Below are 126,881 nucleotides of genomic sequence, written 5' to 3'. Positions count from 1 at the left end.
TAGTCGAAACATAAGTGATACTTTGTATGTTGAAAAAAAGAGGGGTCATTGGTGCGAGGATGTAATAAAGCTGCAGGTGTGACCTAGGTGCGTACCAAGGATGTCAGCCTGCAAATGATGTGGTATATACTCTACTGATATGACTGGATAGATGGATATTCCCACCAATATGGAGACAAGAAGCCGTGGTTTGTGAACACAATTTATACAAGGCTCCGTTAGACTTGATTCTGAGACTCGATGTGATATGCCCTGGTAACCTCTCTGTAATGTTCCCATCTCTATAAATCTGAGATTTGGTACACAGCAGGACCGGAGTCTAAGGAGTAAACATACAGAGTAGGGACTCTGTGTGATTCTGTTGTCCATGCTGGGTAGGTGGAGGATTTTTAAGCTGAAGATAGAGACATTAGGGGTGAGGGAAGATAGAGGGATAAAGAGACAAGGCGCATGATCGAAGAACCGTGAATAGAGAGACACAAAGGATTGAGAGGAGATAAGGAAAGAGAGAGAGGAGAGAGGACTAGAGGTGAAGGGTGAATTAGCATGGAGGGACCCTTAGGGATACAGTTAAAGAGACTTTGAAACTTAGTAACACTGTGAGAGGTGCTATTTCATCGCAGCACAGATTGTGCTTAACTGACTCTAAAATTAAATCAGAATACCTCGCTGAGCAAACCGATGTCTCTTGCCAGTAGAATTCTATTAAACATTCCCTCTTAGTCTCCTATTACACAAGTGGGTGTATCCTTTGGGGTAATCATTTGGTATACCGTATGTCAAACCGTTTTTAAGCCGTTTGCCAAAAACGATGAGTCACGGAGGCACAGGTGGCCTAGCCACTTGCTCATAATATTGCTAATGCTATCCCATTATTACCCTCCCGCCAAACTGTCCCAGTAAAGGTCCAACATAGAAGGAGAGAGTTGACTGTGGAACACTCCATCAAAGTGCTATCTTCTAGTTACAGCCGAGTACCAGTACAGTCATTAACATAAAGTATCAAAAGAAACAAAATCACAGACGTTTTAACGTTCAAAAGGCCCAGCTTTATGTATTGTTTGAGGTTTGACTTGGAGTCTGTAATTGCATTAAAACAATTAATTTCTCTGCTACAAGTTTCCAGATCCTATATACACTGCTCAAAAAAATAAAGGGAACACTTAAACAACACAATGTAACTCCAAAGTCAATCACACTTCTGTGAAATCAAACTGTCCACTTAGGAAGCAACACTGAGTGACAATCAATTTCACATGCTGTTGTGCAAATGGGATAGACAACAGGTGGAAATTATAGGCAATTAGCAAGACACCCTCAATAAAGGAGTGGTTCTGTAGGTGGTGACCACAGATCACTTCTCAGTTCCTATGCTTCCTGGCTGATGTTTTGTTCACTTTTGAATGCTGGCGGTGCTTTCACTCTACTGGTAGCATGAGACAGAGTCTACAACCCACACAAGTGGCTCAGGTAGTGCAGCTCATCCAGGATGGCACATCAATGCGAGCTGTGGCAAGAAGGTTTGCTGTGGCAAGAAGGTAGGAGGGCAACAACCCAGCAACAGGACCGCTACCTCCGCCTTTGTGCAAGGAGGAACAGGAGGAGGACTGCCAGAACCCTGCAAAATGACCTCCAGCAGGCCACAAATGTGCATGTGTCTGCTCAAACGGTCAGAAACAGACTCCATGAGGGTGGTATGAGGGCCAGACGTCCACAGGTGGGGGTTGTGCTTACAGCCCAACACTGTGCAGGACATTTGGCATTTGCCAAAGAACACCAAGATTGGCAAATTCGCCACTGGTGCCCTGTGCTCTTCACAGATGAAAGCAGGTTCACACTGAGCACATGTGACAGACGTGACACAGTCTGGAGACACCGCGGAGAACGTTCTGCTGCCTGCAACATCCTCCAGCATGACCGGTTTTGCAGTGGGTCAGTAATGGTGTGGGGTGGCATTTCTTTGGGGGGGCCACACAGCCCTCCATGTGCTCGCCAGAGGTAGCCTGACTGCCATTAGGTACCGAGATGAGATCCTCAGACCCCTTGTGAGACCATATGCTGGTGCGGTTGGCCCTGGGTTCCTCCTAATCCAAGACAATGCTAGACCTCATGTGGCTGGAGTGTGTCAGCAGTTCCTGCAAGACACAGGCATTAATGCTATGGAATGGCCCGCCCATTCCCCAGACGTGAATCCAATTGAGCACATCTGGGACATCATGTCTCGCTCCACCCACCAACGTCACGTTGCACCACAGACTGTCCAGGAGTTGGCAGATGTTTTAGTCCAGGTCTGGGAGGAGATCTCTCAGGAGACCATCCGCCACCTCATCAGGAGCATGCACAGGCATTGTAGGGAGGTCATACAGGCATGTGGAGGCCCTACACACTACTGAGCCTCATTTTGACTTGTTTTAAGGACATTACATCAGAGTTGGATCAGCCTGTAGTGTGTTTTTACACTTTAAATTTGAGTGTGACTCCAAATCCAGACCTCCATGGGTTGAAAAATGTGATTTCCATTTTTGAATTTTTGTGTGATTTTGTTGTCAGCACATTCAACTATGTAAAGAACAAAGTATTTCAGACGAATATTTAATTCATTCAGATCTAGGATGTGTTATTTTTGTGTTCCCTTTATTTTTTTGAGCAGTGTATATTTATCCCCATTAGACGATTTCTGTCATGTATTTGACATCTGACGGTATGTATTCTGACATGCCCAAGGCACAGCAGATGCACAGCAGCTACAAGCACTGAATGGAGACATGACACTCAACCATTAGCCTCAGGCTCTCGAAGGACACAATTGTGTCACCTTTAATCCATAAACACAGACAATGGCATTTATACACAACACACATAAATAATTTGTCATCATGGCACCAACTGGACCCCCCGGTGATAAGAGAGTGCGGTGTCAGCTGCTGAAAATTCTATCCAGTTCCTTGATGGATTGGTGAAGTTCTTCAAGATCAGCTGGATCTATATTTTATAAATAAATGCCTTCAGTTCACATAATTAAAGCTGTCTTTATAATTATGGCTAAATATAAATTCTATACTTTTTTTTTTAAGTTGCTTACATTGTGCCTTTTGTTTTTATTGAGTGGTCATACCGTGAGCAAATGATAAAATGATGCAAAAAATGGAGGTATAGACAGGGACAGTTAAATGATGTATATTAATATGAAATATAGAGTGTGCAAATATATTGCCTATGCAAAATCAATAAACAAAAAATAATCTATAGGAAGGAAGCCAAAATAAATTATTCAGCATCTCACAGATGGGGGATGGGAGGCAAGTAACAGAGCTGAACAGAAGAATTAGGAAGTCAATGGAAAATAGCACCCAAAAATAAAGCAGTAAAGGTGATCTGATGGACGAGCTGTGTCCTTCAAAATGGTCCTTCTTGTGGAATATTAGAAAAGCAGACATTCCCACTGTGGGCTACAATCAGTGTGTAGCTATCCAACCATATTGACACTGGATCTTCCAATGCTGAAGACATGAAGTAACTGGCTACATAAAATAAAGTAATTCAAGAACGGGAGATGATAAGATGGTTCTCTCAGAGAGGTTATACACTAACCGAGGCTAGAACACAGCTGGTCATGTGATACTACCTCAGTAGAGGTGGACATATTTAAAAAAAAAATTGAGATTAAGTTATGTGAGGCAATCTCGGTCATCATAACAATATGGGCAGCTGGATATTAAATTGCGGGAAGAAAGTCGGCCATTAGACAAATTGCAGAAGTTTTATAGTATCAATGGCCCCTTGATTCTGATACGGGAGAGAATATATATTTCTCTACCCCACCAGCAGAGGACCAAAGTCCATAATTATACTCACTTCTTCTTGGACCCCAAAATAGGAAAGTCTTACCCCTATTTATTTAGCTATAGGTGGGCTAGAAAAAGAAGGGGGGGGGGGAATCATATTTACAACATATAGTACTGTCACCAAAGTCGTTTACGTATCAAATACTCAACTGATTGCATTGGAATTTAATTGGAATACCTACATTACACTTTCCACCTCACCCCACAGCAACTGGACTCTAAACAGGGGTCTTTGCAAAATATGGAAAAGTGACAGATTGGATTTAAAATAAGAAAAAATTAAAGGGACACTCCACTGCCCAAATAAAAATAAATACAATGTTTAGTAGATACACTTTAATAAAAGCATGCATGTATTTAATTATACATTTTTCATTGGAGATATATCTAAAAAATAGTTTGCAAAACCTGCAGTTCTCATCTGCACCCTCTGCAAGCCCTCCCTTTCTAACCACGCCCACTTTATGTGACTGTCCAATCACAGATTTCACAATAGGGATGAGCATGGGCAAAAAAAATTGGTTCGGTTTGGAAATTCGGGTAAGTAAAAAAATGTGTCTGCTTAGGCAGTTTGGACCAATGGCATTCGGTTCAATTTCGCACTTTGGAACTGCCGAATGGCATTCGGTTCGGACATTCATCATTCTGGCATGTGGCATTCATTTCGGGCAATCGGCAGTTCGAATGTTGTTTGTTTGAAAAATAAACATTTGTGTGTTTTTTTCTTAAACAGCAATGTTTTACATTGCATAGTGGACATCAACAGCACCCATACCACTTAATCTTAAAGAAGTGGTCTGGGTTTAGTTAATAATTAGTAGTGTTAGTTTAGTATATCTACAATTTACAAAATTATATTTTCACTGCACAGATAGTGCAGTCAATCAGGGAGCACTGCCAGCATGCAACATTCTGCACACTATAGAATCCCACCCCTGTGACACCATCTTTGTGGAGAGTTTAGGAGCAGAGAGTGAGCAGAGTGTGAGAGCAGAGAGAAAGCAATTTGTGTGTGAACAAGCAAGTGAGAGTGTGTGTGAGAGAGAGAGCGAGCGAGCAAAGTGATGGATGGTAGGGAGAGCAGTGTAGGGTGCCCCAGAGAGTTGTGGAGGTGATTGTAGTGGGGTAGTTGTGGGAGATTTGCCCAGGGAGGGTGGTGGGAGGGAAGGTAGGTGTTCTAGGGGCAGGGAGGGTGGTGGCACTAGCAGCTTTTGCCGTTTCATTTGCCTCCATTTCTGGTGTGTTGAAGCGGAAGCAAGTGTACCACTACCTGTGCTCTGTCTCTTAACACTAGTACTGGTCGGGGGGCTAGTAGTGGTATTACCAGCAGCGAAAGCCCAGGACAAAAAAAAGGACCCAGGTACAAATCCCCTGTCTTGCACATGTGGGACAACCACGCCTAGCCGTCTGGATGGCACGTTGAGAGCCGGGACAGTAACCCCCCTCTTTAAGACCGCACTTCGGGCGTGAACAAAGTTCTTTGTAGTGGTCAAATTCCTCACTGTCGGAGGTACTTCTGGTACCGCTGGAGAGTAGTGATGGTCTTTGAGGATCCAGGTGCAGGTGGTAAGTATTTTGATTCCAGAAGGCACATCCCTCTGAACTTTTCTCCTTAGGTACATCAACAGGAATCGAGTTTGCGGTTTGCAATCCCTTTTTGAATGTTTCCAAATCCTTTATGCGGACTATAGTACCATTAGAGACATAGGTACAATCCAAAGGTAGATTGTTGAGTAGACAGGAAGTAGTGATGGTACTGGTTTTAACAGTAGTGTCTTCAGGAAGAGGTGCAGACATCTGTGGAGGAGGGGATGGAGATTTTATCAGGGAGGCCAAGCACGGACAGGCATATCGGCGTCTTTGAGGTTTTACAGGCTGGCATGCAGAGCTCATAGGACGAAGAAAGGTGGTAGCCATTTGGAGATCTGGAGGCCTAGGTGGGCGAACAGGGCAATGAGAGACGAAGGGTCCCCTTTCTCCACAGTAAAAGCAGAGGCCATGGCTTCTACTCCAGTCTCTTTCTTCATGAGTCACTTTGATCCAGACGAGTCCTATTTCCAAAGGTTCCTCAAAGTCAAGAGGAACATTGGATTTAGCTTATTGGTCAAGATTCCTTGTCATCATTCACGTAATTTTCCCTCTCTCTCTCGTTTTGCCACTTTTCAGAAATCCGAATCCCTTTGGAGCTTCGGCACTTCCGAACCTCAGCACATCGGACATTTGTAAGCATCCAAATTGCATGAAATTCGTACAAATGTACATTCGGAACGAAACCAATTGCACATGTCTACTTCCCAATGCAGCACAATGAGTCTTTGCAAGGCAGGTGCTCTGGGCAATTGCTGCCTCTTAAATTTATCTCCACTTAGTTAAACAAACCAGGAAGTAACAGGACTGGCTGTCTGAATGACAGCCAGAGGGATGTAACAAGGTTAATTTATGAAAGAAACAATTTCTAAAATGGAAAAGGGACACATTCTTCTACACTCTTCTGTAATGCTTTCCGTGTGTGGAGTGGTCTATTAAAAATAAATAAAGTAAAAATCTGAAAAAGATAGGACATCCCAAAATGAGAGGAACATAAACAAGTTTCCCTATTTGCTGAAGTTTTGCAGATCCACAGAAGGCTGGCATGTGGATCTATATTAGTAAATACAGCTGGTATATTGTGATATTGGATCATTGAGAGGTCGAGTGCTGAATTCTAACATTGACACACAAGCTTTCCTGCCTGCCCTTGGGAATAACTTGCATACTTGTCTGCAGCTAGTTTAATATTACATTTCTGTTCTCCTCAGCTCACTGAGTTGCTGCACTATGTAAATGTTTAACTGGCCTGATTTTCAGGCTTTTAAAAAGGGAATTGACCAAATTCAGTGCTTAGTGGGAAACTGTAACCGGACGTTAGCTGTAGAAACAGTGGTGGAACGTTCGACGTACACATCTGAATTTTTATTTTTTGGGGAAATACTTGTTTTGGTCAAATGAAATACTTATACGGTGCTTCTGTGTTTTTCTGTGTAAAATGGGATTGAATAACTCAAAATTTAATCACAAGGTGACGAAGGTTGCACCTCTTGAAATTAAAGATGACCACATTGCACAGACTGCCAACCTGCTTGTCAATAGATTGGACAGTTTTTCGACATTTGGAGGATTAGATCAGAAAAGGGAAACATGGGAACGAGAGCTCCCCCCACTACGAGAAACCCTGTATGGACGCAGTGTACCAGGTAATGACAAATAAGGAGTACTGTATGTTATTGCATCTCAAACAAACACATACAAATTTCTGCCCAATATTGGGATATTGCAATACTTGTGAACAAACCAGGCTTAGCCCTGTGCCTCATGTTTCATTCCAAACTCTGGATCACAGATAACACACACACTGTATCAATGGTTTTTTAAGGAATACTATTTAGAATGACTCAAGAGAAACTCTTGAAGTGGTTGTGGTTATTGAATAATGATTTAGGAGTATAAAGTACATAGCAGGAAACAATATTTTTTAGAATGTAGGAAATACTTTTTTGATTTGTGAGAAAAGTACAACCAACAAAATCTATTTTAAAAATGTTTTTATACATTTGTAACAATATAATAATAACGGCACTAAGTTAAAGGCCGTATTTGTAGGGGAAAGAGATACTAGACATAATTCAGGAGAAGTTGTTGGACTTGGATAAAGTCAGACTTTGTGACAGCTAGTTCCTAGGGCTGTAAGCTTTTTGTGTACTTTAGAAGACGGAGTAACTGGTTCAGGGATGTACAACATGGAATGAGGAACATACAATTATTAACAAAGAGAAAATGTGCAATTTATGTCCGAAGACGTGATTTCTTAAAAGGGTAATAAAGAACAGATTTTGGAGGGTTTTGCAAAGGGAGATCGAACATGGCGATGGGTGGGCGGCGATGAGCAAATTGCCTGCTGTAGTTGTCAAACTCCTTTAGAATTGTCTGACAAATTCCCTGGGGCCCCTAGCTGCAGCCTGTGTTTTTTTCTCCTCCTAAAGGATAAAATCGAGTTAGCCCTACAGCGCTAAGCATTATCGCAAAGGTGTGGCTCTTTATTATCAACTCTTTATTCTATACAGACATCTGGCGCCCCCTGCAGGCACAAGGGGGACTCGGGTAAGTTGTCAATCCATGCAAAACCAGTTTGACTACTTACAATGGGACACCACCATAACCACTACACTGGGTTACAGTGGTTGTTATGCTTGGAGTGTTCCTTTAATCAAAGAATTATAAAGAAACGGATTGAGGGACATCATGGCATTGCATTCAAACAATGAGTTAACAGTCACGCTCACACGAGTAAAAATTAAATGGCGGCCAATCTGTGTCCGACTTCCTCATCATAACATCTACATACATCCGTCACGTTTCTACTGCACTTATAGTTTATCATTAACCAATCAAAATAATAATCTATTAGTCCTTGATGGAGAGTAAGTCAGCACAAGAAGGGAAGGATTTTGTTAATGTTTAATTAAGACCAGTTAATAATCTGCACTGCCGATCAATTTGAAGTTTTAAAACAAAGGTAACGCCGTTGTGATTTGCAGGTTTGCCTTTTCTAGATTGTTGTTTGACTCTGGGTTGGATCTGTGTAATATACACAGGTAGTGGGGTTTAAACGGATCGATCATTAAAAACATTTTATACGTTTGTATCAAGTGATATGTGGTTTAGTTTAAGCACTTTTAGCGGTTAATGTCCTATACCTGGCGGTTTATTTTCTAAAAGGGACAATTGCAAAAGAAATCTGTACTTCAATATATCCCCTTAGTGACGCCTCCCAGCTGCCAAGCAGACAGTTAGAATCTTTCTGTTTATAGGTAACATTTCATGGCATCGCTCAAAAGTCTCTTATTACATGATACAATAATGTACAGTTTTTTTTTCTGGAAGCACAAATTAGCAAAAAAAAATACAATTTGCTTAAGAAAAGGCCACTTTTGTGTACACAACCATTTGATAATATATAGACAAAACTAATGTTTGGAGGAGGAGGGGGGGGGAGACAGCATAAGAGCTGATGGGTGCTATCAGTACAAGTAGCATATATACAAACAAGGGCAAAATGTAAAGTATGGCATAAGACAACAGTCATGACTGACATTTTCATCTGGGAGCTCATGGAGGGTAAAAATAAATCGTTGAGGGCAGGGGGACCCATGGGGCAGCTTCTTCAGACCCCCCAGGTGTTCCTGGGCCTGGGATAGCTGCCCCGTTTGCCCCACATTAAAGACGGCCCTGACCGAGAGTAGGAAGGAGAAAGGGAGCTGCGGGGAGGTGGATAGGATCGAGAGATTAAACCATTGACTTCATAGGTCTCCTTCGATAAGTGCATGGGTAATTCAAAGAGTAGCTGGTGCCCCTAAGCACCGACAGACTGCGGCAGAAAATTCCAGGAACAGGAGAATTCATTAGGGGGGTGTTATCACGTACTGATCCGCAGGTGTATTTCAATAGGGAGGGGTCACAATGGCTGACATTGCCCCGGCCTGTCTATACATTAGCCCAGCCCAGAAAATGCACGGTGTGCACACTCCCATTGGACAGACGCTGGTTACCTTGGGAACTAGCAAATGACCTCTGTCTGCCAAGTCCGATATGTAAATCTGGATAGCTTTCCAGACTGGTTCAGCGAGCTGTTCAATAGATGTAAAAGACGAACTTACTTCATTCAGATCAGAAAGCAATACCACTCAGTATGCTCCCCTCAGGGATAGACTATTAGCCTGTAGTTAACACGTTTGACATGTCTGCCTTGCATCATCATATACTATATAACAGTAGTTGAAACGTTTTTCCTATATATACCAACTCAGTGGCACTGGCTGATCCAGGGGGGGGGGGGGGGCAATGGGGCAATTTCCCCGCCCCCCCCCCCCCCCCCCCCAGATTCTCCCCTGCCAAGCTAATGTCCAAGTGCCAGCCCTGCAATGTGCCTGGGGACCGGAGGGGAGATCACAGATCTCCCTCCCCAGTCCGCAGACACCATGCTGGCAGCTGTCAGGGGAGGGAGAGAGGATCCGGCAGGAGCCTGCAGGTCCTCCGGGTCCTCTTCTCGCGAGCAGGGAGTGTTGCCGCGGTTACCATGGCAACGCTCCAAATCTCGCGAGAGTGAACTCTAGCCCTGGAGCGCGGGCTAGAGTTCACTCTCACCAATGGGACCACCAGGGAACTCCATTGGGACCACCAATGAATCCCCCACCGGACCACCAGGGACTAAGAAATGTCCCCCTCCTCCCAGTAAAGGTAAGTAGGGAGGGGGGACATACATTTATTTAATTTTATACATTATTTATTTTTAACAAAAAGCCCCCTTACACTCCTAACCACACATTCACACACTGCCCCCCATAAACTGCCCACACACATACACTGCCCCCCCATACACACTTCCCCCAATACACACATACACTGCCCCCCCACACACACACACACATACACTGCCCCCCCACACACACACACATACACTGCCCCCCCACACACACACACATACACTGCCCCCCCCACACACACACACACACACTGCCCCCCACACACACACATACACTGCCCCCCCACACACACACATACACTGCCCCCCACACACACACTGACCCCCCCACACGCACACACATACACTGCCCCCCCCCACGCACGCACACACATTGCCCCCCCACATGCACACACATACACTGCCCCCCCCACACGCACACACATACACTGCCCCCCCACACGCACACACATACACTGCCCCCCCACACACACACATACACTGCCCCCCCCACACACACACTGCCCCCCACACACACACACACACTGCCCCCCACACACGCACACACATACACTGCCCCCCCACACGCACACACATACACTGCCCCCCCACACGCACACACATACACTGCCCCCCCCACACGCACACACATACACTGCCCCCCCCACACGCACACACATACACTGCCCCCCACACGCACACACATACACTGCCCCCCACACGCACACACATACACTGCCCCCCCACACGCACACACATACACTGCCCCCCCACACGCACACACATACACTGCCCCCCACACGCACACACATACACTGCCCCCCCACACGCACACACATACACTGCCCCCCCACACGCACACACATACACTGCCCCCCCACACGCACACACATACACTGCCCCCCACACACACACACACACTGCCCCCCCCCCACACACACTGCCCCACACACACACACACACACACTGCCCCCCCCACACACACACACATACACTGCCCCCCCACATACACACACACATACACTGCCCCCCACTCACACACATACACTGCCCCCCACACACACATACACTGCCCCCACACACACACACACTGCCCCCCCACACACACACACTGCCCCCCCACACACACACACACTGCCCCTCCACACACACACACACTGCCCCCCCCCACACACACACACACTGCCCCCCCCCACACACACACACTGCCCCCCCACACACACATACACTGCCCCCACACACACACATACAGTGCCCCCCCACACACACACACACACACATACACTGCCCCCCCACACACACTGCCCCCCCACACACACACACACTGCCCCCTCACACACACACACTGCCCCCCCACACACACACATACACTGCCCCCCCACACACACATACACTGCCCCCCCACACACACATACACTGCCCCCCCCACACACTGCCCTCCCCAAACACACATACACTGCCCCCCCTCACACACACACTGCCCCCCACACACACATACACTGCCCCCCCACACACACATACACTGCCCCCACACACACACATACACTGCCCCCCACACACACACATACACTGCCCCCCACACACACACATACACTGCCCCCCACACACACACACTGCCCCCCACACACACACACACTGCCCCCCACACACACATACACTGCCCTCCACACACACATACACTGCCCCCCACACACACATACACTGCCCCCCACACACACATACACTGCCCCCCACACACACATACACTGCCCCCCACACACACATAAACTGCCCCACACACACATAAACTGCCCCCCCACACACACACACTACACTGCCCCCCCACACACACACACTACACTGCCCCCCCACACACACACACTACACTGCCCCCCCACACACACTGCCCCCCCACACACACACATACACTGCCCCCCACACACACACATACACTGCCCCCACACATACACTACACTGCCCCCCCACACACACTGCCCCCCCACACACACACTGCCCCCCCACACACACACTGCCCCCCCACACACACTGCCCCCCCACACACACACATACACTGCCCCCCACACACACATACACTGCCCCCCACTCACACACATACACTGCCCCCCACTCACACACACACACACACACACACACTGCCCCCCCCCCCACACACACACATACACTGCCCCCCACACACACATACACTGCCCCCCACTCACACACATACACTGCCCCCCCCACACACACACACAATGCCCCCCCCACACACACACACACACACACTGCCCCCCCCACACACACACACACTGCCCCCCCCACACACACACACACACACACTGCCCCCCCCCCCACACACACATACACTGCCCCCCACTCACACACATACACTGCCCCCCACTCACACACACACACACACACACACACTGCCCCCCCCCCCCACACACACACATACACTGCCCCCCCACACACACATACACTGCCCCCACACACACACATACACTGCCCCCCACACACACACATACACTGCCCCCCACACACACACATACACTGCCCCCCACACACACACACACTGCCCCCCACACACACACATACACTGCCCTCCACACACACATACACTGCCCCCCACACACACATACACTGCCCTCCACACACACATACACTGCCCCCCACACACACATACACTGCCCCCCACACACACATACACTGCCCCCCACACACACATAAACTGCCCCACACACACATAAACTGCCCCACACACACACACATACACTGCCCCCCCACACACACACACACTACACTGCCCCCCCACACACACACACTACACTGCCCCCCCACACACACTGCCCCCCCACACACACACATACACTGCCCCCCACACACACACATACACTGCCCCCACACATACACTACACTGCCCCCCCACACACACTGCCCCCCCACACACACACTGCCCCCCCACACACACACTGCCCCCCCACACACACTGCCCCCCCACACACACACATACACTGCCCCCCACTCACACACATACACTGCCCCCCACTCACACACACACACACACACACACTGCCCCCCCCCCCCACACACACACATACACTGCCCCCCACACACACATACACTGCCCCCCACTCACACACATACACTGCCCCCCCCACACACACACACACTGCCCCCCCCACACACACACACACACTGCCCCCCCCCCCCCCCACACACACACACACTGCCCCCCCCACACACACACACACTGCCCCCCCACACACACACACACACACACTGCCCCCCCCCCCACACACACACACTGCCCCCCCCCACACACACACATACACACACACACTGCCCCCCCACACACACATACACTGCCCCCTCACACACATACACTGCCCCCACACACATACACTGCCCCCACACACACATACACTGCCCCCCCACACACATACACTGCCCCCCCACACACACTGCCCCCCACACACACTGCCCCCCCACACACACTGCCCCCCCACACACACTGCCCCCCCACACACCCACACACACTGCCCCCCCACACACACTGCCCCCCCACACACACACATACACTGCCCCCCACACACACATACACTGCCCCCCACACATACACTGCCCCCCCACACACATACACTGCCCCCCCACACACATACACTGCCCCCCCACACACATACACTGCCCCCCCACACACATACACTGCCCCCCCACACACACACAATGCACCCCTCACATTACACCACTGCCCCTATGCCCTACTACAGTCCCATATCCCAGCAGATCCCAGGTAAGTTGTCAAACTGTTCTTAACCGGTTTGACTACTTACTCTGGGAGGGGGTCCTGGCACCATAACCACTACACAGAGCTGTAGTGGTTATAGTGCATGGATTATTTCTTTAAATAATATAAAAGTGCCCCTCCCAAGATCAGTCTCTGGATCCGCCACTGCTCAGTGGTACCAATGCTAAGATATACACTTGTGATACAAAATGTGCAAGATCCTCAATTGCCAACAAATGTTTTCCTATGTTTATTAATCGAACTCGCACCTGCTGTTGTGGCATTGCAAATGAACATGTATAACTCATGCACAACTAAAATAAAGAATTAAAAAAAAAAAAAAAAAAAGACGACCTTACTGAGTCTGATAAGAACATGACTTGAAATAAGGTCTCTAATCTATGATACAGAACTAAATGGTTCTCTTAAGCAAAAGAGGATATATTGAAAATACACATAAAAGGTCATTAGAATAATATGTAGAACCCCCATCTCCCAAATATCAGCAAGATATTTAAATTGAACTGCAGCACAGCTTGATAATGCGTACAGTAAATGTTATGTCCCTCTCCGAATAATTCCCAGGGATCCCTTTAATAAAAACACTGGAATTAAACACCATACTCCAGAATAATAGGTCCATTAAAACACATGGTCTGCCTCTATGAAAATCCGCAGGAGCCTCTACATATCAATCCGATGAGGACTTTATAGAAAGGTTTGAAAAAGGTCGAATTTAAAGTATGTGTAGGCTATGCAGATCTTGATATTACAATGTATTTTTAAGAAGGGCCCCCAGAATATTCAAATACTTTCCATTAGTAATATTTAGTTGCCTCTAATTGCTGAATAAATTATTTTGTATAATTATCTCCATAATTAAAATGTGCTTTGGACTCTAAACAGAAGTACAGCCATTAAATGTGGATTTAACCATGAAACATTCTTACCCAGTATAATTGCATCTTATATCTGTGCCTGTTGTTATTAGGTGAAAATTTGCAAACGATCTTAGAGCGTCAGTGAAGAAATAGTTACATTTTATTTTTTAGCAAATCGTCATGTGTACCCTGTCTAGTTGTCCCTGTGATCAACTCTTTGGTGTTGGTATGCACGTGTAGTATGTGGGAGGGTTTTGTGGGACGAAAACATTCCCACATTGGCACTAATTTATACGCCTTATAATCTCAAGTAAACGCCAATACGGCACTCAGCGTGTCACATTAAAGAATAGCAGATTTTGATTGTTGGTTAAATCATTCTGCTGAAATCATGATCATTAACAGTCTGCATACATTAATAAAATTAATTTCGCTTAGATTCTATTCTGAGCAATTATACCAGATGTTGTGTGTGACAAACTGCCATTTGCCACTGGCTTTCTATGTGCCAAATTGCCCTGTTCCCATGGCTTTTGGAGAAGCCTGCTTGCCAGCCTCCTGCCTCATGACTATGGCCCTGGGGTGTATGGGCATATTGAGACTTTTCGTGACAATGCCCCTTTAAGACTGCGTCCCCAGACTGTAAAAATACTTTATTCAAGTCTATTTCCTATATGGTTCGGTAATTGGGGCTTACCGAACCAATTACCGAACAGGCGGACCACACGCAAGTGGAAGTGTGCAAGCAATTTACCTCCCAGGCTGGTGGTTTAGTCGAACGCGGTCAGCGGTGTGTGCCGTCAAATTCATGGAACTAAAATCGGCTACAAAGCGGCACGAACACCGCTGACCCTTACCTTCTCTGCAACTTCTACGCTTCGGCTGAATTCGGCTGCATTCGAATGTGACTTAGTTTTTTTTCTGCATAAAATAGACCGACCACACCGCCCAGATCTATGGAACTGTTTTGGGCAGGAAAGCCATGCTTGCGGTCGGTCAAAAGGGACTTCCACCTAACTTTTTAACCACTGGAGGGAATTGTCAGATTTTTTGGATATGTGTGTATTTAGAGTATGCTGAGTTAGAATATGTAACTATTTACATATTATTAATATTGCATGTATACTTAAAGTTAAAGTTATAAGAATTGTATAAAAACTGTATTTTCCTGCCTGTGATAATTACATTAACCCATTGTGTACAGTAATTCTATCACAGGCAGAGGGGAGGATTTTGCTGGAATGAATGGGAGTGTTTAACTGTATTGTACGTGTTTGGCTGTTCCACAAGACCATGTGGGTGGTAACTTTGTGTAAAAACCTGCATAAAAGAAAGCCCTTTGGTGCTGATTAAACAGATCTTCTTGACCCTCAATCTAGAGTCCTGTCTCTTATTGGGGGAATTGCTATATCACTACAAGGGATTGCTATGCTCTGCATGCTCCCTTGGCTAATCACTGCTAAGCTCTTGTAAGAGCTTGTTCCTGTTTTGCTACCTGAAGGAGTCTACGGTGGTTGTGGTGTCTGCTGGAGTGCTTGGAGCCCTCAGGAAGCGCTAAGAGCATCCTTTAACGGAGGTACCCAGTCGGGGTGCCAGGTGATCCATTACACCGTGGACTACATCTCCCTTGATGCTTTGCTAGCATTATGGCTGATGTGCATTATGGGAGACAGGGCTGGTGCAAGGATTTTTGCCTCCTTAGGCAAAATAAAAATTTGCCGCCTCCCCTAGTGGTCTCTCCTCACCCCCTCTCCCTCCCATAGGAGGTCTCTCCTCCACCCCCCTACTCATGGTGATCTCTCCCCCCATTCTCCTCACCCCCCTTTCTTACCCTGTGTAGCAGGGCCGAGCTCTAGTCTGGTCCGCAGTATAGGAGATTCTGTTTCCTGTACCCAGCTGGACTGACAAAGTGAACTTAGTGAGCACTTCATGTCAGTTCGGCCGGGAACAGGAAACAGATGCTCCTTTACCGCAGACCGGACCAGAGCTCGACCACGCTACACTGAGGGGCTGGCAGGAGGGAGCACTGTGCACTTCCCTCCTGCTGATCCCTCATATCTTGCGCCCCTGGGCCAGTGCACCCTCATGGACGTGCCGGCCCGGGCAGTGCTGCAGCCGTCTGAGGCTCTCTGTAGAGCACTCAGACGGCTGCAGCATGAGGGGGGTAGACGCTCCTGGTGGCGCCCCTTCCTAAGGATCACCCTAGGCGACTACCTAAGTCGCCTATAGGAAGCGCCGGCCCTGATGAGAGATGTAGTCCAAAACATCTGGAGGGCCGAAGGTTCCCCATCCATGAATTATACAAACAATTGGGGAAAAAAATAAGGGTTACCATTTCTAAAATGTTTTGTATCATCATACACATGAAAATAATATTTAAGACTGCAATTATCCATCTAACATATAGAAAAAAACTCACCTTCCAAAACTGAAACAATGTCAATCAATATTCTTCTCTTCTTTTTGTAAGTCCCCAGACCGATTCCACTTGACCTGCCTATGGAAAACAGAGAAACGAATAGTATTATAAAGAGACACCCACCTCGAAAACATAAAGTAAGATGAACTTATTGGCCTTCATATGGAGGAAATTGGATTAAATGGTAACAGTTTATTATTTCAATGTAAGAAGTGTTTACATAGTCCATGGAGTGCTAGAATGTTTCAGAATTTGGTTGCAGACCAGCCATGCCAAATCCACCATGATTACCACATCTGTAAGTGGATAGGCAGCACATGAAGAATGCTGCTCTGCTGTATGCAGAATTCAAATGCTGCAGGAAGGAAGCCAATTAGTTAATCATATAAGGCACCAATACAACTTTAATGCATTGGATAGGATTTTTTTTTTTTTTTGCATGATCAAATCTTTATAGGTTTTGCACACACAAAAAAAAAAAAAAAAAAAAAATGATTTGCAGAATGTTGCACCATTAGTATAGGCCTTCTTAGTCACGCCCCCGCACTCCAGAAAAATACTTCCTGATAAAAGATGTATGTACAATATATATATATAAACATGGCCGAATTAGGTTTCTCTAAAACGCCATATTGGCATATAGCCAAGCACTCCACTAGCACAATGCCAAACAGGTTGGTTTGATTTGGGATTCAGAGTAATACCTGTACCTATACCCCCCCCCAAAAAAACACAACAACAAGTGAGAAGTGACCAAAGAGAAAGAAAGAGAAAAAAAATAACATATATATATATATATATATATATATTCTATAAAAAATTATTTTATAAATATATTTTTTTATTTCTCCCTTTTATCCAACCCTTTATTGGTTAACGTTTTTTTAGCTAACCTGTGAACCAAATAGCGAAAAACTGCTCCAATCAGTATACTGTAATATATATATATTTGTAGTCGGGGATATTAAGCCGTATCTGGAGTAGTAGTTGATGATTGCTAGTCGGTTGTGGTGTGCCTGAACCGACGACCAGGTAGGCCTGAAATAATGAGGGCAAAAAGGTTTTTAAACAGAACACTTTAATGCTTTATACATTCACATGAGCAATTCCTTAAATGCTTTCCTAAGTTCTTTCTCTGGTTGTGGAATGTATTTACCGTAAGCTGCTGATTTCCACCTACCTAGTTTTTTTAATGATGTGTACGGGTACGTTATTGCTGGAAGCAGCTGAAGCGGCGCCGATCCTAAATGAGTGTCCTGAGATGGACATGGGGTCATGACCTAGTCTGACCGATAACGCCCTTACGTAATATATGAATTTTGCCGTCGTTAGGGGTTTATCGGAAATTGTGAGTAGGGGTGAGTAGCTTTGTTTGTGTCTGAGGGAAAGGCAGAAAGTATCCAGGACTGTCACTGGACACCACTTATTATGGGTCGGAAAGTACTGGATCTCTGTAGGAGGTCCCAACTGATTTGTTTTAGAGTGTCTTAGAAGCAGTATGTAGTGGTCACCCACTTTTCGCAGATCCCTAATTCTGATGTAGCTCATATTTACAGACAGACTATGTACTGTGAACTCATTGGGCCTTAAGAACCCATAGAACGCTATATACATAGCTGTTTTGAGTACGCGGTTAGTACTAGGTTCAAATGGGCTGGAATCTAACAGATCTGACAAAGCCTTGAATTTGTTCCCGTCGATTGGTTGCCTTTTTGCTGTAGGAGGGCCGTCTGTGTGAAGTATACCTTTCAGGACGTTTTTTAGGAGATAGGATGACATGAAAGGCTTGTGGCAGGGAAATAAGGTGAGTAAGTGGTGCTGTAGGCCTGTGATGTAAAGTTTGATGGTGTTGATACCAGCTTCAGGTGTAGGTGGCAGTGAGCGGTGAAAGCAACTATGGTGTCGATAGAAAAGGTGTTCGTGATGTGGTGTTCGGAGGTAAACCTGGAGAAAATAGTGAGTGCTCTATCGTAGGACTTCTTGGTGTTGTCTGACAGAGCAGATTTTGCCAACGTTAGTGCGTGTTGTTTCAGCCGTGTCAGTCCATTATCAGGTCCTGAAATGTGGGGGTCGGCTCGGGTTTCATGGCCGCCGTGGGGTGTTGTTCGAAGAACGCCTGAAAGTTGGAGCAAGAGAGAGCGTCAGCAGCAATGTTTTCCCGACCTGGTATGTGCATGCAAACCAAGTGGAAGTTGTGAGTTGCTGCCAGCCAAGTGAGTCTCCTCATGAGTCTCATGATGACTAGGGATGCGGATCTGCCTTTATTTATGATCTCGCATGTAGCTTCATTGTCAGATAGGCATTTAACTGCTTTGCCCTCCCACAATGAACCCCACGTGTGTGCGGCTGCCACTATAGGGTAAAGTTCGAAAAGCGAGGACGTGGTGTTAAATGCCTGTAATGTTGAGGTTTCGGAAGGCCATGAGTCACGGAACCACTGGTTGTTGTATATGGCCACGAACCCTGTGTGGGCTGCTGCGTTGGGCCATATGACTGGGGAATCTACATCGAGTGGGGGTATGAACATAGATCTCCCATTCCAGGAAGCAAGAAATCTGCCCCACATGAATAAGTCTGCTTTGGCGTTATCATCGATGTGAATTTGAGTATTGTCATGGGGGGTCTCCGTTAGGAGGTGTAGCAAGCGTGAAATGAATGCCCTACTGTCAGGGTACCTGTTGTCTCTACCTCGGAGGAGGTGAGACACTTAGACGTCCGTCCTCTCAGGGGGGCTGACTCACCCGATCCTCGCAGTCCTCCCGGCCGTTTACACGCCGGCCGCGATTGATCCGCCTCCTTTTATGACGCGGCGCTCAGTAGCCGACGTCATGACGACAATCCGCTCCGACCTGTCAATCAAGTCCCGAGCAACGAATCAGGACTCGTCGGGGGCGGGATCATCAATTAAAGAGCCAAGGTATAAAATAGGGTTATGTGTAATGGTTCATTGCCCTGTCGTGGTTCTAGCTAGTCTGGTCACTCAGTGCTCTTATTACGATTTGTCTTTTTGGTTCTGACTCGGCTTGTATTTTTCTACCCTGCTTACCTCTCTTATCCTTTTGACTCGGCTTGTCTCTCGCTTACCTGCTCTCTCGTTCCCTCGACCTCGGCTTGTCTCTGACCATTCTTTGCTTACTCCTTACGTTAGTCCGGCCATTCTAAGGTCCGGTATACGTACCTAGCTCCTGTTTGTATTCTGCGTGTTGGATCCCTGTCCCGATCCTGACACCTACCCTGTGGTATAATTCGGATAGCGAAGTTTAGTGAGCCCAGGAGAGATTGTAGCTCTTTGCGGGAGCAACTGTTTTTCCTTATGAAGCATGTGATCTCATTAGATATGCGGTTAACCTTCTCGTCTGGTAGACTCGCCACCATAGCTGTGGAATTGAGATGAATCCCTAAGAAGGTTAGGGCTGTAGCGGGACCTATCGTCTTTTCCCTTGATAGAGGGACTAGTGTGGAGAAAAGTGCAGCAGTTTTATCTATACTGTGGGGAGTACAGTTAGGTTCCTCTATTGTGAGGAAGTCATCCAGGTAGTGAATTGCTACTGAGCAAGCACACACGTTTAGGAGTAGCCAGCAAAGTGTTTCAGCAAACGTGTTGAACAGTTCGGGACTGCTTTTGGCCCCAAACGTCAGACGCGTGGCGAAGTAGTACTGGCCCTTCCATTTGACTCTGTGTAAATGCCGCAGGGACGGATGTATGGGTAGCAACTTGAAAGCATTAGTGATATCGGTTTTCCCTAGCCAGACGCCTTTACCTGCTTTCAAGATCGCCCCCATAGCGTTGTCCACTGTGGCATACTGTAGTGAAAATTCACTGGATGGTATTAACAAGTTAATGCTAGGAACCACAGATGAATGAGGCGCTGATAAGTCAATGATCATATGTTTTTTATTGTTAAATTTCCCAGTTGCAATGCCAATTGGGTTAGTTCTGAAACTAGCATATGGGGGTTGTGTAAATGAGCCTATCATGAACCCGTTGTTGATTTCTGCTGTGAGCAGAGCGTCGGTGGTGACAGGGTCTAGTGTGGCTGATTGCAGGTTCCTGCATTCTAGGGTGCCCCCTGGGGTTGCCACTAGCCCCGTGTGGAATCCTACCGTGAACCCTGGGGTGAGGAACTCGACCTAGTGAGGGGAGGGGTGGTTGGAGAGATAATAGGTGAGGTTGCTAACATTAATTTCTGTGAGTCATTGTCTAGGGAAAAGCCTATTAGGGCACATGGTCTTTGCGTGTGGTCTAAAGCAAAGGGAACAGACATGCAATAAACGACAAGCGCTGAAGCTACAGCCTCCCGCATTGAAGTTATTGCATATCTGTGCTTTGCCGAGGAAGACAATGGGTCTGCCTAATTTGTCCTTGATCACCCTGTCTGACTTGGGGGTGGGTTCTGCGTGGCTGGTGGAGGGTTGGCTCTGTTCGGAGGGGCACAAATTGGTGGAGTGTGCAGTTGAAGTGCAAATGGCACAAGACGGAGGCTTGAGGCCGGCAAAGTTCCGTGTCCAGTTGGCTCCAGTCCGAGCGCAAGTTAAACTGAGTCAGTGCTGCCGCTGCTTTCGCTGAAAATGACCTATGATAATCATAGAATGAATAGCCTCATACTTGTTGCCTAGGTCCACCAATTTGTGAAGGTAAAGATCCAGCTCCTCTCTGCGTTGAGGGAAGACTGAACAGATGACGTCCCTGTATAAGCCAAACGCTATCACAAAATCAGGGATGGACATTTTTTTGTTAAGTCCGGGGTCCCTAGCTTTGAGTACAACCGATACCTCCCTATAGCAATACGCCTTGTTTTCTACCAAGTCTTGGGATGCTATGAGGAGTGATACCAGGTTGACATCTTTACCTTCTAAGATGTCTTTCTTAATAGCCTGGGGCTCTAAGTGGGCAGGCGTGATGATGTGTGTAGGTGTAGGTGCTGGGTTGGGGTTTGAGCTGTAACCCGGGTTAGGCAAAGTCTGTGGTAGCGCGGAGGGGATAGCAGCTGGGGTGATAATGGCCACTTGATTTTCAAGTTTCTCCAGTCTCTCATTGATGAGGTTGACTGAAGAGAGAAGATCGGACATTGTGGCCTGAAGTCCAGGTGTGCTTCCGTCGATAGCCTGCGTGCTGGTGCCTGGTCGCGGGGTGTCAAGGTTAGCATTCAGGAGGCGGTATAGTTCCGCTTTGCGGGCCGTGGCCGGGTATGGCATGCCTCGTCTCCTGAGTTCTGCTGCGATCTTGGGTATTGTCCAGGGGGTTGCCAGCCCCTCCGCTCCCCCTGTGTGTCCCGCGTTTTACGGGGCGACCCGGAAGTAGACGCGTGCCGTGTACTCACGTGACCGGAAGTAACCGTGGCGTGGAAATGCCAGTGACAACAAGCTGGCGGAAGCCCAGTAGCTGCCCAGATTTACCCGTGGTCCAGGTGCCAGACCTGCCTGCGGCTGGCTGACTGCCGGTGGGGAGGGGAACCCTCCGTTTGTCGGGATGGTGTGCTGGGTGTAATAGGGGTAGCTGCTGGACCGGATCCGGAAGTGGACGCAGTGGAGTCTGGGTCGATCTCGGCCCGGATTAGGGGTAGGTCTGAGTATAGATAGGCCGGTTAACCCCTCCCACAACTACAGGCTCCGCCTTAACACACACACACACACATATATATATATACACACATATATATATATATATATATATACACACATATATACACACACACACACACACACACACACATCATGAATATATTTTGCAATGCAGCAATTGGCTCATTTTTGGTTCAAATTGCGTCCCTGAATATTTTTCATAGAAGATATTTGGATGAGTCAAACCATCAACTGAATGAGTGTAATAAAACCCCAAACTAAATCTGGCCAAACAGAATTTTTCAGCTATGAATAAGTCTATTGTCCCCCTCCTGCAGCACATGAGTTCTATACACTGCAAGGCAGTACTTCATGGTGGATCTAGCAAACATATTCAATTCTTGTTAGCACTGAAAAACTTCTATATTGTCGTTTTATTAGCGTGGACTGGTTATATAATATACAGGAGTGAATTACACATGTATCTGTGGTTTTCCTGGAGACATATCACTTCTTGCTACTGGGAAGCACATGAAAAGTTCTGCCCTGTAGTAGTATGTAGCACTCATATGCTGCAGGAATTAATTAAATTAAACGGTTTCTCTCTCTCAGCACAATGATACTTTGTACGATTGGAAACAGTGCTGTGTTCTTACACATGGTCTAAAGTTCTTAAAGTGGGGACATCACCATGGAAACCAGTTAAACAGTAAGGCACATTAAATTGGTCCCATTTTCCATGATTTTTCAGGACACGATTTATATATTTTCTTTGTATAGCCTTAATGCATTAGTATAGAATAGATTCAAAATCAGGAGTACATTTTAATGACAGATTCCCTTTAGCCAAGCACAGGTTAATTTGACATTTTCCATGGTTAGTGGACTACTTTCCTTCCATCAGTCAGTGAATTATACATAATAACACACACCAGGTACATTGGCTGCATATTAGCCCAGAAATCTACTCACACCAGAACACAATCTCCAATTCAGTTCTGTGTTCAGTTCAGCTAGTTTGGGCTCAAATTAGAAATTCACATATTAGTGAAAACTCTATTGGTAAAACGTCCAAAAACTGTTAAAAGTGATATGTTAATATTAGTAAATGGACATTTCAATAAAAGAAATTCAGAAGGCCTGCAGTAATACACCCACGTCTCCTGGCAAGCAATGGCCGTAATATACATAAACAAAACTATAAGTGAAATTCGCTTTGTCCCAAATCAATTTGCACATTTAAATAACAAAAACGTTTTTTATACCACTACATGGCCCATTGGAGTGTAAGCTCACCTGACGACATGCAGGCAAAGTCCTACACCAACAATTCCCCCTGGGTTGTTTTGTTTTGCCATATAATAGAAATAAGCGCTTAGGAGACAGAACCGCCTGTTTCGATGAACATTATTCACAGAGTTACTCACCAAACACCAAATTAACAGAATGGCAAAAAAAACTTTGCTATAGACAAATCTGGGCTGTTCACTTTGAAATTAATTGATTTTAATTCTGTATAATTTGACATTTAGTGAATAATCCAATCACTTCTATTTTATTTTTTGTTAATTTTAGAACATTATAAGCACAAGTTTAAAATATAAATTGTGTTCCAAGTTAGCACACATATATCTGTACCTGTTTGTCCTGTAACTGGGCGTCTCCATCTCAGCTCGCTGTCAGCCATTGTTATACGCTCTGTCCTGTAACTGGGCGTCTCCATCTCAGCTCGCTGTCAGCCATTGTTATACGCTCTGTCCTGTAACTGGACGCCTCCATCTCAGCTCGCTGTCAGCCATTGTTATACGCTCTGTCCTGTAACTGGGCGTCTCCATCTCAGCTCGCTGTCAGCCATTGTTATACGCTCTGTCCTGTAACTGGGCGCCTCCATCTCAGCTCGCTGTCAGCCATTGTTATACGCTCTGTCCTGTAACTGGGCACCTCCATCTTAGCTCCCTGTCAGCCATTGTTATACGCTCTGTCCTGTAACTGGGCGCCTCCATCTCAGCTCGCTGTCAGCCATTGTTATACGCTCTGTCCTGTAACTGGACGCCTCCATCTCAGCTCGCTGTCAGCCATTGTTAAACGGTCTGTCTTGTAACTGATCCGCACCTTCATCTTAGCTCGCTGTCAGCCATTGTTATACGCTCTGTCTTGTAACTGGGCACCTCCATCTTAGCTCGCTGTCAGCCATTGTTATACGCTCTGTCCTGTAACTGGACGCCTCCATCTCAGCTCGCTGTCAGCCATTGTTAAACGGTCTGTCTTGTAACTGATCCGCACCTTCATTTTAGCTCGCTGTCAGCCATTGTTATACGCTCTGTCTTGTAACTGGGCACCTCCATCTTAGCTCCCTGTCAGCCATTGTTATACGCTCTGTCCTGTAACTGGGCGCCTCCATCTTAGCTCCCTGTCAGCCATTGTTATACGCTCTGTCCTGTAACTGGGCACCTCCATCTTAGCTCCCTGTCAGCCATTGTTATACGCTCTGTCCTGTAACTGGGCGCCTCCATCTCAGCTCGCTGTCAGCCATTGCTATACGCTCTGTCCTGTAACTGGGCACCTCCATCTCAGCTCGCTGTCAGCCATTGTTATACGCTCTGTCCTGTAACTGGGCGCCTCCATCTCAGTTCACTGTCAGCCATTGTTATATGCTCTGTCCTTAAACATATTCCGTTTTGGAAACTGTTGCAAACATGGAGAAGGGGAAGACTCACAAATGCAATGTCTCTGCTAGCTCCACTGGATTTCATGGTGACTGTCCCACTTTTAGTACTTAAATCCCCTTTTCAAGACATTACACTTTGCACACACAGCCCCCAGTGTTTCTATATCCCCTGCTCATTTGCAATGTTTAAATTCATCCACATATGTCAAACAAAGAGAGGGGGGCACTTTAATTTTAGGGGGTGTGCCTAGGGGTGTGGCCAGGGGTGGGCCTGTTCTGAGACAGTTTGGGTGACTTAGTGATAACAATCAATAGAACTTTAACATATAAGATGTAATTTACAACAAGAACAATGTATCTTATTTACACAGACTGATTTCTAAACACATTTATTGTAGTTTAAAAACACATTACTGGGAGTATTATTGCTGTGGAGCTCTGTTATACACTCACACATTACTGGGAGTATTATTGCTGTGGAGCTCTGTTATAACCTCAGACACATTACTGGGAGTATTATTGCTGTGGAGCTCTGTTATACACTCAGACACATTACTGGGAGTATTATTGCTGTGGAGCTCTGTTATACACTCAGACACATTACTGGGAGTATTATTGCCGTGGAGCTCTGTTATACACACAGACACATTACTGGGAGTATTATTGCTATGGAGCTCTGTTATACACTCAGACACATTACTGGGAGTATTATTACTGTGGAGCTCTGTTATACACTCAGACACATTACTGGGAGTATTATTGCTGTGGAGCTCTGTTATACACTCAGACACATTACTGGGAGTATTATTGCTGTGTGGCTCTGTTATACACTCAGACACATTACTGGGAGTATTATTACTGTGGAGCTCTGTTATACACTCAGACACATTACTGGGAGTATTATTGCTGTGGAGCTCTGTTATACACCCAGACACATTACTGGGAATATTATTGCCGTGGAGCTCTGTTATAACCTCAGACACATTACTGGGAGTATTATTGCTGTGTGGCTCTGTTATACACTCAGACACATTACTGGGAGTATTATTACTGTGGAGCTCTGTTATACACTGAGACACATTACTGGGAGTATTCTTGCTGTGGAGCTCTGTTATACACTCAGACACATTACTGGGAGTGTTATTGCTGTGAGCTCTGTTATACACTCAGACACATTACTGGGAGTATTATTGCTGTGGAGCTCTGTTATACACTCAGACACATTACTAGGAGTATTCTTGCTGTGGAGCTCTGTTAGACACTCAGACACATTACTGGGAGTATTATTGCTGTGGAGCTCTGTTATACACTCAGACACATTACTGGGAGTATTATTGCTGTGGAGCTCTGTTATACACCCAGACACATTACTGGGAGTATTATTGCCGTGGAGCTCTGTTATAACCTCAGACACATTACTGGGAGTATTATTGCTGTGGGGCTCTGTTACAAACTCAGATACATTACTGGGAGTATTATTGCTGTGGAGCTCTGTTATACACTCAGACACATTACTGGGAGTATTATTGCTGTGGAGCTCTGTTATACACTCAGACACATTACTGGGAGTATTATTGCTGTGGAGCTCTGTTAGACACTCAGACACATTACTGGGAGTATTATTGCTAGGGAGCTCTGTTATACACTCAGATACATTACTGGGAGTATTATTGCTGTGGGGCTCCGTTATACACTCAGACACATTACTGGGAGTATTATTGCTGTGGAGCTCTGTTATACACTCAGACACATTACTGGGAGTATTATTGCTGTGGAGCTCTGTTATGCACTCAGACACATTACTGGGAGTATTATTGCTGTGGAGCTCTGTTATACACTCAGACACATTACTGGGAGTATTATTGCTGTGGAGCTCTGTTATACACTCATACACATTACTGGGAGTGTTATTGCTGTGGAGCTCTGTTATACACTCAGACACATTACTGGGAGTATTATTGCTGTGGAGCTCTGTTATACACTCAGACACATTACTGGGAGTATTATTGCTGTGGAGCTCTGTTATACACTCAGACACATTACTGGGAGTATTATTGCTGTGGAGCTCTGTTATACACTCAGACACATTACTGGGAGTATTATTGCTGTGGAGCTCTGTTATACACTCAGACACATTACTGGGAGTATTATTGCTGTGGAGCTCTGTTATACACTCAGACACATTACTGGGAGTATTATTGCTGTGGAGCTCTGTTATACACCCAGACACATTACTGGGAGTATTATTGCCGTGGAGCTCTGTTATAACCTCAGACACATTACTGGGAGTATTATTGCTGTGGGGCTCTGTTACAAACTCAGATACATTACTGGGAGTATTATTGCTGTGGAGCTCTGTTATACACTCAGACACATTACTGGGAGTATTATTGCTGTGGAGCTCTGTTATACACTCAGACACATTACTGCGAGTATTATTGCTGTGGAGCTCTGTTATACACTCAGACACATTACTGGGAGTATTATTGCCGTGGAGCTCTGTTATAACCTCAGACACATTACTGGGAGTATTATTGCTGTGGGGCTCTGTTACAAACTCAGATACATTACTGGGAGTATTATTGCTGTGGAGCTCTGTTATACACTCAGACACATTACTGGGAGTATTATTACTGTGGAGCTCTGTTATACACTCAGACACATTACTGGGAGTATTATTGCTGTGGAGCTCTGTTATACACTCAGACACATTACTGGGAGTATTATTGCTGTGGAGCTCTGTTATACACTCAGACACATTACTGGGAGTGTTATTGCTGTGAGCTCTGTTATACACTCAGACACATTACTGGGAGTATTATTGCTGTGGAGCTCTGTTATACACTCAGACACATTACTAGGAGTATTCTTGCTGTGGAGCTCTGTTAGACACTCAGACACATTACTGGGAGTATTATTGCTGTGGAGCTCTGTTATACACTCAGACACATTACTGGGAGTATTATTGCTGTGGAGCTCTGTTATACACCCAGACACATTACTGGGAGTATTATTGCCGTGGAGCTCTGTTATAACCTCAGACACATTACTGGGAGTATTATTGCTGTGGGGCTCTGTTACAAACTCAGATACATTACTGGGAGTATTATTGCTGTGGAGCTCTGTTATACACTCAGACACATTACTGGGAGTATTATTGCTGTGGAGCTCTGTTATACACTCAGACACATTACTGGGAGTATTATTGCTGTGGAGCTCTGTTAGACACTCAGACACATTACTGGGAGTATTATTGCTAGGGAGCTCTGTTATACACTCAGATACATTACTGGGAGTATTATTGCTGTGGGGCTCCGTTATACACTCAGACACATTACTGGGAGTATTATTGCTGTGGAGCTCTGTTATACACTCAGACACATTACTGGGAGTATTATTGCTGTGGAGCTCTGTTATGCACTCAGACACATTACTGGGAGTATTATTGCTGTGGAGCTCTGTTATACACTCAGACACATTACTGGGAGTATTATTGCTGTGGAGCTCTGTTATACACTCATACACATTACTGGGAGTGTTATTGCTGTGGAGCTCTGTTATACACTCAGACACATTACTGGGAGTATTATTGCTGTGGAGCTCTGTTATACACTCAGACACATTACTGGGAGTATTATTGCTGTGGAGCTCTGTTATACACTCAGACACATTACTGGGAGTATTATTGCTGTGGAGCTCTGTTATACACTCAGACACATTACTGGGAGTATTATTGCTGTGGAGCTCTGTTATACACTCAGACACATTACTGGGAGTATTATTGCTGTGGAGCTCTGTTATACACTCAGACACATTACTGGGAGTATTATTGCTGTGGAGCTCTGTTATACACCCAGACACATTACTGGGAGTATTATTGCCGTGGAGCTCTGTTATAACCTCAGACACATTACTGGGAGTATTATTGCTGTGGGGCTCTGTTACAAACTCAGATACATTACTGGGAGTATTATTGCTGTGGAGCTCTGTTATACACTCAGACACATTACTGGGAGTATTATTGCTGTGGAGCTCTGTTATACACTCAGACACATTACTGGGAGTATTATTGCTGTGGAGCTCTGTTATACACTCAGACACATTACTGGGAGTATTATTGCCGTGGAGCTCTGTTATAACCTCAGACACATTACTGGGAGTATTATTGCTGTGGGGCTCTGTTACAAACTCAGATACATTACTGGGAGTATTATTGCTGTGGAGCTCTGTTATACACTCAGACACATTACTGGGAGTATTATTACTGTGGAGCTCTGTTATACACTCAGACACATTACTGGGAGTATTATTGCTGTGGAGCTCTGTTATACACTCAGACACATTACTGGGAGTATTATTGCTGTGGAGCTCTGTTATACACTCAGACACATTACTGGGAGTGTTATTGCTGTGGAGCTCTGTGATATACTCAGATACACCAACAATATATTGATTGGTTAAACTAACTAATCAAGACAATTAATTTGGGATGTCACCTTGATTAATAAATCCCTTTATTTTCTGCGATATATGAATTCCATATTCAGTATGACTCCATTGCCACACTACGCATAATTCCTTTTATTGAAAAATCCGATTTCTGACCCTTCCACTTTAAACGTAGACGCTCGCAGCCACTTATATATTTGCTCTGCTTGAGTAATACAGGGTTATTCACTAGAGTGAGAATTCAAGGAGAGTTCAAAGTGAATTTCAAATTCAAGCCCAGAGTAGCTGAATGTAAAATATAAGATAATTTTTCCAGTTCCAGTTAATGTTTAAAGATACAGGCATGCTGTCATTTTTCAGCTAAATATCTTGTCATGGGAGAGTTAACATTTCGCCCTCGATTTAATATTTTTGAATAAGCTTTTCCAAAGATTTTATATTTTCAGATAAACTTTTAAAATTATTTTTTAAAAAAATATTTAAATATTCATTTTTAAAAAAAAACTCATATATAAAAAAAATCAATCTATCAACAAATATTGAAATATTACAAAGTTCTAATATAGTTCACAACATTAGATCAGCTTAAACGTTTAGCCCAAATTATTAAATCATTGGTAAAGCGTATCCAACAATATTAAATCGAGGCTCATATTTGAAATTCGTACATTGGATCACCCTGAGTTGTCATTAATCTCATAAAGGACACGGATAATTGGATTTATTTTATTTATGAAAAAATAATATTTTTTAAAGAGCTGGCATATGACATAATGGGAACCCAAGTGAAATTCTTACGGTTTATTATGTCTCTACTGACAATCTGATGTTACGTGAATGAATTCAATTTAGAATACAAAGCTAAAGAGGACAAACTGCACTGAATGTCTGCATCAGGTCTGCTTGACCCTTTTCTCTCCTGTTCTGAAAAGTGTAAATGAATTATTGCTCTGCAGAAACTTGAACCCATTGTCCTCCCAAGGATATTGTCTGCGGAAGGAATCACCAATAAGGAAGGAGCGTTTACTGCAAAGCAAGGAAAGGTGGGTGCTTATCAGTTCAATGTCATCACTCACAACGTGCTTTAAATCCCCAAGTGACTGTCTGTGATTATATTGAGGTTTAGCGAAACAACATTTTTGTAAATATTGTACTAAGGCTATGAATATCACAAATATCAAAAAACAGGCATGTCATAATATTTGGATAATCAGATCTAGCCAAATAAGTTGAATATAAGAGTATGTTTGAGAAAAATCTGCCGTGAATGTTGTGGGGTTCGGTTTCCAAACACTGATTGGCGGTGAATTAAAAACTGAAATGAAATAATACAGATTACAATGATGAAGGTTTGGTTAAGACTGTGTTTGGAAACGTTGTCACCATTATTTGCTGATTTGTAAGCAAAGCCCATAAAACCAATTTACCTCCTAGGAGACCAAATTAAATGATATCTGTATTAAAGGGACACTAGTCACCAGAACAACTACAGCTTATTGGATTTGTTCTGGTGAGTAGAATCATTACCTTCAGGCTTTTTGCTGTAAACACGGTAATTTCAGAGAAAATGCAGTGTTTACATTACAGTCTAGTGATAACTTCACTAGCCACTCCTCAGATGGCTGAGATCCTTCCTGGGTCGTGGCTGCCTAAAATGCATCCAAACATTCAGTATCTCCTCCCTCTGCATCCAGACACTTAACTTTCCTCATAGAGATTAATTGATTCAATTCATCTCTATGAGGAGATGCTGATTGGCCAGGACTGTGTTTGAATCATGCTGGCTCTGCCCCTGATCTGCCTCTTTGTCAGTCTCAGCTAATCATATGGGGAAGCACTGTGATTGGATCAGGCCACCACTTCTAATGATGTCAGCAGACTGCTTGTTTTTCTGAGTCTAACAGCATGCAGAGTTACAGCTTCAGGCTTAAATACAGTAAGATTTTGCTATATTTATGGAGGCATGAGGGGCCCAAGGGGGCTAGATGGTGGTTTTAACACTATAGGGTCAGGAATACATGTTTGTGTTCCCGAGCCTATAGTGATCCTTTAATATTAAGCGGTGGGGAAAGAATCTGACCAAAAAAAACCAAATACATCCAACACAAACGATGTCTTGATTTTATTAAAGACACGGAGGCGAGTATTGCATATCCCTTTCTTTACTGTCCACCAATAGCAGCAAAGAATACAAAACAGTAAGAAAAAATGGCATACATAGTGATAGGCCGCTCCTATACCAAGTCCCAGTATAATAGTGAGCACCTCACTACACATTTTCTATTTTTTTGGATATGCGACCACAATAATCAAACATCAATCAGGAACCGAGGAATCAGTCCAACAGCACAATAACAACTACCTTTAAATCCAGTCGGAGTCCAACCAGGTAACCATCCAATGAATCGGGACAAATCCATCACAGGAAACAAGAAACCGCCAACGTAGATGATTCCAGTATACGATAATCAGTTGGAGTCCATCAAACTAGTCTGAATTAGGCTGTGAAAACATAAATAGATAGGAACCACACGATTATTTTAGTCCTTGCAAATTAGAGCAATTATAAAGGAGAGACAGACCCTTTTATGGGACAAGCATGATACCCAAGAACAAACCCGAATTCAAAATATATACCGACCATAAAGGTTATAACAATAATATCCACACTTACCTTAATAAAAAAAACTTATCCAAACATAAACATACCAGGGAGGGAAGATGTAAACCAAGACAGAAGTGTATCTAGAGTGGGACATTACTTGCCTCCGTGTCTTTATTAAAATCATGACTTTTCGTCATGTAAGAGCAAAATCATGTAATTTTATAACAAGACACGGAGGCTCATATTGCAAGTTCAAAGCTGACTGACAACTGCAGAAAAAACATGAGTCACCGGTCAAATATAAAATTCCCGGAAAGTAGATTCCCGAGACCAGTCCGCCGTCCTCATCAGGTCCTTCAACCATGCTCCCGAGGTCATCATCGACGAGGCCGAAGCACCCTGGACAGAATGGGCTGCAAACACCAAAGTGTCAACACTCGCCTGTTGCAACACCTATTTCAACCAACGAGCCATGGTAGTACTCGTCACCGGTGAAAATGGAGGTCAAAGGGATAGAAAAAGATGAGGCCTATATGGTGTCATGCTTTGGGTGCAATTAGACAAAATAGAGGAACACAACTGCAGAATTAATTTGTGGTACTGTACCTTTACGAAAAATCTAAGAAATTACTTTGGATTCCTTAAGAGGTTTTATTTATCTTCTCTCTCCCTGATAATGAAGTAAGTTGTAAACAAATGTAATTGATTCTAATAGCAGATCTGCATGCAGCATAAAACAAAAATAAATTGTTTTTATTGAATAGTTGCAACAGTTGTAGCAAACAAAAGTAACAAAGTCTTTATATTACTTGTAATAGGAGTTAGCATGCAGCATTAAACAAACATTTGCAACAATTATATCAAGAGAGAAAACAAAGTATTTACAATGTTGATAAAGTAATTGAATCTTTTGTTAGTAGCAAGTAGCTGGATTAGGTAGGAAATAGTTGGTACTTATGGTTTTCCAGGTAAACCATCTCAGTGGAAGACAATCTTGTCTGCTCAGAGTGTTATGAGACGTCCAGCTGAAATATGAACGAAGGTTCAGATTAGTTGAGATAGGTAACGGAATTCCGATGTCATTCCTGGTCTTGGAAAGGAGATGGCAGCGTGGTCTAGGTCCGAGCAAAGATTCAAGGAGTGGAGAAGGCAGCAACAACGTTAAACAGGTCCGGTTCCATACACAAGAGAAGTAATAAGACAGCTCAGCTTGGCGTTCTCGAGGTTGAGACAAAATCACTCAGCAGTTTGAATTTTGCGCGGCTACCCTATAAGGCAGGTGAGTTTGCATCATTCAAGTGGGAGAAGTTTACTTCCGGACACGGAAGTAACCCAGAGGGAACGGAGTTTTGGTAAGTTCTGACAGATGGCGACTGATGCAGCTCAGTGCGAATCTCACATTCCCATAAACAAGCCACCGGGCACAATGCTGGAGCAAAAGGGAAGGTCGGATAAGAAACCGATCGAGTTGAAGTCTTCGTGTGTCTGGATATATTAAAAGTCACCCTGAACATCTAAAACCCTCTTACAGGATACAATTTCGCTGATAATTGGCACAAGGAAAGGTCCACATTAGATGGTCATGAGGCAAACAGTGATAGCACCAAGGAGACATCCCATGTAGAGCAGTATCGTGGTCTAGGTGGGCGAGATAGGTGGGAGCCACGCAGAAGCCGACATACTAAGGGATGTTGTCCTGCCAGACAACCCTCGAAACCCTGATGGGCCGAAGAAATGGCTGACCTGTATAGATTTATTGTTCGGTAGGCCCGGCCAGCTTCAAACAGAGACATGAGCAATTGAAGAATTGCTGTTACAGGGGCTGAAATGGGATCCACGTGCCTAGCCAGGCACCAGCCAGCCCAAGATCTCCAAGCTAACCCATATGATCTTCGAGTTCTGGGAGCCCATGCATCCGCCAAGAGGTGCCGAGTTGCGTTCAAAACTCCCGAGATCTGCCAGGGTCCCCTGAAATCTGCCAAGCTATCAACAGGAGGGATCCTTCAAGGAGGAGAGGATTGTGATGTCCTGCTGGGTCTTGAAGTAGGTCCGGATGTATCGGCAATAACCTGGAAACATCTATTGCCATCTCCAGCAGTTGAGGGAACCATGACTGAGTCCCCCAGAATGGGGTTAAGAGAACCAACTCCACCATTTGGCGACGAACCTGATGCAGCATTCTGGGAAGCATGGCAAATGGAGGAAAGGTGTAGAGAAGAGGTCCGTGGCAATCCTGTAGGAAAGCGTCCACCGCCTCCGCGGCCGGGTCCAGATGCCAGCTGAAGAAACGGGGCAGCTGGGTGTTGAGCCGTGAGGCAAACAGGTCCGTAATAAAGGGACCCCAAAAGGATGAAACAGTGCCAAACACCTCTACATCCAATCTCCAATTGCTGCTGTCCGAGAGATAACGTGAGTTCCAATCCCCCTGAACATTGTGCAGGCCTGGTAGGTACTCTGCCTGGACCACCAGATTCCGTATTAGACAAAACTCCCAGAAGTCCATTGCCAAGCGAGCCAACTGTGCCGACTGAGTGCCGCCCATGTGGTCGACATATCGAACTGCCGATATGTTGTCCATACGTAGTGAGAATTCAGGCATTGGCGGTCTCCTTCACGAAACTCTAAATTGCAAAGGAGCATTCTGGATTAGCTCTCTGACCAGCGCCCTCCTGTGGACACACCTTCGCAGTGGGCGCCCCAGCCATGGAGGCTCGCATCAGAGTCTATGGTGAACTCCGGCTGAGATCCAAATATGGCCCTGCCGTTCTGTGCACATAGATTGTGAATCCACCAACGCAATTTGTCTGCATATGATGCTCCCTCTCAAAGATGTGCAATCTTCAACCACTGAAGAGCTCGATAGTGGAGGGGAGCCGGGAACACCTCCTGGATCGACTATGCCAACAGTCCGATGAGTCTTGCCATGTGACGCAGGGTGAGATGCAGTCGGGTAAGTGCCCTTTGAAGTTCCTTGCGGATCGTCCGAAGCGTCGACGCAGGTAGGCTCAAGGAGTCCTCCTCCGAGTTCACAAGGAAGCCTAAGAATTCCATGCATCTGGATGGTGTCAGACAAGATTTTTCCCAGTTGATGAGAAAACCCAGTCGGGCCAGCAGATCCACCATCCATCGCAGATGCTGCAGGAGTACGGAGCGATCCTGGGCCATGAGCAGAATATCATCCAGTTAAATGATAAGGTGAACACCCCGACTGCGGAGCCAGGCCATAGCTGGATGTGGCAACTTGGTGAAGCACCAAGGCACCAAAGAGAGACCAAACGGAAGACATATGTGTTCCTCCCAGCGGACGCGTAGGAGGTCCCTGGAAGTCCCATGCCCCAGCACCGTCAGGTACGCGTCTTTCAGGTCTAGCTTTGCCAGCCAATCCCTGTGCAGGAGTAAATCTCTGAGAAGATGGATAGCCTCCATCTTGAAATGCAGAGATATAATCTGATCTCAAATTTATTAGATAAGAAAAGAGAAAATCAAGGGTTAAATGCAAATGTTACCATCTGGAAAACGGCAAACAATTGTATACAATTGCTGTTTGCAGATTTAGAGAGAATGCATAGTTCATTTGTGCAATTTGATGATTTGAATAATGTTACAGAACTATTTAGGTCAGCTGTTAAAATAAATGCAAAGGCCATAAGTATTTGAAACTTATCGTCTCAAACCCTTTTAAGAAATCAGCTACATTAGAATATCAGAATGTGCTTACAAATAAACACACTCACAGAAATCTAAATAAGACCATGTGATGCTTAAAGGACCACTATAGTGCCAGGAAAGCATACTCGTTTTCCTGGCACTAGAGTGCCCTGAGGGTGCCCCCACCCTCAGAGACCCCCTCCCGCCGGGCTCTGGAAAGGGGAAAAGGGGTAAAACTTACCTTTTTCCAGCGCTGGGCGGGGAGCTCTCTGCCTCCGTTCCTCCTCCTCTCCTCCCATTCGGCTAAATGCGCACGCGCGGCAAGAGCTGCGCGCGCATTCAGCCAGTCGCATAGGAAAGCATTTACAATGCTTTCCTATGGACGCTTGCGTGCTCTCACTGTGATTTTCACAGTGAGAATCACACAAGCGCCTCTAGCGGCTGTCAATGAGACAGCCACTAGAGGATTAGGGGGAAGGCTTAACCCATTTATAAACATAGCAGTTTCTCTGAAACTGCTATGTTTATAAAAAACAATGGGTTAACCCTAGAAGGACCTGGCACCCAGACCACTCCATTAAGCTGAAGTGGTCTGGGTGCCTAGAGTGGTCCTTTAACCCCTTAAGGACACATGACATGTGTGACATGTCATGATTCCCTTTTATTCCAGAAGTTTGGTCCTTAAGGGGTTAAAATGAAACTATTAGAAGTAAATGACCCCCTATATTTTGAATGCGGTATATAAATTCCTTGCACATATACTTCAATGATTCTGCCTGCAGCTACTGGCAGCCACTACTCTAACTCCTATTTTCCTAAAATCTCAAACTGATTCACAAATAATTGATGGTGACATGGAAAAGGCTGTTGTCCGCAACTGGGCATGTCAGGAACTTGGGTCGTTTGTTAGAAATGCCCTGAATTGTTATGTATTCCCTCCATTCTGTCACTAGGAATAAAAGGACGGATTATCTTTTGTATGGTATTACAGAATATAAAAACACACTACTATTACTTTTGCTACAGGAAATAGAATCTAAAGTACATACTGCTAACAGATCTTCAGTAAATAGACAACACCTCCAAAATATGCGAATGCGAGAACTTCGTAAGTTTGAAGAGGTAAGGAAATAGCATAGAATAGAGTTAATGAACACACTGAATCCAATTAATATTTGGGGGTTGTACTAACCACCAATTATCACAAATGGGCTGCAATGGAAAAAATCTCAGTGATTGTAATTAGATATACATTTTGTATTTGTTTTTTAAAGGAACACTATAGTCCCCTAAATTACTTTAGCTAAATAAAGCAGTTTTAGTGTATAGATCATTCCACTGCAATTTCACTGCTCAATTCACTGCCATTTAGGAGTTAAATCACTTTGTTTCTGTTTATGCAGCCCTAGCCACACCTCCCCTGGCTATGATTGACAGAGCCTGCATGAAAAAAAAAACTGGTTTCACTTTCAAACAGATATAATTTACCTTAAATAATTGTATCTCAATCTCTAAATTGAACTTTAATCACATACAGGAGGCTCTTGCAGGGTCTAGCAAGCTATTAACATAGCAGGGGATAAGAAAATCTTAATTAAACAGAACTTGAAATAAAGAAAGCCTAAATAGGGCTCTCTTTACAGGAAGTGTTTATGGAAGGCTGTGCAAGTCACATGCAGGGAGGTGTGACTAGGGTTCATAAACAAAGGGATTTAACTCCTAAATGGCAGAGGATTGAGCAGCGAGGCTGCAGGGGCATGTTCAATACACCAAAACTGCTTCATTAAGCTAAAGTTGTTCAGGTGACTATAGTGTCCCTTTAACCTCTGTAAATCGATACAGAAAATACAACTGAGCTACTGTGATAAATAGTAAGGAAAAAATAACTTAACAGCTTTCAATATATTTCAATGTTAGCAGCTCCTTACCCACTAAACACTAGCCAAAGCAAAATACAATGGATATATTTGTAAGAATGACATAATTGAATAAATACTGTCATTTCATAGGATAATGAACTATACGTTATCTAACATCCCTAAAATGCAGTCCATCTATTTGTGTTAGAGTAAACAATATTTTTCTGATCAATAATAGCTATTCTATTAAACGCTTTAACAGGTTTTTTTTTCCACTAAAAGCTCGATTACTTATAAAAATATATGTTTTATCTCACAGTTGCACAGAACATAATTGATATGCCCTCGGGATTAAGAACACCACTTGTTTTCCTTGGCTTTGCAGATGAATCATTTGCAGACACAGGCAGAGTTGAAGAGAAGAGTCCACAGGGAGGCAAAGATCGATAAACAGAAAATGAGAGAAATCAAGGGACAGAAAACGAGAGAAAATGTCCTGAAAAATAATGAAGAAGATGACTTCCTTTCTGTAGAACATGATGAAACTTTTAATATAGATCACAGTGAGCCTGATAACGTGCAAATACAGCTCAGACGGGCTGATTATTATTATTTTATTATTTATATAGAGCCAGCAAATTCCATAGCGCTGTACAATGGGTGGACTAACAGACACGTAATTGTAACCAGACAAATAGACGCACAGGAACAGAGGGGTTGAGGGCCCGGCTCTAAGAGCTTACATGCTAGAGGCAGTGGGGTAAAGTGATACAAGTGGTATAAGTAGGGGTAATGAAATAGGTTCCTAGAAAAGTATTCACTGAGAACTCAGTAGGTTATTTTTGACAGTTGCAGGAGAGGTTCATGAAAACCCACTAACCGTTTAACTGATACGCTTTCCTGAAGGATTTCCTGTGTTTTCAAAGATTTTTTGAAGGAGTGGAGACTGGGTGAAAGTCTAACGGAGAAGGGAAGGGAGTTCCACAGAAAAGGTGCAGCCCTGTAGAAGTCTTGGAGGCGAGCATCAGAGGTGGGAGTACAGACAGAGGATAGGCGTAGGTCTTCGACAGAGCGCAGGGGCCTCGACTGGACATACTTGTGTATTAGGGAGGATAGGTAGATTGTAGCAGCATTATGCAGGGACTTGTAAGCAAGCACCAGAATCGTAAATTGAGTCCTATATCTAACTGGAAGCCAATGTAGGGATTGACTGAGGGGGGAGGCGTGGGAAGTGCGGGCGGACAGGAAAATGAGCCTCGCCGCTGAATTCATTATAGATTGCAGTGGTGCAATCTGGGAACATGTAAGACCACTGAGAAGGGGATTGTAGTAGTCATGGCGAGAAAGAACAACAGCATGGACCAGCACCTTAGCCGTGTCTGGTGTTAAATAAGGGCGGATGCGAGCTATGTTTTTGAGATAAAAAGCGTCAGGATTTGGCGATCGACTGGACATGAGGGGTGAAGGAGAGGTCGGAGACAAAGAGAACACCTAGGCAGCGAGTCTGTGAGGTACACGTGATGGTGGCTCCATTGACTTGGAGGGAGACAGACACAGGAGTAGCAACACTTGAGGAAAAAACAGAAGTTCTGTTTTGGACAGGTTGAGTTTAAGTAAGTGAGCAGACATCCAGTTGGAAATCGCGGAGAGGCAGTCAGAGACACGAGTCAAGATGGGCAGAGAGAGATCGGGAGAGGATGTCTTCTGCACATAAATGATAATGGAAGCCAAAGGAGCTGGTGAGTTTACTAAGGGAGGCAGTATAGATAGAGAACAGTAGGGGACCAAGGACAGACCCTTGGGGAACGTCAATAGAGAGGGGTTGGGGAAAGGAGCCAGAGCCAGAGAAAGATACACTGAAAAAGTGTTGGGAGAGGTATGAGGAGCACCAGGAAAGAGCAGTATCCCGTAGACCAAGATTACGGAGAATGAGAAGAAGCTGTTGATGATCAACAGTGTCAAAGGCAGAAGAAAGATCAAGGAGATGGCCGTGAAATTTAGCAGCGATTAAGTCGTTGGATACTTTGGTCACAGCTGTTTCAACAGAGTGATGAGCGGAATCCAGAATGAAGCGGGTCAAGCAGAGAGTTGGATTCGAGGAAGTCTGTCAATCTCGCATACACAACTCTCTCAAGGATCTTGAAGGCAAACGGGTTGGGCTTTCCCAGAATCGGCGTTATGGTTGCATGCTTGAAGGGTGAAGGAAATGTGCCGGAGGAAAGGGAGAGATTGAACATTTTAGTGAGAGGAAGAGCGAGAGAGGGAGACAGAGTGCGGATCAGATATGAGGGAATAGTATCAAGGGAACAGGTGGTGGGAGGACTGGAGCAGAGCAGAAACCTCTTCCGTTGTGGTAGGTGCAAGTGAGTTAGGGCAAGTGAGATTTCAGATGTGTAAAAGGAGAGTTTGGAGGAGAAATGCTGGAGATCAAGCAAGTGGAGGTTTCTGCGAGATTGGAGAGTTGAAGGTGGTGAAAATTGGGCATGGGGTATGCCAATGTCAAAGGTCAGCAGATGGTGGTCAGATAAAGGAAATGGAACATTGGAGAGAATGGAGGTGGTGCAAAGATTGGTGAAGATGAGGTCAAGAATATTACCTGCTGTATGAGTTGCTGGAGTAGACCACTGTGTGAGGCCGAAGGAGAAGGTTACAGAGAGCAGACGGGAGGCATCAGGGCAGTTGAGGTTGTTGATTGGGATGTTAAAGCCTCCAAGTATGGGGGGGGGGAGTGCTAGAGGAGAGAAAGTGGGATAGCCAGGAAGAAAAGTGTTCAATGAATAGCCTAGGATGAAACACCCTTGGCCGATAAAAATAACTTAAAGGAAGTGTATGTCAGTAACTCCCCATTCATAAAATGTACCTGCCTGGTGGCATTCTCGGCTTCTCAAACTGCTTTGGAGAAACCAGATGCCGCTGGAGATTAACCTGTGTGGTTAAACCATTCGAGATCGGTTTAAACCCCTTAAGTTTTTTCAATGAAGTTGTTCTGGAGCACATACAGTTCATTTAATATTAGAATTACTCACCTCATTTTCAGTGCCGAGACTCGTCCGCTGCCCCCCTCCAATAAGATGCTGCTATGAGTAACATTTAATTTCAGGACTGAGTTTCTCGGTTCTGGAGGTGGAAGAGCCTCTAGTGGCAATCAGGAAGACGTTGCTACAAAATAGCAAAGTTTTACATAGAGGGGTAAAAATGACATGATGTGTTCTGGGTGCATTTCGTTGTCCTTTAAGATACAGAATATGATGGGTTAGTATATACATTTATAGGGTTTTATTAATGTTTAATATTCATTATATATATGTTAAATGTAACTAACATTTTTAGATTTGTACTAATTGTTGTAAAGATGATTAAATATATATAAAAAAAAAAAAGTCTTGAAATGAAAGAATTTACAGAGAATCCTATTTTCATGATTTTAAAAATCTTTTTATTCCTTCAGGAAATTCCTGGCCCTGGGGTACGCATGAAACCCACAAAGTTCCACGTCGTTGCAAAAACAAAAATAATACGTTAGAAATGTGGTTTAAAGACCAAGAGATACACCGAGTTATTTACAGCGACAGCTCAAGCAGCGATTCACTAGACAGCTGGATTAGGGAAGATGCAAGAAACCGCCCTAGACCTGCATTAATCAGGACAAGAGCTGAAAAAATCCCAACATTTGATGAGTTTTACGATTGCGATTACTAAAGGAGGTTATATGCTAAGCAATGACTTGTCAAACAAAATGCAAAGATTCCGACCCAAAAAAATATCCCAAACTTGCCAAGTTGAAGAGTCTGCCCCTGTTATATCTCTCTCAACCAGCCATAACTGATTGTTTAGCAAATAAAGCTGAAATTTTCATTTGTAAAACAAATGTCTTGAGTTTAGTTTTTTTAATGAAAAGGTTAAAATTCTTCTAATCTAAAAGAAAAGAAAAACAAATTTTTTTTTACAGAAAATAAATCGGCTTTCTGTTTATAACATTCCTGTAGATAATGAATACAGTTATTATTAAATGAATAATTCAATAAAGGTGAAATTTATAGTCGGACAGTAAAACTATCATAGCAAGTATATTGTCATAATTCTACTGATAAAGGGTAAATCTTCATCTTAGAATTAGCAATATTTATACATCGTGTCTAACATGACCTGCTTCTAAGGGAAAACACGGACAAGAACAAATAAATGGCTCGCTGCTGAAACATTGTTCTCATTGGGTTGTCAATAGTTTTATTGGAATGAATTGAGTCAAGGCGTAACAGCAATTCTGGAATTCTTCACACGTGTTGCATTAAATGCTTGTAGTATGGAAACAGAAATATGTTCGAGAAAGAGAAACGTGCTATTCAAATAAAAAACAGAGTCCAGTCAATGGCAAATAATTGGTGCTGAAACTTAATGGACATAGGATACATGGAAAAATCTACTGGCAACATTAACAGGTCTCATCTTCAGAGTCCACATTGACGTCAATAGGAGTTCACTTTGACCTCAGTACGGATCATCAGCGGTGTTTGTTTGGAACGTTTGTCTGAGATCAGGTGGGAATCATAGACAATGCACATTGATTTCACTAAAATGTGTCGAAGAAGTTGTGAAAACAGAGTGTAATTGGTATAATCTAATATATATTTAAAAAGTCAGCAATATAGATTTTTATTTTATGGATTTAAAATGGTCACCAAAGAAGATTTTTCAAGATATTCTGGCCTACAATTTGCTATTAAGTTCTCAATTCATCACAGTTATACACCTGGGGAGATATTCAGTATAACTAAATTAATCAGGTAAGAGGTGTGGGTGGGCTATTTTTATTATTTCATTATGATAATTACATAACTTATAGGTAATAACCAATATAGAAGTAAATATTACTAATGGACATCGTCAAAGGGTGAGATTGACAGGAACACATAGCATTATTGTAGCGTAGGTGCAAAATGTCACTTCACATACACTACCCTGTTTGCCAACGTAATAAGGTAAGGTAAGGTCACCTGGGAGGGCAGACATTCAGTATTTTATTGAACTAACGAGGCCAGAACAGTCAAATTAGAAAAATTCTGATATCGCTTTGGCTGTTTTAAAAACTTAAATTTAGAATTTATTTAACATTCTTGACAACCCTCACGTTAGATTAACCCCTTAAGGACACATGACATGTGTGACACGTCATGATTCCCTTTTATTCCAGAAGTTTGGTCCTTAAGGGGTTAAACCTGTAGAAGTATCATGGATTTATACTTAGCTGTCTCCATCCTGTGTTTTTAATTGAGTGAGGATCTCAGACGTTGTGAACAAACAGCGGGGAGAGTGAGACAGATGAAGAATCCACTTATCCCAGAGCAAAGTTATTGTACCTATAAGGTGAGTGAAACTACAAAAGGAGCTGAAGAGATATTTATCTACTTTGTATAATGAAAAAAGCACTGATTTATTGGAGATTATTCCCCGATATTGATAATAAACAAAGTATTAGTGAGTGTTATTTTCCTGATTTGTCTTCATTGATGGAATTGAAATAAAAGAATGAGACAGATTCAGTAATAGACGAGTTTGTTTGTTCTTCATGAATTTTCTAATTAAATGAAGATCACCTACAATTTTGTTATTTTGTACAGTTTCATAAAGTCTTAGATTTCTTTCGGTTATCTATTTTTTTTGTGCCCAAATATAAAAAAAAAATATATATATATAAAGGCATACAAAATGCTAAGTTCTCAACAAGTGGCTGAGGATGACCAGTCATTAAACCAATTTCTCTTTATTTATTTATTTTAAATCAGGCTTTGGGGTTAAAGAGGAACAGGCACTTGCTCAATGTTAGCACAGCCTAATGTAAGCAGTTTTATTGTGTTTGATCTCACCACAATCTTTTTGGCACCTAGCTGCAGTATGTGAGACTTCTACTTCCGGACCAGAATGAGGTCTGAAACACGGTGCCTGTTTGTGCTCATGTGTTTGTTAAGCTGGGAACTCTGGGATAGTTATAGAAACATGATTTCTAGAGTTTGTGTCCACGAACTACTTCTTAATAAAGTCCAACTTGAGATATGCCGGTGATGCATAACAATATGTTTCTGCTATGTTCTATGTTAAATAACTTATAGTTCACTACAGTTCCATGCACTTTTAAAAAAATGTATTCACAGCATTTCTGTGTTGGTGGTGGAGCGTGCTCAATCGCTCTTGTCCGGCACCATAAAAGCCACTGAGGGGTGAGGGAGAATGAGCTCCACTAGAACTAGAAGTGCAGTCACAAAGAGAAAAAATATATATATGGAAACAATTAATGGAGAATTCACACAAGGCCAAGAGAAACCAGGTACAAGTAAAACATTAAATATATCTGCACCAATACAACAACAAAAAAGATTAAAAAAAAATAAGCTGTGCATGGGCAAGGGAGTCAGGATGGATTAAAATGCTACACAATATTTATACAAAACGAAAACCCCAGCTATATATGGCACATTTGAATCATCAAATGTAAGGTTGGACTGGAGATAATCTTCTTTTTTTTTTTAAACACAGGTTAAAAAACATTCAGGACCACAGTAAGTTTTAAAACATTTTTGACAATTCAGAGAAAGGTAAATCAGTTATTTGGGATACACCAGCAGTGTTAACTGCAATCACTGCGCTGTCTGAATTTGCTGCTGGTGAAGTAGTTTTCACACAGTAACTATGAATAATTCCCGAGAGTACGTTACGTCCAAGGTGTAATCGGCTGGCAGAATAAGGTACATGCTTTAGCCGTGAGACTGTCACCTGGTCATAGAAGGAAAGAAATGGACTCCTTTATAACAGAAGACAAATCAGAATTATACAAACCGATTTGTTTATCCACTTATCAAGGGGGTTAAATCTTCTACAGATATACGGGACATGAAGGTTCCGTGTTGTGGTACAAGTGTCTCCTCCAACAGATACCAGACTGCTTTTTGTTGGCGCGGTTGTAGCAGCTGGAACTTCAGTTGATTTTGATAGATTAATAGAATGTCAAATTAGGCAGAACAGCGGAGTTAAAACTTTAATCTTATGTTAAGAAATCCAGACTGCAATATGTAGAAAACACGTACCTGGACTATTTTGGACCTTACCCACCAGCCTAAAACGAGGTCCATGACACAGAATAAGGTTATTTTGCACTTGAGTAATAATGCCTTAGTGCTACAATGTGCATTTATTCGGATTTTGCGTTTTACCAGTAGTCACTATTCACATGATAACCATGAGAGCGAGTACCAAACACATTATACGGCATCATTCCTTTGAAGGATGGAGAGGCTTTGCCTATACACTTAGGGGACGCTGAATACTTCCATCTGCTAGGAAGGGTTCAATCGCTTATGGTGTTCCCTCTGAAATGAGGCACAGTTGATTTAAAGGGACACTCCACTGCCCAAATACAAAAATGAAAAATCCCCATTTAGAAGATTTAGCCCAAACAAAAACATGCATTAAATTATGCATTTTTTTTTTCATTTGGTATATATCTAAAAACACTTGTAAAACCTGCAGATCTGCCTTCTAACCCCACCCAGACTTTCTGTGGCTGTCCAATCACAGACTACCCAATGAGAAGTCTTTGTAAGGCAGGTGCACAGGGCAATTGCTGCTTCGAGTTTAGCTTCACTGAGGAAGTAACAGGACCAGTTGTTTGATTGACAGACATGGGGGTGTAACCAGGTTAGTTCATAAAAGCGTCAATTTCTATTGAAATCTGTATTTTCTGCAAAATTAAAAGAAAGAAGACATACAAATGCATCGAACCTCAACCTCAAGTATAAAAGAGAGCTGGATTCTTTGTTATGATGTAGGAGGTTCCAAATGGCGACTATAGATCAGATTGTACGATGGAAGGGTCTTAAAAAAGTAGACATTTAGGCACATAGTTCCTGGATATAAAACCGCACTCTAGCATATTTATTAAATACATTTTAAAAAAATGATTTTTTACTTTGTTCACCAAACAGGCAACTCCTTTTAGATCAGTATCTGATAAGAGCAAACGTTTATGTACAGAGAAGTGTATGAGAACCAAGAGTTTAATGGTGTCCACTTAAAGGGACACTAGGCGCCAAGACCACTTCAGCCCATTGAAGTGGTCTGGGTGCAAACTACCATCACCTTTAACCCAGAGCATGTAAACTGCAAAAATTACCTGCTAGGGTTAACTCATCAAGTGGCTGTCTACCAGCCATCCACTAGAGGGACTAACAGGTGGATATGGGCGACTTTTGGTCGCCTAAACAATGTCCTCACACTCTGCACGAGGACTTCCAGCATCACTGGAATCCCCATAGGAAAGCATTGAATAATGCTTCCCTATGGGGAAATCCTAATGCGAATGAGGCAATTGCCACGCATGCGCATTAGGTCTCCCCCGCCGGTTGACATTGGCCAGTGCCAAGGGACATCACGCTGGACCCGAGTAAGTGACAGAAGGGGGAAGCTATATTGCCACAAACACTAGTTTGGGGAACATTTCTATGGGGAATGTTCAGCGTCTTCATGAAGACCGTTTGAGTGACTGCCACTACTTTCTCTGAAAAGGCAACGTGTTCATTGCTCAGCCTGAAGCGACATGGTATAAACACCAGAACAACTACATTAAGCTGTAGTTCTGGTGACTATAGTGCCCCTTCAGAGCTGTTTTCAAGACATCAAAATACCAGTTTAACTAATTTTAGTACTGCAAAACAATCCTTACACAGGCGTGGTAAAAAAACAAACATCCCCCCCACCTCAAAAAAAATATTAACCCACAACAGACCAGTTTACACTTTACCTTCAAACGCAAACATAATTAAAGCAGCATGGTCACCCCCACCACCTGCAAAATGAGTATTTAAAAAAGATAAAATCTCACAGAAATTCCAACCCTGTCAAAATATATACTGAGACAAAGTAGGGAATACTTTGTCTCAGTAGATTTCCTACACCTGACACTCCTAGACACTGGGCGGAGCTATCGCCGTCTAGAAGCGTCAATCTACCTGCCTGCAGAGATATAAATGGTGTCTACGGAGGATCCTGCACTCTTGTGGATGGCTGGAAGAAGATGGCGACACCTGCGAGGGATAGGATCAGGTAAGTAAATCTCACCTGTCCCTGCTCAAAGCCCACCAGCAGCCGTTGGGGGTCTTTGCAAATTATACAAAGTCCACAACAAAAGTTATCAAGAAGGTGTGTGTATTCCAATGATAAAGTTATGAGAGTTGGTCTGACTACACGCGTTGGATGTACTATCTGATCGATTTGACCAATGACGGGACAATTTTCCTTGGGAGATTGGATGTGTGGAATTCCATTTAAAAATAATAAACGTGTCTGTATTTGCTGTCAGTATAAACTAACCTGGCCTGATTGGAAACAATCCTCTTTGAAGTCATGGGGAAATCCTGGGGAATATGTAAGAATATTTAGTTGGTGTAAATGATGCCACCATTAGCAACACCACCTGTAAACTACAACCGCTCTTCACAAATACCCTCTTTGTAATTGAGCTGTACTCAGCTTAGACATTCACTTAATACATTAAAATTGTACCAAACATGTGCTATTAAAAATACAAATAAACACACAAATTAAAAAAAAAAAAAAAAAGGAAAAAAAAGAACTTTCTTTAGAAACTGGTCACATCTTTCTATTGGTCAGTGTTTCTTTATCGAAAGCAAAGATGCACAGCAGCCAAGAACATAATTTAAACAAAATCCATATCTACATCACCAAAAACACAGCAGAACAAGGTTTATTTTAGAACGCACACCAACCCCATTAAAATTGTATTTAGCGTTTCAGTGCTAAAAGTAATGCAATGTTTTGCAGAATGTACGAGTACTTGAAAGTAACCAGTTCAGAGCTGCAAAAACCGCAATTGTGTTGTATGGTTTATTATTTCAGCACTGAAAGGGTTAAGGCAGATGAGGGAAAAAAAAAAATACAACATTTAATAAGCAAATATATTCAACACTGAAATATATTAATGATCTTTTTAAGAACAATCTTGTTTTGCATTTTAGTGACATTTAGAATGTAATGATTCCAATTAAGTTATGATCCAACATTGCGTTTATGGAAAAGTTAAGATCTCAATAAAAGTGATTTTACCTTTTCAGAAATGGGTGAAATTGTTTTGATTTTCATTATATAGGACACTAACATACAGTACAAATTCTGTTGGAGACAGATCAAACGCTGAACACACAAGCAGAAAAAAAAAACTAATTTAACAGCAAGCACCAAAATGAATTCCTCAAACTTAATATTGACAAAGTATTGAAACAAATTATGGAAAATATAAAGAATTACTGTAAATCTGATATTTTAGAATGGGTTCGTTCATTTAAATTATTTCTATCTGCTTAGAAGGCCTGTTAATTTACAGACATAAATCATACACCTGTACAGTTTTAAAGTTGAAAATCAGTACTTAGCAGTAGGTATAAGATTCATAAAAATATTGGTGGCTATAAATCATTAAACAAAAAACATTTAAAAAAAATTCTGCCAAAAAACTGAGATATAATGAAGAATAAATGAGGGGGAAAGGAACATTTATACTGGCTTTGTTTGGAAAAATAAAAATACACATATATTAAATAGTATAATTGTGAGATCTGTGAATGAAAATATTACTTTATATCCTACAGTGAAGAACAGTCTCTTCTAGATTAACATGAAATAAATGCAGATGCAGTGTAATACAATAGAACTTTTAGATTTATTTTAAAGACAAAAGAGAATGTTTAGGATAAAGTGAAGCGGATATCTCAGTAAAAATTGTATGGGGGGGAAAACCCCTAAAAAGACTATAAAATGGGAAGATGAAAGGGGAAAAAAAATAAGAGGGGGAAAAAATAAGAGGGGAAAAAAGGATTCTCTAGAGATTTTTGCAATAACAGTATTAAATAAAATCATACCAAATTTACAATATTTCTTTTCCTTTAAAACCCCTCATTCGTAAAGAAAAGTGCATCCAGAACCAGCATAGATTTAAGTTATAGTATTGTTTTTTGTTATTATATCCTTTTTAGCAGCTAAATGATTGTTTTATTCCCTAAATAGCTTACACTTTGTGAGAAAAAAAAAAAAAAGTGAGTGTTTCCTTTAATCACCACTCAAATGATTGGGAAAACAAAAAAAAGGTCTAAATTATCGAAATCTGAAATAATTTACTGTAAATTTAAATAAAAGTAAAGTCGATTGGGAAGAAAAGCATGCAGTTAGCAAGAGGGTGAGGACAAACTTTACTGACCCCAAACAGGCACTGGCAGACTGTAATTACCGTTACTTATTGTAACACACACACACACACCACCCTACAATACATTTGATTCCCCCCTCCCCCATTGACTATTCACCGAGGTACCAATATTCAAGAATGCAAATTTAAAGTTGGAAATTAAAACCTAAAATGTAAGCTTTCCTCCCCGTCCTTCCTCAGAAAACTATGGCAAGGATTGTATGAAATGTTAGTACATTTATAGAATTTTACAATTTACATTGGCTGCTGTAATCTCTGTAATTGCAGTTCTCACATTAGGTCTCTGATAAATGTTCATATATTTTTTTGTTTTTATTTAACGCAGTCAGTAGATTTGCAAATTAATGAATATGTCTTGGCTAGCCACTGGCACATCTTGCTGGTACCAAAAGGTCTCTCTGCTGTTCGAAACACTGCTCTTAGGACAAATGCGCCATGCCTTAGTGCAACAAATATTTGCGACGCAATGGGATACTGACAGAAGAGCTGCATGGAGGGGATGTCCTGTCCGAGCATCCACTGGGAATTTGCTCCTTGATTTGACATTCTCTTTCTCAACGCAGCCATAGTTTAAGACGCAGTGCATCTACTCCATTTAAATAGTATCTGAACAAGCGCTTATCTCGCACAAAACCAAGATTCTCATAAAGTTTCAAAGCAGACTTGTTTGTAATCTCAGTTTCCAGGACCACCTGTATTAAATCAAAACAAAACAAACGATTAAAATCGATAATTTATAGGAGAAAAAAAATAAAAATTACTGTGGCTATTAAAGTGTCCCCTGACAGACACTCACTATCCAAGTGAGGCAAGTTATGTCCACTGCGTATTAAAACGTATCAAACATTACCGGGGAGATGTACCAAGGCAAACAGGTGCAATCCTGGGGCAAAGTGCTAAATAAAGGGCAATCACCATGGAAACCAATAGAATGTTCCTAAAAAAAAGCACCAGTTTAGGCATAGTAAATCTCCCCACATAAAACCAATGACCTGCTTTAACTATACACTGTTCCCTTAAAACTAAACATTTGGAGCATTCTTTAAAAGAGTTACTCTAAGCACTGCAGTGTTTGAAGTGGTCATGGTGCTCGCAGTCTGTATGTGTGGTGTATCGCTATCAAATGCTGCACATATAGAGTTAATCCCCTTTACTGCTGGAGGTGTAACTCCACCTCTGGCAGCGTAATTGTGGCACCATTAGCAATCCCAGAACAAGAGTTCCTAGCTGGCCAATGTTAGTTCTGTGCATGTTTCTCTGCACAGAATGCCGTTCATTGGCGGAGAGTGGTCAGCTGACTTCCTCAGCCAATTAATGGTGATGGGATCGGCATCTGCAGCTCTGCATAAGCTGGATGCACACCACCAGATAAGCAAAGCAGCTGGACAGTGCGGACCCAGGTATGAGGACAATCTATTATAAGGTAACGGGGCTAGATACTCCTCACGTCAAACACTACAGCGGGGTTTAGTGGTTAGGAGGCATGGAGTAACCCTTAACCCGATCTATGCCAGGTGACATCCCCCAACGAAGATAAAGTTAACATACCTTTTTATCCAGCCTCACAAATTGAAATATAATCATTTAACAGTATATCCTAGCATGTTTAAGCACTCACATAAGTAAAAGGTGATGTCAACAATATGGAACAATAGAGCAAATTAGAATTAAATGACTTACCTCATCACAATCCCCTTCAACCATGGCATAAATAGCTTTCTTTACCAAATTTGTACCTGAAATTTAGATGGGAAAGACACAAAACACTTTAGTGAATGGATTTTGCAGCACATCTAAACTGTCCATTTATGGTTTTTTTTCCCAATTGTTTTCTGTTTAAGACTATTTGTACGGTGACTAAGGATTTAGGTACAATGAGAGCCCCAATAAGCTTTAGTGATTACAACTCTTGGATATTCCATTTAAGATCAGGTGTTCAACCGCTGACTAACTGGAGGATATTATTGGCCATACATTATATTCCTTATCACCAACTAGATATCACAGTATACCCATGCATTACGGCTACAGATACTACAGAAGGGGGTATGTGCCATCTAAAGCTAGCTCCTAAAAATAAAACAAACTTCCATTTACTCCCACAGATCTCAATCCAGGAGAGAAAATTAGGGATCTGGTGAAACGGAGGCTGTGCAGCGCCAGACAACTCAAAGTTTGCAGTAAACGTGCAATTATAAAATCTACAAAAAACTAATTCTCCAAGGAAAGATTCCACTATCTAGGTGAACACAACAAATATAAGCTTACAGAGTACATACCACATTTGCATGTGTAGATTAAAGACATTTGTTATTAGTTTAACGAGGTCTTAAAAGCACATATTTCCGTCTTCCTAGGAGATGTGCATAAGCACTTTTTTTCCGCTGAAACGAAACAGCTAGCTTAAAGGGACACTTTAAGTACCAAAACAACTTTAGTTTAATGAAGCAGTTTGTGTATAAATCTTGCCCCTGCTGTTTCACTGCTCAATTTTCTGTCATTTAGGAGTAAAATCACTTTTGTTTATGCAGCTCTAGTCCCACCGCTCCTGCAGGTGACCTACACAGTCCTGTAAAGAGAGATCTGGTGCTTAAACTTTATTCTTTATTACATAGCCCAGGCACAGGCAACCTTCGGCACTCCAGATGTTTTGGACTACACCTCCCATGATGCTTTAGCAGCATTATGGGGAATGTAGTCTACAACATGTGGAGTGCCGAAGGTTGCCAACCCCTGGCATAGCCGGTTTAATTTAATTTAGAATTCTTTATCTCCTGCTCTGTTAAAAGCCTGCAGCAGCCTCCTGCATGTACTAAAGTTCAATTAACAGAGCAGGAGATAAAAACTTCTAAAGTAAACAGTGCTGTCACATCTGAAAATGGGACCTTTTTCCATGCATGCTGTGTCAGTCACAGCCAGGGGAGGTGTGGCTAGGGCTGCATAAACAGAAGCAAGTGTCATTTAACTCTAAAATGGCAGAGATTGAGACTGCAGAGGTATGATCTATACAGCAAAACTGTGTCATTAAGATAAGGTTGCTTTGGTGCTTAGAATGTCCCTTTAACCCCTTAAGGACCAAACTTCTGGAATAAAAGGGAATCATGACATGTCACACATGTCATGTGTCCTTAAGGGGTTAAGATCTGTAAGATGAGAAACAGAATGCGGTTTTCTTACCAATGCCTTTCCGTCTGTATTTGGAATCCACCGCTAACATGGCTATATAACCTCTCCGGAACATCTTTTTGTGCATATCCAGCTTGCAGACAATGGCACCTACACACTCTTCTTCCACCATGGCCTGAAATACAAGCATTGCAACGTATAATTTAAGAGGTTTCTGGAAAATGCATATATAAATACAAACCACGATAAACCATGCTTGCCCACCAAAAAAAAAAAAAAAAAAAGTAGATAAAGGTTTTCAGGTTTTCCACGGTTAAGAAATTCACTCTATTAAAGGGCCAGTTTATCTGATTGCACAGTTAAAGAGGAGTCTTTGCACAATTTATTAGTTCAGAAACTGTTAACTTAATTATCAATCGTGCAGTGTTTGACAGTTCTGTGAGTGGAGCCAGTAGACGAGATTGCATCTCAGGCTAGATCATAGTCATATATATGGACAGCCCATCAGTCTGAGAGCAGAGAGGCTTCCATATACCATAACCTATACAAGAAACAAAAGATGTTATGGTGCACAGGGTCTCATTTTTACCCTTATGTCAAACTTGTTTTGGTAGAATCAAAGGTTTACCTATTAAATAGCACTGTGGAATATAAATAACTAATTATGGACAGAGATAAAAGACACCGAGATTGAACAAAGCTCCAGTTCTTTGAAGGAACACCAGGGGGCACCAAAGGACCTACAGTGTGTGCAAGTTGATAACTTGTTTAAGACCCATTAAACAATTTTAACAATGACATATGCTTACAAAACTATTACAATAACTTTAAATAATAAAATCAGAACTGGAGGGCGGTTATTACTTAAACTCTCACAGATCTCGAACGCTGGAGATTAAGTAAAACCATAAGCGCTTCTAGTGCAATTATAGAATTTATCTTTATTATAAATTATATTGTTAATGCTTTTGCAGCATGACTGGTTCAGTTTAATAGAAAGAGATTTCCACCGGCAAAGTGCGGTGTTTCTATTCAGGAGCAGGATGGTTAAATAATAAATGTACTTTTTGTGGTTTAACGCATTGCTGATGGCCTGTCACAGCTGATTACTTTGAATACACCCCACCCAAAGCCATTATATTGCTGGCGTGACTCAGGGCGTTCCATTTTCTACATAATGTATGTGACGAAAGTGTATGTCTTACAAAAACGCTACATGTCAAGACGTGCTATCTGTACAGCTTCCCTCCAATAGATCATGGTTGCACAGCCTCAATTCAGCTGTAAGTGAAACAGAGGTTTTAAAATAAACCTTTTTAACAAGTTCCTGGGATACACACGTTTAACCCCTTAAGGACACATGACATGTCATGATTCCCTTTTATTCCAAAAGTTTGGTCCTTAAGGGGTTAAGTCAAAATGTAGTGGTTATGGTGCCCCTGTAAAAATGACTCAATGAAGCCAGCTTTAGTCAGAAAACAAGGTGAATTTAAAGCGAAATTCAATGTAAAAACAGCAGAACTGGTCACCGGCAACTTTGGCCTTAAAGTTAAAATGAACTTTGAACTCTCCCTTTAGTAAGTAACTCTACTGCACATTGTAGGAAATCTAGTTGGCTTTAATCTATATGTACAATCACTTCATGAATTTAATATATTAAAAAAAAAAAAAAAACACGTCAATAAATCCTATATTTGTCAGGAACCATGGGAAGCTTGCTGTAATTATAGACTGGTTACTAATCATAACATGGGCTTAATGGAGCACTATAGTGCCAGGAAAACAAACTCGTTTTCCTGGCACTATAGGGTCATTAGGTCCCCCACCCTCAGGGCCACTAGAGGCTGGATTAACACTCAGTGAAATTGCTATGTTTTCAGCTGCAGGGTTAAAACAAGAGGGACCTGGCACCCAGACCACTTCATTGAGCTGAAGTGGTCTGGGTGCCTATAGTGATACTTTAACAATGCAAAAAGGTACTTCGCTATAGGCTACAATATGGCTGCCAAAAAGAAAAGATATACAAATAACACATAATATAGCATCCATTCCACAGGTAGCAGCCTCATCCTTTGCAGTTGAGCAGGTAGATTACCAACCTAGAAGACAAGACACTTGGAACCCGCGGATCCTTTTTTTTTTACCCCATATAACCAGCAACTACATCCCTCCCGGCAGCGTTCAGCGAGAAGAGCATATTCCCTCAGCCCGTGATATATTTTGGTGGATACAGACTGCAGAAAATGTACCGAATTCTGGGAGAGTGAAAATTGTATCCCCGTCAGCAGGAACCAGCTGGGCTAGCGGTTTCTGTTGTGGGCTAGGCTTGGGTATTATTTCCAGATGGTGAAACGCACACAAGGAGCATAGTTTTTCACAGGTTTGGGATAAAGTCTATTCACTGCCAGAAGACATGCAACCAAGTATGCGCAAAGCAAGCACACTAACTTTGGAACCAGAACTAAATTCTGCAAGTCTTGCAATAAAGGAAGTGTAAACATTAGATCTCACTTACAGGAAGTGTTTAGGAAGGCTATGTAAATCATGTACAGTGAGGTGTGGCTGGGGCTGCATAAACAATTGAGAAGTGAGACAGCAGGGGCATGATCTATACACCAAAACTGCTTTGTAAAGATAATGCTTTACTTTAAAAAAAGGCATTGGGGGGGCGGGGCCTGACTAGCATGGAGGACAGACGTGCTTAGGCAGAGCTCCTCAGCAAACGGGGTGACTAACGGCACTTACAGCTACATAAAGCCTATAAATGAAGCCCAACTTCTACTTCCCTGACCCACGATGGGGATGGGGACCGATGGAGTGGTCCGTGACCCACCTGAAGCCTGCTTGCCGTACTCCTCGAGACGCAGGGCCTAGCGCGCGCCAGCCGGGAGGGGCGGCCGACCTCCCGGTCAGGAACCGCATGGTGAAGCTGCACAATGAGCAACAGCCCCGCTACTCCCCCCCCCCGGACCGTCGGGGGTGATCGCGGTCCAACTCAGAGAAGCAAACCCGGATCGGTGAGTGCGCAGGGCGAAGCCACTCCAAACTGCAAACTACCAAGCGTGACACCCATCATGGAGGCCGCCACGCGCTTTCCCGGTCCAAAGGGGACAAGCAACGGACTCGAACAGAAGCTTGACGCACTATTCGCCAGCTTCTGGCTCAAGATAGAGGGTAGAACACAGCCTCCTACCTCACAACAGCCACACAGCCAAACGACAAAACGGCTGCCTCCAACTCGGAGGAACGCTCCGAAGGTCTCACCCGCAGGACAGGCCTCATCACCATGGTGGCGGACCAAGCTGCAGAAGAGACAGGAACACCGCATGAGACGGCACCGGAGGCACATGGCACAGAAGAGAAGCAAAACCCGACATACTCACCTGCTCCACCCGGCGGGACCCGGGATTCAAAGCCCACAACATACCACCCCATCTCAGATCTCCTCCAGGGATGATCGGAACGACGGCGGTCTCACAAGGGTGGTCTCACACAGGGACAGAGGTCAGCAATGGCCCATCCATGGCCCACACACAGGGCTCCTGCACCAAGCCTCCAGAGTTGGCGTGGGGTGACTCACATGAACTATCACAAGGACTAATCACGCTCCACAATATACTGAAGCAGGTTCAGTCCAAAATGCCCGCAGTTCATTTTATTTAGAGCTTGTTACTTTTAAATGTGCCCCAGTGCTATTATGTTTTAAGTCCACTGCATGCGCCCACAACCTCCACTGGGTCCCTAAACCTCGACCCACCCTCAATATCGAGTGCTGCAGTATTAGGGTTGTTTGTTAAGCCTGTATACATGCTTCATTAACCCAGGAACCCTCCACAACCTAGTTTAAAGCAGCTACACTATAATATTACACGTGCCCTAATACCCCATCCTATCTTGTAACCCCTCTCAGACACACAGAATGTTGAAGCTTGTTTAACCATAAATTACAAAAATGTGCATGTTCCTCATATGTCATTCAATGCATTGAACGTGTTTATTGATGCTTGCTCACGCTGATGTGGCATACAGTAAGCTTGCCTGTATTCTTTCCTATATGCACAACAAAAATAAAGAATTAAAAAAAAAAAAAAAAAGGCATTGGATTGGCTGAGCTCAAGATTGATATCCACCATAGATGTGGGTCCATCCGCGCTGAGAACGTTGCGGTGGTGGAGAAACGGTAACTACTCCTTTACTGCCATCAAAAGGTGGCTGACCACCTAAACAGCCACTTCCTCACTATAGAGTTAGGAATACATGTTTGTATTCCTAACACTAGTGTTCATTTAACCCCTTAAGGACACATGACGTGTGTGACACGTCATGATTCCCTTTTATTCCAGAAGTTTGGTCCTTAAGGGGTTAATAAGGACTCTCCAAAGTATTCCAGCGCTATTGTACTGTCTCTTTATCTGGTTCTACATTTTAAAATATTTTCAACTTTGACCTAGCTCCCGGCCAGCTGTTTAGCTGTAATATAACAATAGTTCAGTTGTAACCTCACTCCTACTTATGGTGTCTTGGAATTGGCAGAATTACGTGACCACGCAGTTCACCTGTCACAGAGGCCTGTTATTAATTCTATGGCACTTGAGGATTGGAATGTGTCCTTAACCCCTCAGTGCGACTGTAAACCAATGCTCATTGGGTCAACCCGATTTCCCAGGACAATCTGCACACATTTTTTTTAGCATCCTTTATAATAACAGTGGCTTTTGTGAGTGTTTAAAGGGTGCATATTCTTTTTAAGGTTACGGAGCACCACATCAATGTTGCATTGTGTGACTTTCACAAATTAAATAGCAAACAAATCTGGTCTACCTTCTAATAAAATGTACTAGCGTTCCTAGAATTTATTCTTTGACACCAAATTTTCAAGGTATATATTACAAAATAGCATTTAAGCAGTCTAATGCACATTTAATGACGAATGTTAATTGCCGAGGACACTGAACCCATTGACAGTGTGTTAATGGGATCTGTAACAACGTGCGTTAAATAAATACGCCAGTTATGTCAGTACATATATTGTATATAATAAAACATTTACACCATAGCACTTCCTTTCGGAGTCTATGAAATAGTATGAAAGTGATGGTTTAGGAAATGTGATTCTGGGTCAGAGCAGCTGACACTTTCAGATTATTTAATTAATGAGAAACAGCTGGCAAGTCATGGATCACAAAAGGGTTTATTGATACTACAGTTCTGAGTTGTAAATCAATAAGACCAGATTGCCTGAGAAGACTCCACTATATTTTGGTCTTTGTAGAGGGAGGTCACTGTAGAAGTTGCAGAACCTGGGTTTTGGCACAAACTAGACATGGAGGTAGCTCTTTTTTTTTTTTTTACAGTGCTAAAAAAATAAGCATGGGTGGGCGGTTTAATAAAATACTGCCAACACCAATGCGATAGCAAAAATAAGCTCAACTACACAATTGCCCCAGCCACAATTAGGCAGAAATAGGATATTCAACAAAAATAGAATATGAGAACTCTGATACCAGGCAAAAACTTTGCCTAAAATTGAGGGTCGTCTTATACGTGGAATGTCACTGCAGGGGTTAAAAAAAAAACCAACAACTTATGAGCGGTGCCCAAGTTAAGATGGTGCCTGCTACATTGCGGTGTGCCACGGCCCACACACATACCTGGTCTCCCTCCCGTCGATCCACTTCTGAATGCTGTGGCAAGGAGGAAGAGGTCCCTATATGTGTGGGAGCTGCAGCAGACATCAGCACTTACCACCAACGGAGCTCCAGAGACATGCCACACCATAAAAGGAGCAGCCATATTAAGTTTTGCTCCACCTCAGATAGGTCTTGCTTTCTGATTTATATTTATGAGGGAGGAAATAGGGATCAGAGGTAATACTACTGTGATGTCCCAGCACGCCCTCACACCGCCTGCTGTTTTGTGGGAGCTGTAGTCTCCCAGCACGCCCTCACACCGCCTGCTATTTTGTGGGAGCTGCAGTCTCCCAGCACGCCCTCACACCACCTGCTGTATTGTGGGAGCTGCAGTCTCCCAGCACGCCCTCACACCACCTGCTGTATTGTGGGAGCTGCAGTCTCCCAGCACGCCCTCACACCACCTGCTGTATTGTGGGAGCTGCAGTCTCCCAGCACGCCCTCACACCACCTGCTGTATTGTGGGAGCTGCAGTCTCCCAGCACGCCCTCACACCACCTGCTGTATTGTGGGAGCTGCAGTCTCCCAGCACGCCCTCACACCACCTGCTGTATTGTGGGAGCTGCAGTCTCCCAGCACGCCCTCACACCACCTGCTGTATTGTGGGAGCTGCAGTCTCCCAGCACGCCCTCACACCACCTGCTGTATTGTGGGAGCTGCAGTCTCCCAGCACGCCCTCACACCACCTGCTGTATTGTGGGAGCTGCAGTCTCCCAGCACGCCCTCACACCACCTGCTGTATTGTGGGAGCTGCAGTCTCCCAGCATGCCCTCACACCACCTGCTGTATTGTGGGAGCTGCAGTCTCCCAGCATGCCCTCACACCACTTGATGCATTGTGGGAGCTGTAGTCTTCCAGCATACACTATAGAGCCATTAACTTCACAGAGTACCGTAGCATAGGGGAGGCATGAGAATCAGAAGTGTGTGGTTTTCCCTCAGAATTCACCTCTATAATATCAAAGTTGTGCTATTTGATGTTTAAAATATAGATTTTTTTTTAGTTTGGGGCTCAAAGAATAGGGGTCGTCTTATACACGGAAAAATACGGTACCTTTCGGCTGGGTCCCCGCTCAGGGATAGGATATGTACTACCACTGACAGTAATGTGAGGTCGGTTGGCTGCGTTCTAGTCTGTGCAGTGCTTGCTGCACAAAGCCACCAACCGTAGACATTCCCAAAATTAAAGAGAGCATCTGTTACACTTACACTTTAAAAATGTGTATTTTAATCAGACAACACTGGTTGACCGAGTGTGCTGGGGGTTGGATAGGCAAGCATTCTCAGTCAATGTCATTGAGGTTGGACAGATATGCCAATGATATACAGCTACATACAGCTATAGATGGATACACAAACTGCATGGATTCTATGGATTTAGGCCCTTAGAATTTACAAACACTGCTAGACAACATGTCTACCAGGTCATGAGTTCATTTTTTACAATCAGGAAATCCTAGCAAGCGCATGCTGACCTACTTGCTAGCATCCTAATAAACACTACATATATCATTTAGGTGTTGCATCATGCTTCAGCTCTCTGTACTACAAGGGCCCCCAGACTGGTCTTATGACATCACAATACTATTGTTTGAGGTCATGATATTAATACCACACAATGGCTCAAAATTTCCACTGGTCACTAGCGAGTGAAAGTGAGGCTGTAGCAAGTATAAATTTACCCCTGGTAAGTGTGACATGGCTTACAGTGACCAATAACTTGCAGGCCTGGCTAGTAGCACAATATATATGGTCCCCAAGCCTGGCTAGTAGCCCATTATAAGCAATATATATCTGATTGCCCCTCTCCCCCAAGCCCTGGCTAGTAGCCCATTATAAGCAGTATATATTTCACGTTCCCCCAGCCCTGGCTAGTAGCCCATTATAGGCAGTATATATCTGATTGCCCCCCAGGCCGGGCTAGTAGCCCATTATAGGCCGTATATATCTGATTGCCCCCCAGGCCGGGCTAGTAGCCCATTATAGGCAGTATATATCTGATTGCCCCCCAGGCCGGGCTATTAGCCCATTATAGGCAGTATATATCTGATTGCCCCCCAGGCCGGGCTATTAGCCCATTATAGGCAGTATATATCTGATTGCCCCCCAGGCCGGGCTATTAGCCCATTATAGGCAGTATATATCTGATTGCCCCGCAGGCCGGGCTAGTAGCCCATTATTGACAGTATATATCTGATTGCCCCCCAGGCCGGGCTATTAGCCCATTATAGGCAGTATATATCTGATTGCCCCCGGGCCGGGCTAGTAGCCCATTATAGGCAGTATATATCTGGTTGTCCCCCAGGCCGGGCTATTAGCCCATTATAGGCAGTATATATCTGATTGCCCCCGGGCCAGGCTAGTAGCCCATTATAGGCAGTATATATCTGGTTGTCCCCCAGGCCGGGCTATTAGCCCATTATAGGCAGTATATATCTGATTGCCCCCGGGCCGGGCTAGTAGCCCATTATAGGCAGTATATATCTGGTTGTCCCCCAGGCCGGGCTATTAGCCCATTATAGGCAGTATATATCTGATTGCCCCCGGGCCGGGCTAGTAGCCCATTATAGGCAGTATATATCTGGTTGTCCCCCAGGCCGGGCTAGTAGCCCATTATAGGCAGTATATATCTGGTTGTCCCCCAGGCCTGGCTTGTGGCCCATTATAAGCAGTGTGTATATATATATATCTGATTGCCCCCCAGGCCGGGCCAGTAGCCATGTCTTACCAGAAAGCAGAGCTGGGGCCAGTTGTGGATGAAGTACCGATAGGTGTATATGGAGTAGGGCTCGGACAGGTCTCGGGTGATCAGTCTCATGATGTCCGGCATTTGGAGCTCGGACTCGTAGCGCACGTATCGGATGTCCGGCTCCTCCCGGAGGCTGCAGGCGGCCAGGCCGGCGGGGAGGGAGCTGTCTGCCGGCTCGGGGCCCCGGGGGCTCCTGGGGGCCCGGTCCAGCCCGTTCGGGGCCCCCGCAGTCCGCGTGTCCGGCTCCCCGGGGCCCGGCAGGGACACGGCCTTGAGGTGCCGCAGGTCGGGGCTGATCAGGCCGTTGAGCTGGTGGTGGTGATGGTGGGGGTGATGGTGGCGGTGGTGGCCCTTGGGGCCCTCGTCCTCCTCCGGCCCGGGGGGGCCGCTGACGGCCAGGCTGCTCCCACACGGGGTGTCGGCCATGCTGAGAGACTCTCACTGCCGGCTCTCCGGGACCCTCATCACCCAGCCAGGCCGGCCTGCCTCCCGCTCTCACCGCGGCCGCAAAGCGAGACCGCCGGCACTGCCAGACCAGGCTTCCGCCTCGGGTTTTACGACACTTCCGGGAATGGGGCTCTAAGGGGGGCTGGGCTAAAACTACAACTCCCAGGAGGCTTTGCTCGTAGCTGTAGTGCTAGCAGTCCTGGGGATCAGGGACTAGACTGGCCAACCCACTGCCTGGACTACAATTCACACAGTGCTCAGCCAAGACATTCACTGAGCATGATGGGATGTGTAGTCCAAAGGAGCTCCTACCCCTCATATATCAGTAATCCAGCCCTCACTACTCCTAGCCAGCAGTATCCCCTCATATATCAGTAATCCAGCCCTCACTACTCCTAGCCAGCAGTACCCCTCATATATCAGTAATCCAGCCCTCACTACTCCTAGCCAGCAGTATCCCCTCATATATCAGTAATCCAGCCCTCACTACTCCTAGCCAGCAGTACCCCTCATATATCAGTAATCCAGCCCTCACTACTCCTAGCCAGCAGTATCCCCTCATATATCAGTAATCCAGCCCTCACTACTCCTAGCCAGCAGTATCCCCTCATATATCAGTAATCCAGCCCTCACTACTCCTAGCCAGCAGTATCCCCTCATATATCAGTAATCCAGCCCTCACTACTCCTAGCCAGCAGTACCCCTCATATATCAGTAATCCAGCCCTCACTACTCCTAGCCAGCAGTATCCCCTCATATATCAGTAATCCAGCCCTCACTACTCCTAGCCAGCAGTATCCCCTCATATATCAGTAGTCCAGCCTTCACTACTCCTAGCCAGCAGTATACCCTCATATATCAGTAATCCAGCCCTCACTACTCCTAGCCAGCAGTATCCCCTCATATATCAGTAATCCAGCCCTCACTACTCCTAGCCAGCAGTATACCCTCATATATCAGTAATCCAGCCCTCACTACTCCTAGCCAGCAGTATCCCCTCATATATCAGTAATCCAGCCCTCACTACTCCTAGTCAGCAGTACCCCTCATATATCAGTAATCCAACCCTCACTACTCATAGCCAGCAGTCCCTCTCAGGTATCAGTAATCCAACCCTGGCTGTGCATTGTTTATTACATTAAACATGGAGGAGGACTAGGACCCAGCCCCCACTACTCCTAGCCAGCAGTCATCCCCCCCCCTACAGTGACCATTCCCTGGCTGTGCATTGTTTATTACATTAAACATGGAGGAGGACTAGGACCCAGCCCCCACTACTCCTAGCCAGCAGTCATTCCCTGGCTGTGCATTTTTTATTACATTAAACATGGAGGGGGACTAGGACCCAGCCCCCACTACTCCTAGCCAGCAGTCATCCCTCCATACAGTGACCATTCCCTGGCTGTGCATTTTTTATTACATTAAACATGGAGGAGGACTAGGACCCAGCCCCCACTACTCCTAGCCAGCAGTCATTCCCCCATACAGTGACCATTCCCTGGCTGTGCATTGTTTATTACATTAAACGTGGAGGAGGACTAGGACCCAGCCCCCACTACTCCTAGCCAGCAGTCATTCCCCCCATACAGTGACCATTCCCTGGCTGTGCATTTTTTATTACATTAAACATGGAGGGGGACTAGGACCCAGCCCCCACTACTCCTAGCCAGCAGTCATCCCCCCCATACAGTGACCATTCCCTGGCTGTTCATTTTTTATTACATTAAACATGGAGGGGGACTAGGACCCAGCCCCCACTACTCCTAGCCAGCAGTCATTCCCCCATACAGTGACCATTCCCTGGCTGTGCATTGTTTATTACATTAAACATGGAGGGGGACTAGGACCCAGCCCCCACTACTCCTAGCCAGCAGTCATCCCCCCATACAGTGACCATTCCCTGGCTGTGCATTGTTTATTACATTAAACATGGAGGGGGACTAGGACCCAGCCCCCACTACTCCTAGCCAGCAGTCATTCCCCCATACAGTGACCATTCCCTGGCTGTGCATTGTTTATTACATTAAACATGGAGGAGGACTAGGACCCAGCCCCCACTACTCCTAGCCAGCAGTCATCCCCCCCATACAGTGACCATTCCCTGGCTGTGCATTGTTTATTACATTAAACATGGAGGAGGACTAGGACCCAGCCCCCACTACTCCTAGCCAGCAGTCATTCCCCCCATACAGTGACCATTCCCTGGCTGTGCATTGTTTATTACATTAAACATGGAGGAGGACTAGGACCCAGCCCCCACTACTCCTAGCCAGCAGTCATCCCCCCATACAGTGACCATTCCCTGGCTGTGCATTGTTTATTACATTAAACATGGAGGGGGACTAGGACCCAGCCCCCACTACTCCTAGCCAGCAGTCATTCCCCCATACAGTGACCATTCCCTGGCTGTGCATTGTTTATTACATTAAACATGGAGGAGGACTAGGACCCAGCCCCCACTACTCCTAGCCAGCAGTCATCCCCCCCATACAGTGACCATTCCCTGGCTGTGCATTGTTTATTACATTAAACATGGAGGAGGACTAGGACCCAGCCCCCACTACTCCTAGCCAGCAGTCATTCCCCCATACAGTGACCATTCCCTGGCTGTGCATTGTTTATTACATTAAACATGGAGGGGGACTAGGACCCAGCAGCTCACACTCTGTCACTGAGAGCACATGGGCCTGCTGGCACACTATATACTGACAGTATCAGGACAATAAACTACAATTCCCGGCATGCTGTGCTGTCCGCTTATACCGCGTGCGTTTTTCTACTTCCTACTTAGTAAGGCTGGGTTAAACAAGTACTTCCGTTTCTTGTTACTGGAGCCCTGTCTGGATGTAGTGCATGCGCACCCTCTCTATCCTTAGAGCATGGCACCTGTCACATGTCATTGGCATAAACTGACAGCTGTGCCAGCCATGGGCTCTGCTAATCCCATCCCCCCAATATACTGACTACCCCCCCCCCCAATACTGTATATACTGACTACCCCCCCAATACTGTATATACTGACTACCCCCAATATACTGTATATACTGACTGCCCCCCCATACTGTATATACTGACTACCCCCAATATACTGTATATACTGACTACCCCCCCCCATACTGTATATACTGACTATCCCACCCCAATATACTGTATATACTGACTACCCCCAATATACTGTATATACTGACTACACCCCCCCACCAATACTGTATATACTGACTACCCCCCCCAATACTGTATATACTGGTTACCCCACCCCAATATACTGACTATCCCACCCCAATATACTGCAAATACTGACTACCCCCCAAATATACTGTATATACTGACTACCCCCCCCCCAATACTGTATATACTGACTACCCCCCCCCCCCCATATATACTGTATATACTGACAACCCACCCCCAATACTGTATATACTGGTTACCCCACCCCAATATACTGACTATCCCACCCCAATATACTGCAAATACTGACTACCCCTAATATACTGTATATACTGACTACCCCCCAATACTATATATACTGACTACCCCACCCAAATATACTGCAAATACTGACTACCCCCTCAATACTGCATATACTGGCTATCCCACCCCAATATACTGCAAATACTGACTACCCCAATATACTGTATATACTGACTACCCCCCCAATACTGTATATACTGACTACCCTCCCCCATACTGTATATACTGACTACCCCCTCAAAATACTGCAAATACTGACTACCCCCAATATACTGTATATACTGACTACCCCCCAATACTATATATACTGACTACCCCACCCCAATATACTGCAAATACTGACTACCCCCCCAATATACTGCAAATACTGACTACCCCCAATATACTGTATATACTGACTACCTCCCCCCAATACTGTATATACTGACTACCCCACCCCAATATACTGTATATACTGGCTACCCCCTCAATATACTGCAAATACTGACTACCCCCAATATACTGTATATACTGACTACCCCCCAATATACTGCAAATACTGACTACCCCCCCATTATACTGTATATACTGACTACCCCAATATACTGTATATACTGACTACCCCCCAATATACTGCAAATACTGACTACCCCAATATACAGTATTTACTGACTACCCATCCCCCCAATATACTGTATATACTGACTACCCCAATATACTGCAAATACTGACTATCCCCAATATACAGTATATACTGACTACCCATCCCCCCAATATACTGCAAATACTGACTACCCCCCCAATATACTGTATATACTGACTATCCCACCCCAATATACTGCAAATACTGACTACCCCCAATATACTGTATATACTGACTACCCCCCCAATATACTGCAAATACTGACTACCCCCAATATACTGTATATACTGACTACCCCCCAATATACTGCAAATACTGACTACCCCCCCCCAATATACTGTATATACTGACTACCCCCAATATACTGTATATACTGACTACCCCCCAATATACTGTATATACTGACTACCCCCCAATATACTGCAAATACTGACTACCCCCCCAATATACTGTATATACTGACTACCCCCAATATACTGTATATACTGACTACCCCCCAATATACTGTATATACTGACTACCCCCCAATATACTGTATATACTGACTACCCCAATATACTATATATACTGACTACCCCCAATATACTGCAAATACTGACTACCCCCCAATATACTGTATATACTGACTACCCCCCAATATGCTGCAAATACTGACTACCCCCCAATATACTGTATATACTGACTACCCCCAATATACTGCAAATACTGACTACCCCCAATATACTGTATATACTGACTACCCCCCAATATACTGTATATACTGACTACCCCCAATATACTGTATATACTGACTACCCCCCAATATACTGTATATACTGACTACCCCCAATATACTGTATATACTGACTACCCCCCAATATACTGTATATACTGACTACCCCAATATACTGTATATACTGACTACCCCAATATACTGTATATACTGACTACCCCCAATATACTGCAAATACTGACTACACCCCAATACGCTGTATATACTGACTAACCCCCCCCCCCCCCAATATACTGTATATACTGACTACCCCAATATACTGCAAATACTCACTACTCCCCCAATATACTGCAAATACTGACTACCCATCCCCCCAATATACTGCAAATACTGACTACCAATCCCCCCAATATACTGCAAATACTGACTACCCATCCCCTCAATATACTGCAAATACTGACTACCTCCCCCCAATATACTGCAAATACTGACTACCTCCCCCCAATATACTGCAAATACTGACTACTCCCCACAATATACTGCAAATACTGACTACCCATCCCCCAATATTCAGTTACTTAACAGACTGGGGGGCCCCTGAGGGTGGGGGGGGGGGGGGGAGGGGGGTCCTAAGGATGATATAGTGTCAGGAACACTAATTTGTTAAGTGATCCTTTAAGGAGAAATCGATATATATAACTAGTCAAGGTCAGGGAAACCAGAAGAACACAGGTAAAACTTGACCTAAAGCACACTAAATATATATTCGCCAATATCTTGGGCATCTGGATTATATCAGCTTTGCTTTTTTGTTTTGTTTCAAACCATACAGCTTAAAGGGACACTCCAGGCACCCAGACCACTTCTGCCCATTGGAGTGGTCTGGGTGCCAACTCCCACTACTCTTAACCCTGCAAGTGTAATTTTTCTTTATGCATGCGCATTAGGTCTCGGCCGGTGGGCGGGATCAGTCTTGCCCACCAGCCGACTGAGACAGTAGGAGGAGCGGCGCGGAGGAGGAGGCAGCGACGAGGGACATCGTCGCTGCCTCAGGTAAGTGACTGAAGGGGTTTTCACCCCTTCAGCAACTGGGGATTGGGGGGTGGGAGGGAGAGGGAATCTGCAGTGCCAGGAAAACGGATTGTTTTCCTGGCACTGGAGTTTTCCTTTAATGTAAGACTTATGGTTCAAAGAGACTGCAGCCGCTGATTTATAAACACTGTGTTTTCTGTGAAATGCTGCGTTTACATTTTTTTAGAACACCTGTAGTGTGTCTCTTCTTATTACGGCAGTCTTTGCAGGAATGACATTTGATATCCTCTGTATGAAGATGCCAAATGCTCCTCACCGATAAACATTAACATGCATCCCGGTTTTGGTGGGACATTCCTGATGTCAGGGTTTAAGCCCACAATCCCACTTTAGTTCCCTGGTGTCCCACATCCAGTGACACCAGTTAAAGGAACACTATAGTGTCAAGAATACAAACGTGCATTCCTGGTAATATAGTTTAAAACGTAGTGTTTAGGTGGCTGGCTCCCTTGCTAAAGGAGTAAAAGGTGATTTTACTTACTTTATTTTTAGCGCTTCACCAGTTTTGTCACAGCTGGCCCTACCCCACTCCGCCTCCTTGGCTGAGATCATTAACGTCATCAAATTTGATGATCTCACCCAATCCAATGCTTTCCCATAGGAAAGCATTGGGAGGCTATTTTGTATGCGTGGCAAAATGTCACACTGCGCCAATCAGTTGAATCAATGAATCTCTATGAGGAAAGTTCAGTGTCTGCATGCAGAGGGTGGAGACACTGCACGTAAGTGCTGCACACTGTGCAGCACTGCCCCAGGAAGCACCTCCAGAGGCCAGTAGAGGTGTTACTAGGCAGCAATGTAAACACTGTCTTTTCTCTGAAGTGGCAGTGTTTAAATTAAAAAGGTGTCAGGCACAGGCTATAGACACCACTACATTAAGCTGTAGTTGTTTTGGTGACTATAGTGTGCCTTTAACTGTCCTCAGGCAGCACAGTGTAACCCCTTTTTAGATGCATTTGTGCTGTGCAGAGGGCAGTAGACCATGCATCTGCAATGCTCCCTGCATTGTCACAAAGGCAGTGGCCACATCGGTTGAGCTTAACCCCTTAAGGACACATGACATGTGTGACATGTCATGATTCCCTTTTATTCCAGAAGTTTGGTCCTTAAGGGGTTAAAACCAGCCTGACAAGCCCATTCAGTGGACGGGACCTCCCCTCTTTCCAAGACAGACCCAGCTATTATTGGCATCAACAGTAACGTGAGTCATGTTACTGGAGAAACCTCCCTCAAGACCTGCCCCCCCACCCAAATTGCATACCACCCACTGTTGGGAAGTATAATACACATATATGAGGAGATGCTGATTGGTGCAGCAAGGTGATTGCCACCCATGCACATTACCCCCTAAACAAACTGTAATGTTAGAAATACATGTTACAGAGTTTCCTTTTAGAGGGACACTATAGTCACCCAAGCAACTTCATCTCAGTGCAGTGGTCTGGTTGCAGTGTCCCAGTCCCACTTAGTCCTGCAATGTAAATCATTGCATTTTTTAAGAAATTGCAATAATTACATTGCAGGATTAAGACTGCCTCTAGTGGCTGTCAGTTAGGCAGCCACTAGAGACACTTCCTGGTTGCTCTGAGTATCCTAAGTGACGACCGGACGTCCTCACGCTCTACATGAGGACATCCAGCATCAGTGAAATCCTCATATGAAAGCACTGAAGCAATGCTTTTATATGAGGAGGGCCTAATACGCTCGCCGTGCATGAGCTTTAGTTCCCTGTCGGATGACATCAGAGAAGGCGGAGCACCGACCCAGCACCGAGGGACATCGGCACTGGAATCTGGTAAGTGACTAAGGGTCTTTTAACCATTTAGCTTCTGGCGGGGAGTGAGGGAGGGGGAACCAGAGGGCACTAAGGTGTTAGGAATACAGATTTGTATTTCTAACACTCTAGAATCCTATTCATTGGGTGCCTGCAGTTATATGTATCACTTGCTAAATATGGATTGATATGAATATGGATTTTTTTTTAAAGCATTTTTTAAAAGAGAACTGTCTCCTCCCAGGATTGTTAACAGTAGGTTTACTATTTCCTATATTTCATAAATGTGTTTGTGAGGTCTAAAAATTAATAAAATTAAATGTAAACATCTGTACTGTTGTATCTGGAACTCAGTGCCTCCATCTTGACTCTCTGTCAATCATGTTTTGAGTTCGGCCCTTTACACCAGTCAGTGACAGAGAAGGAAAAAAATTAAAGAATGGTCCCTAATTCTCTTCGTTCTCTGCAATGTGTGCGCTGGCCGAGCCTAGACTGAACTGGATTGTGATGTCAATTGTTACAACTTTAATGACGGTTTAAAAGTAACACTGTCTCACATGAAGAAATGGTTAAACGAAGTTCTAGGTGATGTTCAGTGTTTTACTTTTCCAGACAAGTAACATTCCCCCTTAATTTTGACGAAAACATGCAACTTTAATCCAATCCACAAGATGGCAATCTTGTTAAAGGTTTCACAGCTTTCAAAACGTCTGCCTGCAACAAATTATACAATGTTCTTAATCCTTTGTGTGCCATCCTGAAAATATGCAACAGATTGTCTTGCCTTGTCGATGGTACTCAAACAGTGAAATAAACTTACATTTACAGGTTTGTTTTCTCTTAAAGTTGTGTATACGTTAATTATCTAGTAATAGATCTGTATATACTCTGTGCTCACTCCACCCAGAGAGTGGGTCTTTTGTAGCACACATTGAGGCAGCCATCCAGAAGAATGCAATAGGGGATCTAGTTGGTGTCCTCTTTATTACAGAGAAAAGCAAGTTACCAATTGCACGGTGCGGTGTGTGACATGTGTAGACCTGGGCAGCCATCATGTTTCACATTGACGTACTGTGGAGCCCTGGCTGCCTTCTTGTCCAATCACCAGATTCTATTTCATCTTGAGCTACTTAATAGGATTGGTTCCTTACCGGGTTATTCACTGAAGTGTCAATTGTCAAGAATTCAAAGAGCATTCTGACTGAATTTCACATTTTAGGCCGAAATAACTGAATAGAAAAAAATACATGACTTGGAGATGTTGTAGTGATATAAAGACATATACAATTATAAACATGATTTTCTTCAAAATCTTAACAAGCCAACCCAAGGTCATACAAAATGGCTACAAAGAGGGAGACTCAAAGAGGGGGTGGGGTACAACTTGGTCCTGAATTGGGAAGTACTTTGGCAGACTTTGCACACCACTTGTTCACACTTATACCTCTTGATTTATACAGAGATTACACTGTTCTAAATGTCTTAGGTGTTTATCATGTCCAGATATGTAGACTGAAAGGGCCACTCCAGAAAGCAAAACCTATCCAGCCTATTGAGGTGCATGTAGGGCTATGGTACAGTCCTTACAATCTTATATCTAATTCCCCAAGCTGACAAAATAGAGCTCTAACTGCTAACGCGTTTTAATTTAGTTTCCTCTCTGCAATGCACTCTGCAAACACTGCTGTAACCAAAGTGACCAATTATTTGCTGCCTTGCAAAAGTGATATTTAGAAGTCAAGTTTATAAGACAGTTACAAACTCTTGCCATGCTACACTGTGTTCTGAAAGATTCATTGCTACTTTGTAGCTGCATTTTGTATCCTTGAAACAGTAGTCTTCTAAAACCTCTGAAGTGGGTCATAATGATCCGTATCAATCACCATATGGCAGAATAATTGTGTACGATTAGTTGAGCATGTCAGTCTCACTGGACAAGACTGCTGAAGAAAATATGTTTTATAGCATGGCTAGTGACATTCAAGACTCTACGGGACTTGGAAAATGACTCTCATTGACCTTTATGGTTATATTTCCAAATATAAATATTGAAGAATCTGTGGGGTCTTTTTCTTTAAGCTGGCATGGGCTTAAAGGTTCCCCGGGCAAAGAATGAGGAATCTCCAGGAACTCATTAACAAGACAGCTTGGTTTCTGGAGGAGATGGTCATTATGAAAGCAAGAAGAACCTGGAGGTACGTTTGTCCTCCACATGGTGGAAGGTGACAATCCAGGAAATTTCACAGGAATGTAATCTTCATCTTCGTGACCTGTCTCAGCAAACGAGGCAATGCTAAACATAGAGAAAGATCGAAGGTGGAACCTGTTCTCAAAATGGTTCACATTAGATCTGGATTTAAGTGATTGAACCCTTCTGATATTTGACTTCATTTTCCCTGATCGCACCATCAGAGATGTATCTTGCTGAACATTCATTTTCATTAATGCCTTTTTCCTTAGATTGACAAGGGCTTTTCTGAATCTTTTGCTCAAAAGAGCGTATAAAAGTGGATTAATGGATGAATTTAACAGTGCTAACCAGGCTGATATAGTTTGAATCTGTGGAGGGAGATCCCACTGCTTACTCTTGATAGTGATAGACTGTGATATGCTGACAATTATATATGGTACCCAACAACAAAAGAAAATTAAAATAACAATGAATAATCTGAAGGTTCCATTGTGCTCTCGTCCTGGGGTATCATATACTGCAAAAATGTCCTGCTTCCCACCTGGAGAAACACCTGGAAAGGGTAAAAGGGATTTATCCATGCTGTCTTGGTAATCGACTCTTTTGGGGCGAGGTTCGACCTTCTCTGAATTGACAGGAGATATTTTGCTGTCTTGTCCAAGAAATTCAGCATTTGCTTTCACATTCTTCTCTAGTTGACATTCAACATTATGTATTCGTCTGGCATGGTCTCTTGCTACCTGTACGATACGCATATAACAGAAGATCATGGTACATGATGGCACCAAAAAAGAGCAGGACATTATGAATCCAGTGTAGCTGGGGCTGTGGGCCCAGTTAACAGAGCAGCTAAATGTTGCAGGTAAATACTCAAAATGCCCCCATCCTACAAAAGGTGGGAAACCGGAAAATGTTGCCTGAGTCCATATCCATACGACGGTGCCAACAGCTCTTCTCGTTGTAGACTGGGCGTTATACTGGAAGCAGTTGACAATGGCACGATATCTATCCATAGCAATGGCAGCTAAGGTCAACACGGACGATGTGCAGTACACCACGAATGCAGATCCCATGTACATACATAAATACTGAAAAGATTAAGAAAAGACAAAAAGAAAAAAAAAGTAAGAAAACCAAATAATCTATTTACAATGAATACTATGACGAGTGTAAGAAATGAAATTGCGAAGAAGTGCTTATTTGTGAACATACATTAAAACATATTAACAGTTGTTTTTACAGTTCGAGGAGGAGGTCTGTTATATAATTCATTAACGGACTTGTGCACAGTGGAAATGTTTGGTTTGGCCAAATCTATTTGTCAAAAAAAAAAAAATACAAATATATTTTGGCTCGTCCGATAGTTGTCCATGTGGCAGTTTAGTTTGTTCCAATATCGTCCATACAAAAATATTCAGGAAAACAATTTAGATGAACATGGGCTAGACTGTACTGCAAACGCTAAATATTATGTATATATTCTACAGTGCACTGATAGGCGCATTCTCGCACCATTTGGTTCACAGATCAAGTGAAAAAAGTAACCAATACAGGGAAAAAGATCTATATTTACACTATATATTTATCACATTTTTACAGCCCCTCCTTATTTGTCCCTTTCTTGGTCCCTACTATTGATCTGTGAATAAAATTAACATTTACTGGCTGTCCCCTAGCCATCAATCATGTCTTTCTTTGGTGCCATGGGCAGAACTCCGAATCACAAATCAAACAAAGAAGCAAATCCAGTGCTTGTTCGGTTATACACCCATATGTCACTTTGGAGAACTCGGACAACTCCCCCCCCCCCCCCCAATTTGACCTACCGTAAATTCAGCTGAATTGCAAATCGTCTGAAAATGAATCCACAATTCTTATTAACATTTACTTTCAAACTGGGCCTTTGCAGTATACGGATATACTAGGGAATGGATTCAGTTGGCGTAAAGACATTCATTTTAGTGAACAAAATAATTATAGAAAAACATATTTTCAAAGAAAAACATCCTGAGAAAATTACTGTTTCCTTAAAGGAACACTAACATAGCAAATTTAGAAAAATCACTATTTAGTAGATATACCCAAAACAACAACAACATGCATGCATTTATTAACATTCTTTTTTCATTGGGGTTACATCTAAAAACAGCTTCTCTTGTCTGCAGCCATTGCAAGCCCTGCACTTTTCCCCAACCCAGAATTCCAGTCTATGCTGGGGAACACTAAAATCAGAGGCATCTTCTAAGTTGAGAAGACTCTGTGCTAGTTCCTTGAGTGCAACTTTCCAATGCTTCTCAATGAGCTGTAATGTAAAGAGCACATTGAGATCAGGGACAGGCACGCTAGCTAGCTCTCAAATTGACAGGCACGGAGATATTTCTGACCCCAATAATAAATGTGTCAATTTCTATTACAATGGGCGCTTTTATAAACGGTCACAAATGTAACAGGCTCCACACACATAAAGCATTCAGCAAGCTGAAGTGCTGTATGTGTGTGGAGTGTTCCTTTAAAACATTATATTTTTTTACATTGTGTGTTATCACTCGGGTTTTTAGTGCTGCAATGTGTTAACTAGAGCCAAATGCAGTTTTTCTCTTTGTGTTTATTCAAATGTAATTTCCCTCTATCATTTGTTCACCCACACATATGATGTTTCTTTCCGAGCTTCTTCTGATATGCTATAAATACATAGGGTAAATAATTAGATTTGCGGGGAAGCTGGCTTTTGTTTGCAATTTGAAAATGAGTCTTCTAACCATGATGATTAAAACACTATCGGCACAGCTTTCCTTCCCATTTTTGTTGTTCCATTACTATTGTAGTGAGAAACTAATTCATTAAATATAGACATTGATTGGAGGCTTTCTAACATTACAGTCAAGTAATTGTCAATAATTTATTGTTACAACCTCATTAACCCTTGATTGCAAGCAATCAGAAAACAGACTATCATATGGAATACTGTACGCAGAATTCCTGCAAAACCCAGATACAGGTCTGATTTGTAATAACCCCAAAATTTCAATCAACACAGAGCTATAAAAATATAATATAAAGGGGTGGGGCCGGAACACCATGCTGACCGGTCGCATGCAGGAGAGGCTCCGGATATATCTGGCCTCTTAAGCCATATTTAGCAGCTTTTTGCATTCGTACAGAGCCTGAGAGATACCCACACGGCTGTGGGAGAGGTAACGGACCCTGAGATCGGGAGTTTCGGACCCCCCCGCGGGTATTATTAGACTTCAGAGGCTGCAACCTACTAAGGGGGGACTGGGCGGATGGTCGCTGCCCTGTCTCCCTCCCCTGCTACCACATGCCGGCTTACAAAAACGCTTGCCGGTCCTTTTTCCCTCCCCCTCTAGGCTGGGGGAGTCATCACGGTTCCCACTGAAGAGAACTCGAGCTGTGGAGAGACTTAAGGGCACTGGCCAACCAAGCCAATACAACAAAGAAATACACCTTATACACACACTTATATACAATGATACTTATCAGTGGTAGGTGAAATACAGCCTCCCTCAGATCGCTCCCAGCTAGCAATCAACTTCAATACCAGTATATACAAAACACAACAAGGGAACCGGCTGGTAGCCTTGAACTAGGGAGGGGGAAACCTTATCCCTAGGGAGGGGGAAACCTTATCCCAAGCTCCACTTGGGATAAGGTTTCCCCCTCCCTAGTTCAAGGCTCCAGCCGGTTCCCTCGTTGTGTTTTGTATACACTGGCCAACCAAGGCCTACCTTGTAAGATGGCGGCGGCTCGGAGCACCTTACCAACTGCTATTACGATACAGAGCCACACTAAATGCTCAAACAGAGGATCATAAAGTGAGTCCAGCAATGAGTCCAGCGCTGACCGCAGCCGGGGAGAGAATGAGACCGAAAGAGCCAATGGACCATCTGCCTGCAACATACGCTCCCCTGGTGGAGATGAGAAGTGGAGGGGGAACTATGAGCTCATGCCGCAACACAGAACCACCAACCTGACTAACCAAACATGTACCACGCTTGCCAAGCGTTTACCTCGACTGAACACCAAGCACGGAAAGGGAAGCTTTGTCACTACCTGAAGGACCACTAGTAACACCTGTGAAAACCTGTGGTTCCTCACCATCTTGTATCATGCCTAACTGCTGCATTAACCCGCCACAGACTGTAAGCTCCAAGTGACATCACCTGGTCACTCTACACGAGCACAGAGACATTCACATACAAGAGACAGTAGCCCCCAGCTCAACACGTGCCACCTAAAAACTAACACTCTTTGTAGCCCTACTTTTTCCCTAACCTCTTCTCTCTGCTAGATCTCTCACGGACACATGTTTTATCACGGTCTGCTCGGTTTCAGTGGTTTTCATTTTAAGCCTGTTTTTCCTAGACAGCGTGTTGTATTATTTGTATTTTCTCTACACTTGCATTATAGTTTCCACTGCATGTCTCACCTGAACCACACTGCTATTGAATCATGTGCACGCATCCTTAATCCTGATAAGCAATATACTCATCTTGGAGACATAATAGTAATGGACTGGTAAGCCTGATCACAAAACAAAATGTGCGAAGTAACATGCCACTGTTTAGCCTGTTTGTACATGTGTACTCTGTTGTGGCGTTAGACAATGCTATGTACTCATCTGCATAACACAAAAAAAATGTATAAAAAAATAAATATATATATATAATATAAAATACAATACAGTAATAACTGTAAGCAAATAACATATATAACAATGCAAAGAACATGAGCAGTCATACATGTTACCAAGTGATACAGGACACATATTACATCTACTAGAAAATGTATAAACATAAATACATGTGTAAACACCTTCACATTTCACCATTTAAAAAAAAAAATCACTTTTGTAACTAATTAACCTTTTTATTGTGTACGTAACAATAGCAGTACTTATAACTTTCATAAAATAACCAAAACAACAATATAATATTGGTAACATTATATATTTCTCTGAATATGTAAAAAAAAAAATACCGTAAACTAAATAATGAAATGGAGGAAAAGAAGTGAGCAGAGAGACTTTTAAACTTGGACTTTTAGCCGAATAAGTGTTATATTTTAAAGATTTTTATGTTATATAATAAATTTTTATAGAATTAATAAAATAATTTTTATATGCACTTACGGCACTTTTTCCTGCTTAAACTAAAAGAAGGAGTGTGGTCCTTAACCACATACACGAAGCAAAGTGAGCCTAATTTCTGGCTCTGGGTTTGTGAGTACCTATTCACTATATTTATTTATTACTGAGTCTAAAACTGTATTACACTATATGCCACCCTCTATGCCTATCTAGGACTGGACCACTGGATAACAAAGAAGGGAAAGGGTCGCCTTAACGGACCCCGAAGCGCAAGAAACTGAGCTAAATTTATTAGCTCAGAAAAGTGTAAGTTTCCATTTGGCATTTCGTTCTATACCTATTCAATTTTATTATATAGGTTGCACTATGTTTTGTATTTGTTTATGCTTTATTTAAGGTACATACAGGAAGGTTAATAATACTAAAAAGAGGATTTTTAAGTCTAAGGTATAGGCTCTAAAATTTTACTTCATTTCACACCTTCCTTTGTTCAAGCGCTACACCAGCACATCTATTTGTTCTGTTTTCTGTTTAAAAGATGCTACGGTGATTTAGCGGCTACGTAAAATTGGTGTATATACTTTTTAAGAAAAATTCACATATCACTCAAATAGCGCTAATACTTTGACCTTTTAAATAATGAAATGCACCGTGTGCATATAACCGAGAAACACAAGGTGTTTTAGTTTTCGTACCTGGTGGTTTAACCATTTGTGATTCACGACTGAGCTAAGGACCAGAGGCATCACTCCAATGCCCACAAGGAAGTCGCTCACCGCCAAGTTAATGAGAAATATTGATGTATTAGAATGGAAATGCTTGGTTGCAGCGATAATGATAATAACAAGCAAATTACCTGCAACAAAATGATATAGTTAAGTTTAGATCATGTATCCAATTTCTTAAAAGGAAAGCAATAGTTAACACAATTGATCTATATTTGTAACGCATTATACAGATAATAGGTTAAAATTATCAATAAATAGATTTTTTTTTTTTTAAACGAACCCAGATACTCCCCTTCTATGGTCCTAAAGCTGTACAACTGAGAGAGGCTGACTGCAGCTATGGGTAGACTCCATCCTAGACAAGAACAGACTCTACCAACCAGAAGCATTTACTGTGGTCCACAGGGAGCATTCTTACCATGTAAGCCCCTGCACAACAGAGTTTACGGGATATGTTGTTTATGTCCCAGTCCCAGTTCCACTCATCACACAAATTGATAGTATACATAGAGTAGCTTTTATCAGTTTATTTAGTTTTGGGATCTAGAGTATGTGTAGTAATTTACAGAACTGCCAAACACGCATGAGGTTGTAGCTCTGGCTTTTTTCATATTTTGGGGGTGAGGGACCCTTGCAACATGTACATGCAATGTGTGCATCTCATATGCACAAGTTTAATGAGATTGATATAGAAAAACTGGAAAAACAGAATCAGGGTTTCCTGATTGATAGCCTGTGGGGTGGCGTTACACACAAAACAAAAATAGATTTACATAACTCATAAACTAGACAGAAACATTCAATTGCTTTGCATCAGATTGTCCTTAGCAGAATGCATATTTATAATGTATCCTATCTCACTATACAGCAAGGACCATTCAGGTAGCAGGAAATCTCATTGGCAATTCTTATTATGTCTCGTTCAGATCACATTTAGTGATATTTTCATTTAATTATTGTGCTCAAACAATCTGTTCAGTCACTTATAGCTAAGCATGTGCATTGTTTATGGAGTCATACTGAAAAACACTATTTTGAGAGCTAATGAAATGATTGATCATCCACTGGTGCAAGATGAATTTTATAAACTGCACCTTCTTTGAAGACCCTCATCAACTCTTTAACCCTCATTCATAAAACCTGCTTCAGTATATCTATACTATTAATGCCTCACTAACCCTCATTTCAATACCTCGCAGATTGTCCACAGTCAGTCTGTTACACTCAACTACAACGCTCTATCTTCATACACGTTTTCCATCTTATCAAATTTCAAACGTACAAACCTTCCCATCTCCTGTTAAAAGCTCATACTCACACTAATCCTCATACACCTATAAAATTTTACATATGCCTCCCAAACCCTTATATATCCACCCAACAGCCAGGTGCATCCCCAGAAAACATTACAGAGGGAGCAAATATATTATTATATGTACAGTCATTGACATAGGCATCATTTAATTCAAAAGAGGCACAATGTGCAAGGAGAGCACTGCACACTCTTGCCCTATGCTACAGACAGCCATGCCAACATCCTGCCACCCCACAAAGACATCTGACCTCTCAACTTCATTTTTGTGAAAAAATAACCGGATTCCATCCAAAGTATGGTTATCATGAAGTAGAGAGGATGATAATATAGCTTGTTTAGTATCACAGGATTTCATACTTGTCCTGGTCTGGCTTTGAGCAAACCTACTTAACTTCTCAAATTAATTTTCCATAATGAACACGTGTTTATAACTTGATATGGCCTGCTGGAGGAACCTTTAATGCGCCCTATAATTTCCTGAACTAAATCTATTTCTAGATCTAATTACCTAACCATGCATACAATTACTGTTAAAGGACACTTACCCACCACAGCTGTAATGCACATAACTATCATGACGAATCCCAGAATTCCATTTGACAGAGAGCCCAGGTCATAGATCACATCCAGCGAACTTACGTTCATGGAGCTGAATGCTGGAAGTGGGAACTGTGAAAATTGAGATACATTTCCCCAGTGAGATGGGGTGGAAGACATTCTGCAGTGTTATTTTCTCCCTTGGAACAGAAATCCTCAATTTGACTCCTTTAATTTTCAGCTAAAACAGATCTGATCTGGTCGCTGGATATCCATTTACTGGTTGATGGAGGTGTAAGGTCAGTATCAATTGTTGTCCGTCTTTCAGCTGTGTTTGTTAATATTTTGTGCGGATTTTTAGGCCAACATATAGAACATCAAAGGTTTCCTTACAGGCCTTAGATTTAGATGTGCATTTAAAAAAAATGTTAGATTGTGGATTAGACGAGGCAAAATGAAAACGATTTTACTGATAACACCACAGCAACTAATAACCATTGCTGTGTTTGTTGTCAGATAATCCTTCCGAAGATGACCCATGGGGTAGTGGAAATGTCTGCGAGACTCACGGGGTGGAAAACAACCCTGTCAGTGCTTTAATAGGATAAACAGTGGAAGTAAAGAAAAGATAAATGGAGAGCCATGGAAACCTGCATTGCATTGACGACACAATGTTCTTTAGTGCTGACAAGCCATGTCGTAGAGACACACACATGGTAACGTGCGACATCCATTGCTTTGAATCAAAGTATAAAGGTGAAGCTGACGGCTTCTTACAAATGCTTATTAGCCGCACACAAACTTCTCCTTGATGGCTAGACTCATTAATCGAGCAGCACAGCTGTGATTATATATATGCAAACACAATTTAACAGTTTTCATTACGAACGTCTTTCCAGCGCATTAACCCTCTCACTGCATTCTTCACAGATCTACTCTGCCCAGTACTAAGGACGTTTTCTAAAGAAAGAAAGTTATTGTAGGGAAGGCGTTGTAGGCAGGACTGACCAAGTGTTACGTTTTATTTTAGTAAGAATCTAGAGGACTGTCCCAACTGACCCACTTCACACAAAACTGTTTCGGTAACAGAATTCTTTTTCTGGCTTTTCCTGTAATTCCTTACCTCCCCCATATCCCGAAGTATACTTAGGCTTGCTTAACATTGACTAGTGTTTCTGTGCAAAATGAGACATTTTTATGAGTTTTTTTATGCAAATAGAAAATATTTCAGGACACCCAAGTGTTTATTTTGCAGAACATTGATAGGAGCATTTTTCCACCATTTGATTCACAGATCGAGTGAGAAAAACAGGAGCTGTAAAAATAAAGAAATCAACATTTAGTTACTGTCCACTAACCATCGGTCATTTCCCCCCTGCTCCCCCCCCCCCCCCCCCCATCAATCACAGTAAATCTATTTTTTGGTGCCATAGGCAGAATTCAGAATCATGACCCCAAGCCAAACATAGTTACATAGGCTGAAAAGAGACTTGCGTCCATCAAGTTCCGCCTTCCTCACATTTGTTTTTTTTGCTGTTGATCCACAAGAAGGCAAAAAACCCAGTTTGAAGCACAATTTTGCAACAAGCTAGGAAAAAATTCCTTCTTGACCCCAGAATGGCAGTCAGATTTATCCTTGGATCAAGCAGTTATTACCCTACATTGAAAGATTATATCCTTGAATATTCTGTCTTTGCAAGTATGCATCTAGTAGCTGTTTGAACATCTGTATGGACTCTGATAAAACCACTTCTTCAGGCAGAGAATTCCACATCCTGATTGTTCTTACAGTAAAAAAACCTTTCCTTTGCCTTAGACGAAATCTTCTTTCTTCCAGTCTAAACGCATGGCCTTGTGTCCTATGTAAAGTCTGGTTTGTGAATAGATTTCCACACAATGGTTTGTATTGGCCCCGAATATATTTGTATAATGTTATCATATCCCCTCTCAGGCGACGTTTTTCTAAACTAAATAGGTTTAAATTTGTTAACCTTTCTTCATAGCTCATATGTTCCATTCCTTTTATTAATTTTGTAGCCCGCCTCTGCACTTTTTCTAGTGCCATAATATCCTTCTTTAGAACAGGTGCCCAAAATTGCACAGCATATTCAATATGTGGTCTTACCAGTTATTTATAAAGAGGCAAAATTATATTCTCGTCCCGAGAATGAATGCCCTTTTTCATGCATGACAATGCCTTATTGGCCTTGGCCACTGCTGATTGACATTGCACATTGTTGCATAGTTTGTTGTCTATAACAATTCCCAAGTCCTTTTCGTGTGTTGTTATCCCTAATTTGCTTCCATTAAGGGTATACGTTGCTTGTGTATTCTTTATGCCGAAGTGCATAATTTTGCATTTTTCAACATTAAATTTCATCTGCCATTTGAGTGCCCATTCCTCCAGTCTATCTAAATCCCTCTGCAGCAAGGTAATATCTTGCTCACATTGTATTATTTTACAAAGTTGTGTGTCATCTGCAAACACTGAAACATGACTTTCAATGCTGTCTTCAAGATCATTTATAAACATGTTAAATAGAAGGGGTCCCAGAACAGACCCCTGAGGTACACCACTTGCCACCTCTGTCCAGCTTGAAAATTTACCATTAACGACAACTCTTTGTACACTGTTTTTAAGCCAATGTTCTACCCAAGAACAAGCATTTTCATCTAGACCGATTTCCTTGAGTTTGAACACTAATCTATTGTGTGGAACTGTATCAAATGCCTTGGCAAAATCCAAATAGATCACATCCACTGCAACACCCTGATCTATACTTCTACTTACTTCTTTGTAGAACGCAACCACGCAACTCATGTTCTGAGTTGCGTGGTTTGGTTGGTCCTTGCTCCAGAGAGTGGGTCATCTGATTGGCTCAAATTCAACCAAATATCAGTTCGACCCGAAACGAGTCTCCAAGTCTAGTTTCCAATGCAGTTAAAAAGATATGGTGCGCCACCTATGCTACTATATAAAATGGAGAGCAGCCATCACTTTGCTGCTATGACGTGGAGAATATGAATCTCCTGTATTTAAGCATCAAGGCGAGTTTTCATACAGTCATAATAATGTAAGGCTTTGTATTTTGTCCTTTTTTGCTTGATTTAATTGTTGTGTACTTTAGACTCAGCGGAATAGCTTTTTTGATCATTTTTTTAAAATGATTTAATGACCCATGGGGTGAATAAAAGGTTTTAGATTTTCACTAATTTGATAGTTTGTGCTTGTGATTCGATGATGATGTAATAACCTACTTTTTTACAATTATTTATTTTTTTTAGTCATGGAGGTTTGTTTATTTTTTTGCGTAGGCAAAGAAGGCATTGTTTCACTACGCTGGATTCATTAAATTAAAAGCATTTACAGAAATTACACATTTAAACAACTAAAATTAGTACAAAGAAAATGTCTACCAGGACCTGCTGCCAAATTGTGGTAGATTCTTATTTTAAATACATCATAATGACATTACATTTTTACATTATTATAATCCATTAAGCTGGTGTCATGCTTGCAGTTCTATTGTGTTCTATAATGTGCCCCTTCCCCCCCCCCCCCCCCCACCCGATTGATTGGGATTGACCAGTAACTGCTAGAGCAGAACCACCTAAAATTTTACCTATCATATGTTTTGAAACATACGCCTGATTTGGAATATAGTTTAGTTGCAATGTGCTACTTAATAATTGATTCTGTTCCCTCTTAAGTAACAAGCAAAATTAGTCTGTAGTCCTCCAAAACACATTACCGATCCTATGTGACTAAAGGAGTTAAAAAGTTGCAAAGGAAAAAAATGAAAGATGGAGGAACAACGGGGAAATGAAATATCACTCAGTAAATGAACCTTACAAGAAAACGGAATGTACAGCAGTTTGCAACAACAGGCTCTACGTGGTCATTTTTTCTTAAAGCTCATTAAACAAAAATTGCTTTTGCCATGGTAACCACAGAAAGTGTGGTACATATTTAACCCCTGGGAGAAGTAGGGATCATGTAATTATTGTCTTTAATTCAGTCGCGTTCTGAGCGGTAACTAGACGTGTCACGTTTATAGCTTAAGGCTGCCTCTTGCGATAAAAGCCAGTTTACATTTACCTAATGTGTCGATGCCCTTCATCTGTTTCTAGTGCCCATTGCATTACGTCTTTCTCCAGCCTGGCATTCAAAGGGTACTGCAAATGAGAGGAGAGTTTGGGGACAATTAAAAAAAAAAAAAATAATAAAAAATTATAGACCAGTGAAAATGTCAATTGGGACTCAGTACAGATGATAATTTTAAAATAGTAAAACTGATTCACTTTTAAAAATTAGTTAAAATCTCCTAGCAATAAACCAAATTTAAATGCAACGATTCATTGAAGTAAATGAAGTTGCAGCAAATGCCTGTCTTTTGGGAGCACAATGAGAGTGATTTTTATAAGAAAGCAAAGAGCCAATTTTTCTTTATTATTTTTGTTTATTTTGGGTTTAGTTTGTGAATTTATTTAACACTCAATCTGTTATCGTTTGAAAAAACAAGAGTATTCCTTAAATGGATAAATGAATAATGGATTAAAGGAACACTCCGTCTCCAGGGCCAGGCACCATAACAACTTAATCTCAATTAAGTAATTGTGGTGCCTAGAGGTCATCGGTACCTTCTTACTGTAAGGGGTTAAATGGTTTATAAACAATCTAACCACAAAGTGCTCCTGACGGCTCCCTTCTTCCTGGCCCCAGGCTTCAATGACAAAGCCTTTCCCTGGCTTCCCATTGAGAAAAATGTATTTACGTTTCTAAAGCATTTTTCTCAATGGGAGGCTAGTGACCACAATCGCTAGTGATGGGCTTTTTCACTGAAGCGGGGGGCCAGGATGGACGATGTTGGGAGAACATATGTGTGCATGAAGGTATGTGTGTATATATACAAAACATACTCCATCTCAAATTCCAAAACCCTTTACAAATATGAATTTTTAATAATCCATTGAGCAATTCTGTTAGACATGGGCATGTGAAACAAAGACGTGCACACCGTGGAATGCAGGCCCAATTGCACTCCTCCTTCCATTGAAACGCTGATAAACTTTCCCTTCATAACTAAAGACCAAACTAAATCAAGCATTTAGGATGGATAGGTTAGAAACTGTACCCCAAAAAATAAATAAACAATTTATTTTTAATAATTGGTAGTCTTTTTTTTTAAAGAAAATATGAACAAGATTTCTGTGTACGAACTCATTAAGCTGTATAATAAATACTCGTTTCTTCTTCAAACTCCAGTTCTTTCCTCATTACCGGATTCTAATAAATTTGGAGATTCGGCTTGGTCCGAATTGAAATTTGTATAATTTCGACCAATTTAATGACCTTTTGTATTTCAGAATTTTGAAATTATATTTGTTCGAAATGCTTCATAACTGAAAAATTTAGAAAATGTGCACAGTATCAGTTTGAAAAAAACAAAAAAAGATTTCACATGTTTACTATACTATGCCCTAAGTGAGCCAAGAGTCAACTGGACTACAATGTCAATTGCTAAAACCTTGAAACATATGGTTCCTGGTATTAAAAATGGTTAACACAAGTTATTGGTGACTTCCAGTTTTTTATTCAATGGTGTAATTTACATGTAATTTATCATCTGTTTCCCTTTATAATTACTATACAATATTTCTTTTTGGGAGAATTCAGGATTTGTTTCGTAATCCTGAGCACGGACAATCGTCATGTTTTGTTACAAATTAAAATTCTTCAATTGTTTTAATCCTTCACTGATCATTCTTCAAGTCATAACTTAGCTTTTTTTTTCCTAGAGCATTTGTGCCAACCATAGCTTTAAAAGTCAGCACCAATCAAACGATATATGAATTTAACATCCCTAGTAAGTAACCTGATATTAATGATAATTATGCACCAATCAAACAATATATGAATTTAACATCCCTAGTAAGTAACCTGATATTAATTATAATTATGTCCATAAGTCAACGAGCGAGAGAGGATCAGACATTTTTACATTTACCAACTTGGCCCTATTCCTAAGAACAGTTGTACTCACACGTGAACAACACAAAACTAAACAGTTTAGTGGGCTGTTTCCTTTCAAAATATTGGCTAATTTATAAATGGTGAGTTACAGTTAACTGTTGGGAAGCAGGTAGATCATAAATACATTTCAACCACACTAGAGAAACAATGAGATTACACATACACCTACCTCCTCCAATTATCGTAAGAGCAACAATTACAAGTTATACTCCTACTGCTGCCCTGCCGAGAAAATGATAGAAAATGTTCCATTAGCTTAATAAAGAGAGTGTGATAAAGCAAGAGGAACATTTTATCACTATTAGCTCCTACGGCGTGCTACAAACATACAGAGTTTGAAGGGTAACAATTAAACTTCCCCACAATTAACCCATATGATGTTTAAACCATTTACCTGATGAGAAAATGAAAGAGAGTCACGTTCAAAATTTGACATTGTTTCCTCGGGCGCTTTTCTTACGAGAAGCAAAAATAAATAATAAACAGAATAGAAAAACAAGGAACATAAGAGAAAATACAATAATACTCTATGTTTTATAAAAACTTTAATAAAATTTTATTTGTCTTTATAGTAATGCAAAAAGTAAGGAAATAAAGAAAGCACCACTTACATCACCTTCTGTAGCCACGCTGGTTCTATAAATGGATTTCCTGTCATCTCCCACCTTATAAATAGCGTTATCCTCCTGCATGGATGTATGTGCCGTTGCTGGTCACTCAGGGCAAATCACAGATTTTTTACGGTCTTCAATGTCCTTTGAAATATAGATGTCTTATTTTAGCTGGGTAACTTTGGGTATGTTATATATATATATACAATGATCAGCCATAACATTAAAACCACAGAAAGGTGAAGTGAAAAACACTGATTATATCGTTACAATGACACCTGTCATGGGGTGGGATATATTAGAGAGCAAGTCAACAGTCACTTCTTGAATTTCGTGTGTTGGAAGCAGAAAAAATGGGCAAGTGAAAAGATCTGAGTGACTTTATCAAAGCCCAAGTGGTGATGGCTAGACGACTGGATCAGAGCATCTCTGTGATGGAAGTTCCCGTGCCACGACCTCTTGGAGAAGCATGAAGGCCAGCCTCCTGCTGACGGACTATGAGTCTGGTCCCAATATCCACTAAAAAGAGCTATTTTCACTAGGGAAAGGGGTCATGGAGACCCCCTGGACACCTACTCAGACTACCAGCTGTAATTGGGGACCTCTGGGTATGGCCTGGACCCGTCCTGCACATTCAGCACCTGACCATGAGATACCACTCTGGAACTCTTTGCTGGATTGGAACTGTGATACAGTGAACCTTTAATATGGTAACTCTCGTTCCCTCAACCATCAATCAGGGCACTCTTTGGCCAGCATGGGGGCTTGCAGGTGAGCTTTTCAGGAATAAATAACATTTTGGTGTATAGGCCTCCCTGGAACCTCGTTTTGTAAGACTGGGACTAACCAGCCGCACACCTGGAACTCTGAGCCAGATCTGGGGAGGATTCTCCGATCAGGGCACTTTTTGGCCAGCATGGGCACTTGATCGAGAGCTATCCAAAGATATATAATGTGTGGGGGTACTGTGCTCCATGGAGCCCCATTTTGTAAGATGGGGAAAAGCAGCCACACGCCTGGAGCTCTGAGCCAGATTGGAAAATAGCCGCGACCTGATCAAACTTTAACATGCTATAACTCGGGCACGGATTCTCTGATCAGGGTGCGTTTTTGACAGGATGGGAGCACGGAGGAGAGCTATCCAGGGGTGCGATTGAGGGAAAGGGGTTTTATGGTTGTAAAAGCATTATGGGGGATGTAGTCCACAACATCTGGAGTGCCGAAAGGTTGCCTATCCTTGTTCTAGACACTGTTCTGCTGGGAAACCTTGGGTCCTAGAATTCACATGGATGCTACTTTGACATGGCAATGTGTTTCCTGATGGCAGTGGTCTACTTCAGCAGAATAATGCACCCTGCCACACTGCAAAAATTGTTCTGGAATGGTTTGAGGAACATGGCAAAGAGTTCAAGGTGTTGCCTTTGCCATCAAATTCCCCAGATCTCAATTCAATTGAGCATCTATGGGATGAGCTGGAACAATAAATCCCATCCTTGCAGGAAATAAAGGATCTGCTGCTAATGCCTTGGTGCCAGATACCATAGGACACGATCAGAGGTCTTGTGGTTACTACTGGCTATGGGGGGGATAATGTATAATAAACACAGGTTACTGGCTATGGGAGGATAATGTATAATAAACACAGGTTACTGGCTATGGGAGGATAATGTATAATAAACACAGGTTACTGGCTATGGGGGGATAATGTATAATAAACACAGGTTACTGGCTATGGGAGGGATAATGTATAATAAACACAGGTTACTGGCTATGGGGGGATAATGTATAATAAACACAGGTTACTGGCTATGGGGGGATAATGTATAATAAACACAGGTTACTGGCTATGGGGGGGATAATGTATAATAAACACAGGTTACTGGCTATGGGGGGGATAATGTATAATAAACACAGGTTACTGGCTATGGGAGGATAATGTATAATAAACACAGGTTACTGGCTATGGGGGATAATGTATAATAAACACAGGTTACTGGCTATGGGAGGATAATGTATAATAAACACAGGTTACTGGCTATGGGGGGATAATGTATAATAAACACAGGTTACTGGCTATGGGAGGATAATGTATAATAAACACAGGTTACTGGCTATGGGGGGGATAATGTGTAATAAACACAGGTTACTGGCTATGGGAGGATAATGTATAATAAACACAGGTTACTGGCTATGGGGGGGATAATGTGTAATAAACACAGGTTACTGGCTATGGGAGGATAATGTATAATAAGCACAGGTTACTGGCTATGGGAGGATAATGTATAATAAACACAGGTTACTGGCTATGGGGAGGATAATGTATAATAAACACAGGTTACTGGCTATGGGAGGATAATGTATAATAAACACAGGTTACTGGCTATGGGGGATAATGTATAATAAACACAGGTTACTGGCTATGGGGGGGATAATGTGTAATAAACACAGGTTACTGGCTATGGGAGGATAATGTATAATAAGCACAGGTTACTGGCTATGGGAGGATAATGTATAATAAACACAGGTTACTGGCTATGGGGGGATAATGTATAATAAACACAGGTTACTGGCTATGGGGGGATAATGTATAATAAACACAGGTTACTGGCTATGGGGGGGATAATGTGTAATAAACACAGGTTACTGGCTATGGGAGGATAATGTATAATAAGCACAGGTTACTGGCTATGGGAGGATAATGTATAATAAACACAGGTTACTGGCTATGGGGGGATAATGTGTAATAAACACAGGTTACTGGCTATGGGAGGATAATGTATAATAAGCACAGGTTACTGGCTATGGGAGGATAATGTATAATAAACACAGGTTACTGGCTATGGGGGGATAATGTATAAAAAACACAGGTTACTGGCTATGGGAGGGATAATGTATAATAAACACAGGTTACTGGCTATGGGGGGATAATGTATAATAAACACAGGCTACTGGCTATGGGGGGATAATGTATAATAAACACAGGTTACTGGCTATGGGAGGATAATGTATAATAAACACAGGTTACTGGCTATGGGGGGATAATGTATAAAAAACACAGGTTACTGGCTATGGGAGGGATATTGTATAATAAACACAGGTTACTGGCTATGGGAGGGATAATGTATAATAAATACAGGTTACTGGCTATGGAGGGATAATGTATAATAAACACAGGTTACTGGCTATGGGGGGGATAATGTATAATAAGCACAGGTTACTGGCTATGGGAGGATAATGTATAATAAACACAGGTTACTGGCTATGGGAGGGATAATGTATAATAAACAAACACAGGTTACTGGCTATGGGGAGGATAATGTATAATAAACACAGGTTACTGGCTATGGGAGGATAATGTATAATAAACACAGGTTACTGGCTATGGGAGGGATAATGTATAATAAACACAGGTTACTGGCTATGGGTGGATAATGTATAATAAACACAGGTTACTGGCTATGGGAGGATAATGTATAATAAACACAGGTTACTGGCTATTGGGGGATAATGTATAATAAACACAGGTTACTGGCTATGGGGAGGATAATGTATAATAAACAAACACAGGTTACTGGCTATGGGAGGTACATGGTCAAAGTTTACTCAATGATGACGAATAGTGGGGTGGACCGAACATCGCATATGTTCGCCGTCCGTGGTGAACGCGAACATGCTATGTTCGCCAGGAACTATTCGTCAGCGAACCGTTCGGGACATCACTACTCCCCAAATATCCCATAAAAGGGAATATATATATTACCAATTTAGATACAGTTTACTTGATAGATGTTTCACTTATTAGACTTTGAATGGAATTTTAATATTTTATTATTTTGCTTCAAATTTATTGGACATATTTTATCATTGTACATTCAGACAATAAAATTAAAAAGTATCAGCGCTTAAGGCAATCTTCCCCTTCTAAGATATATTGGGAAAAAAGCATTAAAAATAAAATTACTTATTAGTGAGAGTCCAAGAGTCAAAATAAGTTTTAAAAGGATATATTCCAAACATAGTTTGCCCCGGACTGGAGATTGGAACCACTTAACACCACAGAACTTCGTGTTATCTAGAACATACTCCATGCAATTTTGGAATATATCCTTTAACCCCTTAAGGACCAAACTTCTTGAATAAAAGATAATCATGACGTCACACAGGTCATGTGTCCTTAAGGGGTTAAAACTTATTTTGACTTTGGGACTGTCACTAATCAGTAATTTAATTTTTTTATGATTTTTTCCCAATATATCTTAGAAAGGGAAGATTGCCAAAGCGCTGACACTTTTTAGTTTACATTTTTGTACTTGCTATTTTAGGAACTTGGGACGGTTCTATTGTATCTAGCTGCTTTTATGTGCCAATCTATAAATGGGTACAATGCATCCAAATTACAAGCTCTCGGTCTGTATAAACAAAGAAAACAAATGAATACTTGTCAGGAAGAAGAATTAACAGCGCCTGGACCTAATGAAACTTTAGAGTTAGAATGATTTGGATGTGTCTATTTTGATAAAACACTCATTCTCCACAAATACAAACACAATTCCTTCTCACCCTTTGGAGAGATGGGGATGTCTCTGGTCTTCGTAACCTGCCATTATAAAATATGTCTGCCAGTTAAAAGGACATTATATTATTTTAGATGGGGTAAGTGCAACTAAGTCTAAGTCTTTGACCACTGTGTTTTTCAGGCAACTGACTTTGTGTGTCTCTACTCAAATAAGTTGTTGGTACGGTTTTATTGCATTGACATTTTTCAGTAAAATAATGAAAAGTCATGGCAGCCCAACTATCCTTCATCACCGAAATGCAGTTTGTAATATAAAGACATGGAAGCACCCAAATGAGCCCTGAATGTAGATCTACATTAGGTATTATAGAACGTATCGCTTCATATATAGTGCACAGTGCATTGCAGTATTTACATTGTAATTCAGTTAACCATTAAGCTCCCTCAACAGAGGTATGTCGGATTAATTCTCCAAGTACTGTGTCAGATTAGCCATTTATAGTTTATATTGTTACATTTGATGTTTAATGGAAAGAACGGAACTGAGAAAAATGTAGACCACTGTGGAACTCTGCATTAAACCAAATAGGCAGCGACTGAAAAAATAGGTGGGTTGGTGGTCTCACATGCTGAATTTACATTATCTCAGTACTTTCGTCCTACAGTCAAGTCTAGATTTACTTTCTCAACTGGTAATTTTTTAAAACCAGTGAATTTTCAATAGTGTATTTCAGTTCCATCACCATCCCTATACAAGTTCGAAAATCATTATTATTATCATCACAACACCTTTTTTTTTTTTTTACCTTACTGGTTAAATTAACATTCATTTGTTGGCGTTACTGTGAAATATACATTATTTAACCTAATGTGCTTTCAGAGCCGGCTTGTCATAGCAACAGCATGCCAGCATGAAAAAGCTTTCTCACAACTAGGCAAATACATGTCTTTTGTGAATTAAAAGGTGTAATTATATCAGCTTCCATGCATTTGACCGTAAAGAGCTAAAAATAAGCGAACTGAAAATGTTAGAAAATATTGAAAATTAAAAAGTACAAAGTAAAATATAATTTTATATGGGGATATGCATGGCTTTTGAAAAGAAATTAAAGGTACTGAACACAACACAGAAGAAAAGCAACAAGGATGTGAGCAGGTATTTCTTTGTAAGTTTGGGGACGTTATGTGTTAAAATGGTTTTAAAAGGCTTTAATAAGAAATAAATATTTGATCGATTCTAGAATATTTCTAAGGCTATAATGCTGTTGAAATAAAACCACTTTATACAAATGCCTACAAGCTGCACGTGTAATATATGTAGAAAGATATTTCTAAATCTGCAATTTAAATGTGGCATTTTAAATCATGGGATCTGCAATGATTTTTTTGTGGCCAGTTCTGATAATGACATAAAACAGTGAGCGTGTAAGAAGGCGCTTAATACAATAAAAGATTTAAAACCGAAAATTTGATAAAATAGTTTGTGTGTACTGCACATCTGATAATCACGTTATAAAGCTGTAAAACTATAACATTTGAATACATAATTAAAAACTCTAAAAAGTGGGGCTCCTTAAATATTGGACACGCTGGATTCTGTGCAATTCTGGGTTGGTTCAATGGTGTGGGCAGAGTATAAACGTATGGAAATTTAAGTATACCCATTTTGTTTAATATCACTCCTCTATTTTGATACAGTTGTAACCCTAATTATTTCTGTTACACCATTTTAAAGTATATGTTAAACTAATTCCTTTAACATAAACGTGCTACTTTTATACTGTCATGGAACCTCTACACGATGACACTTGCATATTTTTGTGCTGCGCGTCCTTCTGCTGTCGACTTTTGGCACTGCGATGCCTGTGAAATGTTTTAACGCCACAATCCAGCAATTTTTGGCCTAATGTTTAATACAGCACTATAGGAACGAGCCTAGGGCTATTTAGGACCACTCTGGCCACTCATCCTTGCCCTGTATTTTGGTCTTTGTTACTCGTTATTGTAATACTGTGCGTTTTCTGTTTATTGACTTGGCTTAGATCTCTGTACTCCCTGTCGTCCCGACCTTGGCCTGCCCCAGGTTATGCTTTGTTTATTTCTCAGACTGTGTTCTGTATCACACCCAGTGTCTTTCGTTGAGGTGTACCAGTCTTGACATGACCTCACCACATATGTATGTATTATCCTTTCTACACTTGGTGGAGATGCCTGACACTGGTTGGAGATATATACATTTTGTTATATATAATGTCCACCACTGGAGTGTTGACCTTGGATGACATATAAACAGTTGTATATGCAGTTTGAGATATCTGAATAGCCGCTATTAGTTTGAGATATTCAGGATCATGTGACTTGCATTAGGTCAGGATATCCTTAAAGAACACACAGTAACCCCCCCCCCCCCCCCAATATACATGTGACAATAGTCTACCTCTGCCTCATTTTCTCACAGACAAACCTATACACAAATACAAACATATATTTGTATATAAATTAATATACAAAAATGAAGTATAACAAACAAGAGAAATAGCCACAATCTGTGCTAAAATAGTTCTTAACAGTGTACCTCAAATGATAAATTAGACTAAGCATTGTAAAAATGCTACTATTGTTAACAAGACTAAAACCCTGGCAATTTCTCCAACCTCTGACTCTACCAACTGACTTTCTGAACTCACACAGCGCTAAAAGTATTTGTCAACAGCAATTTGCTTTCCATACTCTGTGAATGTATGTATTACACAGCCTTGCAAAATGAGCTACACCTTTTTACTTTATTAACCCCTTAGAGACCAGACAGTTTTTCAATTTTCTTACCGTTAAGGACCATGGCTGTTTTTATATTTCTGCGGTGTTTGTGTTTAGCTGTGATTTTCCTCTTAATCATTTACTGTACCCACACATATTCTATCCAATTTTTCTCGCCATTAAATGGTCTTTCTAAAGATACCATTATTTTCTTATCATATCATATAATTTACTATTTTTTTTTTTTTTTTTATAAAATATGATGAAAACATAAAAAGAAAAAACAACACATGTACAGGTGTGTCGGGTTCTCTGGGGGCTAAAAGACCTTATTTGGAGGGTGCGCATTCCAGTTTTCCAACATGGAATTTTCACATCTGGTCATCATGGTCATTTGGGACAATCAAACCATGTATTTTTGAAAAGTAGACACCTTAGGGTTTTTCAACACTTCCCATGCACTAATTCTACCACCAGTCTTTGTCAAACCTTCGGGTAGTCATTTTTCTCTCACATTGTACTTTTGGCATGGATTCTCAGTTCCTGTTATGTGTTACTGACAAAGAACACCCCGATATGTGTTCAGCAACATCTCCTGAGTACCATGATACCACCTATGCATAGGTTTGTTGGGTTGTTTGGGGGGTGCAATGCCAAACTTCTGACATGTGTTTTTCAAATTTAACATCTCTTCTTTGTCTATCTTCTTTTTGGGGGCCTTTTTAAATATCCCAATTTATTTTCTTGCCATAAATGTGCATATATTTGAAAAGTTGACACCCCGAGGTATTGTATATGGAGTGATTTGATGCCTTTGATGCAACTGTTTTAGCCAACAAAATTGGAGAAAATGTGTGGTGGTAATTTTTAAATTTTCATTTTTACACACAAATTTGTGTGTGGTTTAGGGGAGCCTGTTGTTGGTTATTGCAAGAGAACACTCCACGTTGTTTTCTGGAAGGCCTTCTGAGTACACTCATGCCCCCATGCATAGGTTGAACATGGTCATAAAAATAGTCTGACGCAGTGGTCCACTGTGATTTATGTAATACACATGGAAGTGGGGCGTGATGACGTGAAGACAGCACCGTAACCACGCACCGGAAGGCGGGGTTTAGGGTGTGAATGGACCAGCGGTAGAATCCACCACTAGGCAACGGCGTCTGTGTAAAGGGGATCTCGGCAGGAGATTAGAGCCGATAACTAGAAGCCCTTTGCAGGGCAACAAGTGACTGGTAGTCTTCATTGTAATATGCAAGACACTGAGGAGATCTGACCAAATGAAAAAACGCCAGCTTGCAGAAAATGAAAAAGGTCCAGAAAATGCCAGCTAAAAGCAAGTATAAACACTAAGCTTATAAGTGTTTAAAACGGGAAAATCTGAAAAAATTAAATTAAATTAAATAACAGCTGATAACTTGTATATACTGACATATATATTTATACACACACACAATATCCTGTAATCTGCTCTGTGTGCTGAGGAGAGAGAATAAAATAGATGAAGCTGATTTTATATGATCCCTAGAGGGAAATATATGACAGCCTAAACTTAACTACCCGGAAAAAGCCTCTAAAAACATCCCCATTTATATTATATGCCACAATACCATGAAATAGCACATAATAGTACAAAGAAGTGCCCAGAAGCTGAAGGTGGGAAAAGATAAGAAAGAAGGGAGAGGAAAGATAAAATATAAAGAAAGGAAAAAAAGGGGAAAGAAACAGAATCTCAAGAATTACAACAAAAAGAGTCGCTAAACTAAATAGTGAAATAAAATGGCTACGGCAAAGATCCCAAGGAAAAAGATCTTAAAGACACAAAACAAGGCAAAGGAGGGTCAGCTTTTTTTCTCTGCCCAAAACAGACAAGGTGGAGATAATTCACTATCAGAAGAATCTTTAATTATAGGAGAGGAGAAATTAAACGTTTAATTTGCAAGAATTTATTAAAATCAACTTGGAAAGTCAAACTGAAACTTTTAAAAAATAAATTAATAATAGCACATGTCAATATGATCAGGGAGATCCACACTGAACAGAGTCAATATTTACTAATATTGACCTCACCAGACAAATGGGGATCATAGTAATAATAAACATTACAGGGGCAAGCTCTGATTGGATGACCCTAGCCTGCCTCTATGATGAGTGGGGAACCCGGAAATGATCACTCCCGGGGAGCGATCACTCGGCGGCCTGGCAGTCAAGAGAGGTATTGCAAGATACTTCGACATCGCTGCAATACCCTTAGAGCAGCTGGAAGTGATCACGATTGCTTCCAGCGCTCATATTTTCCGCGGACATACTAGATACGCCCGCAGTCCTTAAGGACCTTTTTTGTTGGACGTACCTAGTACGTCCGCGGTCCTTAAGGGGTTAAATTTGAGTAATTCACTACATTTTAGTTTAGTTTCCAGTAATTTCAGTGAAAAAATGGATGTTTATATTTTAGTATTCGCAATCAGTTCCTATCTGCCAAGGAAACAAATACTTTGCACCCGCTGAGCAGGTAAAGCACGCCCCGTCACAGATAAATATCTACGCATGTTCTAAGCGTTATTTTTTTTGACTTAATTTAGGAAATACAGCATATATTTTAAAATTATATTTCAGTCCAGTCTCAGCCTATTGTGAACGCCATTCATAAAGATAGCGGAAGATGAAGAAATTTAAGAAAATCCCTTATGAATAGTAGAATTATTTCTTGAGCCAGAAGACCTAGTGCTCGTGTTTAAAAGAAGCTTCTTAAGAGCCTGAATGTTATGCAAATATGTGTGTATTGTTCTTGAGATACAAATATCACACCACCGACAGCAACAGTTATGTGTTTCAACAATTTCAAATGTTGCCACTAGAAGGCAGGAGAGAGTCTGTTGAATAATATATTCTCATTAATATTCTTTTTATGATAATATGTCCCTGCTGCAAACTGAGATTTCACTTAGAGAGGAATGTTAAAATCTGTATGTATTATCATTTATCATGATAAATTTGACTGTTTACCAAGAGCTACTGCCAGATTTTTCAATATTGATTGTAATTATCATTATATGCAAATTTCCAAAGCAAATTTGCTACTATCAATAAAACCACGATGGCAACCTAGCTCACAGCAGAAATATTATTCACTAGTCGAAGGTATAATTCACAAATGAAGAACACAAACTGCATAAAAACTATAATAACATGTACATCAAGGGGGGGTTTCAGTAATCAAATCTTACATAAATATTTTCAAGCAAGCATTTTGGAATAATGATATTCTTCAATAGTATAGTTATAAATAATATCCTACTACACCCCACATGCATTGGTGATCTGGCATGGGATTGCCAACAATTCAATAGCCGAATGTCATTTGGATGCTGTTCAATGCTTAGCAAATAGACTTTTTATATAAAAAAAAAAACACACACAAAAAAAAAAAACCTTTTCCTTTATTGAGAGTATTTAAATGTTCTAAGTTTGGGTTCTCTATATGGAGGACTTTCATTTTCTATGAGAGACATGTGGTTGAACCTGGATACTGTTGCTTACATAGTGTTCGGATTGGCAGGGAATCCAAACAGACAAATAGAACATATTAGCAGTCCTTAGAGGTGGTGAGGCTTAAAGGGAAACTCCAGTGCCAGGAAAACAATCCGTTTTCCTGGCACTGGAGGGTCCCTCTCCCCCCACCGCCCAATCCCCAGTTGCTGAAGGGGTGAAAACCCCTTCAGTCACTTACCAGGGGCAGCGACAGGTCCCACGTCGCTGCTTCCTCCTCCCCCGCCGCTCCTCCTTCTGGTTACGTCGGCCGGTGGGCGAGACTGATCTCGCCCGCCGGCCGAGGAAACCTAATGCGCATGCGCGGCAATGCCGCGCATGCGCATTAGCGCACCCCATAGGAAAGCATTGAAAATGAATTTCAATGCTTCCCTATGGGGAATAGAGCGACGCTGGAGGTCCTCACACAGCGTGAGGACGTCCAGCGACGCTCTAGCACAGAAAACCTGTGCTATGAAGCAGGAAGTGTCCTCTAGTGGCTGTCTAATAGACAGCCACTAGGGGAGGACTTAACCCTGCAAGGTAAATATTGCAGTTTTAAAAAAACTGCAATAATTACACTTGCAGGGTTAAGGGTAGTGGGAGTTGGCACCCAGACCACTCCAATGAGCTGAAGTGGTCTGGGTGCCTGGAGTGTCCCTTTAACATATGATCACGATTAGGAATAGTCAAAAGACAGGCTGAGGTCAAGGGATACAGAAAGACAATAAGATGGTGAGACAAGCCAAGGTCAGGATAGGAGAAATCAGAACGGCCAGAGAACAAGCCAAAGTCAACAAGAACATCCAACACACTAAAACCTACTAGAGACCATGACAGGGCACAGGTAGTGTGGACTGGAAAAACAGATGCCTGTAGTATATAAAATGTGAGTGGAAGGTGTTGCCAGAATGACACCATGCTTGCTTTATTTTCGAATATATATAGAACTGTTAGTGAACGATCCACATCCCTCACGACGCTGGAATCACGCCTAACATCAGTTTGGTCTCAGGAAAGAGGCAGAGAAGGAGAATTTTAGGAGATGGAGCAGCATTTGTTGCAAGGCATTGCAGAAAGTGTAAGCCTGATCCGGGCATAGAGCAGGTACCCCAACACATAGTGACTGGTCTTCTCTTCCAGTGGTTGCTATCCTACCCAGATGCAGAAATAAACTATAAATGCTTCTTTGTTCTTTTCACATTCTGGCTCAACTTCAACATGTATTTTGATAACCCAGTCTGCGAGCCCATGAGCACAGACTCAAACAGCTTCTTGTCTTCTCCTTTAAGCCATGTGTAGGAAATCTACCTTTTTTATTGCGTAATTTCCTGTGACCTTCCAAGATGGACATTGCCTTTCCAAGCAATAACATGCTCTTTAAACATTGGGTATGCATTGGTCAAACACTCATGGAAAAAGAGGATCCCAAATTAATCTCTAGTTGGCTGTTAGCATCTTCCATATTGATGATGCAAGGCAGAAGATGGACCTTGCTGTGAGTCTGACTTTATTACAGGGGCAATTTTTTTCCATCCCTTCTATCAATGAACTCTTTCGCTTTTCCACCAGTATTTTTTCTTCCTTATTTACAGTTTTCAATACATACTAATTCTACTAAATTACAAGTTAGTGATTTAAAAGATTTACTGGGGCATTGGCAAAGGCATAAAATCTAAGTATTTTATCTGTGCAACGCCTTTACATTCCCCATAGAATTGGGGCAACCTTGAGTATGTCTGGTCCAGCAGTCTTTCATCTGTGAGTATGCATGTTCACAAGACTGGTCCCATAAGAAAATCTCTCCAGACTGCTATAGGGAAGAGGCTATGTTGCCTGCTGTATTGCAGACGTTTGACAGTGGAAAAATAAATGTCTGGGCCATAAGTTTTGAATTACTTTAGAAAGATATTTCCAATTACCACTGTAAAACAAATGTTATTTTATACAGAATCTATGCTTTGACACTATGCTGCTCCAAGCAAAAATGGAGTGATGTATCGGTTTGTGATTCTTTGCAAGGTTGGGATTAAGGGAGACACGTGATTATTAAGGCATGTTTTCAAACAGTCTTGAAAAGCCAACATCAGCAAACAATTTTGTCTCCTCGTCTTAGTGAGCTGAGATCTTAAATAAGGGATTAAAAATCACTGGAGCTATGTAATCTTATCTATTTAAAAAGGTTATTAGTATTCTGAAATTCTTTATTGTGGGAAATCCATTTAGAAAATATGACCATTGTCTGTTAAAAGAAAATAGGAAGAATAAAATAAATGACTAAATGCACAAACTTTGTAGGATGACAATTCCTTCTGTAATGAAGTAGATCTATCAAAGGAGAAGGGCTTTTTACGGCATCAGAAATAAACTTCATTAGGTATTCCATTGACTTTCTAACTTAGCTGAAAAGATTTTGCCGCTTTGAATGCTGAAAATAGATTACATTCTTGGCCCTTGCTTAAAAAGGTTGCGGAGAATAAATGCACACCCTAGTAGCGTTCTAGTGATCTCTCTAATCTCAGTTGCACTTTGTCAGAACGAGGTAACTGGTAGTTAAATGAAATCCCTTAGATCAAAGAAGGGATTAATCACCAACTGAATCCACGCTGAATAAACCTGTCATTCAAGAAAATTATTTCCACTGAACCTAGCAAAGGGATTGATGGTATTTGCATAACAGGGACCAATGCACTTCAGCCAGGTTAAAAGGTTTCCAAATTGATCCCGTGTTTAGCTTTTGGGTTCCTTTTCTTTTCAGCAGCTATGTACAATGCTTCCTAATCTGATAATACAGCTAACTATCTAAATGATGTCAGTACAGGCAAGTATTGCAAAACTTTGGATGAGCGATGGATCAATTTCACTTTCAGCAACTCCTAAATCAGATTTGTCGGAATTTAAAATGTAATCTTCGGAAAAAGTACCTTAAACCCAAGGATTGTTTATTAACACCCTACCATTGACCTTTTTTGTCTTAAAACAGTTATTATGTAACTATTGCAGTCGGCATTTAGTTTCCCCTAATTGAGGGTCAGGTTTAGCCTCTGCTGTTAACACTTTGAATTATGCAATACCTTAGAGGCCCTTCAATTTTCAAAGTGTGAAAAAGGCTCATGTTGTAAATTCGTATTTTCGCTACGATTTACCAGCATAATCCACTTTAAGCCAATCACAATAAAGCAGGACATTCTGCATTCTGAATGTCGTTCCCCATTAAAAGCACCTTGCATTTCGGACAGAATAAAACTGACTGACCATTTTGGTAATTTCTGATTCTATCTAAAACCTAATATATGCACACAACAAAAACAAAAGTTCAACATGCTGATTTCCTGGCTTGAACAAAACAAAAACCCACAAAAGATAACAAAATATACATATTGAAAAATTATAATTTGTTATTAAGAAAACATACAAAAACAAGCTATACAATTTTTTGTATAAATAATTGAAAATTTTTAAATAATTTTCAATATTGATATGCTACTACTAACAAAACAAAATATATTTCATACTTCTGAAATATTAACATATAGTGTGTATATATATACCGGTATATATAATTTGTTATTGTTCACAGCCTCATAGAATCATGATATGCTATTTATCAGCATTTATATATCTCTAGACATTTGCATGTATATGGCATAATAGGTGAGATAAGATATGCGTTTTATAATGGTTTTCAGGCTTACATGCATACTATGCATGCCATTTTAAAAAATAATTAGTGTAGAACAATATTTTATCTAATTCCATTTTTTATTTAAAAAGAAATATAAATTATTCACTGTGTATTATTTATTATTTTATATTTTTATTATCTATTAGTAATTCGTAATGAAATGTATTTTTAATGGATGTGTTCTACAGTATATTCACTTTTTACACTAAAAGCATGAATTATGGGCTATAAAGGTGAATAAATAAAGGTTTGACAATTGAGTATAAGTGGTATTGATAGGGTACACTATTTTTGTATACACTTTTAAGAGGAATTCACTCTTATTATTTGTATATAACAGATGTATACATTATTGAGAAGTGATTTGAATAGACGCTGAAAATTAAATATTGTTGGATTAAAATGATTTTTATATTTATCTCTTTCTCTGGGTATGATCGATTATATGGACGATATATATATATATATATATATATATATATATATATATATATATATATATATATATAGAGCACTTCCAGGTACCAGATTGCAAGATGGAACGCACACTGGTACATATACCATAGAGGGAGAAAAAAAAAAAAAAACAGGAAGGAGGAAATGGAAACAGTGAGCAACAGCTGGAGGAGTTTTACAAGTAATCAACAAGGTATCAAAGGAAGCATGGAGGACAATGGAGTCTTATCAATTGGACTGAGAAAGACAAAACGGCGAAATGCGTTTCTGGACTACTAATAGATTTTAACATACCATTTGGTATTTGACAGCATTTTTACAATGTTTTTGTTTTTATATATTAATGTTAAATAAAGTACTTTTTAAAAATCATCTAGGCTCCAGCACTTCAAAAGAAAGGTGTGTGGTCCTTAACCACACTAAGTAGCTATACTGAGCCAGCATGCAGGCTCTATGTTTGTGAGTATGATAATCACCCTTAACCCACTACACTAAAGTATAAGTGGATCTACACTATATTCTGTATTTTTTTTACCCTGAGATAATCAGAGGAAAAGGAAGGAAAATAAAAGTTACCACCACAACTACTACACGAACAAGGGGAGTGGTCGCCCAAAACGGACCAACAAGCAATACATACCAGAGCTAAGTCATATAGCTCTGAAAATTGTGAGTGTTAAATTGGCAATTAATGCACTTTAAACTGTTTTAAAAGATTTCACACATTTGCACTTTATGTCTTTGTTTAAAGGGATATATGCTTGATTGAAGTTGCTCAACAGAACATTGAGCCAAGTGGTTTTTTTTATATATATATATATATATGGCATGGAATGTTTCTGACACTAAATATATAGCGCTCCACTATTTTTATTTTTTTTTATAAATTTGTTACGTTACTGTGAGGTTGTGGGAGAATTATACATTTAGTGTTGTAGCTGCTATTTTCATTAAGAAAATCTAATTAGCATATTTGCATAGAAAGTTATTTGCAATCTCTTGACAAGATGATACACATCTTTTGCCATTTGTTACATTCATACTATTTAGAATTAAAAAATGTGTCTTCCCTGCAACAAATTGCATAAAAATTGCAGCTACAATGTGGTGGCTTATTTATAAGTACAACGCCCTCCTTAGGTTCCTCTAGAAGTTGGGTTCCATCATAGGCGACAATCAATAAGAACAGTAAAGTAGTGAAGATGAGTTGAAAGGCTTGCCAACATAATTATACCAAGCATGGACTAGCGGAATGCGATTCCAAGGTCCACAGTGGTTAAAGGGACACTATAGACCCCTAAAGCACTCCAGCTTGCTGAATAGATTTGTGTGTGAAGATTGTGTCCCTTTTTATTTTTTTAATTTACAAGAAGTGCAGATTTTAGTAAAAAAAATTGGCAAATTTATAGATTAACCTGGTAACATCCCTCAGACTGTCAATCAGACAACCAGTCATGTTACTTCCTGGTTTGGTTAGCTCAGTGAAGCTAAACTCAAGAGGCAGCAAGTGCCCAGAGCACCTGCCGTGCAATGACTTCTCATTGAGCTGCATTGGGAAGTATGTGATTGGACAGCCACAGAAAGTCTTGGCGGGGTTAGAAGGGGAGGGATTCAAAGGCTACAGACAAGAGATCTGCAGTATTTGCAAGCTATCTTTAGATATACCCCACATGAAAAAATGCATAATTAAATGTATACAAGTTTTAAATTGGGGTATATCTACTAAAATGGCGATTTTTGTTTATTTTGTATGTGGGCTGTGTCATGTACTCTTTAATAAATGCCACCCTCCTACCCAGTGTAACATATCTGTGTGGAAATACTTATATTATCTCAAGCCAGCAAACTCACCAACTCAGCCAAATGATGGCCACCTACCTACAAGGTACATTAATACTGCCACCAACATCTCTCCCCAGGGCGCTTGGTTCTATTAGGGGTGGGCCCATACATGTCACAACCTGAGGTTTGTACAGGGTCTGTTTCTTCCCAATTTACTGTGGTCTCTAATGTTGACAGGTGGCATGGGTGGCCTATGTATTCTCAAGCAAGAAAATGTAGATCTATGAAAGAAGACCAACCGAAAAAAATACAGTACCATACATTCAAAAATCACTTTGTAGAGAGCAAAACATACTTAGTGTACCATACCAACAAAAATCCCAATCAAATGGGATATTAGAAAAAAAAAACAGACTTTTGCTAAGAATATAAATCCAAACCAGTCCCAAAACCCAGAGTAGGACTTCTAAAATGCCTTCTTCAATAACAACACAGTTGGTACATAATAGAGAGAACAAGAACACTAATCTATGTAAACACTGTATTTATAAGAAGAAAAAATAAATAAGTAAAAGCATTTACATTTAAATAAAATAAAGACAAACTAGAATAAGGAATCCTGGTCGTGAGGTCTGGTCGCCTTAGGTGTTTCTGCCATTCTGGGGTCAAAAAGAAATTTCTTTCCTGGTTTGTTACAAAATTGTAAGCGCTTCAGACTGTTTTTTTTTTGCCTTCTATTGGATCAACAGCAAAAGACAAACGTGAGGAAGGCTGAACTTGGGACACATGTCTCTTTTCAGCTTATTTAAATATATGACAACCTGTTCCTGTCATGGGCTATACCATAATATACAGCGATATCACTATGGCCTGGTGTCACCAAGTGCAGTGACTCATGGTGTTATCCCCAACTCATGGACCTCCTCCCATAGCAAACCATATAATATCACTGATGGTCCACTGGTGAGCTCTTCTGGTTACCAGACCATATAAGATCACTGATGGTCCACTGGTGAGCTCTTCTGGTTACCAGACCATATAAGATCACTGATGGTCCACTGGTGAGCTCTTCTGGTTACCAGACCATATAAAATCACTGATGGTCCACTGGTGACCTCTTCTGGTCTGCACCTTTGCCAGATGCAGTATTATTTTTCATGTGACAGTGTCAAGTGTTCCCGCGGATCCCTCACCGTTCCATGAAGGGGCACAGCACCCTCTCCATGGGCCATCCAGGCGCCTTTTGCCACCTGCTAGTATCATCCTCTCTGACAGTGTCACCTCTTGCGGTCTGCACCCTCCTAGTGACGCCAGTGATAATATATGTGGGTATATAGCATGTCCCCATCACTAATGGTGAACTGATCCTATGTTCGAGGTCACGTGGAACTGCAGATTACTCCAAACTTGTACTACGCGAGAAAAGATATACAACTTCCTGGGTATTTTCTGTGTACAAGATATCTCCTATACAATGACACCATGTAACAATTTATATTCATATCTTCAAAAGTACGGGAAATAATGACTAATTATTTAAGTATAAAATATTCTATATTATTTTTCTAAAGTAATATTGTTTTTAGAGTAAACATGGTGCAAAAATTCATTATTTGATGTCTTGTATTATTTTCACAAGCATTGTAACTACTATCGCAAGTGTCATAAATGTAATTTTGCTATGCTATATATATCACATACACGTAATACAAATAAATATCTTTAACATAAACCGTATAAAGTATTGGGGAACACTGGATTATTCTTGAGCTATCCCTCATGCCAATTACTTAATGGTCTCATTTTTTTTTATCCTAAAATTGATCAATAAAAAAACCTTTGCATAAGTAAACACATTAAAAAACATTATAAAATGATGATTCATTTGGGTAACTGATTTTATCTTTAAAAAAAAATAAAAACATTTTACCTCAATCTTCACGAGTTTGGATTCACAATTTTAGTCTACTAACTTGACATGGTTCTGCAAAACTATTCCAAAGACATAACAGATTATACATGATACGTATAGGAATCCAAAGAAAATAGCTCACTTTTGCTTACGCACCTGTTTTAACAGAGTTATTTTAAGTACTTTTCCTATTATTACGCACATTAAGCACTGTCCTCCAGATATACAGCATACAGGTTTCATAGGACTTTCAATATTCTCTATACAAATGAATGCCTTATACCATTCAGTCCTTCAAAGGAACTCTTAGACTCACTGAGTACTCAAAGCATCTTTTAAGTTAAATGTATGCAAAGAATCGTTATCAAGGAAAATTAATAAAATCCATATTGAGATAATGTTTTCGAAAATGATTGAAGTTTTAACCCAAGAAAGGGCTCTCGTATTTTCACGTAGCTTAGCATAAGAACTTGTCAATCACGATTAGGCGTCTGGAATTGGAATCCCTTTGAAATGCAGCTGTTTCTTCTTTAATTGTGGCAGTGGACTCCAAAGAAAAGAAAGGTCTAGCCTTAAAGATGAGCAAGGAATACAAACTAGCTCAGGATTAGCTGTAGGGTGCAAAGGTCACTAATTACACTAAGGAGTTCCCAGACATAGGGAGAACATTAAACAGGTCATCTACTGAACTGGAGAAGCAGACTTTGTCTTAAAAAATGTATCTTGAAGTGACAGATTTCTAGACAAAATCAAAAGCTTTTCAGCAGGATAACAACAACAATGGGTGAAAAAACTGTTGTTTTTAGCACCGCAGACATGGAAGAGGATAGAAACCTGAAGATGGCACCAAACTGTTGTTGAAACCATGTGAAGCAAAATAAGATGCACCACACAGTACAAGGGACTGAGGAATTTGTTTTATGGCACATAAGATGTTCATCATATTTTGATTAGAAAATGTGTGGAATCCATTGGACTTAACAGTAGTGTAGCCAACTAGCTGTGTTTTAAATTAATTCTGTTGCTGAGAAAAATCCGTCCGAGCTTTGAGTCACAGTTGGTAAATTTGTCAGGAGAGATCCAATTCTGAAAAAAATACCGTCAAAAGTCCTGTGGACTCATAATGTCAATAAAACTTGGAAAGACACCAAAGACACAAGCCATATATTGATTTATGACACCTGCTGAACATCTGAAAAACACAGTTATAAAATGATAACCTGAAAAAAGTGTCTGCACTAGCTACCAAATAACTTTTAGTTTACTAAAAATGTTAGAATTTTGGCTATGTATACATAAACTGCTCAACTCATGAATCGGAGGAACTGTTAAATTAAATAAAAAATTATATTATTTTTTGGAGGAGCCTCCTGCCATGGGTGTCGTAACCCCAACTTACAGGAGCGGCAAATCCAACAAACAGACACATAACCGAGCCTTAAGATTGGCAGGACTTGACGTTATACAGATAAAGACAGAGTCAGGAATAGCCAAGGCCAGGGATATAGAAGTACAGATAAACAAAATAACAAGCCGGGTCAGGTTATCAGAAATACACAAAGTCAGAAACAAGCCGGGTCAGGTTATCAGAAATACACAAAGTCAGAAACAAGCCGGGTCAGGATACAAGAAATACACAAAGTCAGAAACAAGCCGGGTCAGGATACAAGAAATACACAAAGTCAAATACAAACCGATGTCAATATCAGGATATAAAAAGGGAGACTTACTATTAGCACTAACGTGCATCAGGACAGAAACCATGATAGAGCAACGAGCAAGGGCCAGAACAGGCATTAAATAGGTTCAGATGAGTTTCCATTGGTCCACGTCATCTCTGCGACCCCAAACAGCATTGGGTCGCCTAGATGACGGGTACCTTTAAGGGAGTGACGTCATGGCATTAACATTTATTTATAGGTGCTGCAGTTCGTCCCGAAAACCAGAAGAGGGTTCATGGGACCGAAGGCGAGTACAATCCTATACAGTCCGTGCAGCCACGTAGAGTGTTCGGGCCTGGGAGATCGTTCTAAAAAAGTTCATTTCCTATAGGTATTTTCGGATCTGCTAGAGGCTTGAGAGGGTTCGTTGCTTAAAAGACAATAGAAACAAATGATAGCAAATGCAGTGAGGCCATAACAAAATGCAAATTATTCAACAGGCTGAGGATTTGACCAGATGTTTAATTCTGTGATGATATTTATCAGGAGGAAAAAAAAAGTACAAAAGGCACTCGTTTTTAAAACGAAATTTGTGTGAAAGCAAATTTCAAAATACAAAATGTTTAAGGGGCACTAGAAGCTCCAAAATCCCTACTGCTCAATGTAGTCCCCAACTTAGCTTGTGTCAAACCATAGTGTAGATGGATAAATATCATTTCTGTTGAAATGTTAAAATGGAATGATGGAATGACTGCATTAGCAAGTGATTCCACTGCCTACATTTTTGGATTTCCTCCAATGATACATAATTTCCATTTAAAGTAATTTCAGGAATTATGTAATAAAAAAAAAAGAATTATACAACAAAATAAATAAAATGATAACATCCTACAACTGGCAGATCATAATCAAAGTGCTGAATAGTATATAAATCCTTAATATAGAGAAAGCATTTAAACAGTACAATAATATATAGACATGCAATAAAAGCAGAAATAACACATAGTAATCAATAATACAAATGTGGACTTTACTCCAAGTGGTTTATTTTAAACAATTCAGAAAATGAAAGTGCAGACTATGTAATAAATGATCTGGATACAAATGGTGCTGGTGCTTTGGAATTCCAAATATAGTAATCAGAGGAAATAAGTTCCCGAGCTGCAAAAGAAGGGGAAAAAAACCCAATTAAAACAATGTGTTCGATCCTCATTTAGCAGAAATTAGCTGCAGAAACCTTGAGTAGAAAGAAATATAATATATAATACACAGAGTGATGATTTATGATGTTCCTAAAAAAAAAGGGCTGTTCTACGCACTATATTCACTAGCATTCTACGCACTATATTCACAAGCATTCTACGCACTATATTCACAAGCATTCTACGCACTATATTCACAAGCATTCTACGCACTATATTCACAAGCATTCTACGCACTATATTCACAAGCATTCTACGCACTATATTCACCAGTATTCTACGCACTTTATTCACCAGCATTCTACGCACTATATTCACTAGCATTCTACGCACTATATTCACTAGCATTCTACGCACTATATTCACTAGCATTCTACGCACTATATTCACTAGCATTCTACGCACTATATTCACTAGCATTCTACGCACTATATTCACCAGCATTCTACGCACTATATTCACCAGCATTCTACGCACTATATTCACCAGCATTCTACGCACTATATTCACCAGCATTCTACGCACTATATTCACCAGCATTCTACGCACGATATTCACTAGCATTCTACGCACTATATTCACTAGCATTCTACGCACGATATATAGTCACTAGCTTTCAAAATATAAAGTATCCAGGATTTCTGCATGATTGTAAATGTTAAAAAGAAGTGCATTATTTTTGTCTCCTAACGTCACTCCTCACCTGTTTCTTTGGCATTATTATTAAAATGCTCACTGCAGTACATGTGACTGAATGAATTGGAGACAGACGTGCATGCCAAACATGGAGACAAGAGCTTCGAGGAACATTCAGTAATGGGAAACACTGCACAAGTGCAAAGCATTGGCTGTATTCAGCCACTTCCTACCAGAAGCAGTTGTCACTTGAGGAGGATCAGAATCCCTGGATTTGCTTTATTCAATTTCTTTTTTTTTTTTTTTTTTTTAAACATGATCTATATTATATTTACAAAACTACTGGTAAAAATAAATCAGATAAGGGAGAGATAATCCACTGGTATCTTAATTGTTAGTTACAGGTGGAGAATCAAAGACCAAGGGAGAGGCATATCTACCATGTACAAATAGTAACATCTACTCTGTTTCGTCCTTTTTAAAGACTAGATTCATGTGATTTCAGAAAAACTATTATCCTGCAAAGGATAAGATGGTATACTTTTTAAGCTATCAAATATTTTTTGGGTAATAATCTGACAGGGAAAAAAATCTGAAAATTCTAAACCACAATACATTTAACAATGTTTAAATCATCATAAACATGGACTACAGATGGTTAAGGATATGTCGCACACAGACCAGCAAATTATAGCTTTCATATATCGATAAACGTAAGCACAGAATGCCTAAAGTGCCCATTAGAACTCATGATTTGTTACGTTTTAAGAAATAGTTTTATATTTTAATAAATAAAACTTCTGTATGTATGTACACTGATCAGCCACAACATTAAAACCACCTGCCTAATAACGTGTTGGTCCCCCTTGTGCTGCCAAAACAGCTCTGATGCATCAAGGTATGGCCTCCACAAGACCTCTAAACATGCCCTGTGTTACCTGGCACCAAGACATTAGCAGCAGATAATATAAGTCCTGCAAGTTGCGAGGTTGGGCCTCCATGGATCCTCCTTGGAATTATTATTCCAGGACATCCCATAGATGCTCAATCCGTTTGAGATCTGGGATATTTGGAGGCCAAGTCAACACCTTAAACTCTTTGTCATATTTCTCAAACCATTCCTGAACAATTTTTCCTTGTGGCAGGGAGCATTATCCTGCTGAAAGAGGTCACTGCCATCAGGGAACACAATTGTCATGATGGTGTGTACGTGGTCTGTGTCAAAGTAACATCCACATGAAGGAAGACAAAGCTTAAAAGTGGAAGCTAAAGGAACACTCGTATATGGGGTTAACCCAAAAACTGAAGACGTGAAAAAAAAGAAGAAATGAGTGTCCTATGTCCATAGTTCGGATAATACTAAATGATAAACTCAAGTATATATACACTCTAATAGGTGACAATCAAAATAGGAAAATATATGAAGACTTCCTGTAACTATTGAGATAATTTGATACAGGAATAGGTAGGTACTGTTTCAAAATATACAGAAACCTAAAAATTTATATATTAACTGAAGTATATACAATTAAATAAACTGATGAATAACAGAAGTATATACACAAGGATAAGAGGTCCTGTTCAAAAGTGACAAAGACCTTCACCGGTAATATAAGCTGAAAAAAAACAAAAACTAAAGTATATACATAATAAAAGGAAGGTTCTGTTCATACGTTCTCAGAAACCTTCACTTAGTGGGGTGAGCAAAAACAAAAAGTTTTGCAATCCACGGAGCCTGAATCAAAATAGAGTTTTTCTGTCCGTTATTTAATCATATTCGATATAGAAATGAACTAACAAATACCTTGGTAATTAGCAGGTCCTGCATATTAATTAATATGTGAAACCAAATGTTTCGCAATTTACAGGAAGCCAAACTGACGTTAACCTGTATGACCAATGGATTAGATTGGTATATGGTACTATCACACAGGTAAGTCAGGCATGCATGTCTGGTGTCTCTAAATAAAATAAGGCACCAAAAAAATGCAGCCAAGCAAATGTTATGTAGACAGATGAATGTAATTATATGGAAGAAATATATTCCCCTAAGATCTTAAAGGGGATATAATCATGAACCACAGATGCAACAAGGATATAAGTTAAATGCAGACTTTGTGAATAGAAGAAATATGCTACCGCTATAGGTGGGGGAAATTCCAAGTAATTCAGTCTGAGCTTGTAACAACAGACCGTCTGTCTAGTTTGATAACTAGATATTTGATAATAAGTAAATACCAATCCTCCCCACAAGAAAAAAGGACATTTCCCGGTAGCAATAAAATACAACTCGGAATTAGAGACATGTAACTGAAATAGTAAATTAAATAGGAGAATAAATGATAAGTCTCAAAATCCCCTGACACGCGCGTTTCGCCCACAGCTCATCAGAGGGGATCCACATGAATGCCAGGATCCAAGGTTTCCCAGCAGAACAGTAACAAGAGCATAACACTTCCTCATTCAACCTGCCGCCACCTCTTCCCCAGATTAACGGCGTACATGCTCCGGGCCATCCACCTGATTTAAAAGGAAACGTGAATCATCAGCCCAGGAAACCTTCTTCCATTGCACCATGGTTCGGTTCTGATGCTCCTGTCTCCATGGAAGGTGCTTTTGGCGGTGAACAGACGTCATCATGGGCATTTTGACCTGTCTGTGGCTATTCAGCCCCACACGTAGCAAAACTGTGATGAACAGCGTGTTCTGACACCTTTCTATCATGACCCAGCATTACGTTTTTCAGATGTTTGAGCCATTGTAGCTCTTCTGTGTGATTAGACAATCAATGAGCCTTAGGCGCCCATGACCCTGATGCCGGTTCACCTGTTGTCCTTCCTCGCACCATTATGGTAGGTACTAATCATTGCCTACCGAGAACACCTCACAAGACTTGCCGCTTGGAGATACTCTGGCCCAATCTTCTAGCCATCAATATTTGGTACCTTGTTAAAGTCACTCAGATGTTTTCACTTGCCCATTTTTCCTGCTTCCAACACATGAAATTCAAGACTGTTGTGACTGTTCACTTTCTGCCTAATATATCTCACCCCTTGACAAGTACCATTGTAACGATATAACCAATGTTATATCTTCACCTGTCATTGGTTTTATTGTTGTGGCTTATCAGTGTAAAATTTATTAATACAAGGCACATAACTTTCAATTGTTATTAAAGGGATACTTACCTTTATGTGAAGTTAAACAACTGTGACAGCACTTTTTATAGACTATATTTCATTATGATTGGCTGCCTAAATATTCTAGTGAATATTTTTTTTACAGTTCAATTGTCTTTTAAGTTTGTGCTAAAACCGTTTGCAACTGAACAGTAGTAAAAAAGTATAATGCATGATTTTCGCCTCCTGTCATTAATACAATTTCTATTTTCCTTTATTCAAAGACTAATAAAATACAGAATTATCCACACACAGTGGAATTATTTATAACACTAAACATGATCCACTTGGTTATTACTCACACATTGGGTGTTTTTTTTGTTTTTTTTTAGGAGAAATAATGCTAAGAACATCATGGGAGGGCATTGTTGTGCAATAAGTTGATTTACAAACGGAATGATTACAAGACAATTGTTATACACTACTACTGAAAGTCTTAGGTTCCTTTCGGTTTTGGCACAGCTATAGGGGCATGGTAACTTTTTGTTTTTGAATAGGTAGGAAGACACTTAAGTCACAATTCCGTCTATTGTTCTATTTTTTCTAAATATGGCTCAATGTGCTCTAGCATATTAACATTTTTAGCCATGTCACAATCACACTAATAAAGCTTACTAGCAGAATATTTCCAATGACAAAGCCACTTACAGCAGGCTCCACCTAAAGGTAGCCAAACTGGTATTGACAGCTGTTTGTCTATAACATAGCCGAAACACACAGGGTTACCCAAATACACCATGATTTAACAGGAACTGACTATAGAATGTAACACTTTACGTACAACAGACAATTCAGCTATTGAGGATTTATGTCAGTTTCCGACAGTACACAATTCAATAAATATCGCTGATGCTGAAAACAGGTACATTTCCCCACTTAACATATACTAACTGAAAATGACTTACATGCATAGATTTTGGGCTTCACATTTGAGAAGTACTGGATACAATGCTGGTCTGTAAAACATCCCGTCAGTGTGTATTCAGGGATTCGGAAAGAAAGCTGAAAAGACATTTCACTATTTAAATATTTCGTAAGAAATGACAAAGAGTGCAGTGGTAGCTGGAATTGCACAAATCAATATTTCTTTTCTAGTTAGGGGTATGCAACGTACTTTAACGTAGGCTGTATTCCCAACACAGATAGGATCCACAGGGTCATTCGGATGCTTTTCAGCACTGAAAGTTACTGTCCCAGAAAGGGAGATTTCCAGTGATTTAGGAAACTTCTGTCCTGGAAAGAAAAGTATAATTAAAACTTTTCCTATGCTCAAATCTTTCTTTACGTATTTTCCAAAGCAGCAAAGATAACAAAAAATAAACAAATTTGAATAGACATGGTGTACGTAAACGTGATGAACAGAATGTTGAAGTAACCAATCAGCGAGAGCGAGATGTGCGCATGTGGCTCTCCTGCTACTATATAGACTATGCTGCTTTCTAACCCAATATGATACGTTTATGTGCAACATGTCTAAGTTTGTTTACATTTGTTTACTTTGCTGCAATAGGTGTAAGAAAATAAAGACTGATCATTATATGAGCCTCCTTAGAAAATAATAGAATTCTAATAATATTAGCTTCATACTCGCTTAATGGTAACTATACTTACCAATAATCCAAACCAAATGACTCTTCTCTCTTGACAATTCGAGCTGGCCATGAGTAACTTTGTAATCAAAATGCTTTATGTGACCCCTAAAAGTACAAAAAAGAAGAACAAAAATCTTAAATGAGGAGGAATCAGCGTAACTGTTTCAAATGGCATCACAGAAACATGTTTAACTTTATGGTAGCAGTGTGCCTTTATAAGCTTTGCCCTTGGCAGACAGCACATGGAGAGCAAAGAAAGAACAGGAGAAATGGAACAATGTTTTAATTTCTCTAATTTCCCTTTCCCATTTGCATTGTGTGCCCTGGTTGTGCCAGAACTAAAATATGTAATGTAATTCAATTTGCTAAATATTTAATGTAATATATAATCTTTAAGCACCACCATGACTATACATAGACACATGCAACTAATTTCATTGCTGGTTATCTACAATAACTAGCTCTAATACTCTAACATAATGTCCTCAAAACTCACTGGGTGCCCGAAACTGCTGGGACTTTGGGAAAATGCTTTATCACTGTGAAAATTACACACCGTTCCCTGAGCATACAACTGAACCTGGCTAACTAAATCTGCCAATGGGTTAAGCAGCAAATCATCACTCTTACCCACACAACTGAAGCACATGTACCTACATACAATATATCTAACTAAATTTAGAACTGCAGAGTATTCCGAGTGAATTCCAAATTTAAGGCCAATGAAGCCAAATTGGCAGAAATTCTACAAGTCAAATATGCTTCCAGTTCAGCCATTTTGGTCTAAAAACTTAAATTCACTTTGAATTCTTGACTATTTTCACTTTAGTGAAAAACCCTGTAAATTTTAGGGTATCCCTACCCCATATACAGTAATATTTTTAATAGCTTAATAACAAGTGTTACAACAGCAATACGCTGATTTTTAGAAAATCTAAATAACTTACTTGTTGAAAAAAGGTATGTGAGCTTCACAGTGCTCAAACCCATTTTTGACGCTTTCATGAAGTTTTAATTTCACTGATATTTGTACTTGGCACCCATCTCCAGTCAACTGGTAAAATCCCAAAATTGGAGGCACTGGTACCTTAAATACATATTAAGAATAAAAAAGAGTCTTTGCAATGCCAGATACATATAGATGAAGGTTTCACACAGTTAAGCATATATAAAGAGAAAATTCATCTTGACCCATTGACAAGACATAATTTTGGAGAAATCCATAATTACTCAATTATATATTTGCTGGACCGCTCAGAATAAAACAGTGATTATAGCAGGAAGATAATAAGCAAAACTATAAACTATACTTTAAGCTTTTTGCACATGTTGTGTCTAATGTAATCAGAAGTTCTGAATCTGCACGATTTTGGGAATACATCAATAATCTATGATTTTCACCTATTTTGTTAGTCATTGGTTAAATGTCGCCTTTTAAAAACTTAATGTCAGCAGAATCTGGTAAAATATGAGTGCGAATTTCCGCGGTACATAAAACCACTGCAAAAAGTAGATAACTAAAGCATATCCCTTGCGGTATTTTGTAATTTTTCATTCAGCCATTGTATGACCAATCTCTGCCAGATTTATACTATTAATAATAAATTGTGTTAACATACACACAGAACACGGATGATGCATGCTACTGTTGAAAATAACACCAATCTGTACTCTGCCACACAACCCCAAGTACAGAAACGACCCGACTTTACTTTTTTCTTATCACATGGAAGCTTCACTTTAAAAAAGGTGACTTGAAAAAAAGTCTTTAAAAAAAAAAAAAAAAAAAAAAATTCTCATGTGTCTGTCATTCTAGTAATATTTTAATGGAGTATATTGCTGTACTGTGTCTAAATGATGGAGGTACAGCAGAATATATCAGGCAGTGATCATCTGTCAAAAGAAAGATAAAAAGGAAATGTTAACGCAGTACCTGCCTTTAATTTTCACTGTTCTGAGCCTATAACCTCATCTAACCATAATCCTATGTCTTAGTTACCTTTAGGTTTTCCCTGAATTTGATTTGCACTGTGTGTTGGATCAGATTCAGTATCTCCCAGCACTTATAACACACACATACACACTGATCAGACCAAAGAGGAGTGACTGACCATGGGAGTTTGCCTCAGTTGTTATTATGGGAAGTTTTCTCAATGGTTTTCAAATTTACTTAATCAGTCAGCATTGGGCCATCACATTTTTCCCCAGTTGACAGAGTTGAAAATAACACAAAGTCTTAAATTCTCACTTTTTTTTTTTTTTTAGATTTTATTCATTTTAAATAGTTTCATATCATATCTATATAGTGTCAACTGACCCCGCAGCGCTTTAAAATATTAAAGGAGAACATTTTTACAATAAATGAGACAATTACAAAATGTTACAGGAACAATAGGTTGATGAGGGCCCTGCTCAAACAAGCTTATAGTCTAGAAGAGGTAGGTGTACACAGAAAGGGCATTGAGGGGGACAGCAAACACGGTGGGAAAGTAGCAGAATTGTAGGTGAGAGTGGAGTAAGAGAAGGTTTGTAAAATAGAAGTTACTCTGGGAGGCCATAAGCATTTCTGAACAGATGGGTTTTGAGGGATTTCATAAATGATTGAAGACTACAGAGTCTGATGGTGGTAGGCAAGCAGCATGCGAGAAGTCCTGCAAGTACAAGTTAGCAGTAAGGGTGCGAGCAGCAGACAGGAGATGGTCACTAGCCAAGAGGAGAGACCGAGAAGGGGCATATCTATAAATATTTGATGTGAAATTAAAGTCTTATTTTTCCTGAACAAAATGATATATAATATATGTGGGTGCATATTAATATGAAAGAGGTAAATTATGGATGAACAGGCATATACCTCAAATTCTAGGTTTTGTTTTGGTTCAGAACTTGTAGTAATGCCTCCGTCCTTACGGGGTTAAGTAGAAGATTTCGCCATTGGTTAGAATAATAATACATTTTAGAATAGTGTTATTTTTTAATCAGTAAAGGATTAAACACATAGCAATGTGCATGTTTGTAGCATTTCAGAATATTTCATGATGTGTAATTTACCTGCGATGTGTAGAAACACAAATGGAATAAATCCAAGGGAGGCACAAATGGTAATTTGTAAGGTCCATTGAATGCAGAGTCATCAGCTATAGCTACACTGCTTGAGATTAACATGGAAGAGTCGACGGAAGTCACACAGGGATGGACCAGGATATCCTGAAGTGGAGAGCCATTGGCTGGTAGATTCAAGCTGACTGTTACATTTGGACTGATTGCTTCCAAATTGCACTTTGTGAGAAGAAAAAAAATGATGACGTTAATTAGATCTGTTTAAATGCCCAAAATAAGGCTTTTAATCCACATGTCCACTTACTCAGCACAAGCTTCAAATGACCCCCTGTGGAATTTGTGCATTAAAATCAATCAAATGTACTTTTTGCATAATAAAAATAATAATAATAATTTACATAGGTCCGTACATGCTAATAAGTGCTTGAGCCACTTTAGGTTGACTGCAATCAAAGAGTTATTATTTTAGGTAGCGCTGAATAAGTTAGGCCCTGGGAGCTAATGTTCGTTCCACAATGATAAACAAAAGGGGAATCGGCAGGAGAAGAGCTGAAATGACTCTGCCTCTCACTGTGTTCAATGACCACCACCTGCATAAACATCTGCCTGCCCTTCACAGGTTTTAAATGAGTCTGCCCACTACCCGGTTTCTTGAATGCAGTTAATAAGTTTCAAATATGAGCAAACTGTGTAGAAATGTTACCGTTACAACGTTACTGAATAGCTTACTGGCACAAACACAAACTGCGCTTAGAAACTTGGAGAAAATAACTTCATTTCTTACAGGTTAACGCGCGAGGTTGTGTTGTAGAACTCAAACACTGCCCTTTACATCTTTTTTTTCAAAAAACAAATTCAGTACAATTACTTTTTCTATAAAATGTCACCTTTGATGCAAAATTCTAATTAATAAAAGGTCTAAGAGACGTTAATCAACAGAAAATACTGCTGTTAAAGAAACAGTAATTGATATTATATATATAAAAGAAAATCATGAGAAGTACACTAAGGAAGTCATTCAATTTTATTTTTATTGTCTGCATTTTACATCTAACTGGGACTGTTATCAAGAGGCATTCTAAGCACCATAACCACTTAGCCTGACGTATTGCTAGTAGGCTATGGGTCCTCTCTTCTAGCTTTGTGTCAAACCAGTATCAATTACAATTATTCATATAGTGCCAACATATTCTGCAGTGCTGTACAATAGCTAAACAGGATATAGAATTCTAACAAAATTTCTTGATATAAGGAACAGTAGGTGAAGAAGGCCCTGCCCAAATGATCATACAACCTAAATGGTGGTTTGACTATTTAGGGGATCACCAAGACACCAAGAGCGCCACCAAGTGGCCTAGCCTCTTGATGCCAGCAGCTGGTTTGAAATCAATGGAACTGGAAGATAGCAGAGCTTACTCCTCCCATCTTTCTTCCAGAGAATAACATTACCCTCCATGGCTGTATGTGGCTGGCAGTAGAAAGGATCTGCCCGACAGTCTAAAAGGAAGGTCGCTGGTGCGGTGTAGGTTAAAGGATCACTATAGGCACCCAGACCACTTCAGCTCAATGAAATGGTCTAGGTGCCAGGTGCCTCTAGTTTTAACCCTGCAGCTGAAACTGCTATGTTTCACTGAGGGTTATTCCAGCCTCTAGTGGCTGTCTCACTGACAGAGTCTAGAGGCACTTCCGCGATTCTCACTGTGAAAATCACAGTGAGAAGACACTGTACGTCCATAGGAAAGCATTGAGAAATGCTTTCATAAGGGCTGTTTCAATGCACGCTCGGCTCTTGCCGCACATGCGCATTCGGATATGACATCGGCAGGGGGTGGAGAGGACCCCAGCACAGAGGGAGCCCGGCGCTGGAGAAAGGTAAGTGGCTGAGGGGTTTAACTCCTTCAGCCCAGCGGGAGGGGGGGCATTAAGGTGGGGGCACCCTAAGGCCAGGAAAACAGGCTTGTTTTCCTGGCACTATAGTGCTCCTTTAACTGTAAATGCTTGGGATCCCAGTATGAAACATAAGAAAGGATATTTCACAGTGTCAGTTACATAATGCAGTATCCTCTAAGTGACATTAATTCCTTCTAACTATTTCCTTCTGATCTAGCAAACACTGACCGTAGAGACTGCAGAAGATGCAGGGGTCTCCTGCTAAATATTGCTTTCAATCCCCTCTCTAAACTCGAGCTAGAGAGGTTATATTGGGATCTTGGGCAATACAACCCCATGGTTAAGGGTGCCAGACTGTTATAATATAAAAATAGGAAAACATTTAATGAATGAATATTTCTTTATTCTGAGTGCAGTGTTACTGTGCTGATAATGCATGAAGTGCTCAGCGGACTGTGTGCTGTCAATGTGGAGTGTGTCTTTGTGTGTGAGATTTGTGCGTGTGCTTATACTGTGAATGTGTACATGGAGTGTGTCTTTGTGTGTGTTGTATTATATATATATATATATACACACACACACACATTTGGGTTACATTTGAACTTCTCTCCTGCATGTAAAGGATTTGATCCTTCACAAAAAAAAATAAAAGATTTTGGTAACCCATCTATAAAGTGTTTACTAGATGAACAGTGATAACCTTGTTTTGCCTTTCTCCTAAATGTGTTCATGTAGAATGAAAGTAAATGTGCTTTTTTTATAGCTCTTAAAGGAAATGTACAGGCACCCAGACCACTTTATCTCAGTGAAATAGTCTGTGAACATTTGTTTTCTTTGCAGGGTTAGCCTGGCTCTAGTGGTTATCACAGTAAAACTCTATTTTAATCAGATGGTCTCAAAAGACCAACTGATGGGTACAACATGTTACCCCGGGCTGGCAGCCGGCTCCCACGCTACCCCGGGCTGGTGGCCGGCTCCCACGCTACCCCGGGCTGGCAACCGGCTCCCACGCTACCCCGGGCTGGCGACCGGCTCCCACGCTACCCCGGGCTGGCGACCGCCTTCGATAAAGGGCTGCCAAGATAAAATCCCAGGTATAGTCGAAGCTTGGGCTTGTCACCAGTGGGGTACCTCAAGGATCTGTACTTGGACCCATTCTCTTTAATATTTTTATTAGTGATATTGCAGAAGGTCTCGATGGTAAGGTATGTCTTTTTGCGGATGATACTAAGATATGTAACAGGGTTGATGTTCCAGGAGGGATAAGCCAAATGGCAAATGATTTAGGTAAACTAGAAAAATGGTCAGAGTTGTGGCAACTGACATTTAATGTGGATAAGTGCAAGATAATGCATCTTGAGCTTAAAACCCAAGGGCAGAGTACAGAATATTTGATAGATTTAGGGGTGATTATTTCTGATGACTTATAGATAGGCAGACAATGTAATAGAGCCGCAGGAAATGCTAGCAGAATGTTTGGTTGTATAGGGAGAGGTATTATCAGTAGAAAGAGGGAAGTGCTCATGCCATTGTACAGAACGCTGGTGAGACCTCACTTGGAGTATTGTACGCAGTACTGGAGACCATATCTCCAGAAGGATATTGATACTTTAGAGAGAGTTCAGAGAAGGGCTACTAAACTGGTTCATGGATTGCAGGATAAAACTTACCAGGAAAGGTTAAAGGATCTTAACATGTATAGCTTGGAGGAAAGACAAGACAGGGGGGATTTGATAGAAACATTTAAATACATAAAGGGAATCAACACAGTAAAGGAGGAGACCATATTTAAAAGAAGAAAAACTACCACAACAAGAGGACATAGTTTTAAATTAGAGGGGCAAAGGTTTAAAAATAATATCAGGAAGTATTACTTTACTGAGAGGGTAGTGGGTGCACGGAATAGCCTTCCAGCTGAAGTGGTAGAGGTTAACACAGTAAAGGAGTTTAGGCATGCGTGGGATAGGCAAAAGGCTATCCTAACTATAAGATAAGGCCAGGGACTAATGAAAGTATTTAGAAAATTGGGTAGACTAGATGGGCCAAATGGTTCTTATCTGCCGTCATATTCTATGTTTCTATATATATAAAAAAAAAACAAAAAAAACAATGAAATGCAATGAAAGCTTTGTGTTTGAAGTAAATTGTTACTGCAACAGATTTATATTTTCTTAGCTAGCTCATTTGACTATATACTTGGTGTAATGTATAAAAAAGAAAAACCCTCAATCAATCGCATAATCCTAAAATAGAAACATTGTTGAATATTTCCTGTCTTCATTTCCATTTCTGCTGAACAATTAGGCTTGGTATAAACATCAAGGGCAATGAGATACATTTAATCCTTATGTGTGGGGATAAAAGACTTACAAATGAATGTAACAAAAACAAAACAAAAAACAAAAACAGAAAACAGTTTTTGAAGCAAACAAGCATAGCTGCTAAAAGAACAGCATCAATGCAACAGCTTACTGTGAGCACACGTTAAAATAGAATGTTTTAGTGACGGCGAACTTGCATATAAATGTATCTAGATGCAATCATAAAAAAGCATAAAAGCATATTAAAGGATCACTATAGTGTCAGGAGAACAAACCCGCTTTCCTGACACTATAGTGCCCTAAGGGTGCCCCCACCCTCAGGGTCCCCCTACCCTGGCGCCGAAGGGGTTAAAACCCCTTCAGCAGCTAACATTAATCCAGCGCCGGGCTCCCTGTCCTCCCCCGCCGACATCAGCTCCCGAGTGGAGCAGAATGCGCGGCAAGTGCCGAACGCGCATTCAAACAGTCCACAGGAAAGCATTTCTCAGCATGCAGAATAGTGTCACACCTAGGACTAAGAATAACGTCTTACCGGACCTCAGAATGGCCAATATACTAGCCGAGGTCAGAAACAGAGAAAGTATATATAGAAGACAGTAGATTATCTCTGGGTACCAATGACATGTGTCTATGGTCCAGTTATAACCCACTATCTAATGTACCAAAAAGAGACTCCAGGGATCTCAAAGGGGCCTAACCCCAAGGGTAATGTATAGAAAACAAGAAAATGCACAATATGCTTATCACAATGTCAAAGACAAATGTGACTCGCTGTGCTACCTGGAAATATAGAGTAGTCTAATGATGATTAAATATTAACTATATACATGAATTCTTATAGTGAAAACATCAAACTAATCTCCATTCGATAAGGACTAGAGAGTGAAAATTAATAATAAAAAGATTAAAAATTGCTCCAAAAAAACTATAGTGTACAGGTATTATGAAAATATTTACAGCGTGGGATGTCTATCTGGAGCTTTATTGGATCTGGCTCTATATGTATCCACAACACTATCTGTATAATATCCACTACACTAAACAAAAAAAACAAATATATATATATATATATATTAATACAATACTCCTTGTAAGTATCCTTGACTAAAAAGAAAGGCTCAAATTACAGAGAAAGTAACCTGTTAAGGAGATATGTAAAGATATCTTATATAGTATAAAACTGTTATGGACTGGCAATATGTGTCCTAAATGGAAAGGACTCAAAGGAAAACAGACCAACCAATAAAGGTAAAAAAAAATATCAATTGAAAAGGCTTATTTATCTCTTAATAGATGTAGTGAGAAATTAGTCCGGGAAATACTATCCATAGAAACTATGGTGCTTGGAATGCTCAATAGTCTATGGTTAAATAAATTGGAGTATAAGTCTGTCAGAATGTAAAGAAAGATAGAGGATATAGATGTAAAGATAAACTGCTTGAAAATCTTGCAGTAAAAGTAATTTACAAAGCCTCGTTTTCTATCATTCTAACAAGACAGCAAATGGAGCAAAAAGGAATAAAATATTAAATCGAAAAAAAACACACACACCCCCATGTGCGGCATACTAGATGCCGTGACAAGTGTTAAATGCCCATAGAAAAAAAAAAAAAAAAAATAGAACGCCTGACGCGCGTTTCGGTGCTGTTAGAAAAGCACCTTCGGCAGAGGAAAACGAACTCTCAGAAACAGAGAATGAGACACGGCCGAGGTCACGGACACAAAATGAGACACAGCGATAAGGTAACGCCAATAGTCAAGGGTACCAGAAGTCAGGGAAGTCAAAACGAAGCCAAAGTCAAAAACCAGAAAAACACTCTCGGATAGCCATCTAAGGTAAACCACTACAGAGCAATGAGCTTAAGGAATAAGTGAGTTTAAATAACCCTCTTGCAACTTAGATTGGCCGTACCTAGCCTTTGAACTCAAAACGTGCGTGTGCGTCTTTTGCGTGACTTCACGTCAACGTCGTCTTTAACGTGGTCAGACGTAGGCCTATAAAATAGTGTGGATCCGCAGCGGCCGGCGTCCACCGACATGTTGCAAAAGCCAGGCATCAAAGCAGAGGACCGCCGAGCGGCACTCCAATTAATCTTAGGAAGGTAATTATCTCCGTGTTTGTCACATGGAGACAAAGGATACGTGAAAATGGCTCAAGGATCCTGTTATATACTGAGTGTAGGGATGAGTTTTTCTACGTTTTTTTTATTTTTTTTACATATAATTATTATTTTTTTTTTAAAAGAGTGTTTCCTTTCGAAACTTGATGATAGGATTATCATATTAAAATTAGTGTTGAGGTGACAGTTGTTCCTTAATGTACGGCATGGAATACATCATGGTAACTCCCTCTGCCACCTGCAGCTGAACAATAGTCTTAAAGGGACACTCAAAACACCTAAAGCACTTCGGCTGAAGTGCTTTAGGCGTGTAGAGTCTGTCCTCTTTTCTATCTTACAAAAAGTGCAGATTTCAATAAAAGTTGGCACTTTTATAAATAGACCACCTTACACGCCCCTGGCTGTCATTCGGTCCTGTGACTTTTTTTTTTTTTTTTTAGCTCAGTGGAGATAAACTCAAGAGACAGCAATTGCCCAGAACACCTACCCTGCAAAGACTTCTCTTTGAGCTGCATTATGAAGTCTGTAATTGGACAGCCACAGAAAGTCTGGGCGGGGTTAGAATGGGAGGGTTTGTAAAGGCTGCAGACAAGAGATCTGCTACTTTTGCAATCTGTTTTAGATATACCCCAGATGAAAAAGATGGCGTCCCTCGAGGAAGGCTCCTCATACTCCTCTGACGACTTCTGTGCCGAGCCGGAGGAGGGGGCTGCCCTCAGATTAAACACGGGACCCAGACCAGGCAAGCTGGAAGATAGGGAACCGGTCACTGCCGCTCAGCTAAAAACAATGCTTGCGGAGCTCCGCACCAATATAGCGGGAGACATGGCCCACTTCCAAAAGACCATGGAGGGCGCAACAACAAAAATTGGCCAACTAGAGGTGGCACGTAATACCCACGACGCGAGACTATCCAGGGCAGAGAAGAGGATCGAAGAACTGGAGCAGGTGCACTTTGCCGCCACAAGCAGGCTCGATGCCATGGAGGATGTGCGGAGACAGTACAACCTCAAGATTAGAGGTGTACCGGAGGCACTGGAGACTTCGGAGTTACCACATTTCCTACGGCGATTCCTTGCAGCATACATCCCTCACAAACAGGCGAAGGCAATAAAACTTGACAGCATGTTTCGCTTACAGAAACCCGCGAGCGCACCGACAACTGCAACGCCGAACCTCATTGTACGGTTCCAGTCACTGCAGGACAAGGCCCTACTCCTCACAGCGGTGAGAGGGAAGTCTCCGATAGGGTTTGAAGGAGCTACGCTGCAAATATTCCCGGACCTCACCAGGAGCACACTGGGATGGCGCCACTCTCTGCGTCCACATCTGCAGCTCATGTGAGCAAACGACATCTCCTATCGGTGGGGACACCCAAGAACCGTCCGATTCCAGGCACAAGGGGAAACATACCGTGTGGGCACTCCGAAAGAGCTGGAAGACCAACTGTGTAAGCTGGGACTCCTTACCCCAAGCGCAACCTCTGGTTCAAGACTAGCTCACCTAGACCCGGCTACAATCCCGGAATTCACACCCCGCACGGCTCAAGCTCAATTGGCGTCCAGAGACTTAACCTGACTCCCATGGCTGAGTCCGACCGTCAAGAAGGCACCCTAGCCGAGACAGCCCTTCATTACATCGGGACTTACACAACAACACCACTGCTATTGCCTTTTTTTTTTTTTTTAAATTCTTTATTTTTTTTTATTTTTGTTGTGCGTGAAAGGACAATCGCACATCAGTAATGTCAGTAACAATTATACACACTTGTAAAAACACATTTTCATAGACTGCTATACAGCATTTAGCTTGAACGCACAAAATTTTTAAATTAACAAAACACGCTAGGTACAGGTTGAGTATCTACATTTGTCATAGTAGGATAAGTTATTGTTTAGCGATAGCAGTATATGATTAATATGTAACATCATTGCTGCCGTGCCAATTGTGTAGTAGCTTTAGTTCTCCGTATACTTGACATGCATAAACATTTGTTGATTCTAGTATATATACATAACAGACACAAGTTATTGAACCTTGCTTCATTAGTCACCTAACAGCCATTAGTGCCGTTACTTTGGGAGTGAGTGAAAGGCAACATAAAAACAGTAAGTAGAGTTTTAAAACCAGAAATAAAACATAAAACATGGTGGGCATCCCTAAGTTTAGTCATAGGTCCCAAGTTCAGTAGGTATACAGCTCGACTTGTGGGGTTGTGAAGACCTTGCTAACTGAAAACAAATTAGGTTTTCAATAGTAGCTGGAGATAGCGTTGGTAGTATGCTTTCTCTATTCTGCACATTTTAACAGATATAAATATGCTTAACTTTACAGGCACATGAGTAATCTACATGGGACCCATATCTACCTTAACTGTACATTGCTAGAAGGAAAGCTAGTTGTAAGGTACGCGGATATGATAGAGCACAGAGTATTCAGGCTAGTTTTAGTGCCGACTACTTATTATAGCGACGTTCATGTCTTTTCTTAAGTGTGAGCTGGACTGGTACCCTTGTAATAGGCTAGTCTGTTAGCTTGTAAGTGAAGTGTGTATGTAAGGTTAACGTGGTCTAAAGTGAGCTCACTATGTAAGTCTGGGTGTGTATCGTTGCTTATTCGGTTAACCCCTAGGTTGTTCCTGTGTGGAGTACTGTGCATCTTGCCTTCCGTCAGCGGCTAGGAAGGGGTCTAAGGCTCTTTTGGCCCTCGGTATGAAATGAAAAAGGGAAACGTCTAAAATTCCATATGGTTGTAACTTAAGTGTGCATCCTGGTGTGGGAGGGCATAATGGAGCATCTCAATGCCTATTGCGGGATGGAGACCCATGTCTTTGAGGCATGAAGGTGAGGTGCTGGTGGTGGAATGAATGCACATGGTTATATCTAGTCTGTTTGCCCTAAGTTAGGTCGGGTGGTATGTAACCATCAGAGTAACCGGTGTGCGGAGGGTAAGGGCAATGGGGTCGACCGTGACAACCTAGTTATGGCTTTTGGGCGGTCGTAGTTGGGTACATGCGGTGGAAAAGTAAATAAAGCAATTGGAGCTATAAGTGGGTGCAGTTTGCTAAGTGAGGTATAGTTAATTCCATGTTAGATAAGGAACAAAATCATAACAATAATTGGGTCTAGGATTGGGAAAGCGCACCACGAGTGCAGTACTGCTCAGTCCAAGTGTCACTATTCCTTGTGTGCCAACCCTGTATGAGGCTCCGGGGTGGTGAATGCGATGAAGATGGTTTTCAGTGGTCGAGGGTGCTGGATGGAGCTGTTAGAGGTCAATCTCCATATACGTGCTGGTTGTAGGGACCGGCATTCCATGCGGTCATTCGACTCTGTTTAAGTGGTGATGGTAGCGTAAGAGTCCGGGGTTAGGCCTTGTGGGACAAACGGGACAGTCCTGGATGGGTCCCATCGGTGTTGCGGGGAGGATTGGTTCTGCTGGCTCGGTGGTATGAGGGAGTCCATAGTTAGGCCTAAGGAGTGCAGGAGTGGTGCCGCGTCGCTTAAGTCACGTATGCGGTGTAAATCAGGACCCTGTTGGACCGCAAGGGTGTGAGACGGCCGCCAGCGGTAGCCGAGGCCTTGTTTGCGGAGGATGGCGGTGAGTGGCTGGAGTGACCGTCTCCAGGCTAGGGTGTTGCTGGAGAGGTCTGCGTAAAAATGTATATCCTTGCCCTCGTGTTGTGGAGGCGCTTTACCCCGCAGGGCGTCCAATATCGCCATCTTGTCGGAGCTATTCCGGAATGCAATTATGGTGTCTCTAGTTGATCCAGTGGGCGCCTTTGGTGACTTGGGGATCCGGAAAATGCGCTCTGGGCGGATGCGCTCAGCCTGTGCTGGTGGTAGTATCTTTGCGAGTAGGCTTTTGACGGTTTGCGGTAGGTCCGTATCTGCGGCGCCCTCTGGGAGCCCCCTGAGTTTCAAGTTATTGCGCCGCCGGGCATCTTCGTTCTCGGCCATGCGGTGGTCGTGAGAGCGTAGCCGCAGCTGCAGCTCCTGCACGGTACGTTTGAGGTCCCTTATGTCCTCACTGTGCGTTTCAGTTCGGTTCTCTATGGTGGTTAAGCGGTTTGTCACCCCCTTTAGGTCTCCCCTCAGCGCAGTGATCTCTTTGTGGAAGTCCTTGTGGTGGTCGGTTAGCATTTGCTGAAGGATCGCCACCGTCACTGGCATGGAGTCTTGTGGGGCGTTGGTCGGTGGTGAGGGACGTCCGGTAGTGTGGGTCGGTAAGTATTCCTCACCTGAGAGGTCATCAGAAAAGTCCGAACATCCACCGTGGAGTGTCGCCATGTTGGTTTCGTCTGTGCCACGGGCCTGCCGCCACATGTCCCCTATGGTGAGTCCCGGGTTGATTTTCCCCGGGTTTTTTTTGCCGGTTTTGCGCCCCATGGTGTTGGGGTGTGTGTCGAGGGCTTTTGCCGTGGTTTGGTTGCAGGATGGCTGGTTGTGCGCCCGTTTTCCTCGCTTGGGCCTCGGAGCTCTCGAGTAGTGCGACCGCTCACATCGGCTGCTAAGCCCCGCCTCGCTATTGCCTTTTAATGTTTATCTTTTAATGTTTATCTTTTGATTGCGTGCTTTATTATTTTTCAGTTATTGTTGCCTTTTATTTCTTTCCTCATTTTATGACTAGACTAATAAGTGCTAATCTCCGCTGTGTAACATAGCCACACACCAATGGCGACGCTTGCCTTACCGGATTGCGGCAAGTACTCTGCTCAGAAATCTGTCCAGATAGACACCTAGCGCTCTGATCACCGCCAGATATGCCTCACGGGCACCTTAATCCCCCCCACCCCCTCACAATAGACCCTACCGTTTTATTAATTGTTTGCTTCTCAAACACATTAAGCATGAAAGAAGTTGTTTATCTGGTCCGACTCTCTTTAAACCACTACACAGATAAGGGGGTGCACCTCCCCCCCACCCCCGTAAGTTTTAGATACACTCAAAGATCCTATAATTGTCACCAACCCTCTATGGGGGGGGGGGGGGGTACCACTATATGGTGTGCTCTCCGAAGCTCACCTATTCATGCTACTCTCATGTAACCTACCATATATCATTTAAGCCATCCCAATATGTGTCACTCGATTAAGTAAGAAACGCCTGCATAATGATAATGTTGATGTTTTGAAGTTTCC

The 126,881-nt window shown here is 41.6% G+C and overlaps 4 protein-coding genes across 4 annotated transcripts in view; 1 reads left to right on the top strand and 3 right to left on the bottom strand.

The window, feature by feature from the left end:
* The first annotated feature begins 6,800 nt into the window (after positions 1-6,800).
* On the top strand, positions 6,801-41,840 carry CCDC198 (coiled-coil domain containing 198). Its single transcript, XM_063440440.1, has 6 exons — positions 6,801-7,078; positions 17,234-17,319; positions 30,818-30,904; positions 37,141-37,236; positions 38,359-38,536; positions 41,422-41,840. Exons 1-6 carry the CDS (start codon positions 6,871-6,873, stop codon positions 41,670-41,672), a joined length of 906 nt encoding a protein of 301 aa, XP_063296510.1. The 5' UTR covers positions 6,801-6,870; the 3' UTR covers positions 41,673-41,840.
* A 5,857-nt stretch (positions 41,841-47,697) lies between these two features.
* On the bottom strand, positions 47,698-61,350 carry NAA30 (N-alpha-acetyltransferase 30, NatC catalytic subunit). Its single transcript, XM_063439230.1, has 4 exons — positions 60,786-61,350; positions 52,420-52,543; positions 50,923-50,978; positions 47,698-49,934 (listed from the first exon to the last, which is right to left on the bottom strand). The coding sequence occupies exons 1-4, from the start codon at positions 61,230-61,232 to the stop codon at positions 49,797-49,799; spliced, it is 765 nt and encodes a 254-aa protein (XP_063295300.1). The 5' UTR covers positions 61,233-61,350; the 3' UTR covers positions 47,698-49,796.
* Positions 61,351-70,904: 9,554 nt separating this feature from the next.
* LOC134583187 (G-protein coupled receptor 161-like) lies at positions 70,905-77,088 on the bottom strand. Its single transcript, XM_063440014.1, has 2 exons — positions 76,918-77,088; positions 70,905-72,203 (listed from the first exon to the last, which is right to left on the bottom strand). Exons 1-2 carry the CDS (start codon positions 76,966-76,968, stop codon positions 70,905-70,907), a joined length of 1,350 nt encoding a protein of 449 aa, XP_063296084.1. The 5' UTR covers positions 76,969-77,088.
* Positions 77,089-106,755: 29,667 nt separating this feature from the next.
* AP5M1 (adaptor related protein complex 5 subunit mu 1) overlaps positions 106,756-126,881 on the bottom strand; it is a 37,835-nt gene continuing 17,709 nt past the window's right edge. Inside the window, exons 4-9 of the mRNA XM_063440526.1 lie at positions 115,402-115,629; positions 113,301-113,440; positions 112,373-112,458; positions 111,876-111,994; positions 111,667-111,763; positions 106,756-106,905 (exon numbers count right to left, since the gene is read on the bottom strand). Of these exons, the coding sequence (XP_063296596.1) occupies positions 106,823-106,905; positions 111,667-111,763; positions 111,876-111,994; positions 112,373-112,458; positions 113,301-113,440; positions 115,402-115,629 (753 nt within the window). The 3' untranslated portion in view covers positions 106,756-106,822. The remainder of the gene's footprint in view (positions 106,906-111,666; positions 111,764-111,875; positions 111,995-112,372; positions 112,459-113,300; positions 113,441-115,401; positions 115,630-126,881) is intronic.

The sequence above is a fragment of the Pelobates fuscus genome, chromosome 13, assembly GCF_036172605.1.
Source record: "Pelobates fuscus isolate aPelFus1 chromosome 13, aPelFus1.pri, whole genome shotgun sequence".
Classification (NCBI taxonomy): domain Eukaryota; kingdom Metazoa; phylum Chordata; class Amphibia; order Anura; family Pelobatidae; genus Pelobates; species Pelobates fuscus.
The sequence above is the reverse complement of the archived record's forward strand: the minus strand, read 5'-3'. Positions and strand labels throughout refer to the sequence as shown.

Excerpts from the sequence above, each read along its gene's own strand:
- NAA30 (XM_063439230.1), bottom strand. The coding sequence starts at position 61,232 with ATGGCCGACACCCCGTGTGGGAGCAGCCTGGCCGTCAGCGGCCCCCCC. Across the intron at positions 52,544-60,785 it reads GGCCCCAGCTCTGCTTTCTG|GCCATGGTGGAAGAAGAGTG; the intron begins GTAAGACATGGC and ends CTTGTATTTCAG. Across the intron at positions 49,935-50,922 it reads TTGAAGGGGATTGTGATGAG|GTGGTCCTGGAAACTGAGAT; the intron begins GTAAGTCATTTA and ends GATTTAATACAG.
- CCDC198 (XM_063440440.1), top strand. The coding sequence starts at position 6,871 with ATGGGATTGAATAACTCAAAATTTAATCACAAGGTGACGAAGGTTGCA. Across the intron at positions 17,320-30,817 it reads ACCCACCTCGAAAACATAAA|AAACTTGAACCCATTGTCCT; the intron begins GTAAGATGAACT and ends ATTGCTCTGCAG. Across the intron at positions 37,237-38,358 it reads AACTTCGTAAGTTTGAAGAG|ATGAATCATTTGCAGACACA; the intron begins GTAAGGAAATAG and ends TTGGCTTTGCAG.
- LOC134583187 (XM_063440014.1), bottom strand. The coding sequence starts at position 76,968 with ATGCCTCTGGTCCTTAGCTCAGTCGTGAATCACAAATGGTTAAACCAC. Across the intron at positions 72,204-76,917 it reads ACAAATGGTTAAACCACCAG|TATTTATGTATGTACATGGG; the intron begins GTACGAAAACTA and ends TAATCTTTTCAG.